Source organism: Amblyomma mixtum, chromosome 10 (assembly GCF_055824585.1).
Source record: "Amblyomma mixtum isolate Tamu chromosome 10, ASM5582458v1, whole genome shotgun sequence".
Lineage (NCBI taxonomy): Eukaryota > Metazoa > Arthropoda > Arachnida > Ixodida > Ixodidae > Amblyomma > Amblyomma mixtum.
In genome coordinates, this window is record NC_143021.1 from 74,376,102 (window position 1) to 74,520,280 (window position 144,179).

The following is a 144,179-nucleotide window of genomic DNA, read 5'->3' on the forward strand; positions in this document are numbered from 1 at the left end:
GCCGGCTGTAAAAGCTGTCATGCAAGACAGCTTCACAGAGCCGCAGGCCCCCCCTACACTGAACGGCGTCACAGCGGCATTTTTTTTTTCTTACAAGAGGAATAAAGTACAATACATGATCACAATTGGAAATTCTCTTTCCTAAAGTAAATGTAACAGACATGAATATGGTGGAATTGTGGAAGAGGAGGCAATTACCAAATTACAGTTTTTCTGATGCAGTAGAAAAACAGGAAGAGGTGCACAGTGACGGAGCAGTCGACCAAAGGAACAATCACAAATGCAGTTTCAGTTATCTGGCAGAAATAATAACACATATAAAAGAAAAACGAATAAAACACGCATTGTCATTTGCAACAAGTGAAGACAGGACGGAAACTAACAAGACACACAATTGGGAAATATCGGACTAGACAAACACGGGGGGCTGAAAAGGAAATAAAACAGCCTACAATGTTTTGAAATGCAGCTGAAGTGCTAAAAATATGTCATATCTACAAGGTGCACTTGTTCTAGATGGAATCTGTTTAGTAACCTGGGCAAGTTGTCCTGTAGTGTCTTTAAAGCATAGGTTGTTTTGTAAGTTGTTACTTTCCAGGGCTCAGTGTTACCTGTCTGGTGGGCTTGAGTGTTTTCCTGCAAGTTGGCTAATTCTTTTTAACAATGAGCTCTTGTTTATTTTTTTTGTTTTTAAATTTAACGCATAAAATGAGGTAGAACAATTTGGTAACTGGGATAATATTGTATTTGTCCAAAAGGTGCTGTGTTTGAGAATAAAAATGCAAACATTCTATTATTCTAAGCCTCTTCTGCAACTTGTGAAGCCTTAGCGAATTTCCATGTGTTGTAGTAGACCAGATTAAACGGCAGTGGTTCAGTCTGGAGGAAAGCAATTAATTGTAAATTAACATGATAATTTTTTGGGGTAAGTATGCGACGATTTCGGTATATCAACCCAATACATGTTCGAAATCAAAAAGGTCAGGCTAGACTACACCGAAAACCTTCACTGCCCTGTCACCTTGAGGGTGAACTGAGTATAATCTCTGATAGCCTACGGTACCAAACTTGCCGTATGCGTTGTCTGAGTTAGTCTTGAAATTATGCAACAAAACTTTAAACTGAGTACTATTAGGTGCTGCTAATTTTGTTCCCATGCAGGTTCAGGTGTGGACGACATCCACCTAGTCGCCGTTGCAGTCGACAGAGAGGAGTGCATCTGCAGAACTACGCAGTCTGCACAAGGCAGTGGGACCCCTTCTTGGGGCCTTTCTTTGTTTTCAAGACCTGTTATCCACCCGGCTGCCCTCTCACTACGGAATGTTTGCACAGGTAAATGAGTATTAAATTATGGGAAGGACCCTTTTGATAAAGGTTGGAATTTTAGGACCAGTAAAAAATTTATTCAAATAGTATGCCTTACTAGAAATCAAGTACTTTTTCTACGTACAAAAAAGATAACCTGACCTCTGGACAACTTGCTTGGTTATGTGGGTTTGGATAGGGTTCCTCAATACAAGGTACAGGACTGGAATCTTTTCTTCCAGTGATTTCTGGTTTATGCAGTTGTCAGTAATCTGATAACCTGGCAGCTCATAGCACAGAAAGATGGCGCTAATCATATCTCGCATCATCACTTACGATGCGTACCAAAATTTGTTACATTTCTGTTCGTGTTCCAGCAAAAAACCAGCGAATAGTGGCACTCAAGTTGACAAGAGGGTACACACACACACTACTGCCAGACTTAAAGCTGATTTAATTTAGCAAGCGCACATGCAGATGAAAGAAATTAAGTCCAGTCATCATTTCATTCCCGATAAAATGCACCACTCTTTCTCTGTTATAAGGAAAGACAAGTGTTGCTTATCCAGGACTGCTCTCATTTTTTAAAAAATAATTTTTATAAGTGTCTCAAGCAGTTCTTGCTCATGCCTGGACTTCCACCTGCGAGTAATACCCGCATAGTGAAACAGAGGCGGGCGTTTGCTATAGTCCTTCACATGCAAAGCAAGGTTGCTACCTGTGCCTTCTTGCAACTTGTTGCCGTGTCGTCTGAGGCGTTCATTCATGCATTGCCCAGTCTGCCTGATGTATTGTTTCCCACTGGACATGGGGATTGAATACACAACCCACATTGCACACATTGTGAACTTTGTTTGGTGGTTGTTCTTGCAGACTCGTTCTCTTGCAGAGTCAGAGATGCGTGTGCAAAGACCAGATAGCTTGGAGGTGGCTGAAAACACCAAGTTGATACCAAAATTTCGTGACACTGTTTTCAACGCCTGGAAATGTTAATAGCACACACGAAAACAGCGCAAACTTCCCGAAGGACGCAGAAAGAGGAGTCGCGCGACCCAGGCGCTGGCTAACAACTGAAATTTTATTGCTCTGACACATCCGTAAATATACTCAAGTTCTTTTTATAGAAGTATGGGACAAGAATCATCGAGATGATCGCATACTTCCATAAAATTTTCCATAGGCTGAAAAATAGTGTTAGAAAATTTGGTGTTAAACGTGGTGTTTTCAGCCCCTCATGAGCTGTCTGGTCTTTGCGGCCGCATCTCTGGCTGTGAAAGAGAACAAGCCCACAAGACCAACCACCAAACGAAGTTCTCAAAGTGTTCGGCGAGGTTTGTGTATCAAATGCTCATGTGCTGTGGGAAAGTAGACATCGGGCAGACTGGGCAAGGCTTGAATGAACGCCACAGGAAACACATTGCCTGACGGCACAGGGAGCAACCTTGTGTTGCATTTCAGCAATTTAGCAAACGTTTGCCTCTGTTTCACTGCACGAGTATTACAATCAGGGGGAAAAGCAAGCACGAGCGAGACCTGCTTGAAGCATTTTTAATCGCAAGCAATGAGCGGTCCTGCCTAAGCGAGCAATCTCTCCTTAGCATAGGGAAAGAGTGGCACTTTTTACCGGGCATGGAAAGACGACAGCATTTGATTTTTCATTTGCATGTGCGCTTGTGCGAGAAAATGGCTTCAAGTACGTGGATGAGCCCAAAATAAATCATTTGTAAGTCCAGCAAAAGTGTGCGCAACTTCTTTTGGTCCTGTGTCTCGGTCTTCGCAGGGTTTTTTTTTTTTGCTAGAACTTGAATAACTAGCTCGCTCAGGAATTCACATTTTAGTTGATATGCTTCATGGATTTTTCAATGCCTGAACATTTGTGAACATTTATTATTCATGCTAGTGCTGTCATCAAACCAGGTGCCTTTTATTCTGTTTGTGGATCCAAAGCCACCGAATTTCGGAACTTTCAGCAATGTGTGAGATAGTGAGATATGGTGTTAATTGAATATACTTTCAAGCCATGCTAGCAATAATTATTTCACAGTGCTCTGAAGCACTGTAAAATATCTGCAATGCTGTGGTTGTAACAGTGTACTGCAGAAAACACCTGGTATAGTTATTTATGTCAATTCAAAACATTTTTTGTAATCTGTGCAGCTCGCTCAGCCTTGAAGAAAGTAAGGCGTAATTCTAGCAGTACATAAGTTGTATACCATGTGATGGTTATAAGTCCTTTCCTCCAGAATGATGTATCGATCTGCAAGAGTTGTCGAGTTGGATGAGGTGCTACTAATGCCTTCTACTTCCAGACCTGCTCTCTTAAGACTGCCTAAATTGGTTTATATGCCGTTGCCTGCTGATCAAAGGTTTGCCTCGAGGAAATCTGATGTGTAACTCCCTAGAGGCAGTCATACCATATCTGAAGTTTTAGAAAATAAAGACAACTTTAAGCATTTTTGTCTTTTACCCTGATTATCAGGTAACGTGAGTCAGCTGACAAATTAAAGTACAGTGACTACATTGCTTTCAAGTGGTAAATGTAGAGGCAACCTCGTGGATATAGGTTGCATCGACGAAAGGATGATGGAATGAGGGAACAAGACGGTGCACCTTTTGAACTGAGAGTGTGAAATTTTTCCGCAAGCTGCGATATTGTTCAGCGGTGACCTGTTGTCGCAGCTTGGGGAAGCCCATGCCTTGCATGCCACGCACCAAGAGGCAGGTTAAAGTTCATTATGTTGTGCATCGTAGTTAAAATGCAACACATTTCGCAAATGAAAGTTTTGCAGATGTGTTATCTCTCTTTTATAGAAAAGAGAATTTTTTTTCATCTAAAAGTATGTAATTATGGCAACAAAATTGTTCCCTCACATTTTTTGGCGTCATGTGGCCCTTTTCTGATGCCTTCATGCTGTGCAATTTTGTACACATTCTTCACACATCATCCTTGTATCTATCTGGCTCTATACTATGTTCCGTTTTTCAGATGCCAGGGTCCATGGATGTTCTTGGGAGGAAGCACCTAAGGCAACAGAGGGAGTTAGCAAGTTTAACGCTTTTTTTTTGTATTTCGGCAACTAACAAAGCACTTATGAGCAATAAATACCTTGAAAGAAAAGATATCATTTTTTGTAGCGTTTTTCATAAGATGTTGCATAATCCAAACAACTTTGAATTTGGAATTATAACAAAAGATAGAAGCAAGCTTGTAGATTTCCAGTATTCTGGGAACCCTTGATCAAGAAGCAAGGGAAAATCCAAATGAAAGACAGAAAGTGGTGTGCTTCACTTTTTTTTTCGTTCGTTTGAGTGTATCCGTGTCGGCCATAACGTTCCGCGAAATCTTAGGTGCCATGTTTGGTAATTTCTGAAGGTGGGATTTTTGTTGTTTTCTGTTATTTGCTACATCTCCATTTTTTCAAGTACCTGTTCCTAGCCATTTTATCCCTTTCTCTTATTAACTTGTACCTGGCTTCTTAACTTGTTTATTTCTGTTTTCGGCCGTTTATATTCTGTGTTGTATATTTGTTAAGTTTTCATTGATAAATCTCCCCATATGTAATGCCCGCCTTGGGCCTTAAGGGTATATTGAAATAAATAAGAAGAATGTTGTCTTCAAAGCTTTATCAAGCGTATCAATTGTCGTTCCACTCTTCGACGCACTGCGCAGAGGTTCCTGAGTTTTAAACCCACAGTCAGGAAATGATCAATCAACTTGACTGCCGTAGTTTCTGCTGTTTTACTAAAAATCATTTTGACTATAACATCGTGAGAAGCACTTGCTAGATGCTCCCTGTATTTGTCTGAGTTAATAACATGACTGATTTTAGAACCACGCATTCGGAAGTCTGCAGTAAACACAAAGATTGGATAATGGTCACTCCCCATGCGGTCAGGTGCCGTGGACCACATCACACGGATGCCAGGTGAATGCAGAGTTAGGTCTACAGCTGTGGCTGAGGCTGGGGACCCAAAGAAAGTGGGACTTCTGTCATTGGCCACACATAGCTAGGTCCAAACTGTCGACAATTTTTAGAAGTTTGCGTCCGCCGAAATCATTGTTTCTATCACCCCAGACAGAGTGGTGGGCGTTGAAGTCTCTGCAGGTAACTCTTGGCGCTGGGCAGCGGTCACAAACCTGCTGTGGAAACAAATCCAATGATTCCTTCCTCCACGGAGCCACATACACTGTTGAAACAGAGACATTTCGGGAGCCGAGGCGTATCCTCACAGCCGCTACCGCAATATGCTCAGTGCAAAAATCAGTGACGTTCCAAGCCACGTAAGGAATTTCGGCGTATATTAAGTGCGGCACTTCCTGCAGGAAAATACCTGATGCTGGAATTTATATGGGTGGCATATCCAGCCAAAAATCTCACACTTGGCAGGCCAGCCTACGAGTGCGGCAAAATGGGAACACATGTGTCTTTCAAAAATAATTTCTGCTCTGTTAAACAGCCTATAATCCCAGCACAGTTCCACTGCATAATAAACGGCACTTCTGGTTGTGATAGTAACTGGTTGTCACTTATGTTACTACCGTCTTTGTAACGGCAGCTAGTAACGGCAAGGTTGGTAAGAGTCAATATAACCCATTGACTTAGTAACAGGAAGCTAGTAGTATTTACTAAGAAAATGAAGAGAAACTCCATACTTCACTAGATTCATCGCACGGTGTGCTGGCATGGTTTGTCGAATTTATGCATGCTCGAAAAATAAAACAGCTTTATAGTCAGTTTCAATACCCGAAACCAGACAGAGCTATCAGAGCGCGCTGGCCGTAAATCGCACACTTAGGCTTATGCTTATCGCGCATTAAATGTATAAATTTTGCGAGGTGATGGCATCAACAACCTCACCGTGCACACACAATGGTTTTGAATGCAGGAAAAGCACAAATCAGAGTCACACCCGCGCACTGCGCGTGCACAGATCTTTCTCAGTCTTATATACTCTGTAAATACGTGTCACGATATGGTGGGCGGCTAGATGTTTGATTGGCGCCGAAATTATAAATAATCGGGCCAACCTGCCCACCACTGCACTCTCCGTAAATTCGGAGGGGGAGGAGCGACAAACCTCTCCACCCCGCGTGCGGAAGATGAGGTTAGACTGCTGACCGGCGATAGGGGCCACGCCTGATTAGCCGTTGACCGGAGGCATGAGGCGTATAGGCAAGTTTCCTCAGCAACCCTTTTACTCGGGTAAGAACGAGAACAACGGCTACGAAACAAGCCAAGCAAAGTAGCGGTAATGCACAGGCGCGATGCGAACAACAAGCACAAAATCAGAACGCAAACACAACTATTATCAATAAGAAGGAAAACAACAGGGCGAGAACTATACAACAAGGTTACACGGTTAAAGCAATGTACAAAAGAATAGGACGAAAACAGCGACAGAACAAAGAAAAGAGTGGAGCGAGTGGTGAGAAACGGTGGCTTAGCTGCGTAGTGGCAAGGTCCGGTCGCAGGGAGCGTCGGGCTGCGGAGGCGCGCGGTGCTGATGGGGGGGGGGGGGGGGGGGGGGGGGGGGGGTGCGGATACGGGCGAACTTGGGCCACGGGTTACGCGTCTTCCACGCGTCTTTCGGGGCCGCCGTCGCCGCGCTCTACGCGTCAGACACCGCCTAGGCTCGCTTGCCGAGCACTGCCCTGGCTGACCCTACACACGTCGGCACGCACCGAAATCTCTAAACCAACTGACTCGGTCGTGATTTTCCCGCCACCGCGTTCCCGTGACAAACAACAACAAAAAAAAAACAAAAGCAAATGGATCCTCTCGGCCCCGTGCACCAAGGATTTACAGATGTTGAGAAGGGGGGAGAAGAAACATGAAGAAACTGAAGGGGATGCGAAGGAAAGGTATGGTCCTAACGAGGAGCGATGTTAACTTCCCAAGGTTGGGACGGGTGCTAGGGCATTCACCGGCCGCTTCCCGTCCCCCCCTCGCGAAAGCACTCGCTTCCCGGCGATAATCCTGAGGAGGGGGCGGCGTAGTCTTGACCCCCCCAGCGTCGCGAGGGGTCAACGCCCACGCGGGGGGAGGCAAAGTCATCGCCGCTGCGTCGCGACATGCCCGCATACTACCGGCGCCGTGGCCAGCCGTGGCCAATTTGGTCGGAGAAGAAAAAAGAAAGCTAAAGCATGCGCGCACTTTGTGACAATACGACTTTTTTGCGCTCACGTTTGCGTTAACAGCCCTTGGCATGGCTGTTGTGGTTCCAGATGGTGTTTTAGCATGTATGGTCAGATGTATAAGTACGTGTTCTTAAGAAGAATAAACCAGTTGTTAGTAGCACCTGTGTCTGTCTCTGTGTCTCTTCGTTGTGGATTGTCCCGTGTTTGCGCAACCTTCACCTTAACAGTAATTTACTGTTATCGGGAGTAAGCACAGGAATTTAAGGTAAGAGCTGCAGATTCAAATTAACTCGAAATTGGTGTAAATCGGCCATGTATAGGCTGGATTCCATCTGACGATGGGACATAGGTCGAAAAGCTGGTGGATTTTGCATCTGCAAAACCGCCCTGCTCCAGCAGTTTCGACCCTTTGCAAAATGTGCAAGCATCTCCTGAACTGCCCGACAAGAGCCTCGTGGGAAGACTAGCTCTGCCTGACAACCTCTAACTTAGAAAGCATATGGCTTCCTTATATCACCTGCTCGACATCATCTTTGTGGTTCGCTTTATATATCTCGAGGCCCTGCAGCTCAGCATCTTCAAAACCACAACTAATCGTGGCTTCTCGCTACAGCGCAGTGCAATATTAAGATTTTTGGCTATGCAGATGACGTCGACCTCTTTTGTACTGATAAAAAGGGTATTGTAAAAAAACCGGCCTAAGTAAGTTGGGAGCACTGCCTGCCTGCACTGGGACAAATCTGCAGCATCTTCGTTGCCGCATTGCTGCGAGTGTGCATTAATTGCGCAAGGATGGAGGTACAAAAGTCGAAACACTTTTCGCTACAGCCGCATAATAGAGCCATTACGGTACTATTAAAGAACGAATGAACTTGAAATGCTAGCAGAATGTTTCTCCTTACACTAGAGAAGCTTTCTGCATGACTTGTGTTTTGAATGATCCGTTCTAGAGCATTCTAGAAACATTCATCTCGCTGCAGATGGACGTTGTGGCCTTAAGACTTTTGACCAAGACTGTGCATGTGCTGCATAGGAATTTTGTGACTGCTGGGGTATATGAGAAGCAGCCGATGCGTCGATACAATATTTTGCTCCCTTGATTGGAGAGACATGGGAGAGTCCTTTTCCCTCCACTGGGCGTAGTCAAGCTGATGATGATGATGATGATAGTCTCATGAATCTGTCGTGCACTTTGTGTCCACCAACTTGTTTCAGGGCTTTTATTTTCAAAACTACACACCTCTCAATTTCTGGCAGCTGTGCTTAACCTGTGTCTAAGCACTCGTGTTTTCTGGACATGGTCATGAGAAAGTTTCGTGTTGATACATTTGTGTTTCTGACTATTCGCTTTTCCTTAGAACACCTGTACCATCTCTCCAGAAGGCAGATGGCAAAAGTTCAGGTCGGTCATTACTTCCTCTACCAAACTACCTATAGCCTTACCTAGCTTCCCTTGATGCCAGTGTATTGAAGCGGGTTCAGCGCATGCACATTCAGTCGCCTGCAGAAACCTTGTTTAGACTCCGCACATGCACCTTTCACATTAAATATGCCTTTGTTCCAAGGGTGCATTTATGCTGTGGTCAGCAAGTTGTTACGTGTGCGAGCAACGAGAAACTGTTGAACAATACGTTGTGTTGTGTTGTGATGGTCTGTTTTTTTTTTGACATACTTCAGCACTCTTAAAAAGGACCTTGAGATGAGGCCTTACACTATACGATTTCAGCCTTTGATGAAAGACTCCGGGATTCCGTGCGAACTTATGGTCTTCATAGGACTCTAGCCTGTAATAAAGACGTGTGATGGATAAACACGCAGCACAAGTTGAATGGCGTGTTTGGTTTCCCTTTCTTGACGTGTGCTCCTCCCGGAATTTTAAGGAGGAATCCTTCAATGCCTCATCGTTGTAAGCGGGAGTTGTCGACAGAAATGTCAAGCTTTTCAATTGGTCGAAACGGTCGTGACGTCACAGTACGCGAATTTCAAACGGGGCCAATTCTACTTTGGCTGGTTCGTGGTTAACCGGGAGGTGCGCTACCCCGAGCTCAGGTCGGCCAAGGAGCGAATGACAACCTACAAAGAAATTACTACCCACTTCAAGAAAGAAATACAGATCTTCCCAGAACCACATAAATCCCTCAGTAAAACACAACAAGTCAGTTGGCGGCAGCTCCAAACAGACACTTTCTTTAATCCATACATGTACTCCATATGGTTCCCGGAGCAGTACAGCCCCGTCTGTTCTCTCTGTGGGCACCAAAAGGCAGACACACCGCACATCCTATACTCATGTACTCAAGACAAGCCACCGCACAGTCTGCAGCTCTCTACCCAATCTCAGTGGGAGGCCGCGCTGCTCAGCTCGGACCCGGAGGTTCAACTTCGAGCCACAGAGCGAGCCGAAGAGGTCGCCGAACGACATCGTCGGTCGGCCACCTGGCGTCCGGCCTAGAAGAGGAGCCCACCGCGGGGAGGGGAACATGACCCCAATCCGCGCCTAAGACCTCTTCTTAATAAAGTTTTCCTCCTCCTCCTCCTGGTAACCATGCAACCAATTAAAGGGATCGTATAGTGATGCTCTAAGTAAGTGAGAATGAGTTTAATTAATTGCTTAATCGCCCAATTTGTCTAATTAACTTTTGTAATCAGGCCAGATAAATAAATAAAAGCGAGTTGGAAATTGGTCGAGTTCGGGAATCGAACCCCGGTCTCTGGAGTGCGAGTTGAGCATGCTAACCACTCCGCCATGCCAGCTGCCACTCCGCCATGCCGCCAATGAACAAAGGCGCGTCAAGCGAATACGATGTCTTCGTTCACTCCCTTCTTCCTCCCTTCCCGTTACAGCGAGTTTCAGGTGTCCACCGAGGTATGCGAGACAGATACATTCCCTTTCCTCAAACACCAATTTACCGACGAGCAAGGCGTAGAACCGAACGGGCTATGGCGTTCTGTTGACTCCCTGGCAGCGTTGAAATACGCTGTCTCATTTAGAGGCGAAGCTTAACATCTTAAGAACGCATCATTGACACAATTGAGCAGCAACACCGCGCTTAAGGCTTTCTTCTCACCGCACTTTAGGTCAACAAAGTGCCCCCCTGAATTTTTTCATGTGCGGGCGGAGTAGTGGTCTGCTGGCGGCCGGAGGCTGTGTGCCGAGATCGCTGCATTCGACCAGCAGAAGTAAGGTATGCGGAGATGGTCAGCGAGGCTGCTGTTATTGCATTCAACAACGATAGGAAGAAGCTCTACATTACGTTGGTTTTGCGGAAAGAAAAGGCTCCCTGGGTCAGTGGACGCCTCAATCGGAGCTTTGAGGTACGCGGCTGTGATCTCCAACTGCAAAAAACCATGCTTTCGCACAATGGTCCGTGCTGAGCAATACTAATCCGTATGCCAATTTTTCTGCATGTTTATTTTCTTTTGAATTTCCTGCTTTTTTTGTTTAAGTGTGACATCCACCGCAGTGGTTTAGTGTTTAAGGCGCTGGGCTATCGAGCCGGAGCACACCCACGTTTAGTCCCGCCCGCGGTGGCCGCGTTTTGTTGGAGGCGGAACGGATCAGGCGTCCAGGTGGTCGAATTATTAAGGCCTTTAATGCCTCATACTGTCGTGACCAAGGAATGTTAGCAAGTGTGTCCGCGTTTCGGCGTCACTGCTTGTGATAACGTGATAACATGCCGATATGGCTATTCTGTGTAGCGTGCTGCTGCCACGTGCCCAAAGATCACCGGGTGTGTTATCGTGTTTGATCATGTGACCTTCGACGCCCTTTCCCACTCGACTATATATGTAACCTGTTCTTGTCTGTTGCTTTTCAATAAACGTTTGCCTCCGGCTGTGATGCGTGCAATGCGAACATTACACTGCTTAAAAAAAACTGTTTCGAGGCTGTGAATCGAACCAGGGCCTTTGGCATTTGAAGTGGAGACGCTACCACTCCGTCACGAAGGCTATTTTTCCCTTTCTTTCCTTGTATTTCTTTTTGTGTGTGTATACACACACATATGAATATATATATATATCCCCCACGAAGGCTCGGGGTTTGAGCAAGAATAAAGGCGCATCTAATGAATGCACGGGATACAAAAATAAAACGAAAGAAATTTAAAAAAAATCAAATAAATAAAAGAATTAAAAATAAGAAAAGAAACAAACAAAACAAAATATGATAAATAAAACAGTTCGCCAGGAAACGCTTTCGCTTTGCAGCACTTTAGAGAGCCAAAGTGTCCCCTGAATTTTTTTCGGAGACCTCCACTAGGACACCTCTTCCTCCCGAATCCTTTTTTCACTCCCACTTACCCCCCTTCCCTCAAGGCGCGGTTAAGGTGTGCACCAAGAAGTGAAATGGTTATTGCGCGTTTCCTTCCCTAAACAAAAACACTAATTCCGACGAGAGTGACAGAGTTACTGCACCATTCCTTTTGACGCTGTCAATTTTTAAGGAGTTCATGCAAAGTGACACAGTTAACGTAGCATTCCTTCCTTCATAATCAAGCCTCCTGTTTTCGCGGGAGTGAAGCACGCCTGCATGCATGTTCCGGTATTTCAGCGTAGTTTAATCCGAGTGTTACAAACCCTAATCCAGGCGCTACAGGCATCAATCCGTGAATAAGTATACTAAATGTTCAGCGTTTGTGTAGAGTCCACGTTTAGCACCTTCTTACTGTCCCATGTAGATTCGATAGAGAAGTCCATATCTGGCATGGGACGAGCCGCTCCTGTTAACGAGATGAACTTTGGCGGCGAGGTAATGCAGCGGACGCAGCTGTGTCCTCGCCTTAAGCCATCCGGGACACCTCAGATGCTTTGTGATAAAAAAAAATTGCCGACGATTACGTTAGCTCCTAATGCGAAATTTGAGCGCAGCTCATCAACTGTTTCGTCAGCAAGACATGTGTGTACAATTACAGACAACTTGTTATTTTTCACACATAATCCTTCCTCAAGAAACACTCCGCTAACAGTTCTTGATTCTCATGAAGGAAACTTTGCGGGCGGAGAAATCGATGGATATCAGCTCGACTTGCTGCACCAATGCCTGGCTCTCAAAGACAGTGTATGCAAGTATTCACGAGACCACGGCTTCCGCAGGTGTTGCAACAATTCTCACGCGCGAGCCGGACGCACATTCCCAATAGCATTTGCCCCGCGCTCGTGCAAAATTGGTTTTGAGGAAAGGAAATGTCGCAGTAATCCCTCACAAACCTCAATCGACACCCGAACAGCGCCGTAAGGAGACGGAGGAAGGTGGGACTGGAAGAAAGAGAGAAAGAGGTGCTGTAGTGGAGGTCTGCGTAATAATTGCGACCACCTGGCGATCTTTAACGTGCACTGGCACCGCACAGCACACGGGCGCCTTTTGCTTTCCGTCTCCATGGAAACGGGTCCGCCCAGATCGGGTTTGAAGTCTTGCTTTGCCGAACGTGTGGTATGGAGGTGGTGGTATGAGTAACTGACAGGAGTCGCCGGTTTTCGCGGCCTACGCGTCACCGAGCTCTGCAGACGTTCCCTACGTAAAGTTGCTGGATAAAATGTTAGCGTGCGAATGTCCAAGTTGCGAAGCATGTGTGCGAAAAGCATTTCTGCAGTGGTTATGCCAGCAAGACGACGTCTGCAGTGCACGATAGTGTCGTGTAAGCCAGCACAACTTGTGCTGTTTGTTCTTACGTTGGATGCAGTTCCAGGTATTTCTCTGAACTGTCCCAGTGCACGTTAAAGAACCACAGCTGGTCGAAATTTACCCGGAAACCTATACTACGGCACCGCTCATAGCTGCCTCACTTTGGGACGTTAAGCATCATGAGACCGTTAAACCAATCAGGTATCGCAAATGTTATGGTTATATCGCTGGCCAACAAATGCATAATATCAGTATTATTACCATCAATAGTAACAATAGGCAGTTTCACTATCGATAGTTTTGCTATTGATAGCGGTACTATCGCTAGTAGTACTATCGACAGTAGAATCGATAGTAGCACTATCGATAGATTTTTTACGCTATCGATAGTTTCAAAAAAACTATCGATACTATCGATTGTCAATTTTCCGATAGTTTTGCATGACTATAGTTTGAACCCGGGTACGCTGGCTCAGTAATCGACTTGTTTAACTACTTAAAGCGAAAGCCTTTAATGCCTCATACTGTCGTTAGCTGCCGTGTCGGCAGATGTGTCCGCGTTTCGATTACGTGCCTTTTATGGGCTTATGACAATGATTTTTAATCGATGGCATTCGAATATATCGCAACACGATTTAAGGCATTCTATGATAATTGCATGATAATTAACGACTAATAGAGTAATAGTAGTTAAGCGATTTCAAGTCAGAGCAGATAAATACAGAAAACCGAGTAGGAAATTGGTCGACTCGGGGAATCCAACCAGGGTCTCTGGAGTGCGAGACGAGCACGCTAACCACATCGCCATGCCAGCTGGATGATTTCGAACGAACAGAGGCGCGTCTAGTGAATACGGTGTCTTCGTTCACTCCCTTCCCGTTACGGAGGTTCAGGTGTCCACGGTGATGTGCGAGACAGATACATTTCCCTTCTTCAAAAACCAATTTACCGACGAGCAAATCGTACAGCCGAATGGGCGATGGCGTTCTGTGGACTCCCTGCCAGCGTTCCACACTAGGCGAAGCTTAACATCTTAACCACACATCAGTGACACAAGCAGCAACACCGCTTCCGTCTCACCGCACTTTGGGTCAGCAAAGTGCCCCCCCTGACTTTTTTCTGACGGCGCAGTGCAGGTGTCTCCCTACAGTCTCCTTTCCGTGCAGCCAATTTCTGTGCCGACGCGCGGCTTCCTGTGCGTTCGCTCTCTCGCTCGCCCAGTCCACGTCCGCGATGCGCCGCCGTAAATGTGCATTTGTGTGCCCTCTATTTCCCCACAATAAAGGATTGGCGCAACGCGTCCGTGGGATCCGTGCCGCCACGGGCGGATATTTACGCGAACCCCGAGAAACCAAAAGACGAGTCTCGAAGCGCAACCAGGCCGGCGCACATGCGCGTGTCCGCTTAAAAGAAGGGCTGGCAGCGGAAAGGGGTGGTCTGATTCCGTTTAGAGCACTTCGTTGCATGACTCGCTGTCGCTTTTTAGCTCCTGGGTTCAAATGAACTACTCTTCAGAGAGACTACATCAGTTTTTGGAAAAAAAAAAAGAAAAGAAACGATGTTTCAGAATCGGCTGAAAAGACGGTGCACAGTTCAGCGTGCGCACTGTAAAATCCAGCCGTCACTTTGGCGGTGAAATTGGCAAATTGGTTTTTGAGGAAAGGAAACGGCGCACTATCTCTCTTTAATATCTCGGCGGACATCTGAGCCGCGCCGCAAAGGAAGGGAGGAAGGTGGGAGTGAAAGGAGAAAGAGGTGCCGTAGTGGAGGTCTCCGGAATAATTTCGACCACCTGGGGATCCTTAACGTGCACCGACATCGCACAGCACACGGGCGCCTTTTGCGTTTCGCGGCTCGAAGCACAACGACATGCATTCGGCGTTAATAGGTGCAAAACGTGCGTCGTAAAAGGTGCAGGGAAATTAAATGATCTATACCGCTAATAACGAAATACGCCTCCATAATGCAACCGTCTCTCCACCGCGTTCCCAGGTACAAATTATGTAGCTCCACTTTGAGCGTAACTATACTTCCGCATAGGTATTACGCAGATTGCTATTTCAGTGTGCCTTAATCTATAAATTGAGCTCTTACGCAGAAGAGCTGGAAAGCAAACAAAATAACACTGTGCTATGGTTTTCCACGTCACTTACAGCTGCGGGGGTTTGCTTGGTTGGCTTTATGCACACCCTCTCTCCATCCGTTGCGCGAGACCACGGCTTACACAGGTGTTGCAACGAGTCTCACGCGCGAGCCAAAGGCACACTGCCGGTAGCATATTGGCCCCGCGCTGGTGGTAAATTGGTTTTTAAGGCGGAAGCCTTTAATGCCTCATCGTTGTAAGCAGAAGTTGTCGACAGAAAATGTCACGCTTTTCAATTGGTACAAATGGTCGTGACGTCACAGTGCGCGAATTTCAAACGGGGCCAATTGTACTTTGGCTACAAACCATGCAACCAATTAAAGGGACCGTATATTGATGTTCCAAGTAAGTGGGACTGTTTAGTTAATTGCTCACTTAACCAATTAGCCTAATAAACCTTTCTAGTAAGACCAGATAAATAAATAAATGAAACCGAGAAGGAAATTGGCCGAGCTCGGGAATCGAACCCCGGTCTCCGGAGTGCGAGTCGAGCACGCTACCACTCCGCCATGCCAGCCCGATGGTTTGGAATGAACAAAGGCGCGTCTAGTGAATACGGTGTCTTCTTTCACTCCCATCTTTCTCCCTTTCCGTTACGGCGAGGTTTAGGTGTCCACCGAGATATGAGAGGCATACATTTCCTTTCCTCAAAAACCACTTTACCGACGAGCAAGGGGTAGAACCGAATGGGCAATGACGTTCTATGGACTCCCTGGCAGCGTTGCAATACGCTGTCGCGTTCCGCTGGTTGGTCGGTTGGTTGCGAATGAGAGAAGGACGAAAAGGAAAGTGCACGGGGCCTGCCTGCCGACTGGCTCAAGCCGAGCCACCACCGCTGCCACGTATACAGAAAGAAGAGAGTTGAAAGATGAGAAGAGAGAGAAAAACAGAGAGAGTAAAGACGCGCGTCGCAACAACCGCGTCTGCCGAAGCGGACGCTGGCTGAAAAAACAGATAAGCGGCCGTAGCCCGAAGGCTGCAACACCCTCTTAGAGGCGAAGCTTAACATCTTAACCACACATCAGTGACCCAAGCAGCAACACCAAGCTTAAGGCTTTCGCCTCACCGCACTTCAGGTCAACAAAGTGCCCCCCTGAATTTTTGAGGAAAGGAAATGGCGCAGTATCTGTCTCGCATATCTCGGCGGACACCTGAACCGCGCCGTAAGGGAAGGGAGGAAGCTAGGAATGAAAGAAGAGAAAAAGAGCTGCCGTAGTGGAGGTACCCGGAATAATTTCGACCCCCTGGGGACCTTTAACGTGCACTGGCATCGCACAGCACACGGGCGCCTCTTGCGTTTCGCCCGCGGTCGGGTTGGCACCCGGGTACTCCGGCTCCCCCGCGCTCGTGCAGAATTGGTTCTGAGGAAAAGAAGCGTTGAAGTAACTCTCTCACTTATCTCAGTCGACACCCGAACAGCGCCGTAAGGGAAGGGAGGAAGGTGGGATTGAAAGAACAAAGGAAGAAAGAGGTGCTGTAGTGGAGGTCTGCGTAATAAGTTCGACCACATGTGGATCTTTAACGTGCAGTTATATCGCACAGCACACGGGCGCCTCTTGCGTTTCGCCTCCATCGAAATGCGGCTGCCGCGGTCGGGTTTGAACCCGGGTTTGACGGCCCTCCTTTTGTCAATTTTGACGGTGCCTCAGCGTCATTCGGAGAAGACGCTGCGTTCGGCGTGAATCTGGGGGAGAGGGAAGAGACGAGGAGTGCAAAAAAATAAACAGAATGCGCGGCTCTCTGATTGGCTACCGTTTGCAAACGTCATACGACCGGTGGCCTATCGCGAGGCCGTCGCGTTGGCGCCGCGCGAACCGGGCATGTTTTTGGCGTCCTCGTGTGGTCGGTAGCGTGGGGTGTTGTTTTTTTTCATGTCCTCGCGCCTTTTTTTTTTCGTGTTGGTGTGAAGACTCCAGTCTTGGGTTCATGGAAGCTGCTGCAGTCATACACCAAGTGCGCCTGATTACGGTAGGTGTACTGCATGTTTACTATGTTTGTTTACAGTTTCCTTTCGGTACGTGGTGTGTCAAACAAGCGTGGAGAGTCTCGTTCGAGCCGCCGTGGGGTGCACACAGTGGCGGCCGGCGTAGTACGTTTTTCGCCTCGGGCCCGTCGTGGATTCGTCTCGCGCTGTGCTCGCCCGCTAACCTGCACAAGGGTTACCATCACTGCAAACTCTCTTCTGTGCGTTCCTTGTGAGCCCGCTCTTTCATAACGCGAGACGGCCTGGTATGCTTGTACACACAGGTGGAGGGAACACGCGAGCCCGTTTCGATGCGAGCCGATCGCGTGCTTGTGGCTGTTGTAAACAACGTGCTTTCGTGCGCTCTGCTTTAAGAATATATGTGGTTTGACAGCTGTGCACTCCATAGTGCTCCTTCGGTGCGTATTCCGCGTATTCCTGCAGTACGTGCGTTCGCCTCTCCCTCCGTCCTTTCCGGGGACATCAGAGCACGCCTTTACGCGCTCGCTCTGCCGCGCCTATTTCATCTTTCCGGAACTGCCCTGCAGCTCTTCGGTGGGCTGAATACTCGCCCCGGATGCCCCGGATCCTCACGCTGCAGCCGTGCGAGGCGGCGGCGGCCGGCCCGCTGGTTGTCGTATATCTTCCTGCTGCAGTGGCCGCAGTTTGGCGTCATCACTCCGAGGTCCGGTGTGTGCCTGCAGCGAGCTGAGTGAGCTTCGTGCAAGGTGGCCCCGAATTTCTAGAACCAGCATTTTGCTAGAGATAATAATAGTGATCCTTTTATTTATGTCATATAAAGCTAGGACACTGGAGGCCGGCAGTAAAAGCTGTCATGCAAGACAGCTTCACAGAGCCGCAGGCCCCCATCACACTAAACAGCATCACACCGGCATTTTTTTTTTTTTTGCTTACAAGAGAAGAGGAATAAAGTACAATACATGTTCACAATTGGGAATTCTCTTTCCTAAAGTAAATGTAACAGACATGAATATGGCGGAATTGTGGAAGAGGAGGCAATTACCAAATTACAGTTTTTCTGATGCAATAGAAAACCAGGAAGAGGTGCACAGTGACGGAGCAGTCGACCAAAGGAACAATCACAAATGCAGTTTCAGTTATCCGGCAGAAATAATAACAATACATATACAGTGATGGGGAGGTAAGAATAAAAGAAAAATGAATAAAACGCACATTGTCATTTCAAACAAGTGACGAGAGGACGGAAGCTAACCAGACACACAATTGGGAAATATCCGACTAGACAAACACGGGGGGCTGAAAAGGAAATTAAACAGCCTGCAATGTTTTAAAATGATGCTGAAGTGCTAAAAATACGTCATATCTACAAGGTGCACTTGTTCTAGATGGAATCTGTTTAGTAACCTGGGCAAGTTGTCCTGTAGTGTCTTTGAAGCATAGGTTGTTTTGTAAGTTCTTACTTTCGAGGGCTCAGTGTTACCTGTCTGGCGGGCTGTAGTGTTTTCCTGCAAGTTGGCTAATTGTTTTAAAAATGAGCTCTTATTTATTTTTTCGTTTTTAAATTATTTGCATGAAATGTAGTCAGAACAATTTGGTAACTGGGATAACACTGTATTTGTCAAAAAGGGGCTGTATTTGAGAATAAAAATGCAAACATTCTGTTATTCTGAGAAATCCTTTCCGCAACTTGCGAAGCCTTAGAAAATTTCCATGTGTTGTGGTAGACCAGATTAAATGGCAATAGTTCAGACTGGAGGAAACCAATGAGTTATAAATTAACATGATAAATTTGGGGGCAAGTATGTGACGATTTCGGTATATTAACCCAATACATGTTCGAAAGCAAGAAGGTCAGGCTAGACCACGCCCACAGCCTTGCTTGCCGTATGCGTTGTCTGAGTTAGTCTCGAAATTACGCAAAAAAAAGTTTTAACTCAGTACTATTAAGTGCCAGTAATTTTGTTCTCATGCAGGCTCAGGTGTGGACGACATCCACCTAGTCGCCGTTGCAGTCGACAGAGAGGAGTGCATCTGCAAGTCTACGCAGTCTGCACAAGGCAGTGGGACCCCTTCTTGGGGCCTTTCTTTGTTTTCAAGACCTGTTATCCACCCGGCTGCCCTCTCACTACGGAATGTTTGCACAGGTAAATGAGTAGGAAATAACCGAGAGGACCCTTTTGATAAAGGTTGGAATTTTAGGACCAGTAAAAAATTTATTCAAATAGTATGCCTTACTGGAAATCAAGTACTTTTTCTACGTACAAAAAAGATAACCTGACCTCTGGACAACTTCCTTGGTTATGTGGGTTTGTATAGGGTTCCTCAATACAAGGTACAGGACTGGAATCTTTTCTTCCAGTGATTTCTGGTTTATGCAGTTGTCAGTAATCTGATAACTTGGCAGCTAGTAGCAATATTGATATCATGCATCATCACTTACGATGTGTACTAAATTTATTACATTTCAGTTCTTGTTCCAGAGAAAAACAGTGGATACTGACACACAAGTTGATGACAAGGTACACACACACTACTGCCAGACTTACAGCTGATTTATTTCAGCACGCTCACATGCAGATCAAAAAATTAAGTCCAGTCATCATTTCATTCCCGATAAAAAGCACCACTCTTTCTCTGTGATAAGCAAAGACATGTTCCTTATCCAAGACAGCTCATTTTTTAAAAATAATTTTTAGAAGTGCTTCAAGCAGTTCTTGCTCATGCCTGGACTTCCCCCTGCGAGTAATGCTCGCATAGTGAAACAGAGGCGGGCATTTGCTATAGTCCTGCACTTGCAAAGCAAGGCTACTACCTGTGCCTGCTTGAAACTTGTTGCTGTGTTGTTTCAGGCGTTCATTCAGGCATTGCCCAGTCTGACTGATGTATTGTTTCCCACTGGACATGGGGATTGAATACACATCCCACATTGCACACGTGAACTTCATTTGGTGGTTGTTCTTGCAGGCTCGTTCTCTTGCAGAGTCGGAGATGCATGTACAAAGACCAGATAGCTTGCAGGTGGCTCAAAACACCAAGTTGATACCAAAATTTCGTGACACTGTTTTCAACCCCTGGAAATGTTAATAGCACACACGAAAACAGCGCAAACTTCCCAAAGGACGCAGAACGAGGAGACAAGACACAGACGCTGAATAACAACTGAAATTTATTGCTGTGACACATCCGTAAATATACTCAAGTTCTTTTTATAGAAGTATGGGATAAGAATCATTGATCGCGTACTTCTATAAAATTTTCCATAGGCGGGAAAACAGTGTTAGAAAATTTGGTGCTAACGTGGTGTTTTGCAAAGACCAGACAGCCCCTCATGAGCTGTCTGGTCTTCGCGGCCGCATCTCTGGCTGTGAAAGAGAACATGCCCGCAAAACAAATCACCAAACGAAGTTCTCAAAGTGTTCGGCGAGGTTTGTGTATCAAATGCTCATGTGCTGTGGGAAAGTAGACATCAAGCAAACTGGCTATGCTTGAATGAACGCCGCAGGAAACACAGTGCGTGACGGCACAGGGAGCAACCTTGTGTTGCATTTCAGGACTGTAGGAAATGTTTGCCCTTGTTTCACCGCACGAGCATTACTAGCAGGGGGAAGTGCATGCACGAGCGAGAACTGCTTGAAGCAATGAGCGGCCCTGCATAAGCCAGCTATCTATCCTCAGTATAGGGAGAGAGTGGCGCTTTTTATCGGGGATGGAAAGATGAGCGCATTTGATTTTTCATTTGCATGTGTGCTTGTTGGAGAAAATGGCTTCAAGTACGCGGATGAGCCAAAAATAAATCATCTGTAAGTCCAGCAAAAGTGCGTGTGACTTGTTCTGGTCCTGTGTCTCGGTTTTCTCATGGTTTTTTTTTTGCTAGAACTTGAATAAATAGCTTGCTCAGCAATTCAAATTTTAGTTGATATGCTTCATGGATTTTTCAATCCTGAACATTTGTGAACATTTATTATTCATGCTAGTGCTTTTATCAAACCCGGTGCCTTTTATTCTGTTTGCAGATCCAAAGGCACCGAATTTCGGAACTCTAGGCAATGTGAGAGATAGTGAGATATGGTGTTAATTGAAAAGATTTTCAAGCCATGCTACCATTAAATATTGCACAGTGCTCTGAAGCACTGCAAATATCTGCAAAGCTGTGGTTATAACAGTGTACTGCAGGAAACACCTGGTGTAGTTATTTATGTAAATTCAAAATATTTTTGTCAACTGTGCAGCTCGCTCGGACTTGAAGAAAGTACAGCGCGAATCTATCAGTACATGTGTTGTACACCGTGTGATGGTCACAAGTTCTTGCCTCCAGAGTGACGCATGGATCTGCCGAAGTTGTCCAGTTGAATGAGGTGCTTCTAATGCCTTCCACTTCCACACCTGGTGGCTTAAGACTGCCTAAGTTGGTTTATGTGCCGTTGCCTCCTGATCAAAGCTTTTCCTCAAGGAAATCTGATGTGTACCTCCCTCGAGGCAGCCATACCATATCTGAAGTTTTAGAAAATAACAACTTTAAGCCTTTTTTCTCTTCTAACCTGAGGATCAGGCAAGATAAGTCAATTGACAAATTAAAGTACAGTGACTACATATCTTTCAAGTGATAAATGTGGAGGTAACCTCGTGGATATAGCCTGAAAGAATGATGGAATAAGGGAACAAGACAGTATACGTTTTGAACTGACATATTGTCAAATTTTTCCGCAAGCTGGGATATAGTTCAGCGGTGAGCTGTCGTCGCAGCTTGACAAAGCCCATGCCTTGCACGCCACGTAGCAAGAGGCATTTTAAAATTCCTTATGCCGAGCAAGACACTTAAAATGCAACACATTTCGCAAATGAAAGTTTTACATATGTGTTGTCTCTCTTTTATAGAAAAGTGAATTATGTTTTTGTTTCACTATGAAGTATGTAATTATGGCAACAAAATTGTTCCTTGTCATTTTTTGGCTTCGTGTGGCCCTTTTCTGATGCCTTCATACCGTGCAATTTTTTACACATTCTTCACACATCATCCTTGTATCTAATCTGGCTCTACATTATGTTCCGTTTTTCAGATGCCAGGGTCCATGGATGTTCTTGGGAGGAAGCACCTAAGGCAACAGAGGGAATTAGCAAGTTTAACGCTTTTTTGTATTTCGGCAACTAGCAAAGCACTTATGAGCAATAAATGCCTCGAAAAGATATTTTTTGTAGCGGCTTTCATAAGATATTGCATAATCCAAACAAATTTGACTTCAGAATTATAACAAAAGATAGAAGCAAGCTTGTAGACTTCCAGTATTCTGGAAACCCTTCATCAGGAAGCCAGAGAAAATCCAAACGAAAGACAGAAACTACAGTTGAGATCATTTCCAGAACAACGAATACCAGCTTCTTAGGCTTTTAGTAACATACACAAGTATGGACCGTAAATATACAGAATTATAGATGGACTGCACAGAAAAGACACTAGGCTGTCTTATTAACCTATATGTGTTTCAGATTGATAAAGTAAACTGGAAGGATAGTCAGATTTCTGCTTTTGTGTTTTGATCTGTATAATAATTTGTAATACATTACAATAAATGGATCACAGCATGGTATCCAGCTACAACAGCTAAATAATTCAATTATTACTGTTTTCGTGTCATCAGCCAATTGATGGATTGAGATAGCTTAGGTGCATTTTCCTGTGTTCCAGAGGCAGGTTCTGCAGCATCTGGTTGGCGATGCCGTCGGGAACTGATGCACATCTACTCCGCAGGCCACTGAGTGCTGTCTGAAGCTCTCGAAAAGTAAACGGGGCATACATAACAGATGCCAACGCAGCAGGTAGAGTAGAGGAGTGAAGTCCTGAACTTGCACGCACAGACGCATCATCAAATTCCTCTCCCAAGCGTGCAACAGGTTTCTGCTTGCGAGTTGCGAGCGCTTCGAAAGGCTTTGTAGGGCGAGAGACGCCATCAAAACTGCCAATAAGTCTCCATATTTTCATCATCGGTGAAAAAACACTCACGATAAGGATTCCCATTGCTACCTGTAGAGCTCGTTTGTATATCGTCGAGTGACAGAGTTAATCCTAATCCCTGTGAGCTTCACTTTTTCTTCGTTTGCTTCTGTGTGTGAGTGTCGGCCGTAACATTCCGCGATATGTTAGATGCCATGTTTTGTAATTTCTGAAGGTGGGATTTTGATGTTTTGTTTTGTGGGATTTGCTACATGTGCATTTTTTCAAGTTCTTGTTCCTACCCATTTTTTTCCCATTGCTCTTATTAACTTGTACCTGGCTTCTTATCTTGGTTATTTCTGTTTTCAGCCGTTTATATTTTGGGTTGTGTATTTGTTAAGTTTTCTTCGAAGAATCCCCACCTTATGTAATGCCCGCTGTGGGCCTTTAGAATATTGAAAGAAGTAAATAATGAGAATATCGTCTTCAAAGCTTTCTTGTCCTTTTTGCGTATCAGTTGTCGTTCCGCTCTTCGACGCGCTGCGCAAAGGTTCCAGAGTTTTAAACTCGGAGTTGGGAAATGATCAAACAACTTGACCACCGTGGTTTCTGCCATTTTACTAGAAATCATTTTGTCTATAACATCACCAGAAGCACTTTCTAGATGTTCCCTGTATTTGTCTCAATTAATAACTTGACTGATTTTAGAACCACTCATTCGAAAGTCTGCAGTGAACACAAGGATTGGATAATGGTCACTTCCGATGTGGTCAGGTGCCGTGGACCACATCACACATACGTCAGGTGAATGCAGAGTTAGGTCCACAGCTGCGGCTTAGGCTGGGGGTCGAAAGAAAGTGTGACTTCCGTCATTGGCCACACGCAGCTAGGACCAAACTGTCGAAAATTTCTACAAGTTTGCGTCCTCGGAAATCTGTTCCTATCACCCCAGACAGCAATGAAGTCACCACAGGTAATTCTTGGCGCTGGGCTGCGATCACAAAGCTGCTGTAGAAGCAAATCCAATGATTCCTTTCTCCGCGGAGACACATACACTGCTGCAACAGAGAGATTTCTGGAGCCGAGGCATATCCTCAGAGCCGCTACTGCAATATTCTCAGTGCAAAGATCAGTCAAAGCCACATGAGGAAGCTCTCGGCATATGTAAAGCGCGGCACTTCCTGCAGGAAGACCTGATGCTGCAATTTTTATGGGTGAGTCAAAAATCTCCCTCTTGCCTGGTCAGCTTCCGAGAGCGCCAAAATGGGAACATGTGTGTGTTTCAAAAACAATTTCAGCTCTGCTAAACAACCTATAATCCCAGCGCAGTTCCACTTCATAATAAACTGCTCTTTTGGTGGTTTTAGTAGCATGGGGATGAATACCAGCCATATTAGTGGCTAAAGTTCGCTGCGAAGGTGACAATCATGGCCTCAAAGGAAAACAACTGGAGAAAGTTCTTCAGGGTGCGAGGCTGCATCGCCGGGACATGTGACCAAAGGGCTTGAAACAAACTACTTGGACAAAAGATGCAGGCTTAGACGCGCTCATGGCCACTGCAGCTGTTTTCCTCGCATCTTTTGAGGCAAAGGAATGACCTCCAAGTCGTAGAGAAAGATAGGCCCGTAGCGGCACTGGTCTCAAGGAAGCGTTGCGTCAATCCTTTAATCTGGGGAAATAGAGGGCACACAAACGCACATTTACAGAGAGATTTTACATGGATTGCGCGAGCGGGCGAGCGAAGGCACAGGAAGCCGCGCGTCGGCACTGAAATTGGTCAGACGGAAAGTAGACTGTAGGGGGGCCCCTCCCTTACGGCGCGGTTCCTCGGGTGTCCACCCAGATATGGGAGACAACTCCGTGATTTCTTTTCCTCAAAAACCAATTTTCATTTCACTTGCAATAGGCTGCAGCCGTCGTTCACTGGCGTTGGAGTTGACAACATCGTAGACTCCATTGATTTCGATGAAAGGAAAGGGTCATAACTCTCCCCGGGATCAGTGCACACCTCAATCTCGTTTTGAGTTACGTGGCTTTGAATTCCACCTGCAAAGAACAATGCTTTCGCGCAATATTCGGCATTCATCAAGGTAACGTTGGCCAATTTTGTTGGGGAAGCAACACTGCGGTAGGTGTGAGTGATTTCGCGGAGCCCCGGAGAGCCCCAACTGCGCATGCGCTAGGAGCGAGTGAAGTCGCTGCGCCAGCAGTGCATTCTCCAGGAGGATTGACGTCACACAGCGCACAGCTGCGGGGCTGGGGCCACCGCCGACCCCTCAGCTACGCGGGTGACTCAGAGCTACCGCCGCTAGCTATTAGAATATCGGGAAATTGACTATCGATAGTATCGATAGTTTCTTTAAAGGTACACTGAGGAGAAATTGAAGTTGGCTTGTATCGACAGAATACCAGCTCCTGATTACAAAAACGCCACTCATACTGACAACAAAGCTCTTGTAACGTAGAAAAGAGCAAGAACCAAAATACAGGTATCGCCGCCACAGGCCAAACTCGCAAGCACAAGCGTGATGACGTCATAGGACAAAGCAGTGTTGCTAGAACCAATGGTTCTATCAACTCTAGGACCCGAGAAGCCACAAATTCCTGAGGCGCAGCTAATGCATGCGCAAATGTCCTTGACGTCGCCAGATGGCGCCACGTGCCCGGCAGCTACGCGCGCTCTTGAAGCATCGGGACCAATCAGCGCCTGTTTTCCGGCGGTAGGCGGGCTCCCGGTATTCCGCTAGCGGTAACAAGGTACACGGTATGCTAAAGGTGTCTATTTGCGAGCAGGGTTGCCAGGTTTGGCTACTTTGCGCCAAATTGGCTACTTTTGGGACCCCTTGGCGACAAAAATTTGAATTTGGCTACTTGGCTACTTTTTGGCTACATTTGAATTTGAAGTGAGGACTGAATAATAGAGCTATTTTTTCGCCAATGGTATCAGTGCATCTATGCTGGAGTGCGTTAGAATGCCACACGTTACTCTGTTATTCTACGGTGCCTGCCCTGTTGTTAACAATGTACCTGTAATCATCTCCTAGTACCTGTAATCATCTCCTAGGCATAAAATACTTCTCGCTCCTGTGTTCACTTAATGCTCGCCGGACTTGTTCTCCCAGCCGAGACTCCGAAACTCTGGCTCTGCTATGCAATGCGAATATGTAGCTTCCTTAGAACTAGCAATAAGAAATGTATCTCCAGTCACTGAATGCCCCTTAGGCAAACAGGGAAGTGTCTTGCTACTTATCTGATACACCTGTGTCCTCAGTTGACAACTCGTTGAAAGCAAGTTGATCAGCCGCACATGCCAGCCCGATAGCCACTTGTATGATGCTGAGAATTACAGTCCTGATTGAAATTTTTCAAGGCACATGGTTTTTTTTAGCCGATTAGTGGCGAGCGGGGAAGACCAAAAAGTTTTGAAACGTGATGACGAAGGATCTTCGTATCCCATAGCGATATAGAGCTGGGGAGCCATAAGTGGCTGAAAAGCAACCCATTTGACCTGAAAAACTTTGGCCAAGGCCGCGTGCTTTCTATGCCTTCAATATATATGAACTGCACGTGGCGCGTGGCGATCAGTCTGTTTTGCAATAGAAAGCTGAAAAAAAGATCGCAGGAGAAAAACCGAACAAGAAATAAGCGCACATGAAATCATGCCCTTGTTTACGGAACAGTGCAAAAATTTCATAAAAGAAAGCCATACATGCCATATTTATATGGGAATACAAATTGTTATGGAAGTGGCTTAGGCACCCAAATTATTTCTCCTTTGCAGAGAAGAAAAACTCTTCTGGTTACTTCCCACACTTTCACTCCCTTTAGAAATTCATCGCGCGTTTCCGTGGTCCTGTCCCATAATGTTCATGTATTTACTTTCATTTGATTTGATGCTTTTATACTTCAGTTATTCGCATCCAGTGTTAACCTGCATTCGGCAAGAATTACAAATTTGTTGCGTTGCTTTTCTGCCACTTTGGCGCTTTTTTGGCTACTTTTGACACTCCGGCGGCACGTTGGCTACTTTTTGGCTACTTTTGCGATTTTTGTGGCGCTTTTTTGAGTTTTGGACCTGGCAACCCTGTTTGCGAGAACTTCGTTGACGACTTCGAGAACGAGGTCCATCGTAACGCTGGCAAAACGCCAGTGCAAACGTAATCGAAGCGACTGTAGCGACGGCCGCAATAGCCGATAGATGCCTTCAACGTGCGGCCGGCGGTAGCTTTCTTTTCGACTACTGCTAGGCCGCACTGCTGGCCGCTAGAAATCACGGAGTCTGCGTAACGACATGCGCACGTCATGTTTCACGTCACTTAGTCCTGTGTCGTCATAGGAGAATCCCAAGTTTGAATCAGAGCGGCGGGAAAAACTTTTTCAACTTCGAATCCAAATTTCTTAGAAATAAATGCATCTTTCGCTGCCGGCCAAGTGACAACAAAGCCATGACATGCCGAACTATCGGATTTTACTATAAAAAAAATATTAATAGTGCTCTCCTCCCTTTAAACTATCACTCGGTTCGCGCATGCGCAGCTATGGCAAATTTTGGCTCCAACGGCTCATGCGAAACGCGGCTTTGGTGCGGCTGGTGAAGTTTTTCGCTTCAAAAAAATTAACTGCTGCTGAACCTGCTTAGAGAGCGAAAGCTGTCGTATATCACGAAACGCTGCATGGCGTAGGTAACGCTGAGTGTGTATACCAGTCGAGAGAGGTCGCTCCCGCTGTGAACGCTGCGGCCTATTGCTGCAGTGCCGCGTGTCGGACACAACGTTGTCAGCGCGAACGCATGCAGCGCAAATCTCTCACCCCACCGCCGCGCACCTCAAAGCGCTATTGTGTTGTGTTGTGTTGGGTTTATTGGCGCATAAGCAGCTAAGGCTATCATGCGCCAAGAACAAGGTATGGAAAAAAATATGCTTGAGCAGAGTGTGAAAACAAAGTTGATAAAAACGGTGGTGTAAAGGGCCTAAAAGTTATTTTTATTACCTGGCTGATTAAATACAAACTTTTTAGAAATGGCTGCTTGTAGAAGCTTTTAAAAGTTGGTTGACCTCCGTGGACATCCTTGGCTTGCCAAGGATCTCGAGGCCCCCAACTACTCAGATAAAAAACCTCAGCGTCCCTCTCAGGACTGAGAAAGTGGCTGAGGTGTATCGTTCTAAGTAGAGAAGCACAGGGTCAGAAAATTACAGGTTTTGAAGAAGACCGGCTTCCCTTAAAAAGCTAAAAACATCAAGTATACTAACGAGTGCATATTCAGCTAAAATCAACGCTGGATGAAATGGGATATGTTCTTTGTAAAATGTAGCAAAATATTTTTTTCTTAATGATTCAAGTTTTGTGCATGATAGTAGTATGTGGTTTACGGTAAGTTCATGTCCGCATTGCTCGCAAACAGGTTTGTCTTTCTTTGTTAGCAGGAAGTTGTGTGTGAGATGTGTGTGTCCTATACGGAGACGGCATAAAATAACTTCGATGAATCGTTTTTGGTGTGAGCATGATTTCCATTCGTCTAGAATGGGTTTTACTAAATGTAGCTTATTATTTCTTTCGGTATTCCATTGCGACTGCCATTTATTTCTTAATTTCCACTGTACCAACTTCATACCATCTTTGTAGGGAATGTACACTTTCTTTATTTCTTTGTTTCGAGCTTTTCCTGCACATTCATCTGCTTTCTCATTGCCAGCGATTCCAATGTGGCTGGGAACCCAGCAAAATTTTATGTCTTGTCCCTGTATTGTGGCGCTTGTTATGTTATGTATGATATCCCCGATTAGTGGTGTCACTGCATTGCTATGGTGAAGTGAGGTTAGTATGCTCAGAGAATCAGTGTAAATGATACTGTTATGAATGTTCTCATTTATTATTTTTTCTACAGCCACCAAGACTGCGTAACACTCGGCGGTGAAAATGGATGTACACTCAGGTAGCCGTACTATTTTTTCCCAATTATTCTGAACTACAGCACTTCCCACGTATTGCGCCGATTTTGATCCATCGGTATAAAATGCCTCGTATTCTCTGTATTTTTCGTTGAGTGCTAAATATTCTTGTAATATCTGTTCATGTGGAGTATGTTTTTTCTGAAATTGTGTTAATGTGAAGTCGCACACAGATGGTAGGCAGTACCAAGGCGGGAGTGGATCAGGTTTGCAGGCAATATTAGGTAATACGTTTATTATGTCTAGTTCTTGGCATTTCTCTTCAAAGCGGAGAAGAAGTGGTCTGATTGCTAGAGGTTTGTTGGTAAATAGTGTTCGGGATGGGCACTTTGTAACGAGTGGGTAACAGATGTGTTTAGGCTGGGAACGGATCTTTAAAATGTATGAGCATGTGAGCATTGTTCGTCTGTCTGCAAGTGGTGGTTCATTGGTTTCGACATACAGGCTATTTATGGGTGACGTCCTGTACGCACCAGTTGAAAGGCGCAATCCAAAATTGTGCACAGGATCCAGTCGCTTCAAGTACGATGGCCTTGCTGATCCATACACTATGCAACCATAATCTAAAACGGAACGTACTACAGAGCGATAAATGTGTAGAAGACATACCCGATCAGAACCCCAGCGTTTGCGTGATAGGACTTTCAATATGTTCAGTGCTCGCGACGCCTTCTTTTTCAGTGCATTTATGTGAGGCAGGAAAGTAAGTTTTTTATCGACGGTGATGCCTAGAAATTTGTGTTCGTTTTTGAAAGGCAGCTCGGTTTGGTTGAGGTGTAATGTTGGATTTGTGTGCAAGCCTCGTTTGAGTGAAAAAAGTAAGGCCACTGTTTTCTGTGTTGAGAACTGGAAACCATTCTTGTCTGCCCATGTTGCCATTTTGTTGATTGTAAGCTGTACTTGTCGTTCGCATGTGGATATATTGGAAGATGTACATGCTATCTGCAGATCATCAACATACATTGAATACATAATGGACCTTGGGATTATTTTTCTAATAGAATTCATTTTTACAACGAAGAGAGTTGTGCTTAAAATGCACCCTTGAGGAACTCCATTTTCCTGAATGAAGTCCCTCGAAAGGGTCGAGCCTAGGCGGACATTAAATGAGCGGTTAGACAAAAAGTCTTTAATGGAGTTGAGCATTCTGCCACGGATGCCGCGCTCAGCTAAGTCCTGGAGAATCCCGAACCTCCAGGTTGTATCATATGCTTTTTCTAAATCAAAAAAGACGCTAAGACAGTGTTGTTTGTGTATAAAAGTTTCTCTGACAGTATTTTCAAGGCGGACTAAGTGATCTGTAGTGGAGCATCCTTTTTTAAATCCACACTGATGGATATCAAGCAGTTCACAGGATTGAAGAACAAAGGTTAGTCTTATATTTAGGACACTTTCGAAGGATTTGGCGAGGCAACTGGTTAAGGCTATGGGTCTATAACTGCTAGGAGAGGTTGGGGGTTTACTAGGTTTAAGAAACGGTACAATAATAGCTTTCTTCCAGGCTACAGGTATTTTCCCTGACATCCAAACTGTGTTGAAGAATCTCAAAAGTGCTTCTATGGCAGGCTCAGAAAGATGTGCAAGCATTTCATAATGTATATGGTCGGGTCCTGGAGCAGTTTTTTTTCCGGCAGACAGTACTCTGTTGATTTCTTGGCGGGTAATTAGACTATTGTATTTTTCATTTGCACCTCCAGTTGTTGGCAGCCGCTGTTTTTCAGCTGTATTTTTGTATTTTAAAAAGGACTGTGTGTAGTGTGATGAACTTGAAACTGCAGTGAAATGTTCCCCCAATATGTCTGCCTGTTCCTCTATGCTTGTTTGTGTGCCAGGTGTTGTTAAAAGCGGAATTGTGAATGGTGAAAAGCTACCGTTTAGTTTTCGAACCTGCTCCCACATTTTTTTAGATGGGATCTGGCTGTTGATAGATGAAACATAATTCTGCCATGAAGCTTTCTCGGCACTGCGACGGACGTACCGAGCTTTAGCTTTTGCCTTTTTAAAAATTAAGAGATTAGCATGTGTCGGATACCTACGGAATTTACCCCAAGCCCTGTTTTGTTGTTTTTTAGCTTCTTTACATTCTTTTGTCCACCATACTTTATGGTTTTGTCGTGTCACTCCTGACGACTGAGGAATAGCTGTGAGTGCGGCAGTTATGATACAATTAGTAAACTTTTCGTTTATCTGGTCGATAGTAAGATTTTCTAAAACTATATTTTCTAAAGTTGCCTTTGCTCTAAAAAGTGACCAGTCGGCGAGGTGGAGCTTCCAGCGACGTGGCCTTGTGGGGATTATTTCCGGTGGGGATGTTAAAGTGATTAGTACAGGGAGGTGATCGCTGCCATATGGATTGTCAATGACGTCCCAGTTAAAATCATTAAAAACAGAAGGTGAGCTAAAAGACAAATCTAAAAAGGTCATTTTCCCCGAGGCAGGGGAGCAGTATGTGGCTTTTTCTGTATTTAAATGACATACATTATTTGTGAGGATAAAATCTTCAATTATTTGACCCCTAGAGTCACGGTGCTCGCTTCCCCAAAAAGGGGAGTGAGCGTTAAAGTCCCCAACTACTAGATACGGTTCTGGAAGTTCATTGACAAGTTCTTGTAAATCGTGGACTGTTAATGTAAAATGTGGAGGAATATATACAGAACAGATAGAAATTGTTTTATGGCTGACAACACTGACCGCAACAGCTTCAAGCTTTGTTTTGAGTGTGATTTCTCGAGCAGGGACGCCGCTTTGCACAACAATCGCGACGCCTCCAGAGAGTCTATTTGCCTGCTCACGATCGCGTCTAAAAGTTTTATAGTGTTTCAGGATATTTGCATGTTGTGGACCAAGATTGGTCTCCTGAAGACATAAAGCTACGGGCGAGATTGACCCTAGAATATCTTTTATGTCACTGTAGTTCCTCAACATTCCTCTACAGTTCCACTGAACCAGAAAAGCCATATTTATGTTTGGGATAGGAGTGATTGAGAGTTTACTTATTTTCTGGGGCCGTTATGACGGTCCTGTCTTTTTTCCGCTCAAGGGAGCTGTTCCGCCGCTGTAAAGCAGGCGGGCTGGGAGTTTGGTCCATTACCTCGCAAGAGGTGCTGGACGACCGCGGGGAAGCCGCGGGTGGGTGAGTGTCAGGCCTCCCCCGACGGGGGGAAGTCCTGCGGGATGTCGACCCATGGGCCGGCACTCCCTGGCTTGGAGTTGGCAGAGCAGCCTTCGCTGTCCCTGCCTGGGGCGTGGGTGGCCCTGCCACAGGCGCAGTAGAACTGGCCTCGGCAGGTGCCGGAGTGCTGTGTGGTGCTACGCCCCCGCGCACCACATCAGCGAAGTTAGGTTTCGCTGTGAAGGAGAATGTGTTGGTAAGCGCAAAACGCCTCCTCGCTTCTTTGAATGAAATGTTTTCTTTGGTCTTAATGGTGATGATTTCTTTTTCCTTTTTCCAGGACGGACACGCCCTGGAGTACGCAGCGTGGTCGCCTTCGCAGTTTGCGCAGCGTAGTGCTGCGTCGCATTCCTGAGACTGGTGGTCCTTCGATGCGCATTTCGCGCAGGTTTTGCGGCCACGGCAGCTCTGTGAGCCATGGCCAAACTTTTGGCAATTGAAACAGCGACGGGGATTGGGTATGTAATGCCTTACGGTGATTTTCAGGTATCCAACATCGATCGTTTCGGGCAAACTGCTGGTGTTGAACGTGAGGACCATGTGTTTGGTGTCTATTTCTTTGTTGTCTTTACGGATTTTGATTCTGTGCACTTCAATTACATTTTGATCGGAAAGTCCTTCAAGCATTTCGGTTTCTGTTAGATGGATGAAGTCAGCCTCTGAGATTACGCCTTTGACTGTGTTGAGGGATCGGTGGGGAGTTACGGAGACAGAGATGTCCCCTATGGAATCGATGTTTGAGAGTTTTGAGCATTGGATGCTCTCACGGAGTTCGAGGAGTAGGTCGCCACTGGACATTTTGGATACCTTGTAGCCAGGCCCTAAGGTATCTGTTAAACATTTGGTTACAAGGAATGGGGATATTATTCGAGCTTGCTTTTCGTCACTGTTGCTATGTATCACATGAAACTTTGTGAATGTAGGTTTCTTTTTCGAAAAAAAGTCTGCTGCCTCGTTCCGCACTCTTTTAAGAGAGCGATCAGGTTTTGAAAGGGGGGGAGCCATAAAAAATTGAGGTTTTTCGGTCATGGTGCCAGCCACCCACCATGGAGTCCAACAGGGGCACGCGACAGGAACTTGAAAGCAAGTCCTGCCCACGCCAGCTGTACACCTTAACTATAACCTAATATGACTCAACTCAGGGTAGTTGGTCACACACGGTTAACCCTCGCCGCCAGGAAAAAGAGGAAAAAACGAAGAAAAGAGGAGGATACAGGAGAGTTGTAAGAAAGGAGATAGTAAAGTGAAAGATAGAGGGGAGGATAGGAAAAGGCGACTGCCGATTTCCCCCGGTCGGGTCAGGCCGGAGGTGCCGTCTACAGGAAGCTGGGGCCAAAGTGGTGTGTTGCCTCCGCCGAGGGGCCTTAAGGGTCCAAACGCTCGGCATCGGCTCAACCACCAGGATTCCCTTTTCCCCGGACACGGCGATGCCACGCACGGCTAAGCGCGGATGCTCGGGTCCGTGGTGACGCATTGTTCACCATCATCCCCCTGAGGGGATGTCCCTGCGGATGCTCGGGTTAACCCCGTGGTGTCGCCACTCACCAACGTCTGCATGCTGCAGACGCCTCCCTGCGGGGACAAAGCGCTATTGAGGCGTCCCCTGACCCAGGGGGAGAGCTCCTTTCCTCAAAATCATCGGTGTCCACAATGTTGTCGACGACAACGCCAATCAACTCAATGAACGCCGTCGGTCTATAGCTTCAGTGCCGCGTTTCAGTCTCAAGATTGCCGATGCCAACGTATGCAGCGCGCATCTGTTTTCGAAACTCGCACACTTGGTGGACACCCGAACCGCGCCGCAAGGGCAGGGATAAAAGAGGCAGTGAAAGAAGAAAGAGAGAATAGAGGTGCTGTAGTGGAGGCCTCCGGAATAATTTCCACCACCTGCGTTATCTTTAACGTGCACTGGCACCGCACAGCGGAGGGTCGCCTTTTGCGTTTCGCCTCCATCGAAACGGGGCCGCCTAGGTCGGGTTAGAACCCGGGTACGCTGGCTCAGTAAACGAGCGGCTTAACCACTGAGCCGCCTCGGAGGGTTGTTGATCACTTTTTCTGACGGCGCAGAGTATACGTGTCCCCCTTGAGTCTCCTTTCCGTCTAGCCAATTTCTGTGCCGACGCGCGGAATCCTGTGCCTTCGTTCGCCCGCTTGCGCGATCCATGAGCATTTGTGTGCCCTCTGTTTCCCCAGATTAAAGGATTGGCGCAACGGGTCCTTGGGACCAGTGCCGCCACGGGCCTATCTTCGAGCGAGCGGCGAGAAACGAAAATATGACGCTCGAAGCGCAGCCAGGACGGCGCAGCTACACGTGTCCTCTTCAAGAAAGTGCTGGAAGCGCACCGGGTTTTGAATTGATTCTGCTCCAGCGATTTGTGTCATGGTCTTTGAGGAAGTGACTGTGTTCCGGGGAAAAAAAAAAGATGTTTCAGAACCGGATAAAATGACGGCGTGCGCACTGTAATAACTATAGGCGTCACATTGACGGTGAAATTAACAAATTGATTTTTGTCTGGGTCGGCTTCGACCCAAGGTTTGTCGGTCCTGCTTTTGTCAATTTTGACGGTGCCTCAGCGTCATTCGGAGAAGGCCGCCGCGGTGGCTCAGCGGTTATAGTGCTCGGCTGCTGACCCAAATGACGCGGGTTCGATCCCGACCGCGGCGGCTAGAATTTCTTTGGAGGAGAAATTCTAGAGGCCCGTGTACTGTGCGATGTCAGTGCACGTTAAAGAACCCCAGGTGGTCGAAATTTCCGGAGCCCTCCACTACGGCGTCTCTGATAGCCTTAGTCGCTTTGGGACGTTAAACCCCATAAACCAAACCAAACCATTCGGAGAAGACGCTGCCTTCGGCGTGAATCAGAGGGTGGGGGTAGAGTATCGAGAAGTGCAGTGCAAAAAAAATAAGCAAAATGCGCGGCCTTCTGATTGGCTGCCGTTTTCAAACGTGTACGACCGATGACCTATCATGAGGCCGTAGCGTTTGGCGCCGCGCGAACGTCGCATGCGAAGTGTTTTTTGGCCTCCTCGTGTGGTCTGTAGCGTGGTTGGTTTGTGCGGGTGCTGTTTTTTTAGTGTTCTCGCGCCATTTTTTAAAGGCGAAAGCCTTTTTATGGCTCCTAGTCGCGGTAAAGGTCACGTCCGGTGTAACGCTGTCTTCCACAGCGACTACTAAGGATAGGAGAAAACGAATCTGAATTTGCCGCGCTTGAGTTCATTTCCCGACAGAATAGAGAACGTGGTGCGAGGAAGCGGTGACGTCAAGCTGCGCATGCACAGCCCGTCGGCAGTTGTTGCTTGGCGGCGGATCACACTGCTTCGACATCATTTCGTCTGATATGACGTCATCAACCAGTTTACCTCGTTTTTGAGCAATTGTTGCCCAAATTATAGATGTTTCGGGGACCTTTAGTACTAATTACGCTTGATTACACATTTTTCAATCTAATTTGACACAAATCCGGCGTTTTTCCTCCCGTTCTGTGATAATTTTCACTATGCTGTGAACACTTCCGTTGGGTGTCACGTCACACCTTTCCCGTCGCTATATCGACGTCTGCGGTATACCGACCGATTTCATTGTCTTCTTTGTTTTTTCGCTATAATTGGGTTTAAATTGGTAACTATTCACTCTACAGTCATCAAACTTGGCGTCGGGGTTACATTTTGTCCCCTCTATCTGATGCTGCCATTCGTTTTCTTCTTTCAGCGGCGCTCGTCGATGAGTCGCCCCAGGCGCTGGATTTAACGCCGTACGGACAGAATGAGCCTTTAAAGCCGTTCGCTTCAATATAGAGTTGCTTTTGTCAGTGCCTTAGTCTGTGAATTTAGCTGTTAGCCAATGAAGCTGGAAAGCAGACACAACTAAAGCGTGCTATGGATTTCCTGGCCACTCAGAACTGCGGCGCCTGCTTTGTTCGCTTCACGCACACCCTATCTCTATCCACTGCGCGTAAGCATGGCTTACAAAGGTGTTGCCTCAATTCTCACCATGCCGCCCTCGGAGGACCCGGCCGTCCAGACCATCGCCACCGGCCGAGCTGCCAGTATTGTGGACCTCAAGAGCATAAACACTTGAGTGCTGTGCTGTGTTACGGGAACCCAGGGGTGTGCCCCGAATTCCTAGACATAAAGTTTATCTCTGTCTGTCTCCTCAATTCTCACGCGCGAGCCACACGCACACTGGTGGTAGCAGTTGCCCCGCGCTCGTAGCGTCCACCCTGTTGGAGAAACGGTTGGCTGGAGTACGCTTTTAGCTGAAAGCACTGTTAGCCTCCGAGCCCGCCAAAACCGACTATTTGCGTAAATCCTCCGAGAGTGTCACGAAAGGAAAGGCGAATAACCGGCTCCGTTGGTCAGTGGACACATCTGTCGCGCTTTGAGAGAGAGAAAAAACAACTATTATTTGAAAGGAATTCGGGGCACGTTCCGGGGTCCCCACACGACCGCACTGCACTCAAGTGTTTTTGTTCCTACGGTCTATAACACTGGCTGCCCGGCCTGTGGCAATGGTCTGCGGGAACTGGGTGCTGCGTGCGCTAAAGGGTCTCCCAGTCCTTCCAGGTCTTGAGGTTCTGTAGGCCCCGCGGGGAAGGGTGCGCCAGGCAGAGGGAAAGGATGTGGAGGGAAGAGGCGAAGGGTTCCGGGCATAAGGCAGGAGTGGGAGTTGAGTTTCCCCTTCACGTGGCGACGTGAGAAAACACTTGTTGATGATGAAATCGGGTTTCTTCATGGATTGATGGTTCGGACACGCAAACATTCACATTACTCGACGGCAGGAAAAGAAGGTTAACTGTTCACTTACACATAAGTAAACAAGAAGAAACGAGCAAGGAGAAAACTATTGACAGCTGTGGGCAATTCCTCTGCGCGGGGACGCACAGGCAGTCACTCGAGGCAGGTCTCTGTACAAAACGGTTTATTCTCACATCAGGGGGGCCGGTCGTCGTCGTGGCAGCTGGGTCAGGTGGTCCTTTGGGGCTGGTCCAAGAGCGAGAGACCGCGAGCCTGCCCGGTCGCGCCTTATAAAGGCTTTCTCCCAGCCTCGCTCCCCCCGCCCCCCCCACTCGGGAAGAAGGGGTCCGAGGCTACCCGCGGTGAGCGGCGCGAGATTTGACTTGCCCGCGAGCAGACCCTACACAGCATGACTGAACCATTGATTAGACGAAATCAGCCCCCTCTTAACCTAGAGCGCTTAGATTTAAGCCCTCTGTGTCCGCCCTTGGCGGGGACGGAAACCAACAATAAATCAGGCGACACTTCTCACCATTCGCTGGTTAGGGAAAAGAAAATATCCGTCAGCTAATCAAGACTGAGGAAAGGATATCGGCTAACCATATACTTGGGAAAGGAGGGGTTCTGATACAAATACCACTGAATTCTCTGCATTCCGAGCCCCTGCATTCCTCTACGTTTTCTTTTCCGCCCACGTGCATACGGGACACACGTATTTCCCGGAAACAATCGCTTAACTTTCTTCATAAAAAAAAAGAAATCTGTCGTTGAGGTGTCAAGCTCTCAGTGGCAACTCCAGCTTAACCAGGATCCTCTTCTGAGTACCCAAAGCTCAAACGACCCATTGGCGCCGCATCGCGTACCAATCGGCCACCGTACACATCCGTCCTCACAATAAGCTATGTATATGAGCAGAACCACGAAAGCACAAAAAGAAAAGTCCACTGGCCATAAAAATGACGACTGCAGGCGTTCAAACACTGAACACTTCACAAGGCTACGCACTGAAAACATATCTGTGGTAGGAATGCAAGACGGAGACCGAACGAGCGCTCTGGCGGCGGTGCCGCCGGCAACATTAGAGCAGCCACCGAGCCCCCGTCGTGCGTCCGTGGCTCCATGAATTAGGTAACCCTTCGACTGGGAACAGGTGCACATCTCAAAGTAGCTACCTCGCGCCGTACACTCTGTGCTGGAGACTGAATCGCGCATCAATAAGTTCAGCGAACTTCACACTTGGGAAAGAGGGTTGGTGGTGGGCTAGGGCAAATCTAGGGTGAGGGCAGAGTGTGTACCGTAGTCTGCGCCAGAGTTTTGTGTGCGTGTGTGTTGTCTAGAGAGGGATGGTGCGGGGGACATAGCTGGCGCGACGATAGGCCTGCGTGAGCTCGCTGAATGAGTGCATGCACTCCTTCGTGCATCCCCGATAATATGATGCATTGAACTACTTTTATTTCCGTGAGAAAATTCATTGCTCCCCGCCCCCGGCATGGAGGCCTGGCCAACAGGGAGTTGCGCCCCCTCCGTTAGAGGCTTGCTGGCACTCCTTGACTCGTAACGGCCTCTTCCGCCAGATGGATGCTGGTGCTGTGGAGCTCAGGGTCCGCGTTTCTTGGCAGGGTCTCCCAAACATCTCTGCTGTCAAAAATTTTGCCAGTTCCGGTAAAATTTGGGCACTTCAAATCATGTATGTGGTCGAGGGTCCCTCTTGCCACAAAGTGTGTACATATATCATGCGACCCCAACTCTGGCTACACGTGGTACGCCCATACTGGGTTCATGAAAGTAATTGTCTGTAGCCGGCACTGCGGCACAGCTTCTCTATTGTTCAATGGGTCTGCTAGCGTTACCAGCCTACGTCCCAGTTTGTAATGCTGAATAATTTCGCCGTAATTTTGGAGACGCTCCTTTTTCCCCCAGCGCTCTGGGGGCTCTACGGCTAGCCGGAAGTAAGGAACTTGGGCTAGCCTCGTACCGGGGACGGTGGCGAGTGCGGCTGTCCAAATTAACTGATTCTTCCTATGCAGCGTTTGTTGGCTAAGGATGTTTGGCGCTTCCGGAGAGATCCTGCCACTTCCGAAATTTCGAATGGCAGTCTTAATGTCGCATACTACGAATTTTGCTTTTGTTCCTACGCAGGCAAACCCTAGAGCAACTTCCTCTATAGTTTCTATGTTTCGCCTCCGGAGGGCCTCCTCGAAGACTGGCACACGTCGGCCGTTGACGACCCAAGCTACTGCCGCTCCCTCCTGCCACGTGCCGCTTCTCATGTACGCTACGTCCTCTCTATTCATATATTACCGAACCTCACCTCTAGAGCGTCGGCTCTCTTGGCCCTGCGTTTTGCATTGAACTCAGGGTGCATATTTTTGGGGGGTGGGGGCACCATAAAACCATTCCGGCGTTCCCTGTCGATTTGAACTTTTATTTTGATCCGTCTTTCGGCATTTATTACAACTTTTGCTAGGATTACCCTGCTTGTATCCATCGTGCTGAGCCTCTCAATTTGAGACGCCCGCACCGCCTCCACTATTTCTATCCACGTGTTATGTAGCTCTAACCCAAGCAGTCGCTCCGCTGATGTATCCATGGGTGACCCTATAGTGCCTTTTTAATACGTTTCCAAATGAGGGCATCTATTTTATCACTCTCCCGGCTTTTATATCCAAGTAGGGCTTCGCGAAACTAATTCTACTATTTACGTACGTCTGTGTTAGCCTCATCAAATTCCTCCTTTTCAATGCCCTACCTCTAACCGCAATTCGTCTTATGAGGCCTAGAGTTTGCATCGCATTGTGCTCCAACTTGATAAGGACTTCCCTGTTGTATCCGTGGGACTGGATGATTAGACTCAAGATCCTTATTTTATCCACCTTTGGCACGTGCATATCCACCACCTTAATTTTAATATCCTCGTCTTTTTTACGCCTCAGATGTTTCGGGTTATATGAAAAAAAGTTCTGACTTTTGCGCTCACCACGCCAGCCCCCTTTCGGCTGCGCACTCGACAATCATGTCGGCTGTGGCCTGTAAGCGCTCTTCCGTGCGTGCATCACTCACTCGGAAGACCCAGATATTGATATCGTCCGCGTACATGCAGAAATGTGTCCCCCCTAGCTCGTTTAACTTGTCTCGGAGGCCTCTCATTGCCACGTTGAAGAGATACGGCGACAAGACCGAGCTCTGCGGCGTGCACCATGCTTCCCATGCTCAATCGCGGATGATTCTAAGCTTTGGAATCGCATACAGGCTTTCCTTCCCGGTAGAAAGTCGTTGAAATATTCGCACGTTCTCTTTCTTACTCCGACCTTGCTCAGCCTGTCAAGGATCGCCTCATTTTTGACATGTGTCAAATGGTTTGGTGAAGTCTAGGCCCAAAATTACCTTCGAGACTTTGGAGCTCCAGTCTGAGCTGAGGTGTTTATGTCTGAGCATCACGTCCTGCGTGCACAAGTGTGGCTGGAAGCCGACAATCTCATGCGGTCACAGTTTTTTTTTTGCTCCATGAGGCTCGTCAGCCTTGTTTACACGACGCGCTCCATTAATTTCCCTACACATGACGTAAGGGAAACTGCCCTTAGTTTCGGTATGAGTATGATTCTGGCTGTCTTCCATTGCTCGGGTGTAGCTTCCCATTATTCCAGGCTTCTCCGATATATTGCGTTAAGAGTGTAAGGGATTCATCGTCTACATTACCTAGGATGTTATTCGTCACTCCGTCAGGGCCCTGAGCCGATGGGGACGTCCAGCGCCTGATTCGGCGCCCCACCAGCTGAGTGGCGGTAGTGACAGAGAGATGTATGCAGAAACACAACATTGGAGCTGTAGGCTTCAGCCGGCGTGCATTAGCGATGGCGTTGGCAACGTTGTAGACTCCGTTGATATTGCGGAAAGAAAAGGATCCCTGGGTCAGTGGTCGCCTCAATCGGGCTTTGAGGTACGCGGCTGTGATCTCCAACTGCAAAAAATCATGTTTTCGCCCAATACTCCGTGCTGAGCAATACTAAACCATCTGCCTGTTTTTTTGTTGCATGTTTATTTTCTTTTGATTTTGTCTGCCTGCTTTTTCATTTCTTGAAAGTGTGACACCTGCCACAGTGCTTAGCCGGAGAACACCCGCGTTCAGTCCCGGCCGCGGTGGCCGCGTTTTGTTGGAGGAACAGATCAGGCACCAAGGTGGTGGAATTATTCCGGAGACCTCCACTACGACACCTCTTCCTCCCTAACACTTCTTTCACAACCACCCACCTGCCTTCCCTCAATGCACGGTTAAGGTGTCCACGAAGAAGTGAAACGGTTATTGCGCGTTTCCTTTCCATAAAAACCGTTAATTCCGACGAGAGTGAGAGAGTTGCTGCACCCTTCCTTTTGACGCTATCAATTTTCATGGAGTTTAATCCGAGTGCAAGAAGCACTAATACAGGCGCTACAGACATCAATCCGTGAATAAGTATATTAAATGTTCAGCGTTTGCGTAGAGTCCACGTTTCGCAATTTCTTAATGTCCCATGTAGATTCGATAGCGAAGTCCATATCTGGCATGAGACGAGCCGCTGCGGTTGACGATATAAACTTTGCTGGCGAGGTAACGCAGCGGACGCAGGGGTGCTCACCTTAAGCCATTCGGGACACCTCAGATGCTTTGAGATAAAAAAAAAAAAAATCTCTGCATCTCCCGTAACCGAGAGTAGAGTAAACATGAAATGTTTACGGGCATAACACGTTGGTTGTAGATGGTACTAGTCAAAATCTTGAAATGGGTCTAGTGTTACACCACATTACACCACACCACACCACCCATACTGTGCACTGGTCCATGTGGACGCAATCGTTTCCTGTGAGTGTCTGGGGAATCTCTTCCGCCCTGCCCTCGTCAGCTGTATCCGGTTTCTGTTTGCCTTTCATCTTTGTAATCGTTGTTTTCATTCCTCGGTTATACGCGGAGACGACGAGCCGCAGGCCTGACAAGAATGTATATGCAGCGCGTTCGAAACTGTCTGAAATGCGTAGAGGTGAAAGCGTTTTCCCCACCACTTTGCCTATGTGACACTGGTGACGTCACCACTGGATTACGTCACACATAATTGATGACGAATTAATGACAAATTACTAATTACTGATTAATGACTAAATACTAATTAACTGCTAATTAATAACGCTGAACATTCGCCTTTAGGAGTGCAACGCGACGGCGTGTTGTAGCGCTGCCAGGAACGCCACCACCCGTTCGGCGCGATGCCTTTCCCTTTGAACGCGACGCTTTTTGAGGAAAGGAAATTACGCAGTAATTCTCTGTCATCTCGGTGGACGCCCCTACCGCACAGTACAGGAAGGGAGGAACGCCACCACCCGTTCGGCGCGATGCCTTTCCCTTTGAACGCACCGCTTTTTGAGGAAAGGAAATGGCTCAGTATGGATGGATGGAAAACTTTATTGAGCAAGTGAGTTTGGACCGTACAAGGTCTCAGGGCCACCGCACAGCCCTCACATTACGCGCATGTGTCCAGGCCACGTAGGGCCATGGCACTGGCACCCCGGTTCACACAGCGAAGTTGCGCGTCCGGGTCCTGCGACGCAAGGAGGGCCTCCCATTCCTCCCATGTACCGATGGCGGGCTGTCCCTGCGGGGGAGGATCGGCAGGGCAGCCGAAGAGGATGTGGTCTAGGGTGGCGTGCTGTTCTCCGCAGAGAGTGCACTCGGGGGAAACATGGCGGAAGTGGGATAGAAGCTGAGGGGTAGGAAGAGTTCGGGTCTGGAGTCGCCTCCAGAGGATTTGTTGGGAGTGGGATAGGCGGGGGTGGGGAGGGGGATAGAGTCGACGGGCAAGGCGTGCTTGTTGAGTTAGTTCTGAGAACGTGTGTGCCCGCTCCCTCGAGAAATCCCGGCTGGGGTCGCCATTTGCCCGGCAAATAAGTCCTCGGGCTATGTTATCGGCGGCCTCATTTCCGGGATTGCCAGAGTGAGCCGGCACCCACACGAGCTCAATACGCCTATCGGGATTTAGGGTGCACATTCTCAATATCTGCCACGCAGGGGGATGGACGCGTCCGCGGGCGAAGTTAAGAATGGCTGTTTTGGAATCGCTTAGTATATAAGCCGCATTGGTTTGGGCAATGGCTATTGCTATAGCTGCTTCCTCTGCTTCTTCCGGGGTACAAGGTGGGTCTATGAAATGGGTAAATGGGGGGGCTGCTGGATGATAAGCCACAGCTACTGAACGGTCTGTACCACACGCGGCGTCCACCCAGCGCACATCCTCTAAAGTGCCATATTCTTTATGGAGAGCTTTGGCTCGCGCGACTCGGCGGGATTGATGGTATTCAGGGTGGACATTCTTAGGAAGGGGTTTCAGGATAAGCGCGGAGTGTATGGCGCGAGGGAGAGAGATGAAGTCTGTCGTGTGTGCTGGTATGCGAATTCCCAGAGAATCCAGTATATATCGTCCAGTTTCCGTGCCAGCCAGACGAATTAGGAATGCACAACACTATACAAGAACTTATAGATGCACATCGCTACACATGGCGCAGTAATACTCTGTCATCTCGGTGGACACGCGAACCGCACCGTACAAGAAGGGAGGAACGCCACCACCCGTTCGGCGCGATGCCTTGCCCTTTGAACGCACCGCTTTTTGAGGAAAGGAAATGGCGCAGTAATACTCTGTCATCTCGGTGGACACGCGAACCGCACCGTACAAGAAGTGAGGAACGCCACCACCCGTTCGGCGCGAAGCTATCGGCGCTTGTATGCCGGTCCTGTAGGAGGGCTTAGAGAGTCTCGTTAAATCTCGTACGGTGCCCGAATCCTCTCGTTTCAGCTCCCGGATGTGTGGAATTCATTGCCCAGATGGGTGGAATTCAGTGCCCGGATGTTGGCTCTCGGTCTCGGCGTGACGTCAGCACACTGCGGACAACGCGAGCTAAAAGCATTTCATGCTTAAAAATTAGGTGCGGTTCAACTGCTGCTGAAACTGGTTAGAGAGCGAAAGCTGTGGTGTATCAGGAAACTAGACGCTGCATGGCGTACGTAACGTTGAGTGCGTATGTACCACTCGAGAGAGGTTGCTCACCCAGTGAACGCTGCGGCCTATTGCTGCAGTGCCTGCGTGTCGGCCACAGCGTTGTCAGCCCGAACGCATGCAGCCCACATCTCTCTCCCCACCGCCGCGCACGTCAAAGCGCTGTTGAGGCGTCCCCTGACCCAGGGGGAGAGCTATGCGCCCTTCCTTTCCTCAAAATAACCGGTGTCTACAACGCTGTCGACGACAACGCCAATTAACTCAATGAACGCCGTCGGTCTATAGCTTCAGTGCCGCGTTTCAGCCGCAACGCTGTCAATGCCAACGCATGCAGCGTACATCGGTTTTCAAAGCTCCCGCTCTTCGTCGGTTTCGGCGCAGCTCCTGAGCGGCTGAAGGTCACTGCACGTCAAAAGCAGACATTGCGCAGGTTCTATAGACCTGGGAGACGATGCTGCGCTCGGAGAAGCCGGTCGTGCTGACCATCGCCATCGGCCGGGCTGCCAGTGTTATAGACCTTAGGAACACTGAACACCTCTTTCATGCAATAAAGTTTCTCAATCTCTCTCTGTCTTCTAATTCACTTGTGCTCGAAACTTGTGACGCCGCTAACCAAAAGCCTCCCGACACAGCCATATAGAGGTTGAGCTCATAAGAGGCGTTCTTTTCTTTTCATTCATTATACACGACGACAACATGTATTCGGCGTTAATAGGTACAAAATGTGCGTCTTATAAGGTGCAGGGAAATTGAACGATCTATACCGCTAATAATTAAATACACCCCCTAATTCAACCGTGTCTCCGTCCCGTTCCCAGGAACAAATAATGTAGCTCCACTGAGAGCGTAACTATATTTCCTCATATAGGTATTATATAGATTGTTATTTCAGTATGCCTTAATCTGTAAATTTAGCTGTTACGCAGAGGAGCTGAAAAGCAAACGAAATAAAATTCAGGGGGGCGCTTTCTTGACCTAAAGTGCGGTGAGTCGGAAACCGTAAGCACGGTGGTGCTGCTTGTGTCACTGATGTAAGAGTGGAACGCGACAGCGCCTTGCAACGCTGCCAGGGAGTCCACGGAACGCCATCGCCCATTCGGCTGTACGCCTCGCTAGTCCGTAAATTGGTTTTCGAGGAAAGGAAATGTATCTGCCTCGCATATCTCGGTGGACACCTGAACCTCGCCGTAACGGGAAGGGAGGAAGACGGGAGTGACCGAAGACACCGTATTCACTATACGCGCCTTCATTCATTCGAAACTATCGAGCTGGCATGGCGGAGTTGTTATCGTGCTCGTCTCGCACTCCGGAGGCCCTGGTTCGATTCCCCAACTCGACCAATTTCCTACTCGGTTGTATTTATTTATTTGGCCTGACTAGAAAGGTTAGTTAGGCTGCTTGGTCAATTAAGAAATTAACTAGCCTCAGTCCCACTTACTTGGAGCATCACTATACCATCCCTTTAATTGGTTGCATGGCTTCTAGCCAAAGTACAACTCGCCCGTTTGAAATTCGCGCACTGTGACGTCACCGCCATTTCGGCCAATTGAAAAGCCTGACATTTCTGTCGACAACTGCCGCTTACAACGATGAGGCATTAAAGGCTTCCGAATTAAAAAAATTGTGCTATAGTTTTCCACGTTACTTAGAGGTGGGGGGGGGGGAGGGAGGGCTTGCTTGGTTCACTTTATGCACACCCTCTCTCCATCCGTTGCGCGAGACCACGGCTTACACAGGTGTTGCAACGAGTCTCACGCGCGAGCCAAACGCCCACTCCCGGTAGCATTGGCCCCGCGCTCCTGCAAAATTGTTTATGAGGAAGGGAAACGTCGAAGTAATCCTCCCACATATCTCAGCGGACACCCGAACGGCGCCGTAAGGGAAGGGATGAAGGAGGCAGCGAAGGAAGGAAGAGAGAAAGAGGTGCCGTAGTGAAGGTCTCCGTCCGTAATAATTTCGACCACCTGGGTATTTTTAACGTGCACTGGCACCGCGCAGCACACGGGCGACTTTTTTAGCCAATTTCTGCGTCGACGCGTGGATTCATGTGCCTTCGTTTTCCTGCTTGCGCGAACCATGTGCATTTGTGTGCCCTCTATTTCCCCAGATTAAAGGATTGGCGCAACGCGTCCTGTGGATCAGTGCCGCCACGGGCCTATCTTCGAGCGAGCCGCGAGAAACGAAAAGTCGAGGCTCGAAGCGCAACCAGGGCGGCGCAACAGAGCGTGTCCTCTTTAAAAAAGGGCTGGCAGCGCACAGGGCGTATCTTATTCTGTTTAGCGCTTTTTTAGGTGAATGTTTGTAACGTCTTGGTAGATTGCAACCGTGATAAGCTGTAGAAAGGAAGTGATCGGCTTCGGTGTGTGTTCCGGCCGCCGGCTTGCATCGGTCGCCGGTGTGTGACCTTTCGACGTACTCTTTTGTTAAGGTGTCCTTCGGCTGGCGGGCGCCTCATTATGGCGAGCCAGCCACCTACAAAGGCTCTGGCCTTTGATGTTGTCGTCCCTGAGGCGGCTAGTCCGGAGGATGTCGTCGATGCGACAGCCTCCGTAGTTGGATTGGAGGAAGTGTACTGCGTCCAGCACTTTGGTGGACGCAACTACCAAGTCACTGTGAAAAGTGAAGCCGCCATGGCTAAAATAGTTGAAGCTTCCTGCCTCACCATCGGCAAGGTACGCGTCGCCATCGTTCCCCTGAGCCCGCAGGTGACCCAGGTGACTGTTCCTTTTCTGCCCGCACGTGTACCCAGTGACGCCCTTGCCAAGGCTCTCTCCGCTTTTGGCAAGGTGCTGCACATTAGTCGCGGCGTCATGGGATCGCGTCCCACTGTCACCACCGGGACCCGCTACGTGCGAATGGAAATGAAGCCAGAGTCACCCGTACCCAACTACATCAAGGTCGCGGGCCACCGCGTGACGTGTGACTACAAGGGCATGCAGCGGGTTTGCCGGCGTTGCGGGTCCACTGCGCACTTCAGGGCACAGTGCACGGCTCCTTTCTGCGCCCGCTGTGGGGTCTTTGGGCACCAAGGCCAGGGTTGCGTGCTGCCATGTCTTCGTTGTGGTGATCCGCACGCTACTGTGGCGTGCGCTATCAAGCCCTCGTACTCGGAGGCTGCGGCCCGCCCTGCGCCCCCGCAGGCCGCTCAGGGAGCGGTTGAAGCCATCAAGGAGACCGGCGGATCCAACACCGCCGCCGTTACGGGTGCTTCCGCTGCGTCCCAGCGTAACTGCGTTGAAGAGCAGGAGTCTGCTGTTAATGCGTCCAGTGCTGCACCAAGCGAGCAGACAGTAAAGGTTCCTGCTGCGTCAGCCTCAGTCTCTCCGAGCGTCCCTGATGACACAGGGGCCGAGCCTACTGTGTCCCTGGAAAAATCTGAGGCTGAGAACGTGCCACCCTCAGAGCCCGCGCTAGAGCCCGCGGCCAGCGTTGCGGTTTTGAGCAGGGACGCCGACATAGCTGAGGTCGACGGTGACGACAGCAGCTTGACGTCCTCAGCCTCTTCAGTCAACCTCGTCATTGACGAGACTGTCATCACGCCTGAGGAGGACCCGACGCCGCCGTCGCCGTCTTCGTCATCGCTTGTACGGGAGCCAAGATCATCTCCAGACGCTGACCCTGTGCAGTCGCCGTCCCCTTCTACATCGAGGATCAGCGCTAGCACTTCTAGCGAACAGTCGTCGGATATTTAGATGGTCGCTTTAAGTTCAAGCTTAAAGCGTCCACATGCGTCGACTACGGACTCGGACAATTCTGCTGGTCGGCCAAGGAGGCCTCGTGCCTCCTCTGGTCCGACCCTCCGCAAAAGTGAGCTGGTTTAGCGCCGTTCGCGGCGCGCTTTGTATTGCCTAAGCATCACGGCTGTTCAGGTTTCATTTTTTATTTCCAAAATGACTAACCTTCAAATTATTACTCTTAACGTGCAGGGGTTCCGCAGTGTTTTGAAGCAGGCAACGGTGGTCGCATTCGCTCGTTCCTCGGGTTGCGATATCGTCTGCCTGCAAGAAACCAATTTTTTTCGTCTCAGTGACATGTTGAAATTCAAATAGGTTTGGCGTCGATGCCTTCTTTTCGTACGCCAGCACGCGTTCTAGCGGCGTTTGCGTTCTTGTTTTGAACCGCTCACTTTTGCGCGATCATCATGTTATCTACGATGCGCTTGGACGCGTGTTGGCGTTCGACTGCACGTTTAACGCACTTCGCCTGAGAATTCTTTGTATTTATGCGCCTGCGCATTCCAATTTGGCAAACGCATTCTTTAAAGATTTAGATGTGTATTTTCTTGGAGGGCGTAATCTTCTGATGTTGGGCGATTTCAACTGCGTGCTCGATACGGTCGCCGATGTGCAAGGCCCTGGTAGGGGTAGGCCAGGCTGGAATGCGTGTGAGTTGCGCCGCTTAGTGAACCATTTCATGCTCACGGACGGGTATGAGCTCCTCTATGGCAACGTCTTTGTGTGGACTTGGCGTCGCGGGTTATCGTCGAGTAGGCTAGACAGGGCGTACGTTCCGGCGAGCCTTTCGCGGTCAGTGTGTGTAGCTAATGTACTGACGCTGCCATCCTCGCCGATGCACATATCAGACCACCGCCCTTTTCTTCTATCACTTAAGGTTCCGGCGCCTGCAGTATCACCTCATAGACCATGGCGGTTGGATGTACGCATACTTCACGACGCCAGCACTAAAGACGGGTTCACACGGGCCTTGCGTTTTTCGGTTTTTGGGGCGGTGCCTGGTGACTGGGACCGTCTGAAGGAGCAGTGGCGTCACCATTGCGCCGCATCTGGTCGAGCCCTTAGGGCTCGCGTGTCAGATGAGGTGCGTGTGGTGACGGCGAAGCTACGTATTGCTCAACGCACCCCGTCGCCTTCGTCGCTTATGTGCGCATGGAGAGAGGAGCTTTCGGAGCGCCTACAGCGTCTTTTACGTGCCTCCTCTTTGACAGCGGCTGCATGGCGTTGTCGACGCAGTCCAGCTGCTCATCCCGAGGTGCTTCGGTTGGGCCGCCAAGAGCTGTTGTACACTCAAGGTGCCCCTGCGTTTACATCTTCCGCCGGGGCTACGTCCCAACCAGGTGGCAGGAATTTCAGTGCGTTTTTTAGCCATTTCAGGGGTATTGCTCAGTCGGTCATTCTAGTTGATCGCAATGTCGTTTCCGCAGCCCCATTTTTAGCAGGCTTGCCGCAGGTTTCCACTGAACTCCATGACGGCCTTATGGCTGTGCCAACAACAGTTAGTTAGTTTATGGGGTTTAACGTCCCAAAGCGACTAAGGCTATGAGAGACGCCGTAGTGGAGGGCTCCGGAAATTTCGACCACCTGGGGTTCTTTAACGTGCACTGACATCGCACAGTACACGGGCCTCGAATTTCTCCTCCAAAGAAATTCAACCGCCGCGGCCGGGATCGAACCCGCGTCTTTCGGGACAGCAGCCGAGCACCATAGCCACTGAGCCACCGCGGCGGCGGTGCCAACAACAGATGAAATCAAGGAGGCGTTGGACTCCATGAAACGAGGCTCAGCGCCTGGTCCAGACGGCCTTCCTGTGGAGTTCTATTTAGAATTTTGGGATATTGTGGGCCCTATTTTCTCGGAAGTATTAAAAATATGCTTTACTCAGCACGTATTTCCTGAATCATTCAAAAGAGGCCGCATTCTCCTTATTCCTAAAAAGTCTCCTATGTCGACATGTCCGGCAGATTGGCGCCTAAATTCAGATTACAAAGTATTAGCAAAATTACTCGTTCGCCGTTACGAGCAAAATTACGAGCTCTCCTCCCGTCACTTATTTCCTGCCACCAGGTTTGCTCCATCCCAGGTCGTGAAATACATAGTTTATCTTCTGTAACGCGAGACATCCTAGCGTATACTTTACGACTGCGCGCACAGGGTCTTCTTGTTTCCCTTGATCAGGAAAAGGCGTTCGACTTCTTAGAGCACGAGTACATTTACGGGATGCTGGATGCTTTCGGCTTCCCACCTTCTTTCGTGCTTCTCATTAAAGAGATGTACAGAGATATTTCAAGCACTCTGTTCCTCGATGGCCGGGAAAGTACCGCATTTGATGTTCGCCGCGGCGTCCGTCAAGGTTGTCCGCTCTCCCCCTTTTGTTTGTCTTAGCATTAGAGCCTTTCCTCTTGGCAGTCAATCGCCACTCCTTTATTAGAGGTCTGGCTTTGCCAGGCAGCGAAACGGTACGCGTCACTGCTTATGCAGACGACATCACTCTGTACTTAGCTGATGAACACAGCCTGCTTGAAACTCTAAATGTTTTCCATGAGTACGCCTCCTTGTCTGGGGCTGCTCTTAATTACTCGAAGAGTTGTTACTTTTTTGTGGGGTCTACCCAGACTCGTATTACATCTTCAATACCTTTGTAGTGGTGCGCGCAGATGCGCGTTTTAGGTGTGACCTACGACTGTGCTGGAATATGGAATGGTGTGTGGTCTTCGGTCGTCGAAGACATTACAGCTCGTGTGCGAAGGGCGCAGTCATTCGATTTGCCTCTGCTTGAGAGGCGCTACCTGGTTCAGTCCGTCATGTTCGGTGCCTTCTGGTACCTGTGCTACACTGTTAAACCACCCCTCCGTGTCATAAGGCGAGTGCAGACTACAGTTTTTTCGTTCTTTTGGTCAGGCGGAACCGAGCTTGTGGCCCGTGCTGTTCTTGGACAACCACGGGAGAGAGGAGGGTTTGCCTTTCCAAATTTGTCCGTCACGTCCTCGCTGTTAGCGTTGAAGAGTATTTTGCGTATCCTGCTAGGAAACGCGCCTCCGGCGCAAATCCTGGCTCGGTACTTTTTGTGCCCTTCTTTACGCTTTTTGGATCCGGCGGCCCCTGTTACCAGTACCGCTTTCTACGCTTCATCAGTGGCCTTTTACAGACATGTAAGAGCAGTAGCACCAGCTGTCAACATCGTTGCATACCGTGTGGTGGACATTATGGGCACGCTATTGTTGCCTGTTGTGCCGGCGTCTCACCGCTCACCTATGCGCCGCGTTCAGTGGGCGCGTTTAGCGTCGACACCTCTCGCAGATCATCTACGTGACTTTGTCTGGAAACTTGGCTGGGCAGTGCTCCATACTTGTGATCGGTTAGAGCGGTGGGGTGTGTTACGCTCCAGTACCTGTCCGAATTGCCCGCTCCCGGAATCTAATCGCCACGCTACAGTCACCTGTGTTGTAGCGCGTGTCTTTTGGCGCGCGGTTCATGCGGGATTTCGTGGGCAGGGCATTTCGTGCTTCGTCTCCCGCGGCCGCTTCCCCAGCGGCCGTTTTGCTCGCCTGTTAATAGTTGCAGGTCTTTTTAGTTTATGGCGCAGTCGATGCGCCGCGGTCGCTAGTGGCTTTCGACACCGCGCTGTGTGGCCAATTCTCGGCCGTCTCCGACGGGAGCTGATCAGTTTTTTGTCCGAGGAACTCTTTTTCTTGGGTGAGGAAGAGTTACTCCGACAATGGTCATGCCCATTTATTTCTGTAAATAACGGTCGTCTTGTCTTGGTTTTCAGGCCAAACTGGCGCTAAGGTCTCCTTTTCAATGTTTCAATGTCTAATTATCGCTTTTTCGCTCTTCTGTCAATCGGTATATATGCATTTCTATTTTACATTGCCCATTCTTGTTAGTTACTTAGAAATGTTTATGGTACCTCTTTAATTGGCTCGCCTTACATGCTTAATGTCATGTGTTCTTGTAAATGTGATTGTATCTGGTAACCTTGGCATGTGTACATATGTAAATAAAATTTTTTCTAAACTGCAGATAGTTTTTGGAAACAAAAAACGATGTTTCATAACCGGCTGAAATGACGCTGTACAGCGTGCGCACTGTAAAAAACAGCCGTCACTTTGGCGGCGAAATTGGCTAATTGCTTTTTGAGGAAAGGAAATGGCGGACTATCTCTCTCGCGTATCTCGGCGGACATCTGCGCCCCAAGGGAAGGGAGGAAGGTAAGAACGAAAGAAGAAAGAGAGAAAGAGGTGTTGTAGTCGAGGTCTCCGTAATAAGTTCGACCACCTGGGGATCTTTAACGTGCAGATATCGCACAGCACATGGGCGCCTTTTGCGTTTCGCCTCCATCGAAACGCGGCTCGCTCGGTCGGGTTCGAACCCGGGTTTGACGGAGCCTCAGCGTCATTCGGAGAAGACGCTGCCTTCAGCGTTAATCAAGGGGTGAGGGTAGAGTATCGGCGAGGGTAAAAAAATGAACAAAATGTGCGGCCCTCTGATAGGCTGCCGTTTGGAACGTCATACGACCAGTGGCCTATCGCGAGGCCCTCGACGGCGAGGCTTGGGTTCATGGCAGCGGCTGCAATCACAAACAAACTGTGCCTGATTACGGTAGGTGTACTGCATATTTACTATGTTCGCTTACATTTTCATTTCGTTACGTTGTGTATGACACAGGCGCGGAGAGTCTCGTTCGACCCGCCGTGGGGTGCACGCCGTGGCGGCCGGCGTAGTACGTTTTTCGCCTCGGGCCCGTCGTGGATTCGTCTCGCTCTGTGCTCGCCCGCTTTCCTGCACAATGGTTACCATCACTGCAGACTCTCTTCTGTGCGTTCCTCGTGAGCCCACTCCTTTCTAACGCGAGAGGCCGCTTTGTATGCTTTGTGACGACCCCACATAATGCGCAGGTCCACACGGGACGGAGAGGCAAGAAGACACCGTATGGCTCAGTTTAAACAAAATGATGTAATCAATAATTATACATGGTACATCAGAGGCTGGGGTGTCCGAGCTTACGTGGCGACGCCGTCATGGGGGCGATGGAGGGGCTCCGGAGTTGCGATCCGTCGGTGGCTGGCAGAAACCGCGCGCCGTCCGGCTTCGGCGCTCAAGGACCCTTTTTCGTGAACGATGTCGTCCTCCGCGTGCCTTTCGTCCGCACTCGCCAGCTATATCTGCTCCGCCGGCCACGCCCGATCTGCTGTCTTCCCGACTGGAATGTTTCTTCCTCCTTTCCACGGCGGCGCCTGCGGCCCCCCGACCTCCCTCGTTGGAATGTCGTTTGTCTCCCGCCGGCAGCTTTCTTCTCTTGTCGGGTTGTCAGCCTCTCCTGTGTCCTTGTACGGCCAGGCAGCCTAATTGGGCTGGCTTTCCCTCCCGCCGGCGCCTTTGTACCATTGTACCCCTTCAGTGGCTTGCCGCCGCTGGGGGCTCCGTCAACGCGGCGCCGCCGAACGCGGACCGTACCCCTTCAGTGGCTTTGCCGCCGCTGGGGGCAAAAGATTCCGCCGAAGATATGGGCCCTGGTAGCTCACGCACGGAACGTCACACTCGCTCACCCTCCAGAAGAATGTTCTCCGAACATTTGAGTCCAGGCAGCTCCCCTTCTTTTTCTGAATCGCCTCGCACATTCCGTCCGACAAAACACTTTTCGCTGCACACAACACCACTGCACTGCACCATATGCCGCAGCTGTCATAACTGGCGTCTCCAGGGGCAGCACTGATCTTCTTTCACAGACAAACATGAAACTCAGCACCCAAGCCTCTCCTTGCTAGTCCAAACTGGACGAAATAAATTTACCACAGTTACAAAGGAGCTCCCACTTCCAGCACAATCACGGCACAGACAAAAAAATATATAGATAACGAAAGGAAGTCGGGCATGTTCTGCATCCTGTCTAAAAGTGTTACTTAATGACAGAAAGGCTTAACTAGCAACTCCGACATCTTAACACATAAGCACATAGCAATGTTATGAGCTGCAGCATTACACAGTCTTAACCAGTCCCCAACTCCGCTCTGTTTACGCCATTAGTCCGACTTAGCCTTCCGATTTCGAAGCGGATATCGGCGTTCATGAGTCGTACCAAGTAATTCTGTGACCCCTTGTCTGCTTTGAGACTCGCGAGGGCTCGTGGCAGGAGCCTCTCTTGGCGTTATCTGCGCGGCAACCTCGCGCGCTCCTTCCTCCAGCAATGCATGAAGTAAATCCGGTGGCATTCCTGCCGTAACCTCTGGCGCTTGCCGAACAAATGCAGGAGAGGGCGTTTCTTGCGAACAATCTGCGCGCTCCGCTTCACTTCGGTCCCCATCAAAATCTGCGCTTTCCCCCTCATTTCGTGAATACTGAACCGGTGCCGACTTGAGGCGATTTGCGTGTATCCTTATCAAGCGGCGGTTCACGTCTCGGACCCTGAAGTTTACCGGAGAAAGCTTCTCGACAACCTCGCACGGTCCTCTCCACCTCGTCTGGAACTTACGAGCCAACCCAATCTGTCTTTGGCAGTTTTCGATGTACACGCTGTCCCCCACATCAAACGGCGCGTCTCTAGCACCGCGATCGTGCACCTCCTTCCTGCGCTTCGCCGCTTTCTTTAAGGCCTCCTTTGCGATGTCCCTCGCCACTTGCAAGCGACGGGGGCCCTCTGGCACTTCACTAGGCTGGTCCGGGTCTCGGCCGTAGAGAAGAAAGAATGGCAATTCGCCCGTGCTCTCGTGTGCTGCGGAATTGTAGGCAAACATTGCATACGGGAGCCACAAGTCCCAGTCCCGCTGGTCGCGCGAAACAAAATGCGACAGGAACCCGGCCACGGTTTGGTTCAGTCGCTCCACCGCGCCGTTGCAAGCCGGATGGTACGGTGTTGTCTGCTTTTTAGTGATCTTAAGCAGCTCGCAAACTCTCCTCATTAGCTGCGACACGAAGTTCGTTCCCCGATCTGTCAAGAGTTGCCTCGGAGATCCATGTCGGAGCACGATCTGTTCGACAAATGCTCTTGCAACCGTGTCTGCTTTCTGATCTGGGAGTGCTACCGCTTCCGCGTATTTTGAAAGGTGATCGACAAATACTAAAATGTACCTGTTTCCAGAAGTGGTCGTGGGCAATGGGCCCATTATATCCATACCTGTCCGCTCGAAAGGAGCCGAAACCTCAGGGAACGGCTGAATTGGTGCTGGCCTGCGTCCCTTGGGTGTTTTTCTTTCGAGACAGGAATGACACTTCGCACAGTAGTCTCTAACATCCTGTCGCATGCCACTCCAAAAGTACAAACGCTCGACGCGCCTGCGTGTCTTCGCTACGCCAAAATGACCGGCGCACGGCGCATCGTGGAACGCGCGAAGAACCCTTTCTGTCCACGACCGAGGTATGACGACTCTCTCCCAAGCGGTTTTCTCTGGTCTCCCTTTCCTGGTTGGCCTCGTGCGCCGACACAGGGTGCCGTCTTTGCCAATGAAATAACCTAGCTGTTCGGGGTGAGATGGTGCGCCCTCTAAGCTTTCGATTATTCGCTTCAGGCCAGGATCTTTGCACTGCTCTGTGCGTAATTCGGCGGGGTCGACTACGGGGACAAACTCATCTATAGCTGACACGGCAGCTGTACGGCTGAGCGCATCAGCATTCAGATGTGTCTTTCCTGACTTGTGCTCCACCTCAAAGCAGTATTCCTGCAGCTGTAGATTCCATCTAGCGAGTCGCGAGCTAGGGTCCCTGACACTCATCACCCATTTCAGAGGATGGCAGTCTGTGACTAGCTTGAATTGGCGGCCGTAAAGGTAGCATCTGAAGTGCTTTACTGCCTAGACAACGGCGAGGCACTCCCTTTCTGTAGCTCCGTACTTCTGCTCTGTGGGGCTCAGCTGTCGGCTAGCAAAAGCCACGGGATGTTCTTTGCCCTCGATAACCTGAGATAACACAGTACCAACTGCGAACTTTGACGCATCTGTGGCCAAAACGAAGGGTAAATTAAAATCCGGGTGGCGCAACAGCGGTGCACTCATTAGCTTCCTCTTCAGGGCCCCAAAAGCATCCTCCTCGTTCTTGCACCAGCGAAAGGCGACATTTTTGGCTGTTAAGGCAGTGAGCGGCTTAGCGAGCTTGGCGAACTCCTCTATGTGCCTTCGGTAGTAACCGATCAGGCCGAGAAACTGCCGGACCTGGCGGACACTAGTCGGGGATGGAAAATCCGAGACACACCTTAGTTTCTCAGGGTCCGGTCGCACGCCGTCAGCTGAAACAACGTGCCCGAGGTGTTTCACCTCATTTTTGAGGAATTGGCACTTAGAAGGCTTCAGCTTGAGACCAGCTCCTCTTAGTCGCACCAAAACCTGCTCAATATCGCGCATGTGGTTCTCAAAACTGTCACTGTATATGATTATGTCATCCATATACACGAAGCACAGCTTCCCCAGAAGACCCGCCAGGATAACATCAGCGGTTCTCTGCCAGACAGCAGGGCTGTTGACCAGACCCATCGGCATTCTTTTCCATTCATAGTGCCCTGAGTGCGTGTTGAATGCCGTTTTCTCAGCATCTGCCGGATCCATTGCTATCTGCCAGAATCCCGCCGCCATGTCCACTACCGTGAAGTACCTGGCAGAGCCCAGCTGAGAAAGCGTCTCCTGTATATTGGGAATGGGGTATGGATCGATGCGAGTTACGGCATTTAGTTTGCGGTAGTCCACCACCAATCGATACGAGCCATCTGGCTTTTCCACCAATAGTGCCGGTGCTCCCCATGGTGACTTTGAGTGTTCGACAATGCCGCGATCAATAAGGTCCTGCACCTGCCGCTCCATCTCCTCACGTTGGGAGTAAGGAATCCTGTACGCACGTTGGTAAACGGGCGATGAAGTGCCGGTTTCTATCCTGTGCTTTATAACGCCACAGCAGCCCAAATCCAGGTTGGACGCGGCGAATACCTCTGAGTAGTCGTTCAGCAAACCAGCCAGAGCCTCCCTCTCCCTGGATTTTACGTGGGAAAGATCGAACAACGCATTTGGAGGAGCCGAAGGACTAGCATGCTCTACAGTTGCGAGTACCGTATCGGTGGGCTCATGTTTCTCTATCGCAGAGGTGAAGAAAGCCAATGTTTTGTTCTTGGGAAGGCTCAGTGGCTGCTGGCTACAGTTAACCACCCGTAGAGGCACTCTGTGGGCGTCATTAACAGTCACGAGGCACGCGGCTGCCTTCAGGCCATTACTAAGAGAGTCGACCGGTTCAAGCACTCCCACGGCGCCGCTCTCTACATCTGCAGGCACATAAGCGTACAAAATGTGCTCCGACCACGGAAGGACGACCGCCTCATCGACCAGCAACCCGCGAATACACCTTCTCTAATGATCCCACTGTTTGACGGGTGTCAATATCGGTACTGCGAACCTCAGCCCTGCTCCTGTTCAAAAACGGAACTTTTGAGCCCCCCGCATTAACTTCTTATTCAGAGAATGAGACTACTACCTTCCCTTTTCTCAAAAAATCCTGCCCTAATATACCTGACACTCCGTTTGGCAGAGACACCGTGTCCGGGCATACGTAGCAGGGGTGCTCCAATGCAATTCCGCCGAGAGTGAAGTGTAACCGGTAGAGCCCACTTATGCCAAGAGGATCCCCCGTTATGCCTACAAATTTGGTTGCCATACCACCAGACGCTTCCAACACCTCGCGATCCCCTTTCCTTCGAAGCGTGTTTCATTTTTTTTTTCATTTTATTTTCCAGAAAGATTCTCGCGGATTCATAGGCAAAAAGCTGTTCCTGACAGCTTGACAAAGGCCTATAAAACCACCAACGAGGCAGTAGGTGATGACCTTACGATGCAGAATATTGAAAGAAGAATAAAATATGTTTAACACACAATATATGACTACAAACATGGATAATGGCTGAGTAGAAAAATATACATTAACAAGAACATACATTAACAAGAATTACATTTTAGAGCTTGACACCAGTTTTACAGAAAACAGTATTAACGAAGTATCGATTATAACTTCAAAGGAAATTTACACATATTGTTTTAGAAATACAATTATGTGGCATACAAAAAAGTAAAAGACATTAAGGCTAAGCAAATAATAGCATGAACAAACTATCCATCAAATAGTTAACCGGTAATATATCTAGGAAAAGGCACATAATACACACAATCTCGAAACCAACATTATACAATTATAGCTAAAATGAGTACACTTGTGCACATCTGGTATAATTTGTAAATAAAGGTACAGCTATGTGGACAAGAATTGGTCAAGTAACTGTTTTAGTGTTGGCCTAGTTATGTGTTTGTATTTATTTAGAATGACTGGAAGATTATGCTGAAGTGTTTGCACTTTATAATTTGTGCGGAAACGAGGTATGAACCATGGATCAGTGTTCCGTGTATGAGTGTTTTTATTGAGTTCTAAAGAGGCTAATGACTTAAGGAAATGCCTGAAAGAATCAATTGCTAAATAAAATGATCGCAGGACTCGAAACTCGTAAGCACGTTTGATGCTAATTATATTGTAGGACTGAAAATATTCTGCTGTTGACGACAGGAAGTCTATATTGGCGATGTTACGAATATTTTTTTTCTGGAGTACGTATATCCTCTGGACATTTCTTTGTGATGTAGTCAACCAAACTAAATTGCAATAGTTAGTGTAGGAGGCAAACAAGGCATTGTAGACTTGTAGTTTTATTTTTGTTGGTAGAAAAGAACGGCAACGTGATAATGCCCCTGTAACTGTTGAAAGCTTTTTGCAGAGGTTATCTATGTGAGAGTCCCACATAAGATGAGAACTAAATGTTATGCCAAGTATCTTGATTTCTTCAACAATCTCAATAATTTGGCCTTCGCAGCGGATATCTTGCTTATTTCTAGCGCGAAAAATAACTGCTTTGGTTTTTGAGGGGTTGATCTTCAGCTTATTTGATCGTGACCAAAAGATTAATTTTTCAAGAATGTTATTACCCTTTGATATAAGAGTATTAACATCACTGCCTGATAGCAAAATACTGCTGTCATCTGCGTACACGATAAATTTAGCCCCCCCGTCAATATGGGCAATATCGTTTTATAGATGATGAAAAGTAATGGGCCCAAGATGCTACCTTGTGGTACACCAGTTAATATTGGTAGAGGTGAAGATTTATGATTGCCAAGGTGAACACACTGAGTCCTATTTTTTAAGTATGACCGAAGTAATTCAAGAGATTTGCCACGAATGCCATAATGTGTGAGCTTAAATATTAAAATGTTGTGATCAAGAGAATCGAAAGCCTTACTGTAGTCAATAAAGAGACCAAGTGTAAAGAGTTTTTGATCAATATTTTGCAACACAAATTCTTTAAGTGATAGAAGTGCAGATTCGGTTGATCGTCCCCTTCGAAATCCAAACTGGTTATCTGAGAGCAAGTTACGCGTGTCCAAAAACTTGGTTAATCGTACAGAGATTATTTTTTCCAAACCCTTTGAAAAAACAGGTATTACAGATATTGGTCTGTAGTTTCTCGCATCATTTTTATCCCCGCTTTTATATATGATGGATACCCTAGACCTCTTCATGGCAGTAGGAAATACACCTTTTTCTATAACAAGGTTGAATATGTATGCGAGTACCGGGACAATATGCTGCAAAACGTGTTTTACGGGCGTAATCTGTAAGTTATCTATATCCAGGGCTTTGCTGTTCTTTAGATTCATAAATGTGCTGTAAATTTCATGTTCAGTTATTAAATGGAGAGCAAAACTCTCTACAGGGCTATTGTCGGTAGGCTGGACAGGAGGAAGGCAGCTGTCTTCTGCGGCAATATCGACAAACACTTTATTGAAATGATCAGCCAGTTCTTTACCAATAAGCTCGCGGTTATTGTGTACTATTCTGTCAGGAATAACATGTTTATTTTGGCGACCTAAAACATTATTTATCACCTTCCATGCAACTTGTGGTTTTTTGCTAACGATATCAAAGAACAGGTGTTCATAATACGCAGTTTTTGCGCGCCTAAGTTCTTTATTTACTCTATTTCTATAAGACTTAAATTCTGTTAACGTTGCCAGGAACCGAGTTCGTAAGAAAGCATGGAAAAGTTTATTTTTCTTTTTAATCATCCCGAGAAGGTATGGTGTGATCCATGGTTTCCTAACTCTTTTCGATGGCTTGAAAGTTCTAAAAGGGAAGTGCATTGTGTATAGTTTTACAAAAAGTTCCATGAATTTTAAATATGCTTCATTTACATCAGTAATTGTATACATAACTGACCAGTCCTGCGCACCAATATCTCTTTCGAAAGAAAGGAGAGCCTCTTCAGAGAGGGACTGAACTGTAACTATGTCTCGTCTGTAGGTTCTCTGCCCAAGTCGGTTACAGTAGAACATAAAGATTGGACAGTGATCACTAATATCAAACGCGATTGTTCCGGCATGAGAAATGGTGTTTTCAATATTTGTAATAAAAAGGTCAAGAGAAGTGGAAGAAGAAACCGTCACTCTTGTGGGCGATGTAATTATGTTAATAAAGCCAGTTGAATAAACAGTGTTGTTAAAGTCTTGTGCATTCGAGCTATCACTGCAAACGTCTGTGTTGAAATCACCGCCACAAATCAGCGTAAAATTGCCATCGGAAACAAACTGCAAGAAGTTTTCAAAAAAATTCATGAACTCCCTAAAATTGCCCTGTGGAGGGCGGTAAACAACAGCTCAAGGTTCTGCTTTAAAGTTAGGATTTCATAGTCTGGCGTAATAATACAATATTCAGAGAGAAGTTCGTAATCCCGAGTAGGTTCAACGTAAATTGCAACACCACCCCCTTTGCGGTTAGTACGATTCATGACAAAACTCTTATAATTGTAAAGTATGTCGCCCTCATCATAATACCATGTCTCGGTCAACATTATTATGTTATATGAAAAAGAAAACTGACTTAGGAGATATGTTATCATGCTTTCCGGGTGCGGAGCGTGCATTAATGTGCAGAGCTGAAGTATACGATGCAGAGGGAGAGGGAACTGCTTGAGGTAAAACAAAATTGTAATATTCCATTGTCAATTTTTTGTTTTCTTAGGGTGATTGGCTATGAGGTGGTACTGAAAATATCTTAGCAAGATCGTCTTCTTGGGCAATGGGTACAATCTCAGAACCATCGGACTGCCTTGCAAGGATTTTTCCGTTTTGTGTCCACACTGACTTCCATTTGTGTTCCTTCTTACGCTTTATTGCCATACTTAGAAGCTTCTTCAGACTGGGGCATAAGTGCTCATTCACATATATCGGATTGTCATTATCCAGTCCAATGTCGCGGTTGGTGAAGCGAGCTTTCTTTCCTTTCTTTAGTGTGATGTCACGTTTCACTCTAGACTTAAATTGTACAATTTTATTTGTTTTGTCACTGTTTCGGATCGGAACCCGATGGCAAACCTCGATATCGTCTGCAGAGATTGGTTCTTTGATGACATCACCAATTTTTGATACAATGGCAGTGATGTTTTCATCTTCTGTTTTTGAAACACCCTGGATCTCAATGTTTGCATTCCTGGAGTATTGTTCAATGTGAACGAGCTGCTTTTCAAGGTCAGCATTTTTCTTTTCAAGAGCCACACATCTCTCAAGAGTTGCCTGGTTTTCTGTGGCAAGTTTAGCATTCTTTGCTACTTCCGCATCGAGTTTTTTCTTCAGTGATTCAATTTCTTCATAAGCAAACTCAAGACTCGTTGTCATGCTTTTCTGCTCAGACTTCAGATCGCGCATTTCATTACGCAAATCCCTTTCATAGGCCTCTCGGGCCGTTTTAAATTCCTGCCTGAGATCATCTTTGAGCTTCGCGTAGATTTCGTCTTTGATTTTGGCAATTTCTTTTGCCATCTTTACAGAGGAAAAACAGCCCTAGTCACTTGGCAGCAGCGACGGTAGAGTATGAAAAAGGAATACACCGTACAACATACACTGCACTAACCTGCGTAAAAACGGCAGAAACAGCGTGAGGTGATGCACCCAGGTCGTCGTCGCTACTGCCAAGTGAAAGCCGGCAGCATCGTAGGCTTCTTTTTACAGCAAGAGACAGGTGACGTCACGGCCTCTGGTGTCGATAGGAAACGCTGCTGGTCGCAACGCTATCGTCCGCTTGAGCGTCGTTCTGGTGGGCGTCGTTCCGATGGGCGTAGGCGCACGTGTATTCAGCCGATCCTTTCGTAGCCACTCGTTGTACTTTCGCAGTCAATCTGCGTAAAAACGGCAGAAACAGCGTGAGGTGATGCACCCAGGTCGTCGTCGCTACTGCCAAGTGAAAGCCGGCAGCGTCGTAGGCTTCTTTTTACAGCAAGAGACAGGTGACGTCACGGCCTCTGGTGTCGATAGGAAACGCTGCTGGTCGCAACGCTATCGTCCGCTTGAGCGTCGTTCTGGTGGGCGTCGTTCCGATGGGCGTAGGCGCACGTGTATTCAGCCGATCCTTCCGTAGCCACTCGTTGTACTTTCGCAGTCAATCTGCGTAAAAACGGCAGAAACAGCGTGAGGTGATGCACCCAGGTCGTCGCCGCTACTGCCAAGTGAAAGCCGGCAGCATCGTAGGCTTCTTTTTACAGCAAGAGACAGGTGACGTCACGGCCTCTGGTGTCGATAGGAAACGCTGCTGGTCACAACGCTATCGTCCGCTTGAGCGTCGTTCTGGTGGGCGTCGTTCCGATGGGCGTAGGCGCACGTGTATTCAGCCGATCCTTCCGTAGCCACTCGTTGTACTTTCGCAGTCAATCTGCGTAAAAACGGCAGAAACAGCGTGAGGTGATGCACCCAGGTCGTCGCCGCTACTGCCAAGTGAAAGCCGGCAGCATCGTAGGCTTCTTTTTACAGCAAGAGACAGGTGACGTCACGGCCTCTGGTGTCGATAGGAAACGCTGCTGGTCACAACGCTATCGTCCGCTTGAGCGTCGTTCTGGTGGGCGTCGTTCCGATGGGCGTAGGCGCACGTGTATTCAGCCGATCCTTCCGTAGCCACTCGTTGTACTTTCGCAGTCAATCTGCGTAAAAACGGCAGAAACAGCGTGAGGTGATGCACCCAGGTCGTCGCCGCTACTGCCAAGTGAAAGCCGGCAGCATCGTAGGCTTCTTTTTACAGCAAGAGACAGGTGACGTCACGGCCTCTGGTGTCGATAGGAAACGCTGCTGGTCACAACGCTATCGTCCGCTTGAGCGTCGTTCTGGTGGGCGTCGTTCCGTTGGGCGCAGGCGCACGTGTATTCAGCCGATCCTTCCGTAGCCACTCGTTGTACTTTCGCAGTCAATCTGCGTAAAAACGGCAGAAACAGCGTGAGGTGATGCACCCAGGTCGTCGTCGCTGCTGCCAAGTGAAAGCTGCTTTCCTTAAGCAAGGTCACCTTTGACCCCGTGTCTATCAACAATTCCATGCAACAACCATTTAACTTGCAACGCACAACAGGGCATGCCTCGTCGGCCACACAAACCACCACCACCTCATTACCCACTGCTCCCTCCCCACACTCATCAGGATGGGGAGGACAACCTAGTTTTTTGTCCCTGTATCTGGAGCCTCGCTGTAGGCTTGCTTAGGGCGTGTCTCGCCTGCTTCTCTTTGTGGCTCCCCACGGCGCACGTTTGGGCAGAACCTTGCGATGTGTCCGCGACCATGGCACGCGAAGCACGCGATTTCTTCGAAATCTCGCATACCGCGCCTGTAGCTTTGTGGCGGTCTCCGGTTTCCAGCGAATGGGCGCCGTTGAGCGCCCGCTTCAACCTGGCGTTCCACCTGCTGAGATAGCAGCTGCTCTAAGCGATCTAACCGCTCTGTCAAGAGAGAAACCTCAGGGTTGGGCACCGCTCTCTCTATGACGCGAACTCTCGCTGCGGCCGCCGTTAGCGCCTCATTTCGTTCCTCATCCAATGCGGCCGCCACGGCTTGGTCGAAATTGCTCGGCTTGCGCGAGAGCACGAACCGGCGCACGGAGTCTTGCAGACCAGCCACAAACAAAGCGGTCATTTCCTCTTTAAGTAGTTCCTCCGCGTATTTCTTCTTTAGCTGGTCTCCTTCCTCCTCCCTACTCATCGTTTCGCGCGCTAGGCGCTGAAGCCGCGACGCAAACGTTCGCACGTCCTCCCCTACCATCTGTCCGGCGTCACGGAACCTCTGTACCCGCACATGACGTGGTTCAGTGTCGAAATGCTCGAACGCGAGCTTCTTAAATTCCGCAAATGATTTTGTGGATTTTACTTTTTCGTCTCGCCAAGCAAAATCATGAGCAGCTCCTGCCATCTTACACCTCGCCATTCCCAGCATTTGAGCATCGGACCATCCCCCCATTTTCCCAATCTCTTCTAGCATGGAAAAGAAATCGCAGACTGGAACCCCTGTCTTATCTCCCGTAAACGTCGGAATGACGCTTCCTAATGCCAGCATGCTTGCTCCGAGCGACGGCTGTGGAGTGGGAGCTCCGTCAGTTAGACATTTTTTTTTCGCTCCAGCCTTCCGGTGCCTCAAGCCTCTCAAATGGGGGTCAAAGTCCCACAATCAGTCCCGTGATTCCCCTTTGATTACAATTTTGAAGTCATGAATGTCGCAGCATTCAGAGGACATTTGCTTTTGAGACCCCACTTCTGACACCAGTGTGACGACCCCACATAATGCGCAGGTCCACACGGGACGGAGAGGCAAGAAGACACCGTATGGCTCAGTTTAAACAAAATGATGTAATGCTCCGCCGGCCACGCCCGATCTCCTTTCTTCCCGACTGGAATGTTTCTTTCTTCCTCCTTTCCACGGCGGCGCCTGCAGCCCCCCGACCTCCCTCGTTGGAATGTCGTTTGTCTCCCGCCGGCAGCTTTCTTCTCTTGTCGGGTTGTCAGCCTCTCCTGTGTCCTTGTACGGCCAGGCAGCCTAATTGGGCTGGCTTTCCCTCCCGCCGGCGCCTTTGTACCATTGTACCCCTTCAGTGGCTTGCCGCCGCTGGGGGCTCCGTCAACGCGGCGCCGCCGAACGCGGACCGTACCCCTTCAGTGGCTTGGCCACCGCTGGGGGCAAAAGATTCCGCCGAAGATATGGGCCCTGGTAGCTCACGCACGGAACGTCACAGCTTGTTCACTAAGGTGCCTCGATGCGCGCGCCCTCTCCCCCGCTCGGAGAGGGCGCGCGCATCGAGGCACCCTATTGTTCACCTAGGTGAAGGGAACAGTCGAGCCCGTTGCAATGCGAGGCGATCGCGAGCTTGTGGCTGTTGTAAACAACGTGCTTTCGGGCTTTCGTGCAGTCTGCTTTAAGATATGTGCTTTGAGGTGGTGGTGAAAAACATTTATGGGCAATTAGATTTTTTACAGAAAGGTGATTGGGGTAGGACCCTATTGGCCCTTTCCCCTCACAGTACTAGGTGGAGCCCCTATTCCGGGGCCCCATTGGCAAGCAACGCCGCCCGCGTCCGTTGAACCAAGGCCTTTTGGCTCTTTAGATCTTGACAGCCGAGCAGGGCCGCCTCCCAGTCCTCTCTGGTGGGGTTGGGGTTGGGGGGGATAGATGGGTTGGATTGACACGCCCAAACCATGTGGAAGGTGTCAGACACCTCCCCACAGAACTGGCACGTGCCATCAAAGGATGTATTGAAATGTTTAAGCACCGCCGGGCACAGTACAGTGTTAGTGGGAATTTTGATGAGGAGGCGCTCGTCAGCGCGATCCAGACCCTTACAAGGGGCCGGGTAGCGCCGGTGCTCCTCCTTGTAGTAATCGGTTATTTGTTTGAATGTAATGGCCAGATTGTCTGATTGGGAGTGCCCTTCCAAGGACAGGGAGATAGCCCGGGGAGAGAGTGCGCGGGCGGCCTGATCGGCCTGTTCGTTTCCCTGGAGTCCCTGGTGACCGGGGGCCCAAATCAGGTTGCGTGGAGTTGGATCTTCAGATCGACAGCTATATTCCAGTATGCGCCAGAGCTCTGCACCCCATAGTGCTCCTTTGGTGCGTATTCCGCTTTTGGATTCCGCCTCTCCCTCCGTCTTTTGCGGGGACATCAGAGCGCGCCTTTACCCTTTACGCGCTCGCTCTGCCGCGCCTATTTATATTCATCTGTCCGGAACTGCCCTGCAGCTCCGGCTCCTCACGCTGCAGCCGAGCGAGGCGGCGGCGGTTGGCCCGCTGATTGTTCTATATCTTCATGCTCCAGTGGCCGCAGTTTGGCGTGATCACTCCGAGGTCCGGTGTGTGCCTGCAGCGAGCTTTGTGAGCTTCGGGAAAGCGGGCCCCGATTTTGTAGAACCAGCATTTTGCTAGGAATAATAATAATAATGATCCTTTTATTTGTGTCATATAAAGGGCTCAGGAGGCCGGCAGTAAAAGCTGTCATTGTAAGACAGCTTCACAGAGCCACAGGCCCCCCCTTACACTAAACAGCGTTAGAGCGGCATTTTTTTTTTTGTTAAGAGGAGAAAAGTACAATAGATGTTCACAATTGGAAATTCTCTTTCCTGAAGTAAATGTAACAGACATGAATGCGGTAGAATTGTGGAAGAGGAGACAATTCCGAAATTACTGTTTTTCTGATGCAGTAGAAAACCAGGAAGAGATACACAGTGACGGAGCAGTAGACCAAAGGAACAATCACAAATGCAGTTTCAGTTATCCAGCAGAAATAATAACAATACATATACAGTGATGGAGAGGTAAGAATGCAAAGAAAATGAATAAAACACACATTGTCATTTGAAACAAGGGAAGAGAAGACTGAAACTAACAAGACACACAATTGGGAAATATCGGACTAGACAAACATGGAGGGCTGAAAAGGAAATAAAGCAGCCTACAATGTTTTAAAATACTGTTGAAGTGCTAAAAATATGTTATATCTTCAAGGTGTACGTGTTCTTGATGGAATCTGTTTAGTAACCTGGGCAAGTCGTCCTGTAGTGTCTTTGAAGCATAGGTTGATTTGTAAGTTCTTACTTTCAAGGGCTCAGTGTTACCTGTCTGGTGGGCTGTAGTGTTTCCTGCAAGTTCGCTAATTCTTTTAAAAATCTTCTCTTATTTATTTTTTCGTTTTTAAATGAAGCGCATAAAATGTAGTCGAACAATTCGGTAACTGGGATAACATTTTACTTGTCAAAAAGGTGCTGTGTTTGAGAATAAAAATACAAACATTCTATTATTCTAAGAAGCCCCTTCTGCAACTTGCGAAGCCTTAGCAAATTTCCATGTATTGTAGTAGACCAGATTAAATGGCAGTAGTTCAGTGTGGAGGAAACCAATGGATTATAATTTAACATGATAATTTTGGGGGCAAGTATGTGACGATTTCGGTATATTAACCCAGTAAATGTTTGAAAGCAAAAAGGTCAGGCTAGACCACGCCGAGAGCCTTCGCTGCCCTGTCACCTTAAGGGAGAACCGAGTGTAATCTCTGATAGCCTACGGCACCAAGCTTACCGTATGCGTTGTCTGAGTTAGTCTTGCAATTAAGCAAGAAAGATTTTAACGCAGTACTATTACGTGCTAGTAATTTTGTTCCCATGCAGGCTCAGGTGTGGACGACATCCACCTAGTTGCACTTGCAGTCGACAGAGAGGAGTGCATCTGCAGAGCCACGCAGTCTGCACAAGGCAGTGGGACACCTTCTCGGAGACTTTCTTGTTTTCAAGACCGGTTAACCGCCCGGCTGCCCTCTCACTACGGAATGTTTGCACAGGTAAATGAGTATGAAATTATGGGAAGGACCCTTTCGATACAGGTTGGATTTTTAGGACCAGTAAAAAATTTATTCCAATAGTATGCCTTACGAAAAATGAAGTACTTTTTCTGCGTACGAAAAAGATAACCTGACCTCTGGACAACTTGCTTGGTTAGGTGGGTTTGGATAGGGTTCCTCAATACAAGGTACAGGACTGGAATCTTTTCTTCCAGTGATTTCTGGTTTATGCAATACTGAGTAATCTGATAACTCGGCAGCTCTTAGCACAGAAAGATGACGCTATTCCTATCATGCATCATCACTTACGATGCGTACCAAATTTGTTACATTTCTGTTCGTGTTCCAGCAAAAAACCAGCGAATAGCAGCACTCAAGTCAACGAGAGGGTACACACACACTACTGCCATACTTACAGCTGATTTAATGTAGCAAGAAAAAATTAGGTCCAGTCATCATTTCATTCCCGGTAAATCGCACCACTCTTTCTCTGTGATGCTTATCCAGGACTGCTCTCATTTTTTTTTAAACAATTTTTATAAGTGTCTCAAGCAGTTCTTGCTCGTGCCTGGACTTCCCCCTGCGAGTAATGCTCGCATAGTGAAACAGAGGCGGGCATTTGCTATAGTCCTTCACATGCAAAGCAAGGTTGCTACCTGTGCCTTCTTGCAACTTGTTGCCGTGTCGTCTGAGGCGTTCATTCAGGCTTTGCCCAGTCTGCCTGATGTATTGTTTCCCACTGGACATGGGGATTGAATACATGACCCACATTGCACACATTGTGAACTTTGTTTGGTGGTTGTTCTTCCAGGCTCGTTCTCTTGCAGAGTCGGAGCTTTTATCAAAAATAACAGATTTTAAATATCTCTGGGTTTATTTTTCAGCTGACCTGACATGGAGAAAGCAGACTGAATATATATCGGCAAAGGCATCTAGAATCCTAAATTTTTTAAAAAGGAATTTTCGGGACGCTCCTCAGAAGGTTAAGGAACTTTTATACTTCACTAACATCAGGCCAATTATGGAGTACGCCTGCGCAGTATGGGACCCTCGCGTAGTAACCTTTTGTGGCATGTTGGAACGGATTCAGAATCGTGCGGCGCGGTTTGTTACCAATAAATATTCTTTTAATTATCGAAGCAACAGTATTAAGCAAGAGCTAAACTGGGACTCGTTGGAGGAGCTCCGTTTACAAATAAAATTAGAATTCTTTTGCCGCATTTATTTAAAAAATCCTGCTATTAACCCCGAAACTTATCTGCTGCCCCCTCATTTTGTATCCAGAAGGCGCGACCACGACTGGAAAATACGTGAAATAAAATGCCGTACTAACATGTTCAAACACTCTTTCTTTCCGCACGCCATAAATGAATGGAATAAGCTGCCTCATAGCATTGTTCAATGCGAGTCCGAAGAAAAGTTCCGAGCACTGTTGTCGGAACTGTGATGTGCACCCATGTTCATCTGCTGTTTTCCTGCTTTTCCTCTTCCCGTCCTTTCCCGACCAATTGACTGATGTGAATGCTCTGTTGACCCTCTTTTTCATCCTCTGCCATCCATTCTTTCCTATCCTGTACAAAAAGTTGGCACATGCTGTACGATTGATTGTTTATGTATGTATTTCCCCCTGCAATTATGCCTGCATGGCGCTGCGGAAATGTAAATAAATAAATAAATAAAAGATGCGCGTGCAAAGACCAGATAGCTTGGAGGTGGCTGAAAACAAGTTGGTACCAATATTTTTTGACACTGTTTTCAACCCCTGGAAATTTTTATAGAACACACGAAAACAGCGCAAACTTCGCGGAGGACGCAAAAAGGGGAGACGAGACCCAGGAGCTGGCTAACAACTGAAATTTTATTGCTCTGACACATCGGTGAATATACTCATGTTCTTTTTATAGAAGTACGGGACAAGAGTCATTAAGGTGATCGCGTACTTCCATAAAAATTTTCTATAGGCTGAAAAACAGTGTTAGAAAATTTGGTGTTAAACATAGTGTTTTCACCTCCTCATGAGCTGTCTGGTCTTTGCGGCCGCATCTCTGGCTGTGAAAAAGAAACCCGCTAGACCAACCACCAAACGATGTTCACAAAGTGTTCGGCGAGGTTTGTGTATCAAGTGCTCATGTGCTGTGGGAAAGTAGGCATCGGGCAGACTGGGCAATGCTTGAATGCACGCCGCAGGAAACACATTGCGTGTGGGCACAGGGAGCAACCTTGAGTTGTATTTCAGAACTGCAGCAAATGCTTACCTTTGTTTCGCCGCACGAGCATTACTAGCAGGGGGAAGTCCAGGCCCGAGCAAGAACTGCTTGAAGCATTTTTAATCAGAAGCAATGAGCGGTCCTGCCTAAGCGAGCTATCTCTCCTTAGCATAGGGAAAGAGTGGCACTTTTTACCTGGTATGGAAAGATGAGCGCATATGATTTTTCATTTGCATGTGTGCTTGTTGGAGAAAATGCTTCAAGTACGTGGATGAGCCAAAAATAAATCATTTGTAAGTCCAGCAAAAGTGTGCGTGACTTGTTCTGGTCTTGTGTCTCAGTTTTCGCAGGTTTTTTTTTTGCTAGAACTTTAATAACTAGCTCGCTCAGCAATTCACATTTTAGTTGATATGCTTCATAGATTTTTCAATGTCTGAACATTTTTGAACATTTATTATTCATGCTAGTGCTGTTGTCAAACCAGGTGCCTTTTATTCTGTTTGCAAATCCAAAGGCACCGAATTTCGGAACTCTAAGCAATGTGTGAGATAGTGAGATATGGTGTTAATTGAATAGACTTTCAAGCCATGCTACCATTAAATATTTCACAGTGTTCTGAAGCACTGCAGAATATCTGCAAAACAGTGCTTGTAACAGTGTACTGGAGAAAACACCTGGTATAGTTATTTATGTAAATTGAGAATATTTTTGTAATCTGTGCAGCTCGTTCAGACGTGAAGAAAGTAAGGCGCAAATCTATCAGTACATGTGTTGTACACCGTGTGCTGGTCACAAGTTCTTTCCTCCAGAGTGACGCACGGATCTGCCGGAGTTGTCCAGTTGAATGAGCTGCTTCTAATGACTTCCACTTCCACACCTGCTGGCTTAAGACTGCCTAAATTGGTTTATGTACCGTTGCCTCCTGATCAAAGCTTTACCTCGAGGAAATCTGATGTGTACCTCCCTAGAGGCAGCCGTACCATATCTGAAGTTTTAGAAAAAAAAGAACAACTTTAAGCATTTTTTGTCTTTCACCCTGAGGATCGAGTAAGATAAGTCAATGGACAAATTAAAGTACAGTGACTATGTTGCATTCAAGTGGTAAATGTAGAGGTAACATCGTGGATATAACCTGAATGGTTACATCGACAAAAGGATGATGGAATAAGGGAACAAGACAGTGCACGTTTTGAACTGACATATTGTCAAATTTTTCCGCAAGCTGAGATATAGTTTGGCGGTGAGCTGTCGTCACAGCTTGACAAAGCCCATGCCTTGCACGCCACGTAGCAAGAGGCAGGTTAAAATTCCTTATGTCGTGCATGACACCTAAAATGCAACACATTTCGTAAGTGAAAGTTTTACAGATGTGTTATCTCGCTTTCATGGAAAAGTGAATTATGTTTTTATTGCATTTATAAGTATGTTTTTATGGCAACAAAATTGTTCCTTGTCATTTTTTGGCTTCGTGTGGCCCTTTTCTGATGCCTTCATACTGTGCAATTTTGTACACATTCTTCACACATCATCCTTGTATCTAATCTGGCTCTATACTATGTTCCGTTTTTCAGATGCCAGGGTCCATGGATGTTCTTGGGAGGAAGCACCTAAGGCAACACAGGGAGCTGCAAGTTGAACGCTTCTTTTTCCATTTCGGCAACTAACAAAGCGCTTATGAGCAATAAATGCCTTGAAAAGATAACATTTTTGGTAGCGTCTTTCATAAGATAATGCATAATCCGAACAACTTTGAATTAAGAATTATATAACAAAAGATAGAAGCGAGCTTGTATATTTCCAGCATTCTGGATACCCTTGATCAAGGGGCTAGAGAAAATCAAAGTGACCGACAGAATCTACAGTTGACATCATTTCCACAACAATGAATGCCAACTTCTTAGGCTTTTAGTAACATACACAAGTATGGACCGTAACTGTAAAGAATTATAGATGGACTGCACACAAAAGACACCAGGCGTTCTTATTAACCTATAGTATGCTTGAGACTGACAAAGAAAACATGAAGGAAAGTCAAATTTTTGCTTGTATGTTTTGATCTTTATAATAATGTGTAACACATTACAATATAAATGGATGACCACATGGTATTCAGCTACAACAGCTAGATCGTTTATAATTCAATTATTACTGTCTTGGTTCCATCAGCCAATTGATTGACTGAGATAGCTTAGGAGCATCTTCCTGTGTTCCAGCGGCAGGTTCTGCAGCATCTGGTTGGTGATGCCGTCGGTGCCTGGTGCGCCTCGACTCCGCCAAGCGCTGTCTGGAGCTCTCGAAAAGTAAACGGGACATACATAACAGATGTCGACGCAGCGGGTAGAGTGCAGGAGTGAAGTCCTGAACTTGGACGCAAAAACGCATCAGCAAAAAGGTTTCTGCTTGCGCAATGCGAGCGGTTCGAAAGGCTTCGTAGGGTGAGAGACCAGCAAAACTGCCAATAACTCGCCATATTTTCGTCATCGGTGAAAAAACAGTCATGACAAGGATTCCCATTGCTACCTGGGTAGCTTGTTCGTATATTATCCAATGGCAGAGTTTATCCTAATCACTGTGCTTCGCTTTTTTCTCGTTTGTTTGAGTGTGTGCGTGTCGGCCATAACGTTCTGCGAAATCTTAGGTGCCATGTTTGGTAATTTCTGAAGGTGTGATTTTTTGTTGTTTTGTTTTCTGTTATTTGCTACATCTGCATTTTTTCAAGTACCTGTTCCTAGCCATTTTTTCTCTTCCTCTTATTAACTTGTACCGGGCTTCTTAACTTGTTTATTTCTGTTTTCAGCCGTTTATATTCTGTGTTGTAACTTTGTTACGTTTTCATTGCTAAATCCCCCCATATGTAATGCCCGCCTTGGGCCTTAGGGTATTGAAATAAATAAGTAAGAAGAATGTTGTCTTCAAAGCATTGTTGTCCTTTTTGCGTATCAGTTGTCGTTCTGCTCTTCGACGCACTGCGCAGAGGTTCCCGAGTTTTAAACCACTCAGTCGGGAAGTCATCAATCAACTTGACCGCTGTGATTTCTGCTGTTTCACTAGAAATAATTTTGACTATAACATCGTGAGAAGCACTTGCTAGATGCTCCCTGTATTTGTCTGAGTTAATGACATGACTGATTTTAGAACCACGCATTCGGAAGTCACAGTAAACACAAAGATTGGATAATGGTCACTCCCCATGGGGTTATGTGCCGTGGACCACATCACACGGACGCCAGGTGAATGCAGAGTTAGGTCTACAGCTGTGGCTTAGGCTGGGGGCCGAAAGAAAGTGGGACTTCCGTCATTGGCTGCACATAGCTAGGTCCAAAGTGTCGAAAATTTTTAGAAGTTTGCATCCGCGGGTATCATTTTTCCTATAACACCAGACAGACTGGTGGGCCTTAAAGTCGCCGCAGGTAATTCTTGGCACTGGGCAGCGGTCACAAAGCTGCTGTCGAAACAAACCCAATGATACCTTCCTCCGCGTAGGCACATATACTAATGCAACAGAGAGATTTCGGGAGCCGAGGCGTATCCTCACAGCCGCTACTGCAATATGCTCAGTGCAAAAATCAGTGATGTTCCAAGCCACATAAGGAATTTCAGCTTATATAAAGCGCGGCACTTCCTGCAGGAAAAGACCTGATGCTGCAATTTTCATGGGCGACATATCCAGCCAAAAATTTCCCACTTGGCAGGCCAGCCTACGAGTGCGCCAAAATGGCAACACATGTGTCTTTCAAAAATAATTGCAGCTCTGCTAAACAACCTATAATCCCAGCACAGTTCCACTGCATAATAAACGGCACTTCTGGTTGGGTTAGTAACTGGTTGTCGCATATGTTACTACCGTGTTAGTAACGGCAGTTAGTAACGGGAAGGCTAGTAACAGTCACTATAACCCATTGTCGTAATAAATGGAAGCTAATAGTATTTACTAAGAAAATGAAGAGAAACTCCATACTTTGCTAGATTCATCGCACGGTGTGCTGTCATGGTTTGTCAAATTTATGCATCCTGGAGAAATAAAAAAGCTTCATAGTCTCCATAATTCCCGAAACCAGACAGAGCTATGAGAGCGCGCTGGCCGTAAATCACACACTTAGGCTTATGCTTATCGCGCATTACATGTACAAATCATGCGAGGTGATGGCATCAACAACCTCACCGTGCGCACGCAATGGTTCAGAAGGCAGGAAAAGCACAAATCAGAGTCACACTCGCGCACTGCGCGTGCACACGTAGATCTTTCTCAGTCTTATACACTCCGTAAATACAACTTTTTTGCTCTCACGTTTGCGTTAACAGCCCTTGGCATGGCTGTTATGGTTCCAAGATGGTGTTTTAGCATGTATGGTCAGATGTATAAGTACGCATTCTTAAGAAGAATGTATAAGATGTATAAGTACGCTTCTCATGAAGAGCGCCTGTGTCTGTCTCTGTGTCTCTTCATTGTGGATTGTCCCGTGTTTGCGCAACCTTCACCTTAACAGTAATTTACTGCCATCGGGAGTAAGCACAGGAATTTAAGGTAAGAGCTGCAGAATCAAATTAACTCGAAATTGGTGTAAATCGGCCATGTATAGGTTGGATTCCATCTGACGATGGGACATAGGTCGAGAAGCTGGTGGATTTTGCATCTGCAAAACGCTCGTGCTCCAGCAGTTTCGACCCTTTGACCCTTTGCAAAATGTGCGAGCATCCCCTGAACCACCCGACAGGAGCCTCGTGGGAACACTATAGCTCTCCCTGACAACCTATAACTTAGAAAGCATATGGCTTCCTTATATCACCTGCTCGACATCATCTTTGTGGTTCGCTTTATATATCTCGAGGCCCTGCAGCTCAGCATCTTCAAAACCACAACTAATCGTGGCTTCTCGCTACAGCGCAGTGCAATATTAAGATTTTTGGCTATGCAGATGACGTCGACCTCTTTTGTACTGATAAAAAGGGTATTGTAAAAAAACCGGCCTAAGTAAGTTGGGAGCACTGCCTGCCTGCACTGGGACAAATCTGCAGCATCTTCGTTGCCGCACTGCTGCGAGTGTGCATTAATTGCGCAAGGATGGAGGGACAAAACTCGAAGCGCTTTTCGGTACAGCCGCATAATAGAGCCATTACGGCACTGTTAAAGAATGAATGACCTTGAAATGCTAGCAGAATGTTTCTCCTTACAGTAGAGAAGCTTTCTGCTTGACTTGTATTGTGAATGATCCGCTACACGGAGCATTCTAGAAACATTCATCTCGCTGCAGCTGAACGCTGTGACCTAAGACTTTTGACCAAGACTGTACATGTGCTGCATAGGACTTTTGTGACTGCTGGGGTATATGAGAAGCAGCCGATGCGTCGATACAATATTTTGCTCCCTTGATTGGAGAGACATGGGAGAGGCCTTTTCCCTCCACTGGGCGTAGTCAAGCTGATAATGATGATGATGATAGTCTCATGAATCTGTCGTGCACCTTGTGTCCACCAACTTGTTTCAGGGCTTTTATTTTTCAAAACTACACGCCTCTCAATTTCTGGCAGCTGTGCTTAGCCTGCGTCTAAGCACTCATGTGTTTTCTGGACATGGTCATGAGAAAGTTCCGTGTTGATACATTTGTGTTCCTGACTATTCGCTTTTCATTAGAACACCTCTACCACGTCTCCAGAAGGCAGATGGCAAAAGTTCAGATCGGTCATTACTTCCTCGACCAAACTACCTTATAGCCTTACCTAGCTTCCCTTGACGCCAGTGTATTAAAGCGGGTTCAGCGCATGCACATTCAATCGCCTGCGGAAACCTTGTTTAGACTCCGCACATGCACCTTTCACGTTAAATATGCCTTTGTTCCAAGGGTGCGTTTATGCTGTGGTCAGCAAGTTGTTACGTGTGCGAGCAACGAGAAACTGTTGAACAATACGTTGTGTTGTGTTGTGATGGTCTGTTTATTTAGGACATACTTCAGCACTCTTAAAAAGGACCTTGAGATGAGGCCTTACACAATACGATTTCACCCTTTGATGAAAGACTCCGGGATTCCGTGCGAACTTTTGGTGTTCATAGGACTCTAGCCTGTAATAAAGACGTGTGATGGATAAACACGCAGCACAAGTTGAATAGCGTGTTTGGTTTCCCTTTCTTGACATGTGCTCCTCCCGGAATTTTAAGGCCTTTAATGCCTCATCGTTGTAAGCGGGAGTTGTCGACAGAAATGTCAAGCTTTTCAATTGGTCGAAACGGTCGTGACGTCACAGTGCGCGAATTTCAAACGGGGCCAATTCTACTTTGGCTGGTAACCATGTAACCAATTAAAGGGATCGTATAGTGATGCTAGAAGTAAGTGAGAATGAGTTTAATAAATTACTTAATCACCCAGTTAGCCTAATTAACTTTTGTACTCAGGCCAGATAAATAAATAAAAGCGACTAGGAAATTGGTCGAGTACGGGAACCGAACCCCGGTCTCTGGAGTGCGAGTTGAGCATGCTAACCACTCCGCCATGCCAGCTGCCACTCCGCCATGCCAGCTGCCACTCTGCCATGCCCCCAATGAACAAAGGCGCGTCTAGTGAATACGATGTCTTTGTTCACTCCCTTCTTCCTCCCTTCCCGTTACGGCTAGTTTCAGGTGTCCACCGAGGTATGCGAGACAGATACACTCCCTTTCCTCAAAAACCAATTTACCGACGAGCTAGGCGTAGAACCGAACGGGCTATGGCGACCCCCTGGCAACATAGCAAGACGCTGTCGCGTTCCACTCTTAAGGCGGGGACACATGTGCGAAAAGTGCGTGCGATTCGCTGCGGCGCGTCGTTGCGACCGTCGTCGCAACGACCGAACGCAGCTCGTCGCATGCGTCCAACCTGCTGGATGCCAACGACGAGCCGCATGCGACAAACGCAACGACGGGAAGCAGGAGCCAATGCGAGCGCGGAGAGCGGCAGCGTAATGATGACGTAGAGCGCGATGCTCAGGGCGCTCGGGGCCGAGCCATGCCGGCCTGCCGGCCAGCCTGGATCCCGTCTGCCGGTGTCATAAAAACGAGCTAAAGTGTGTTCTTGACTTAAATAATAAACCCTGGGATGAGAAATGTGAAAGAATATGTCATTTTTGAGGATCGCTGACCAATACTGAGCTGCTGCTAAAGGTAACGACTGCGATACAAGCAAACTTCTTTCCACAACCGCTTCGCAGCTGCCGCTGGCCGGCTCGCCTGGCGCCCGCTCGCTTCGCTGCCGAAGGCGTCGCGGAAATTGACCATTTTATTACTTTATTGTGAGATCATGCTGTTGACAGTAGAGCGATGTGTGGAGTAGGCCTTTTATTATAGCTCAGGCGACTTCCGAAGCGCCGGCCGCTGCGGCTTCGATACGAAAGAGGCTATAGGCCTAGCGACGACCACGGCAGCCAGGCAGTAGCAGAGCTCGTCGCCCGGAGCGCCCGCGAGCGGTGCCGTTGCCGAAAGCTCGCAACATATGCAGGCATGCTTTGTCGCTGCTCGAGCAGGCTTTCTGATAACAAGACAGTCTTGTATTTTCTTGGGATATTTGTACACGATCACAAGCAGCGCTGAGGCACCGCTGCACGGCGGCGAAGTGTGACAGCGGTTGTGGGCGGAGCTTGGGTAGAGCGGCGCAGCGATGCTCACCGCTCCGTGTGTCCCTGCTTGCAGTGGGACGACAATTCGCACGCGACGATCGGTGCGGCGCGTCGGCGAAGTTGTCGCACATGTGTTCCCTGCTTTAGAGGCGAAGCTTAACGTCTTAACCACACATCATTGACACAAGCAGCAACACCGCGCTTAAGACATTCGCCTCACCGCACTTTAGGTAAAAAAAGTGCCCCCCTGAATTTTTCCATGTGCGGGCGGAGTAGTGGTCTGCTGGTGACAATGCAGGACGCCGAGATTGCTGCATTCGACCAGCAGAAGTAAGGTGTACGGAGATGGTCAGCGAGGCTCCTGTTATTCCATACAACAACGATAGAAAGAAGCTCTACGTTACGTTGATTTTGCGGAAAGAAAAGGATCCCTGGGTCAGTGGACGCCTCAATCGGGCTTTGAGGAACGCGGCTGTGATCTCCAACTGCAAAAAAAACATGCTTTCGCACAATACTCCGTGCTGAGCAATACTAATCCGTATGCCAATTTTTCTGCATGTTTATTTTCTTTTGAATTTGCCTGCTTTTGTGTTTAAGTGTGACATCCACCCCTGTGGTTTAGTGTTTAAGGCGCTCGGCTATCGAGCCGGAGCCCACCCACGTTTAGTCCCGGCCGCGTTTTGTTGGAGGCGGAACGGATCAGGCGTCCAGGTGGTCGAATTATTAAGGCCTTTAATGCCTCACACTGTTGTGACCAGGGAATGTTAGCAAGTGTGTCCGCGTTTCGGCGTCACTGCTTGTGATAATGCGATAACATGCCGATATGGCTATTCTGTGTAGCGTGCTGCTGCCACGTGCCCAAAGATCACCGGGTGTGTTATCGTGTTTGATCATGTGACCTTCGACGCCCTTTCCCACTCGGCTATATATGTAACCTGTTCTTGTCTGCTGCTTTTCGATAAACGTTTGCCTCCAGCTGTGATGCGTGCAATGCGAACATTACACTGCTTAAAAAAAACTCTTTCGAGGCTGTGAATCGAACCACGGCCTTTGGCATTTGAAGTGGAGACGCTACCACTCCGTCACGAAGGCTCTTTTTCCCTTTCTTTCCTGGTATTTTATTTTGTGTGTGCATACACACACACACACACACACACACACATATATATATATATATATATATATATATATATATATATCCCCCACGAAGGCTCGTGGTTTGAGGAAGAATAAAGGCGCATCTAATGAAAGCACGGGATACAAAAATAAAATGAAAGAAATTTTAAAAAAAATAAAATAAAGAAAAGAATCAAAAATAAAAAATAACACAAGAAACAAACAAAATAAAATATGATAAATAAAAAAACAGTGCGCCAGGAAACGCTTTCGCTTTGCAGCACTTTAGAAAGCCAATGTGTCCCCTGAATTTTTTTCGGAGACCTCCACTACGACACCTCTTCCTCCCGAATCCTTTTTTCACTCCCACTTAGCTCCCTTCCCTCAAGGCGCGGTTAAGGTGTCCACCAAGAAGTGAAATGGTTATTGCGCTTTTCCTTCCCTAAAAAACCATTAATTCCGACGAGAGTGAGAGAGTTACTGCGCCAAACCTTTTGACGCTGTCAATTTTTAAGGAGTTCATGCAAAGTGACACAGTTAACGTAGCATTCCTTCCTTCATAATCAAGCCTCCTGTTTTCGCGGGACTGAAGCAGGCCTGCACGTTCCGGTATTTCAGCGCAGTTTAATCCGAGTGCCACAAACCCTAATCCAGGCGCTACAGGCATCAATCCATGAATAAGTATACTAAATGTTCAGCGTTTGTGTAGAGTCCACGTTTAGCACCTTCTTACTGTCCCATGCAGATTCGATAGAGAAGTCCATATCTGGCATGTGACGAGCCGCTCCTGTTAACGAGATGAACTTTGGCGGCGAGGTAACGCTGCGGACGCAGCTGTGTCCCCGCCTTAAGCCATCCGGGACACCTCAGATGCTTTGTGATAAAAAAAAATTGCCGACGATTACGTTAGCTCCTAATGCGAAATTTGAGCGCAGCTCATCAACTGTTTCATCAGCAAGACATGTGTGTACAATTACAGACAACTTGTTATTTTTCACACATAATCCTTCCTCAAGGAACACTCCGCTAACAGTTCTTGATTCTCATGAAGGAAGCTTTGCGGGCGGAGAAATCGATGGATATCAGCTCGACTTGCTGCACCAATGCCTGGCTCTCAAAGACGGTGTATGCAATTATTCGCGAGACCACGGCTTCCGCAGGTGTTGCAACAATTCTAACGCGCTAGCCGGACGCACATTCCCAATAGCATTTGCCCCGCGCTCGTGCAAAATTGGTTTTGAGGAAAGGAAATGTCGAAGTAATCCCTCACAAATCTCAATCGACACCCGAACAGCGCCGTAAGGAGACGGAGGAAGGTGGGACTGGAAGAAAGAGAGAAAGAGGTGCTGTAGTGGAGGTCTGCGTAATAATTTCGACCACCTGGCGATCTTTAACGTGCACTGGCACCGCACAGCACACGGGCGCCTTTTGCTTTCCGTCTCCATGGAAACGGGTCCGCCCAGATCGGGTTTGAACTAGTGATGCAAAACTGTCGATAGTACTATCGATACTATCGATAGTTGAATCACTATCGAACTATCGATAGTTCTTTTGATAGTACTATCGATAGGCGTATCGATACTACTTGTTATATATGGTGCTATAGATTCTGTAAAATCAACCACGCGTATACCACTGCATCCTAAACTTGCTTTCCTGAGCGTGTGGTATGGAGGTGGTGGTATGAGTAACTGACAGGAGTCGCCGGTTTTCGCGGCCTACGCGTCACCGAGCTCTGCAGACGTTCCCTACGTAAAGTTGCTGGATAAAATGTTAGCGTGCGAATGTCCAAGTTGCGAAGCATGTGTGCGAAAAGCATTTCTGCAGTGGTTATGCCAGCAAGACGACGTCTGCAGTGCACGATAGTGTCGTGTAAGCCAGCACAACTTGTGCTGTTTGTTCATACTTTGGATGCAGTTCCAGGTATTTCCCCGAACTGTCGCAGTGCACGTTAAAGAATCACAGCTGGTCGAAATTTACCCGGAAACCTATACTACGGCACCCCTCATAGCTTGTCTCACTTTGGGACGTTAAGCATCATGAGACCGTTAAACCAATCAGGTATCGCAAATGTTATGGTTATATCGCTGGCCAACAAATGCATAACATCAATATTGTTACCATCAATAGTCTTACCATCGACAGTTTCACTATCGATAGTCTTGCTATTGATAGCGGTACTATCGCTAGTAGTACTGTCGATAGTAGAATCGATAGTATTACTATCGATAGTAGACTATCGATAATACTATCGATAGTCTATAGATAGTAGCACTATCGATAGATTTTTTACGCTATCGATAGTCAATTTTCCGATAGTTTTGCATGACTATAGTTTGAAACCGGGTACGCTGGCTGAGTAGACGACTTGTTTAACTACTTAAAGCGAAAGCCTTTAATGCCTCATACTGTCGTTAGCTGCCGTGTCGGCAGATGTGTCCGCGTTTCGATTACGTGCCTTTTATGGGCATATGACGATCGTTTTTAATCGATGGCATTCGAATATATCGGAACACGATTTAAGGCATTCTATGATAATTGCATGATAATTAACGACTAATAGAGTGATAGTAGTTAAGCGATTAGCAAAATAACTTTTCAAGTCAGAGCAGATAAATACAGAAAACCGAGTAGGAAATTGGTCGACTCGGGGAATCCAACCAGGGTCTCTGGAGTGCGAGACGAGCACGCTAACCACATCGCCATGCCAGCTGGATGATTTCGAACGAACAGAGGCGCGTCTAGTGAATACGGTGTCTTCGTTCACTCCCTTCCCGTTACGGAGGTTCAGGTGTCCACGGTGATGTGCGAGACAGATACATTTCCCTTCTTCAAAAACCAATTTACCGACGAGCAAATCGTACAGCCGAATGGGCGATGGCGTTCTGTGGACTCCCTGCCAGCGTTCCACACTAAGCGAAGCTTAACATCTTAACCACACATCAGTGACACAAGCAGCAACACCGCTTCCGTCTCACCGCACTTTGGGTCAGCAAAGTGCCCCCCCTGACTTTTTTATGACGGCGCAGATAACATATTTTGGGACAATGGGTTATCTGCGCCGTCATGCTACCCGTACCGCCCGACGAGACAAGTGTGTTATGTGTGTTTCCAGCAAGGCCACCGCTCCGACGTGTGTCCCACACCTAATGTGCGCGCGTGTAGCCAGTGTGGAACGCAAAACCCGCCGACTGGACATTCCTGCACTCCAAAGTGCGTGATTTGTGGTGAGGCCCACCCTACCGGGTCGAAGGACTGCCGCGAACGACTCAAGAAAGTCAGAAGGCAGCAAACCAAGACCGCCCTCAGCAACGCTACAGGTGAAAACGCCAGCAACAGCGGCGGACGCGACAGCAGACGCCGCAGCCGCGGTGACCGCAGCAGACGGCCGCGGTGGTTCAGCTCGGAGGGAGAGACATCACGGAGCCGCTCGGGATCCCGCTCATCACGGCATCGCTCGCGGTCCCATTCGTTTCCCCCCCTGCCACCCCCTGCGGGGACGAATGCCGGGAACCAGCACCGGAAGAACGAAGACACCGGGTCCGCCCAGAAAAGCAGCAACAAGGTGAGCTGGAGAGCCGATGCTCCCGGGTTTGCTCCACATTCGGGTGGGACTGGTAACAAACTCAACACCAATACAAACAACGCAAACAACCGTGACCTTGAACATGGAGACGCAGAGAAAGCAGCACTTAAGCGCGAACTAGAACTTGCTCGCGTTAAACAGAATGAGTTGGAACGCCAAATTGCGGAACTCACAAAGATAGTTCAAGACCTAAAATCCAACTGCCACCCGCTGTCGAACGCTACACAAACGAACTCCTCGCTGCAGATGAGCGATGAGGAACGCTCAAACTTCAAAGCGGAAATACAACAGATGATGCAACAAATGATGCAACATACGATGCATCAGGTACAAGGACAACTAGCAGAGCTACGGAGTGCCTTCCGCAAACAAAAACACACAGAGAACATTAAGGAAAAGGCCTACAACCGTCCTGCGTTAGCAGCTCTCGCCAATCCATCTACATCCCAGGGAACGGGCAATTGCACAAGCTCAAGAACCTAAATCATGGCTAACACGAACCACAGCAAACAAGACATCTTAGACATATGGCAATGGAACTGCAGAGGCTATCGCAAGAAACAAGGCCTCATCAAACAATTCATTCAGATGCAGCTAACACCACCTGACGTTATCGCACTTCAAGAAACGGGCGCGACACCCACTCACACGGGATATACATGCTACGACAGCCACATGACGGGAAAGACAGCCATCTTAGTGAGCAAGGCAGTCATAGCCATCAATCACGACAGCATACCCGACACTGACATTGAGCATGTGATTGTAGAGATCGTACCAAAAAAGAAAAGGAAAGGGGGAAGTGTATTCATCGTCAACGTGTACAGCCCCCCGAAGCAAAGAAAAGCAAAATTTTTTGAACTTTTTCACGGTGTCCACAGACTAGCGAAAAACAACACGCTAATCATCTTGGGGGATTTCAACGCCATGGACAAGAGCTGGGGGTACCAAAAGGCCACCATTAAAGGCAAAACGCTAGCCGAGGTTGCAGATAACTTCAACTGCAACCTACTCACGGACCCAGCAACCCCTACCAGAATTGGAAATAGCGTCAGCATCGACACCTGCCCCGACCTGACATTCGTAAGAGGACTCGGACAAACACAATGGGAGAACCTATTGGAAAATTTAGGCAGCGACCACTACATACTCAAGACGCAAGTAGCCTCAGACAGGCTGAGACGCCAGTTGGGCGCGGCGAAAATAACGGACTGGAATGCGTTCCGCGAAGCATGCGACAGCAACCTTACCGAGAATGGCATACAGTCGTTAGAGGAATGGGGAAGCATGCTAAGGGATACGCAAGACAAGTACACCAAAACCATAAACCGAACAGCGGAAACACCCGAGGTGGACGGTCGACTGCTCAAGCTTTGGGATGCTAGGCGCAGTCTCACCAGGAGATGGAAAAAACAAAAACATAACAGGAAACTCAAGCTTAAAATCGCCGAAATTACAGAGAAAGCAGAGGAATACGCCACACAGCTGGCAAAACAAAATTGGCAACAATTCAGCGATTCTCTTAGTGGGACGCTAAGCACGACACGGACTTGGCGTATCCTTAGAGCGCTCCTCGATCCGACTAAGACAAAAGCTGAAAACAATAAATCCATATACCGGTTCATTCACCAGTTCGAGGGCACTGACTCGGAACTCCTCGACAGATTGCGCGCCAAATGCTTTGGCAGCACGAACCCGCCGACCTATACAGGGGAGTACCGGGGAGACGATAACGCTAATCTGGACAGACCCATCACACGAGAAGAGGTCTACGCGGCCATGCGAAACACCACCAGAAATACGGCCGCGGGAGCGGATAAAATAAACAACGCACTCATCCGCAACCTCAGCGATGCGCTGGTCGCTGAACTGACAGACTTCCTCAACAAACATTGGGAAGCTGAAACTGTCCCCGAGGAGTGGAAACATGCCGAAGTGGTGATGATACCCAAGCCAGGCAAGAAACTGCAGATAGAAAACCTCAGGCCGATCTCGCTTACGTCATGCCTGGGAAAACTATACGAGCGAGTGGTAACGCAGAGACTTCAAAACTACATGGAAGACAACGAACTGATCCCTGACAGCATGTTCGGCTTTAGAGCAAAATTATCAGCTCAAGACGTACTCCTCCAATTATATGAAGGTGTACTTCGGAACGTTCCTCGGGACGGAGAAAACGTGATAATGGCCCTAGACATCAAAGGCGCTTTTGACAATGTGAGCCACGAAGCAATCCTTACGGGCCTGGACAACCTGAACTGCGGGCGCAGGATTCACAGCTTCGTCAAAGCATTTTTATCCAACAGAACTGCAACCATCGGCATAGGAGAACTTCGGTCCGAGAAGTTTCGAACGCCTAACAAGGGAACACCTCAAGGGTCGGTCATTTCACCCACGCTATTCAACGTGGCCATGATCGGACTGGCGAAGCAACTAAAAGAAATTGACGACATCCACCATGCCATTTATGCCGACGACATCACAATATGGACTAACACTGGCTCACTCGGCGAGAAAGAGGATAGGCTACAAGAAGCGGCCACCTGCGTTGAAAACTATGTCAAAGCAAGAGGGCTAGCGTGCTCGACCGAAAAATCTGAGCTCTTACGGGTTTGGAGAGGAAAACGGAACCGAACAGTCCCTACCAGTAAAGAACTTCGACTACAAGTTTACCTCGAAGGAGAACCAATACCAGAGAAGACACTCATACGGGTACTAGGGATGTGGATACAGTCAAATCAACGCTGTACTCACACCCTTGCGCTATTAAAGGCATCTACACTCCAAGTGGCCCGCATGATTACGCGCATCTCACACAGACGTCATGGCATGCGAGAAGAAGACACACTCAAGCTGGTCAGGAGCCTAGTGGTCAGCCGGGCGACATACAGTCTCCCGTACTACAATCATATCAAAAGTGAAATACAACAGGCGGACGCGATTTTACGCAAAGCGTATAAAACCGCGCTTCGACTACCCCATAACACCTCAACTGAAAAGCTTTTAGCCTTGGGACTGCACAACACGTTCGAGGAATTACGGGAAGCGCAGCATGTTGCCCAAATGCGCAGACTACAGCAGACCCCCACAGGCAGAGTTCTTTTAAAGAAATTGGGCTACACCGAACAAATTCGAGAAATATTGAGAACTAAAACGATCCCCGATGAGTACCGCAGCACGCTCAGGGTGGCACCAATACCAAGAAACATGGACCCGAACCTCCACAAAGACCGAAGAGAGGCAAGGGCCGACCGCTTACAGAAAACACACGCATCCCAGGATACAACAGTGTATGTCGACGCTGCCACATATGCCATGACTAGGGGACAAGGCACCAACAACGCAGTGGCAACTGTAGTCAACTCGGAATTACACGAGATTACCAGCGCCTCCCTGCAAGACTGCACGATAGCTGAGGCTGAAGAAGCGGCCGTCGCTCTAGCGGCAGCGGAGGGCTATCGGACTGGGCGGTCACTGACAATTCTTACTGATTCACAAGCAGCCTGCCGCAACTATCTTTGCGGCAGAGTCGGTCACAGAGCGCTCCGCATACTCCGCTCTGTAGACTGCAAGACGCAACAAACACATGCAAAACCACACAAGCCGATCAAACATAAGATCATCTGGGTACCGGGGCACACGGGGGTGGCAGGAAACCAAGAGGCAGACAGGATAGCTCGAGGATATACTAACTACCGAGCATCCAACGTCAACGACCTCGAGGAATCCCTGCCAGTACCTCAGGAATACTCGGCCATACTCAACAACTACAAAGGCAGCAGGATGCGGTACCCACCACCGCACAAATCTTTAAACAAAGAAGAGGCTGTCACGTGGAGACAACTGCAAACGGGGTCATATCCAAATCTAAACACACTAAGTAAAATTCACCCCACACTTTACGCACACAATTGTCCGTGGTGCCATGAAAAACCTACACTGTATCACATCACATGGGCATGTCAAAAAGTCGACATCGTCCCAGTTATACAAAACCCAAGTGTGGAGCAATGGGAGGGTCTGCTCTCCAGCGACTGCCGCAATGACCAGATCGGTTTGATACGGCGAGCTCAGCTGACGGCAGCATCCAGCGGAGCCCTGGAATAGGGGCAACCGACCGTTGCGGATGGACTCATCTGACCACATAAAAAAACCTTGTGCTAGAGCCGAATAAAGTTATCCTATCCTATCCTATCTATGACGGCGCAGTGCAGGTGTCCCCCTACAGTCTCCTTTCCGTCCAGCCAATTTCTGTGCCGACGCGCGGCTTCCTGTGCGTTCGCTCTCTCGCTCGCCCAGTCCACGTCCGCGATGCGCCGCCGTAAATGTGCATTTGTGTGCCCTCTATTTCCCCACAATAAAGGATTGGCGCAACGCGTCCGTGGGATCCGTGCCGCCACGGGCGGATATTTACGCGAACCCCGAGAAACCAAAAGACGAGTCTCGAAGCGCAACCAGGCCGGCGCAACTGCGCGTGTCCGCTTTAAAAGAAGGGCTGGCAGCGCACAGGGCTGGACGGATTCCGTTTAGAGCACTTCGTTGCATACTATTTGTACAGGACTGGCTGTCCCTTTCATGGTTTTGAGTTCAAATGAACTTCTCTTCAGAGAGACTACATCAGTTTTAAAAAAAGAAAAGAAACGATGTTTCAGAATCGGCTGAAAAGACGGTGCACAGTTCAGCGTGCGTACTGTAGAAACCAGCCGTCACCTTGGCGGTGAAATTGGCAAATTGGTTTTTGAGGAAAGGAAACGGCGCACTATCTCTCTTTCATATCTCGGCGGACATCTGAGCCGCAAAGGAAGGGAGGAAGGTGGGAGTGAAAGGAGAAAGAGGTGCCGTAGTGGAGGTTTCCAGAATAATTTCGAACACCTGGGGATCCTTAACGTGCACCGACATCGCACAGCACACGGGCGCCTTTTGCGTTTCGCGGCTCGAAACACGACGACATGTATTCGGCGTTAATAGGTGCAAAACGTGCGTCGTAAAAGGTACAGGGAAATTAAATGATCTATACCGCTAATAATTAAATATGCCTCCCTAATGCAACCGTCTCTCCACCGCGTTCACAGGAACAAATAATGTAGCTCCACTTTGAGCGTAACTGTATTTCCGCATAGGTATTACGCAGATTGCTGTTTCAGTGTGCCTTAATCTATAAATTGAGCTGTTACGCAGAAGAGCTGGAAAGCAAACAAAATAACACTGTGCTATGGTTTTCCACGTCACTTACAGCTGCGGGGGTTTGCTTGGTTGGCTTTATGCACACCCTCTCTCCATCCGTTGCGCGAGACCACGGCTTACACAGGTGTTGCAACGAGTCTCACGCGCGAGCCAAACGCACACTGCCGGTAGCATATTGGCCCCGCGCTGGTGGTAAATTGGTTTTTAAGGCGGAAGCCTTTAATGCCTCATCGTTGTAAGCAGCAGTTGTCGGTAGAAATGTCACGCTTTTCAATTGGTAGAAACGGTCGTGACGTCACAGTGCGCGAATTTCAAACGGGGCCAATTGTACTTTGGCTACAAACCATGCAACCAATTAAAGGGACCGTATAATGATAATCCAAGTAAGTGGGAATGTTTAGTTAATTGCTTATTTAACCAATTAGCCTAATTAACGTTTCTAGTAAGACCAGATAAATAAATGAATAAAGAAATGAAACCGAGAAGGAAATTGGCCGAGCTCGGGAATCGAACCCCGGTCTCCGGAGTGCGAGTCGAGCACGCTACCACGCCGCCATGCCAGCTTTTTTTTTTTTTTTTTTTATTTATTGCCTGACTTCGGCAAGAACCACAGTACACAAATACACTTACAGAGCGCAATGAGCAATAATTAACAACACATCATATTAAAACTCCTTAAGCGTCACCAAAGGCTCGACTCTTTCGAGCCACTCGGGAGCTTCAGGAGCAAGTTTCTGAACTTCAATATACTTATGCATGCACTCCCGAAAATAGATCCGTGCAGGCCTTGCATCAGGATCGCAATGATATCCTGCCATTCTGGAGCGCCAAATACAATGGAGGCCCATTAGCATAATGAGGTCGAATGGTGTCCCATCCTCACTCTCCACAGGCAAGTACCGAATACCATGAGCGTCGAGCGGAAATTCCTTTTTTAAAGTCCGTTGCAAAATGTCCCAAAAGTATACCCCCTCCCAACAGTGCAAAAAAACGTGGTCTATTGTTTCTGGTTGTTTACAAATTAAACAATGTGATCCCCAAGGTAGAAATAACTGCTTCCTTTCCAAGAATTCCTTTACTGGTAGTGTTCCGGTATGTAATTTAAAGAAAAAAGTTTTTGCACTTGGCGGCACCTGCATCGCCTTCACACGCTTAAGTACGTCGCGTCCCTGGCCTCCATTGTATAAGGCCCTGTACATAGGTTGTGGAAGAACTACATCGCACAAATCTTTATACAACTTCTTCCTGCTAACAGAAGATAAATATTCATACGAAAATCGAACAGACAGGAATCGAACACTCACGACAACCTCTCTAAAGTAACCAAAAATACGTCCCGAGAGCCTTTCGGTTGTGACAACAAAGTCCGGCAGTGCATTTCCGAGCCTTAATTGGCACACAGTGCGCAAAAACGGATCGCTTACATCGCGCACAAAACAAAATCTGCTTACAATCTGCCGCAGAAATAAGTGACCCAGACTCAGGCCGCCATTCTTCACCCGCCTAAACAAATTGGTCCGGCTACAGCGTTCCCAGTCCGCAGCCCACACAAAAACGGCAAAGATCCGGTGCAGTCTCTGTACGTGCATCCTTGCACAATGCAACACTTGCATCACGTACCACAGCCTAGACATAAAAAACAGATTGCACACTGTGGCCCTTGCGAAAATTGAAAGGTGTCGCCCTTTCCACCTTTCCACCTTTTCACGCGTGGCTTGCGTCTGTGCTTTCCAGTACGAATCGCTATCGCGATAACCATCCAGTGGAACGCCTAAGTACTTTACTGGGGTCGTCACCCAGGACACGTTTGCAAAATTGCCGGGCTTCGTTGGCCATTCTCCGTGCCAAAGCCCCAGGGACTTTGACCAATTCACTTTACTACCGGTGATCTTGGTGAATTCTTTTACGCATGCCACGGCCTCGGTTATACCTTCCCGGTTCACTGTGAACACCGCGACATCATCCGCATAAGCCAGCAGCTTAACTTCTGCTGCCTGTAGCTGGAATCCTCGAATTTTTTCACTTTCCATGATATTCAAACACAACGCTTCAATGTAAATGCAGAATAGAAGAGGGCTGAGGGGACAACCCTGGCGCACCGAACGCTGCAGGCTAATGGGGGCCCCCAAACTCTTATTTACAATTAATCTTGTCGTGCAGCTCCGGTACGCCAAGGCCACTCCCTCACAAATAATGGACCCTAAATTCACATGGTCAAGTATGCAGAACAGGATATCGTGCGAAACACAATCGAATGCCTTCTCAAGATCTAGCTGAAGGATGGCTACACAGCTATTTGTGTAATCACAACATTCCAGCACACACCTCGCTTTATGAATATTGGAAACAATAGAGCGTCCCTTGATCCCACACGTCTGGTGGGGACCGACTATATCCTGAATTACTGACTGTAGTCTACAGGCTAAAATCTTCATGAAAACTTTATAATCCACGTTTGTGAGGGCGATAGGACGATATGCTGTGACCTGCTTTAACTTTTCTGCGTCATCGGATTTAGGGATTAGCACTGTATGGGATTTACCATAAGACGGGGGCAATTCATTTTCTTTATAGGCTTCGTTAAAAACTGCTGTCAGTACTGGCACTATTTCGCGTTTATATGCTTTGTAAAAAGCGGCGCTTAACCCATCAGGTCCAGGAGATTTTCCCAGGTTCAAATTTTCTATCGCTTGCTCGACCTCCGACGCAGTTATCGACAGCTGCAGCCTTTCTTTCTGTTCGTCATCTAATCGCGGCAAAGCGCCAAGAAACTTTTCCTTGAATGCGCTCACATCCACTTCTTGCTTTGCAAACAGCGCCTGATAATATTCAAGAAATGCCTGCTGGATATGCCCGCTTTCTCCAGATAACGCCCCGCCCCATTCAATCTGTTCAATGTGGTTTCGTTGAGCATGCGTTTTTTCCATTCCTAGCGCTCGTTTTGAAGGTGTCTCCCCATCAGCTATATCTTGCGCCCTAGCCCGCACCAGTGCGCCACGATAGCGTTCTTCTTCAAAGAGTTCAATCTTATTTTTTATTTTCCTAATGTCATCCATCCATTTGCCAGGCTCTTCGCTTTCTCTTTCGAGAAGTCTAGCTAGTAAAGATCTTAAATTGTCCTCCTCACGCTTCTCCTCTTGTCGTATGCAGCTTGACCTTTCGATTGCTGCTATTTTTATTTGTTGTTTGCAAAGTTCCCACTGCTGCCATACTTTCAGTTCCCCGCTCGGCTTTAATTTACTGATTTCTTCGTTTACTTTCCTGCTAAAGATGTCGTCTGTAATGAGCTTATTATTTAATTTCCACATTTCCCAAGAAAACTGATTTCCTCGTTTCTTTGTCCCTATCCCACACTTCACTAAACAATGATCCGAAAATGATACCGGTACTACATTGTAGCTATTGCATTTTGAAATAACGTTCGGTGACACATAAATGCGATCTAGCCGTGCATGGCTTGACCGTTGAAAATGAGTGAGTCTCACACAACGCTCGCCTTCTAAACATTCGGCCACATCATCGAGGTTGCACGTGTCTATAATTTCTGAGAGTACTTCAGTGCTTCTGTCCCTAAATGCCCTTGCACTGGTTTTGTCACAGCCCCTCAGGACGCAATTGAAGTCACCCATTACGATCAGGCATTTCTCGCAACTGAAGTGCTTTTGTACGCTTTGAAAAAACGCTGTCCTCTCATCCACCGCATTTGGGGCGTACACACAAATGATGCGCCAATATGTTTTGTCGTACAGGAGGTCAACCAAAACAAATCGACCCGAAGGACACGCCGTATATGCCTGAACCTCAAGTCCCGGTACATTCTTTACAAAGATGACACAACCCGCAGACGTTCCTACAGCGTGGGCGACAACTGCAAAAAACCTAGACGTGAAACGTCTCACCATGCTCCCGGTCTCCTCTTCCCCGTCAATTTTCGTTTCCTGCACTGCCAGGACGTCAATGTCGTGCTCAGTTAAAAGGCGGTACACCTGGCTCTGCTTCTTCTTACTTGCCAGTCCCCTGACATTAAGTGTACCGACTTTCATGGGGAACGCAGGAGCCATTTTAAAGCAGAAGAAAGAGGCCGGGAACATGGTGCTTACCCTTCACGTCTAGCGCTTGGCTAGACGACATCGTTGACACCGGAGCCATCCGGTGCTGGTGCCAGGCCTGGCAGCGGGGGCGGCTTGTCAAGGGCTCTCCTCTCCGTCGACACAGTTGATCGTGTCCGGATGGACGACCGCCGTCCTTGGGTCGTTTTTGCCGGCGGCTCTTCGACGCTGGGGGCTTCCGCCTTGTCGTCTTCGGTTCCGGTCTGGGCGTGTGGCCGCTTCGCTGGGGCAGGGACGCCGGTCGTGCGGGCGCCGCTCTGGTCAAGGTTCTCCTCGGTCAGAGACGCTGGCTCGGTTTCTTGGAACGCTGGCACGCTTACTTCACCGCTCGACGCCTCCGTCTCCTTTCTAGTAGGTTCTGCCCCCTCAGGCTTGCGTCCGGCATCGCTGCGTCCGGCAGCGGCTTGCTGCGTCCGGCATCGGCTGGCGTCCGGCATCGAAGAGCCCGTCGATCCTGTTTGCGTTTCAGGTTCCTCTATGCCTTTCGCAGATTCTTCAGCCTCTACTACATCCATCAGGAGTTCCGCAGAGTCGTCTTTCGACGCCCCGCCCGTAGCCACCGCATAAGTGCGGACACACTCATTATCCGCGTGGCCGTACCGCCGGCATTTCGTACAGCGGGGAACCTTGCATTCACGCCGCACGTGGCCTGTACCATGGCAGCGCAAGCACTGCATTGGACGCCCAGGCGCTACGACAAGAGCCAACTCTCCGGCGACACGTACCTGGTGTGGCAGGTCATCCACTTTCAAGCCAGGCTTCAACTTCAGTAGGACCGTTCTTGTCGTTGAGCTCTTGTCATTGACGCCTTGTATCCGCCACCGCTCACGCGTAACGTCGGTCACTTTGCCAAACGCCGCGAATGCCGTCCGAATGTCGTCGTCGGCCACACCGTGAAGCATCCAGTGTAGCCGCAGCTTTACCTGCTGGTCTTCCGGGTCGATAATGAGGCAGCGGCGTTTCTTAACTTGCAGCTCGTTGAAGGCGAGCAACTTCTTTGCTGCCTCCGTGTTCCGCAGGGTAACCGCCCACACGTGGTTGATTTGGTACGCCCCCAACGCGACCACGTCGGGGAGCATACCGGTCTCGGCCAGGGCGTCTCGGAAATCCTCGACCCGGAACGGCCTCGCTCGCACGTCGCCGTGAAGAAAAACGGTGTTGAAAACAACACGTCCTGTTGGCAGTGTCGGCAAAATAATCTGATAATCCTTATCACCGCAGTCATCGATCCTGTTTCCGCGGCCGTCAAAGGCCGCTATCGCTGCTCCGCTGGAGCCCATGACCCTGCGATCCGTTCAGCTCGGCTGCCGGAAGGAATGAACAAAGGCGCGTCTAGTGAATACGGTGTCTTCGTTCACTCCCATCTTTCTCCCTTTCCGTTACGGCGAGGTTTAGGTGTCCACCGGGATATGAGAGGCATACATTTCCTTTCCTCAAAAACCAGTTTACGGACGAGCAAGGCGTAGAACCAAACGGGCGATGACGTTCTATGGACTCCCTGGCAGCGTTGCAATACGCTGTCGCGTTCCGCTGGTTGGTCGGTTGGTTGCGAATGAGAGAAGGACGAAAAGGAAAGTGCACGGGGCCTGCCTGCCGACTGGCTCAAGCCGAGCCACCACCGCTGCCACGTATACAGAAAGAAGAGAGTTGAAAGGTAAGAAGAAAGAGAAAAACAGAGAGAGTAAAGACGCGCGTCGCAAAAACCGCGTCCGCCGAAGCGGACGCTGGCTGAAAAAAACAGATAAGCGGCCGTAGCCCGAAGGCTGCAACACCCTCTTAGAGGCGAAGCTTAACATCTTAACCACACATCAGTGACCCAAGCAGCAACACCAAGCTTAAGGCTTTCGCCTCACCGCACTTTAGGTCAACAAAGTGCCCCCCTTAATTTTTGAGGAAAGGAAATGGCGCAGTATCTGTCTCGCATATCTCGGCGGACACCTGAACCGCGCCGTAAGGGAAGGGAGGAAGCTAGGAATGAAAGAAGAAAGAGAGAACGAGCTGCCGTAGTGGAGGTCTCCGGAATAATTTCGACCCCCTGGGGACCTTTAACGTGCACTGGCATCGCACAGCACACGGGCGCCTTTTGCGTTTCGCCCGCGGTCGGGTTGGAACCCGGGTACTCCGGCTCCCCCGCGCTCGTGCAGAATTGGTTCTGAGGAAAAGAAGCGCTGAAGTAACTCTCTCACTTATCCCAGTCGACACCCGAACAGCGCCGTAAGGGAAGGGAGGAAGGTGGGATTGAAAGAACAAAGGAAGAAAGAGGTGCTGTAGTGGAGGTCTGCGTAATAAGTTCGACCACATGTGGATCTTTAACGTGCAGTGCAGGTGCGCCCCGAAAAACAAGCGTTTGCGGGTAGGCAGGCTGGAAACGCTGATTGGTCAAAAAATTATGACGTCATACGCGTGACGCCATAGGTCACGTGATATTTAATGACGTCATGTCCGGTTGGGGACAGGCAGTTTTCCCTAGATTTTTCCCCGCCACCGCTCGTCAGCGGACGGGGCTGCTCGCGAGGAGCCGAGAGGCGAGGAGGCAGCGTGCACTGCAGCGTTGCCTGCTCGGCGTGTCCCCGTCATGTCTTTCGACCCGCCGCGGTGGCTCAGTGGCTATGGCGCTCGGCCGCTGATCCGAAAGACGCGGGTTCGATCCCGGTCGGGGTGGTCGAATTTCGATGGAGGCTAAATTCTAGAGGCCCGTGTACTGTGCGATGTCAGTGCACGTTAAAGAACCCCAGGTGGTCGAAATTTCCGAACCCCTTTCACTACGGCGTCCCTCATAGCCTGAGTCGTTTTGCGACGTTAAAACCCCAATAAACCATAAACCCATGTTCTTCAGAGCGCGCGCGAGATTAAAAAGCGCACCTGTCGCGCTGCGTTGTCACACTGCATGCCTGCTTCTGTGCATTTCTTGCGGACTCCTTTCAGTCATACTTAGCTTTACTATTGACCAAAAGGCTTTCTTAAACAGTTATTTCAAGTTTTATTGCTATGTATAAAGAATATATTTGTAGCAGGTGCGTGAGCCCGAACAAAAGAAAACTTTTTATTCCCCTTCAGTATTCCTGCTTATCGAGACTTGAGCATTTATATGTTGCAGTACAACTTTTTTCAGGCATCACAACTGATGTTTCGATGTGTTTGGTACATATTCATCTTCAGACATTTCATGTCTGTTGGGTAAAAAAAAATATACGAAATAATACTTGACTGCATCAATTGTGACTGAGGCAACTAGCATAAGGTATAGCATGCTCTTGAAATTCCTCCAGCTTTTGCACAGAAGTCTGTAATTGACTTCATTGTAGCTTCATACTTGCACCATTTAAACTCTGCACATAGCTCTTTTTTTCACAAAAGGAAATGTGATTAGGTTTCTGAATAGAGCTGTGCACGGGCCGCAATTTCGAACCCGCGCCCGGCCCGGGACCTAACCTACCGACAGGAAGCCCGGCCCGACACTGAAGGACTCTGAGCACGCTCGTGCTCGGCCCGACCTGCAAAGCGGCGACGACACAAAAAGAGAATTTCAGGAAAAGGAGTTTATTTCAATGGCATTCAAATTTTGACCTCGCATTCCAGATCACAGTTCGGGATTATACACAAAACACAACGCATAAAGGTATAGATTTATCACTCTAAATATGCAAGTTGTTCATTGATGATGGCTTGATCGAAACAAGAGCGGCACTCTTTCATTACGAATCCTGCGGCGCTGAAATTTTTGTCGCTGCTTGAATTGGTGGCCGCAACGGCTAATACTTTCATAGCAAGAATAGAAACGCTTGAAGTACGAAGGAGAATGACAGACGTGGTGTCGTAAGCCATGGATGGCGTGCCACGACAGGAAGACTTTTTGACTTGTCAGAGGATAAGCGAGCAAATAAGCGACAGGGCGGCGCTATCCTGCGAATGCCGATGTGGCCGCGACATCCCTGCTTCTACCATTCACGGGAAGGCACGGTGCTGTGTTCACTTCGCTGACAAGCAATTACGGCGAAACGCAGCAACCAGTATGAGCTGAGCCGTAGTGGAGCTTAAGTGGAGGCGCCAGTGACATTCTTCTAATGCCATTCATGTGGAGGGGGCCACCCCTTCGCTCTCGCCCGCGACTATTGTCCGTCTCCCCGGCCGGAACGGGAGAGAGTAGCTCCTGCCGGGTAGGCGGACAAGAGAGAAGGCTGCCGGCTCTGCGGTACGCTGCGAGTGGCGAGTGGAAGAATTTAACCTTTTCCCGATGTGCTGCTGCAAGATAGACATCTCGCGCGACTCCGTGACCCCGCGACCTCGCGTGCGCCGTACGCAGCCCTGCCTCCGCTTCCCAGAACCTTCCTTTCTTCTTACAAGGCGCCCAAAACTGGTTGCTTTTCCCCAACGTTGGTACTTGCTAACACCAAAAATGCGTTTCCAGCCCCAGCTAGCTTTTTTTTTTAGCGTTTGTACTACCCTCCCGTCCTTGTACATTCCCTCCTGGATGGTCTAGACACAAATCACTTCCTGCTGTGCATGCAAGACGCCCAGCGCACCACAGCCATATTCGCATTTCCACATATACATGGTGTTTCACCTAAGACTTTCTGCAATTTTTAAAAATAAGCTATCTGAATTTCATGCGCGCTTTTTCTGGCATAGCATTGTCAGTGGTCTAGTACATCATAATTCAACTAAGACGTGCTAACTAGCAGGCTTGTTAACCAATATTTAATAGTTAAGTTTTAAACTATTACCGTTGGGCTCCTTTATTATTTAGAGGCATGCAGCCCACCGTAAGTAATGTCCATATCCGTTTTTAGAATTTCGAGAGCGCGATTATCCTCGGCGCTGTGGCCCAACAAATTTCGCCTACATCGCGCCAAAATACATGCGGTTTGAGAAGCTTGCAGGCAAAGCAACCTCTCCAGTGAACCTAACTCGTCGAAATAGCCAAAATTTGCTGGGCCACAGCGCCGAAGATAATCGCGTTCTCGAAATTCTAAAAACGGATATGGCCATTACTTACGGTGGGCTACATGCCTCTCAATAATTAAGGAGCCCAACGGTAATAGTTTAAAAGTTAACTATTAAATATTGGTTAACAAGCCTGCTAGTTAGCACATCTTAGCTGCATTATGATGTACTACACCACTGACAATGCTATGCCAGAAAAAGCGCGCATCTAATTCAAATAGCTTATTTTTAAAAATTGCAGAAAGTCTTAGGTGAAACACCCTGTATGATACATGCTTTGCCCAACTTAGAGCCCTGGGCGTTTGGTTGTAACACCGTATGACGCGTAATGCATTACCATCAGGCATAATTAAAATATGAGAAAATTCATCGCAAGATATATTTCCTTATATTCTCCAAGTAAATTACTTCTATACTAACTCCCCCCTTCTGAAGTGACCAAAAGATAAAACAACTCAGCGTGTAAAAAGGTGAATGCAAAAATACACTACTTTTGTGCAAAATTCACAGGAAGTGCACTTAAATTGCCACAAGTGCATGGCAAATTAAGGAAAAAAAAACAAGGGCAAAGGACGGAGACGCACAACAGGAACACAGGACGACGCTGTGTTCTGTGTTCCTGTATTCTGTGTCCCCGTCTTTCGCGCTGCTTTTCTTTCTACAATCGTGAACCAATTAACTCGTCCAGCTCTCCACTCTACTGGACCAATAAGGCATCAAGCTTCACAGTGCATTAGTGTTATATCTTACGCTACATATTTTCGAATTGTTTTTGCTGCAGAACAGGTATAAGAGGTCGGCATACACGTCTTTCATTTGCTTAGGAAGAAAGCAGCGCAGTCAAGAAAGTTACTCCCTCCTGCCAGTGAAAATTTTAAAAATGCGGTTTTTTCAGCGCCAGTATATCTTTGCATGCTGACGGCATGTTGAAATTTTCGTTGATGCACCGTAATAATTATCTCATGAAGCCCCAGCTCTTGTGGCCCAGGACGAAGAGTACGATGATTTTTTTTTGTTTATTTCATCCTTCGGGCAACATACAGATATTGCCCACGAGGCAAGACAAAAGGAGGTGCTGAACCTCCTGACTGGGTCTTGTCCTCGCCTGGGTACAGCAGCAGGAGCGGTATTGGATTATACAACAAAAAAGGCTGTCTTTGCCATCACTTACACAACAGACGCATCATAAACAGTTCTTGTAAATATATACAGATAATAAAATAATAATACACACTAAATCATATACAAAAATGGTACAGAAATACAATACATTAGGGTTGTTCGAACCGACATAGCATTCCCTGCTGAAAAAAAGCTCCACGACGCAGCAACCCCACAGACCATCCACCACAGAACACCACACAATCTGCACGACACACCGCATAATACGTATGACATATCATACGAATTGTATGACGTATCACACAGACTGCACGATATGCCACACAGACCGCACGACATCCCACGATGAACGATCTATGAGTCCATTGCATCATAGAACTCCCCCCCCCCCCCAGCAGGGTTACATCAAACGGAACCAGAAGTAAGCATTTTGTCGTCTAGGACACAACGTTAGACAAAAAGAAAGACGAACAGATGCGTTCAAAACCCCTGCGCGTGGAACTATTTTTAGCTGCATCTATTACAAACGGATGAGAATTACACATCAACATGATTTGGTGCTCAATTGATTGTGTTCCGTAGTTGGTGCGAGACCTATTTACCACAACAGAAGTCTGACGCAAGCTGTAACCAGTGGATCTATTTAGGTACGTGTTAAAAAAGTTAATGTAACTTGTTTTTATTTCGTTATAAATAAACACACATATTTTGAGTTCATACATGGCAATATTTGAAGTGCATTTATGAACCAAGTTCTTATTGCTCTAACGTTCTCCTAAGCAAATAAAACTGAAAATTGTGATAATTTTGATAATACTTTATGGAGCTAACACTACCAGGACGTGGTAAATAAACAAAAAATAAATTATTTGATAAAGGCCTGTACGCTGCACTTGTGCTGCTCATTTATTTCATGCTGTCCATTTTCTCAGTGCAGTGTCTTCTTTGATAGGCATATTTCTGGCTCATTACATACTTTGCTTCGGTTCACAATTCTTCTTTTAGCTATATTTCATCCACTTTCCTGCCATGATCTCTATTCAAACGTAATTTGTGTAATTTTGCTTTGTCCGGGCTCCTGCAATGTTCTAGTACATATGACTGATGTGAAGACCTGTTTCAAGCTGTTGCACTATAATTCACTCTAACCTCCTCGATCACGATCACCTAAGCCTTTCCTTATCTGTTGCCATACTTTTTTATGGAAACACTTAAAAACAAAGCATCATGATCTATTTCAATATTGCTTTATTTGCCGATCTAATTTTTTCGAAGATAACATGGAATACCAACTCCCCTTTAATGTCCCCGTTCTCGTCTCGAAGTCGCGAATTTTTAGATGTGCGCTCAGTATTCTCGTTAGTGCATTTGTGCTCACAAGGGACTATAACAGCCAACGCGGCGAATACGCTAGATTTAATTCTGACAAATCGATCTGACATAGTCTCACCTATTACATACCTGCCAGGCATCAGCGACCACTTGCTAATGCACTCTGACATTAATCTAGCCACTCCGAACACTAACAAAAAGAAAAAAAATAATAATACGAGACTACAATGGAGCAAATTTTCAGGCGATAAATAATGAACTATTTTTTTTATCGATGCTTTCCCATAGCTTTGGTGTCCGCAGCATTCAAACCAACTGGAGCATGTTCACAGCTATAGTCACCCAACTCACAGAACAATACACTCCTGAACGCACTGCTACCACCCACTCAATAGCTCCCTAGTGTAATAATCACATTAAACGTTTATCTAACAAAAAGAAAGCCTCTACCGCATCGTAAAGTTCTCGCCAACTAGTGAGTGATCGGACTTCGTATTCAGCGGCTTCCAACATGTATGTTCAGGCGCTCAAAAGCGCTAAAAGCACTTCCACTCACATGTAACCACCAATGTCAAAAATTCTGGCGGGTCATTAATCCTTCCACCGACGATAGTTTTGCGTTATCTGACCCGTTAGGCGACCTCATCCCTTCCGACGTTCGCGTCACGATTCTTAACCGCGCAATCACTGACAACTTTACACCCATATCTGATGTATACATATGCCTACAACTCACCACTTCAACTATGTTTTCATGCCACCTATAACTGTTGCTCCTACTGGTGTGAATAAGCTTATTGATGGACTCAGTGTTCATTCCGCTCCGGGTTATGACTGCGTTACTTAAAAAGCACTGCAGCTTATTCGCCCATTATACTAACCAAACTTTTCCAGCATTGACCAGTCAACGCTGCTACTGAGTGGAAGATCGGAAAGGTGGTTACAGTCTAGAAATCCGGCAGCAAAGCATCCCCTATTAATTATCGTCCCATATCCCTTACCAATACTTGACCCAAAATGTTCAAACATATAATATTCACCAACCTTGTTAACTTCCTTTCATTGAACAACTTTTTTATGTCAGCGCAACATGGTTTTCGAAAACCTTACTCTTGCGAAACACAGTTAATATAGTTTACACATGAATTGCACTGTATTCTAGACCTATCATCACTAACTTACTGTATATTTCTGGATTTTTCAAAGGCTTTCGACGATGTATGTCACAACCTTTTGGCTCGCAAACTAAAACATCTTAATATTGACTGTAACTTATTGAAATGGATTGAATGTCTACTTAATCGCTCACAATTAGTTTTTGCTTACGGTTATAACACCTGTTTTACAGAGGTGTCTTCCGGAGTTCCACAAGGTTCAGTTCTTGGACCCTAGCTACTGTTCCTGATTTAACATTAATGATCCCCGCTCTCTTATGGATTCTCATATTCACCTATTCGCTGATGTTTGCGTCATTTTTAGAGAAATAACCAACACTAACAACCTTACATTACTTCAGTCAGTGGCGGTCACAGAGAGTGGTTTTAGGGGGAGCGGACAGACTGCTGTATATAAAAAAAAGAAAAAAATAGAAACAACGATTTTTCATTTTATTTGCACAAAAAATTTTTTCCGCTTTGTTATTGAAAAATAAATGGCGAAAGGTATAGACGTTGTACCATTACTCAATCTTTGAATGTTAACGTTTACGCGAGCAATATTCATTTCGATACCAGGGGAAACGAGTCGACGTCTGAGATATTCCGCCACGACATGTCCACTAAGGTCAAAGCACCTGCCCGGACATTTCACCAGTGGGGTTAGCGGCCTTCATTTCTCAGTTCTGGGAAGTGGCTTAATTTGTTCCGCCCTCAGTCCTCAAGGCGGCTGGTCGGCGCTCCTTGTCAAGCCAGAAAGGGATGGTCCCCTCGCTGGCGTCGCTGTGTCCCATGGTGGGATAAAGACATGAATGGGTGGCTCCCTCCCCCCCCCCCTCCCCCCCGCCGATGAGGTTGTTGGCCACCGCAACCGCAGGTCAATGGCACCGCCGTCGCCGCCGCGCCGGCGGCATGGCAAGACAACGGTGGCGGCAAGGCAGGAACACGATACCTATCAACGTGTTGAACGTGGAATTGTGTGAAATAAGACAGCCGCTAACAAGGTGAACGTACAAAGCAGGGGACTACTTGACGAGACCGTCACTGACTTCAGTGCGAATAATGGTGAATGCAGCTATATATGAACAAATGCAAAGTCATGCGTGTATATAGAAAAACTTCCGTCCCACCTCACTACTACATCGATAACATTTCGTTGGAATCAGCCTCATCATATAGGTGCATCGGCGTCCACATTACTTATTATCTTAACTGGTCTCTTCATACCGAGAACATAATTGAAAATGCTAATCGCATGCTTTGCTACTTACGTCGCAACTTCTTTAACGTTCCTTCCAATTTGAAACTACTGCTTTATCAAACACTAATACGATAAAAACTCGAGCATGCAACACGTGTATGGCACCCTGCTCATGACAACTTCATTAATGATCTTGAGCTGGTGCAAAATAACTCTGTGCGTTTAATCCTTGTTAACTACAACCGCACAGCGAGTATAACTACTATGAAGTCTAATATCTGCCTCCCATAACTGACATCGCGTAGAAAAGTGTTTCGTATCACCCTGTTCCACAAGCTGTACCATCATCCCGCTCTTCGTGATCACCTCATCCCCCATACAATTTCTGTATCCCGCCGCATTGATCATGATCACAAAGTTGGAAGTATGTAATGCAACAGAAAATGCTGCTCGCAGTCATTCCTGCCGCGAACCTCATGCGACTGGAACCACCTTACCGCAGAAGTTGCCGGCACTGAAAATTACGAGCAGTTCAGCGTAGCAATAGCTAACATTGTATATTCAGGCGCTGTTTAATATTCATGTAATCAACTGTATTTTTCTCTCAGTTTTCGTATATTTACCATTCCCCCAGTGTAATGCCATTGGCCTTCAGGGGTAACATAAATAAATAAACAGAGTAATATGCAAGCCTCTCACACAACATTCACTAATATTTCTGTCTGTAATAACGATTTGTAGACAGCCTAAAGACTCATATTTCACTGACGTGAAGGTTCATTTTTCACAGTCACAGTTCAATACTGTAGAGCGCAGGATAGCGCTTGTGCTGCATCGTTCTTCTTCTGTGAGTGTCATTGTAGGCGCTATTGTTTGTTTTCTCAAGTACTATGCACCGTGTATCCCAAACTGAAGTTCTTCTAAATCTTCTTTGATATTAGCAGTTGCAAATTCAAGCCTTCTGCAGGATTTGAAGGAGGCCCAAGGAGACGAGGACTAATTTTATGCATATGCAAATGTAAACAGCTAATCTATCTGTACTATTGTAACTTGCATTCTCTTTTTGCTTTATGTGCTGTTCTTATATTTCGTGTCATAATGCTGAATGTCGTAATTTTTGTATGTATTATAGTGCAAATTGATACTGTATGTCTGCTGTCAAAGTGTTTTCTATTTCTTTAGCGTAATGCGCGATTGTAATGTTTATCTCTTATACTGTTTGGTGTACTTTCCATGTTCTTTTAAAGTACCAACTTGTTTTTCCTACGTTCAAAACTGTCATCTAATGGTCCCCTGGGCCTTGTCAAGCTGTGTGCACAGCTTTTAGCCCAGGGTGACCAGCCAGATTTTTCTGGTAAATAAAGTGCATTGACTGATTTATTAATTCATTGATATGCAACTTACAAATGATTGGAAATGAGGGGAACATGTGCACAGGGCGGAAAGCGCGTGGTCTGCAAGGAAACACTGAGGTGGCCCCGAGAAGGGCCTTTAGTAAGGACGACATCCGTTTTGTGCCTCTTCACTAAGCAGCGACGACACGGCGTGCGCAGTCCTCGTTTCGCCCGAGCTGTCGAAGCAATCCTTGGTAAAAAAAACACGAGGGAACAAAGTCGTGCTGTGTATGCAGATGCGATCGCCTCGTGGTTCCATTCACAGCGAACAACCATCCGGCAAGCCCGGCTCTTTCGACGGATTCAGGAAACGACTGAAAAGAACAAAAGTAAGGAGCGAAGAAAGGTGCACTGCTTACAGGTTAGAACACAAAAACAAAGCTAGGCGCTGCACTCGGTTAACCCATTCAACGAGGCGTGGCGTGAGCTTTAAATCCGATTTCGACAAGGCGTGAGAAGTCGCTAAAGAAGCAAAGGCACACTGCACTGGATGAATGATATAGATAGACTAAGCGCAAGTCATAACTTCTCTAAAGCCACACTGCACTCGTTTAACCCTGCAACGAGGCCTAGCGTGGGTTCTGATGTCTGGCGCCGATTTCGACAAAGAGAGGGAACACGGCCGCGAGATTGATGCCCGCAATCTTCCAGGAAGCAATGAAGCGGCCCTGAAAAGGGCCGTTTGGAGCAGCTCTTCAACGTAAACCTACAGCGGCGTGGCGGCGAGCAGTAGGCCCAGCGTCCGCGGCGAACAATGACATCGGCTTCCGAGAAGCATATCCAGAGAACGACGCTGCAAAAAAAAAAAAGAAGTTTCGTTACAAGCACCGCAATTTGGTGAGTCCTCAATGCACAAGAAAACTTGCGACAATGTAGTTCAGTCCTTACCTCGGGGTTGAGAATGCGCACGCGCGACAAGCGTGTCAGCGTAGCTGTCAAACGGCGGTCCTCAAAGCGCGCCTGATGCGGATCCTTGTAGTGCCGCGGCAAAAACTTTAAATACGAGCACGACACTAGCCACGTGCTCCTGGCGAAACGGCGAAAGCCGCAAGCAAAAACTGCACAGAAATTTCAGCTGGCTGTCGCCGACGAGCGCACCACGCTCGAACGCCATAGCTGCACACGCCTCGAAACGAGCGCGCCGAGGATCACGAAACGAATGCCCGCTCACCACGCACGCGCGGCGCGGCGGGTGCACCTAGCGATTCCCCAGGCGCTCTAGGGAGAGGTCGAGAAAGGCGCGCTGACGCCACGTCCGGTTGAGAACGAGGGCGAAGTCAAAAAACGTCACGGAGAAGCGCATCTCATCGACCAATCAGCGTTTCCAGCCTGCCTACCCGCAAACGCTTGTGTTCCCTGCGCACCGCGGCGGTGGCGCCCCGGCGAGGGTCAACATCGAGGACAAATGATGCACCCGGCGGGGGCTAGAGTTCCTGTATATATGCTCCCGCAGGGAGCAGAGTTGCGCGAAGGTCCGCCATCATGTTCTAAGCTGTGCGGGAAAGCCACTTCTCGTACGTACAGGGGCTGCGTAGCTCGCTGTGTAGGGCGCTTTGGCTTTTTTTTTTTCTCCTTTAAATAGATTGACTTGATGGCAAGTTTCTAAACGTAACGCTGAAAACTAATCTGTGATTTGCCCAGGGTGTGCGTACAGCACGAAAAAAAATCGCCAAAGGTTAACAGCAAATCGTAATCATGACAAACTGACGAAAAAAGACTGGAAACGGCCTGCGAGTTTTTTTTTTCTTTCTGGAACTAGTAATTTCAGAAGAACAAGCAGTTCCGTTCCAGATGAGACAGCGTCTGTCCCATCCTGTCTTCCTACGTGCACGTCTTAAGAACAAAAAGAGTATAGCGATAAATTACTTTTTTTCACAACAGCACAGCCGTGTGTTCTGCACGAGTTATGCGCGGAAAATACGAAAGCGCATCTCTCTAGAACCACATTAAAATAATTGTGCAACTTGTTGTAGGCAAGCAGACTAAAGCAATGGGAATGCATTGAACGAGGCGAGTCTGACATAACGAAAAAATTAACACTCAATTGCTTGCCCAACACATTTCACAAAATGTACCCCGTTGCTAAATGCAGTGATAGCTCGGATCTTTAAAGGACCTTGAAAGTACTCTGTCACGTAGATCTTATTTAACTTTCCTCATTTTTTATCGAAAAGCACTATCGTTTCACCTTAGTTATTAAATTGCAATAGTTGTTGATTACTGTGGTAGGTTTTCGTGCCTGCTTCATCCTTATTGCTCGGAAAAATTAATTTAATGTTCCGCTTTGCATTTTTGTACTCCTTCTTCGTAGATTCGGCTTAGTTCGCAGTATCAAAACATTTCGCGACTCCTGGATTTTTTTTAAAGCCGGGGTTATAGGCTGATTTGCTGTCTTCTAGCTGAAATTATTCGCGGCATCAAGATTTGCGACACTTGTTTACATGCCATTTTTGCCTATCCTATCGTCAGATCTCTCACATAATCCTTTTTTAGATGGTTTTTAAGGACATTTTTACTAAGAACAATACTGCTTTTCTATTCAGTTATCTTTAAACGATAACATATTCAGTAATATTCTAAAATTGATCAACACCACAAAATAAATAACTTAAAAAAAATCCCCTGTGCCTCTTGGTTTCTGTGGCTGTTGGCTTCTGTCACTTTATAGCGTAGGCAGACAAATGGTTTAGGGGGGTTTAACTGCCCAAAGCGACTCAGGATATGACAGGGAACAGTACATGGCCTCTAGAATTTCGGAAATTCGACAGCCGCGGCCGGGATCGAACCCGCGTCATTCGGGTCAGCAGCCGAGAGCTATAACCACTAAGCCACCGCAGCGGCTGCATAGGCAAATTAAATGTTTATGCAGGTGAGACTGGCATCGAAATGTAGCAAAACTTTGCATGGAATTTGCTTCTTGAACATTCATTGTCCCTTATATTTCACCTCGAACCATCACTACAGAACGCTCGAAGCAGCAGTAGAGTAAGCAGAGCCTGCCCTAGTGAAGGGCCAAAGAGTTGCAGATGCAGACTGTAAATTCTGTACAATTTTAATGCAGTGATATGCTACAAATACTGCTTCGACGGGCAGGTATAGGCTCAAACTAGTATCCATAAAAGGACACTAAGTGAAAGATATAGACAAACAAGATTTTCGTTGCCTGTTCCTTATTTAATAATGTGTGTAAGTTAGAAAAAAAAACTAGTGATTTGTTCAAGGTAAACAAATGTCGACAGATGAAAAATGTTTTTACCAATACAATTCTGATCTCGCTGTCGAAACAGGCAAATGTTGGTTGTGATGGCACTGGTAGATCGTGAAACGTGTTAGAAGTTTTTATTTATTTATCAGTACTGTAAGCCTTTCAAAGCCGCAAACAGGAGAGGTTCATTCTCAAGAGCCACTTGAGGCGCCGACGCACTTCGGCCGCCGACCTTCCACATGGCACTGCGTAAAACGCTTTGCCGTTTCCCTGTGCGATTGCTGCAGTTTGGCGCACTGCACCCAGTCATAGCTGACGAGTGCATCCGTCACTGCCACTTCAGACCACCAAACCTGACGCCACAGGTGTGCACGGAAAACAAATGAATGTAGCCGACGGCGCGGGCACACATGAGGCGTCGAGCTGACAGCTCGCTCGGCGCTGCACCTGTGAAGTCAGCTTCACCGCGGAGGGTAGAACACACGACGTCACGAAAATCATGTGACCGCCTCTCGGCGAATGGCGTTCGGAGCGGCGAGGGAAAACAGACGCGCAACTCTGCTACCTTTGGTAGCATATACAGGAACTCTAGCGGGGGCTAGAGTTACTGTATATGCTACCAAAGGTAGCAGAGTTGCGCGTCTGTTTGATAAACGCCGCTCGCGACTCCATTGGCAGAGCCCATCACGTGGTGTCCAAGCAACCGTGTACTGCGGAGAAGACGACGCTCGATGGGCAAAATCGTTCACTTTCGGTTCTGAACCGGTTTTACCTGTGTCGAGTGCTCCCCCGCCGCCTCTGTCCCCGATTCGAGACGCCCTGCAGCCTTTCTTCTCCCTGTGAGAGCCTCCTCGGTACAGTGCATGTTTTGCCCATCCGGCCAGAAACACGTGCGCTGATGACGTAAGCCGGCCGCCGCTGCAGCGAACTGGATTGACAGCCGGCCAAGTTCGAAGCGGCTCCACTATCCAACGGCTGTTTACGTTCGCTGCTGTGGGGTGTCTAGCGTGCGTAGCTCGCGCCTTTTGTTTGTTTTTTTTTTGCTAAAAGTTGCATTGAGGTTTCTTTACCGAAAACAGGCTGGACTTGCGGCTCTGCGCTTTTTCGTGTACACTGTTGAAACGCTAAAATAGAGCTCTGCGTTGCGTATTTATCCCTGTTGGCATAAAACCTGAATGGCAAACCATTTTTAATCGAGGGAAACATGTTTAGGTATCTGATTGTTTACTTCAGATGGTAACTTTCATCCAGTTTCGAGTAAACTGTATTTTGGATTTTTATACTGTCCTTTCTATAGTTCCGGCTCATAACTTTTTGCAGGGTTTCGTATTTAGTAAAGGAGACTATAAACAGGTTTTTTAAGGCAGGTCCGGTGAATAAATGTTGCCGCAAAGATGAATGAATGCTGCATTTGCACGGCGTATTTAGAATACTGAGTCTGCCCTTAGGTTATCAGGTAAATAGTTCGGGGAAGGTGACGGGAATCGCCTGCTGCCGCAGCTCACGGCGCGCGCTAGAGCACCGTTTTTTCTTGGCTACATTTGTTTACTGGGTTACGCAGTCAGCTTTTTAGAGGCTTTTTGTTTGCGATCAATCGAAAAAGTGCTTTAAAAACCTCGGAAAAGCGCCCACGGTCGATCGGTGATGCGCTAGGCATGTCGCCTGCAGAAACGGAGTGTGGCTTCGCCGCATAACTTCGGTTGCTTGGCAGGCAAGATGGCGGACCTACGCGCAACTCTGCTACCTTTGGTAGCATATACAGTAACTCTAGCGGGGGCATGCATGCAGCGCCGCCTTTCTTATGGCGCGCGCATTTGATTGTAAACCACAACAGCGGTCACACGTGCTTCTGTCACAACGTTTGCCACCTCGCCAAGCTGCGCACTCCGCACCCATCGTTTGGGAAAACAGCAATGGATTTTATAATTAACGGCAAGAGGCATCATCTGGCAATGTCTGCGGAAGAGGTCCAAGAAGTCATGGCGAGTAAGTATTTGTTTTGAGTATGCACGCAGTCAAACATTTTTAGCAGCGTGGTGTGCTTCCGCGTTTCGTTGTCATCGGATCGTGGCAGCAGTAAACATTAGCATCAGAGTCGAGGGTTGGACGGAAACCCGTCTGGTCGGGGGTGTACATGATTGGAGCAATGATTTGAGCATAGATTGGAGCAATGCGCGCATTTTAAAAACCGAAAAGAATCTCAAAAGCCGCCTATATCTGGAATCATTAATCATTCAGACAACCGACCACACTCTTAATCGCACTGACGGGGCACTTCCTAGTGCATACGCCCGCTGCCTAGGGCACATTTTAAAGCATAAATAGCCAGCCTTTTCACGTCTGTACCTTTTTGTGAACAAGGCACCCGTGTGGGAGCCGAAACGTCGTTTAAAGTGTTCCAGCAATACTTTGATTTGAGCTAGTTGGTTGTAGCATGACATGTTTACGCAAAAGGCGTACTGGCGCTAAAAAAACGAAGACAACACACACAACAGGACAGGACTGGCGCCAACTTCCAACTAGTTTATTCACAGAAAAAACCACTTAAGAACCACACTGCATGCAAAAAGATACAGACAAACCAGAAACAAGGGGTGATTTAACAAAGATGCACGTGCCAAACGGACCAAAGGAATGATTATAACGCTGCAAGAGACCCACTCAGAAACCTAATCTCTTCTTCTGACAATGACACAGATGGCTTGCTTATGCAGATATCGCCCCTCTGTTTGATGTAATAGGCTTCTATTATTTCACGCTCTAATCTGTCTTTAGATCTTGCAATGAATTTGGTGTTCTCAAAACCAGGATGGCATTTGCAGCTTTTGCAGTGAGTGGCCATGTGGCTGCCATAGCCATTTTTTACAGCAATCTTGTGCTGCCTCACTCTTTCATTGTAGCACTGACCTGTCTGGCCGATATATTCCTTGCCGCAGCTTAGAGGAACAACATACACAACATCAGCCGTGCATTCAGTGGCGCGAATTTGGTGTTTCTTTTTGCACTGCTTAACCTTTCTTACACTGTTGAAAGTGCAAACGCGTGACAGCTTGCAGGGAGCAGAAAGCACCACGTTGATCTTATATCTGCTGGCCACTTTCTTCAGGTTGTGCGAAAGCCGGTGAATATAGGGAATCACCACCTATAGTTCATTTTATTTTATAGTTCATTTTAAAGTGTTCATTTTTATTTTGGTCGGTGTTCTGCCTTCTTCTTCATTAGCATCAGAGTAATTCTACGTATTATACCGCGACGCTTTACAGATCCGCCAAAGCTTCAGGCGCTGTTGGAATCAATCACCGGCGAGGCAAGCCGCTATGCGAAAGCCGACGCTCAGAGTGCAGTGGCAGGGCCCTCGATGCTTACATGCGCCACCTTGCCTACTGTCCCTGGTGAGTATTTTGTTTCTTAGATTTTGGAAGCTTTAGTTTTTAGCATAGTCCGTTTCCGCGCTCCGCTGCAGCGGATCGTGGTAGCAGTAAATATGAAGTACTCCTAAGATATCTACTGCAACGTTTTACAGATCCCCCAAAGCTTCAGGCACTGCTCGAGCCTTCCACCAGTGAGGCAGGCCGAAATTCAAGAACCGACGCCCAGAGTCCAGTGGCAGGACCCTCGAGGCTTACGAGCACCACCTTGACTACCAACCCTGGCAAGTGTTTTTTTAGTCTTTATTATGCAGTAAGCTGTGTTGACTAATGCAGGGAAAATGTGGACCATCACGAAATACCAGGTCTGTTCGATTCAGAACCGGTTCTCTGCACTAATTCTGAAAAAGTTCCGTTGGTGCCGGCGCGGTGCAATTCCAGTTTCTTGGTGCAGGTGCAGCGCGTCAGCAGCGTCACAAATCACTGGTGCGGAGATTTTCAATCGAGCGCGTGCACGCACAGGCCTTGTCGTCTGCTATCCGGTTCTCGTCCGTCGTGGTGTGTTGTGTTGCGGTGCGTCGCGTCTGTTTTTCGTGCCTCGTGGAGTCATGGACTACGACGTCGCCGAATCCACTCATAGAATTTTCTGAGTCGTCAGACAGCGAAGATGAGGAAGCCGACGTGGTGCTTTCTTTTGCAGCAACACAGTTCGGACAGACCGCAACAGAATCCCCAACTACTACGAAAGCGTAGTAGCTAGGTATTTCAGCTTCGATTTCGAGAAACGGGAAAAACTTCCTTTAGTTGGTCATTGATGTTAACAAACAAACCGCCGGCTGCGCGCGTCGTCTGCTTACGCCGTCAAACACGTGCACCACTATCCTGCACCTCCGTCTCGACGGTGCCGCGGTTCTTTGCACCGAAGCGGCACCACGACTGCACCAAAATCAATCGCGGACGGTGGTGCAGGGGGCGCTGTGAATCGAGCGCTTTGGTGCAGCGCACCGTGAACCGGTTCCGGCGGTGCAGAGAACCACGGCTGAATCGAATGCAGCTACCGTGTTCTGCAACTTTATCGGCACAGGTTTGAAAAATTCTCCCGCCACAACCGTTGGCTCGTTTGTGGTGAAACCGCGCACAAAGCTTCCTTATTGTTGTCCGTTTTAAGGCATAGTAAGTGTAAAAGTGGTACTTACCAGGTTTGGTCACGCGAGATGCGAAACCAGAAGCACTCGTGTTGAGATCGAGCCGTCGTCATCAAATTTCTGCCGAAATGTACTGGTGGCGCCATCTGGCATCGCTGAAGGAAAGCGCCGCGACGGAAGCGCCGAGGCGAGCGCTGCAGCGAGCGCGGCGGCTTGCTTTGAATGCGTCGTTCGGGCCATGTCGTCTGCTTAAGCACGTGAACGACGACGGCTCGATCTCAACACGGGTGCTTCTGGTTTCGCATCTCGCGTGACGAAACCTGGTAAGTACCACTTTTACACTTACTATGCCTTAAAACGGACAACAATAAGGAAGCTTTGTGCGCGGTTTCACCACAAACGAGCCAACGGTTGTGGCGGGAGAATTTTTCAAACCTGTGCCGATAAAGTTGCAGAACACGGTACATACCGCAGAAAGCAACAATGCAACCATAATTAACAGCTATGTATCGTACATTCCCAAGCAACCGCCGATATCCTTCGGACGGCCGACAGAGGTCTGTTTCGGATGTTCTGTACGTCTGCTGAACATCCGCAAACAGCCGGTAGACGTCCGTCGGCCGTCCGAAAGGTGGCCAAAGGTATACGGTTCGCCCGCCGACGGACGTCCAGTTGAGTACGTCCATTGGCGGATCTTTCTCGAATATTCGCATATATGGTGCATGCGTGCGTTTTACACTCCGCGCGATGCAATAAAACCAAAAACAATTTGATGCATAGCACGCATATTTTATTGTGGTTGATGATACATCAGCAGCAGCAGAGCAATGAGTTATATTCGGAAAATTTCTAAAATGTGACTCTTCAAATGTGGCAAGCTTGGGACACACATCCGTAATCTTCCCACCCACAGGATTTCTGAAATAAAAAAGAACGCGGCAAACATCAGTCATGTGAAACAAATGGCACAATGCAGCAGCCCAAGTAAAAACATTGGAACCAATTAATAGAAGTGTTTAATGCTGCAAGTATAACAGACAATGCACTTTAACAAACACCTCAATAAGTATCAGGCAATAACAGCTCTCACTTTTCCACACCATAATTGACAATGCATCTGTTCTTTATTTATTTTCATGGGCCTTAGGGCACTAACCTGCGCAGCACTGTACACGACTGTGCACAGAAAGCCGCAAAGCTTCCGTTGCGAACCACTGCGAACTACACGTGCTTCCTATGGGCTGCCTTTCGCGCGTTGTCACTCTTTATATAGGCACAGTGAACCTAGCGATGCCTTAAAAATTAACAAGATGCGAAAATACTCCGTCCGGCATCTTTGAAGAGGAGTGGGAATTAGCCGCGCGAGTTGAGTGCTCCCGCATCTGTGTGATGTAGGCTCCCGAAAGTGTGAGAACAGCACACACTTGTGGAAGCCATCTCCTCGCGCTTACTGCTCCCATTGTCCTGTGAACGAATGTTATATGAGCATGCTGCATTCTCCTAGAAGCAAGTTCCAAGAAGTGTACTGGATACATACCTTCGTAGGCAATCACATGTGCACTAAGCCTTCTTTAAACCAAGGTCGACGCAGTATGGGATTCCGGTGTTCCAGAAGAGCTTCAGGCACTTCCTGTATCTTTCGAATTGCTTAAGTTACATACTACTTTCGTCCACAGACCGAACAAAGCCACACATTATAACAACAGAGCTATAAAGCTCTGCGCGACAACACTACGTGACCAATCAACAACAGCGCTGCGGAGCCGTACTGATGGATTGGATTGGACTGACCGCGAACTGACATCTATGATGATGGTGATAGCAGAATGCACGGGAGTTTTGATTCTTACGAATGGTTTCAATGGGTTTCAATGGCAAGTTTAGCTAGCAAAACGGTGGACATGTCGCACAACTCCACTAATTTGGAGAAGTTTTATAAATATAAAACTAGTCATTGAGTTCTTGCAAAATTCTGCAACACCTGCTTCTCCTCTTAGATAAATTTAGCTCGTTGGCGGCGCTTGCACTGCAGGTAGGAGTGGAATCGCACCAATTTACAAACGTCTTCGCGTCAAACCCTCCAACTGATGCAAATAAAACAGTATACATACACAAAAGACGCGAATTTTCTGTGAAAAAACTTCCATATGGCCTGGGAAAATACTCGGCCTTACATCCTTCGGACGTACACCTAGTCTCTCATGCGGATATACAAAAGTGGACACTGCCCGTATGTCCGGCGGATGTACGAATACGGATATCCGAAATCGGATTGTGTTCGTACGTCCGATGGACGTCCGATTTCGGCAAAGGACGTTCGGATCTAGCTCGTACGTCCGACGGATATCTGTGGTTGCTTGGGTTATCACATTCATATCATTCCCTGGTCATTGTTCATTTCTTGTACAATTTCTGTTCCTGGCAGTGAACCATTCGTTAACATTAACAGACCTGCTTAAATTTATTTCCTTATAGCAAGCACCGATGAAAGAAATGAGCAGGGCATCAAAATTCCTGGCCAATTTTCAAGCGAATGGACTGAAGGTGAAACGAAGGTTCTTTTGGACAAATACTATGAATACCTTAGCCAAGTGGGGCCAATGAAAAGGTTCAGAAATAAAAAGGCCATGTGGGCTGAAATAGCACTAGACATAGATGCAGAAACAGGGAACTTCAAAACAGGAGAACAGTGCCACAACAGGTTCAAGACCATCAAGAAACGGCGCTCTGAAGGAAAAAAGCACAATGGTACATCAGGATCTGAACCAGTTCAAATTCCATTCGATGATGAATTGGCAAAAATTAAATCAATTGATGACAGCTTTGAACCTGAGCTGTTGAGAGGGCCAGGGAGGGTTCAATATAGAGAGCAACAAAATGACAGTGTTCCATCAAAAAGGCCTAAACTGTCCATCCCAGAAATGATGTGGAAGATTCATCAAGACCGAGAAGAGCAGCGGGAGCGACGACACAAGGAGAAGCTAGAGTTGTTGAAACATCTACTGGGATCACCAAATGAGGCAACAGTGTCCACACCTTCTTCAAGCCCTTAATACGATTTATCCTTGGTTTAAAAAATAATTTGGGACAACACATAGAGGAGGGGCAGGATGAGCACTCATCTAGTTCTCCTTTCAGATGAGTCTTGCTCCTTGTGCAGTTTTCCTTGCTTGCTCTTCTCGCTTTAGCTCATTGTGCAATAAACATGATCGTTGCATTACACATCATAATATAAGAACATAGTATTCGTCAAGCACACCTTGCATATCTTTGTGCTCTTGGTATCACTTAATAAACATATTCATATTTTGTCAGTGTTCACGACTGCTATATGTTATTGTGTCCAGCTACTGCTGGCAGCGAACAAACAACAGCGATTCGAAGTAAGATGAACAAGATTCACTTTAATATCAGTTATATACAACAACATACATATAAACACAATGTACTTACAAGGATTCGGAAAAAGGCAATGAAAATAAAGTGGCAACAAGGAAAGCAGGGGAATTCAAGATACTGATACTGACAACATTAGTAGAGTATTATTAAAAAGAGAAAAAGGAAAGACAAATTAAGTATTATTTTTTGGTTTGATGAATGATCTGCAGATACTGAACAATTTGGTGTCGTTTCTGTTCCCCCAGCTGTTTCATTATTCTTTCTGCCTTCGTGTCTGTAGAGGCCAGCACTGCTCTGGGGTCAGGCTTGTTGGCACTTGTAATAGAATGGTCTTCATAATCAAGGCCATCATCTCCTGCTTCAATGCATAGATTATGTAGAACACAGCAGGCAAGGATAAACAATGTTGCCTTTTTTACTGACCAAAATTCTAGAAGCATAAGCTGTCTAAACCGACCTTTTAAAAGACCAAATGCATTTTCGATGCGCACACGTGTTTGGCTAAGGCGCAAGTTATAGCGAATACATTCAGGAGTCAAGGAACCATAATCCCTGAATGGGGTCAACAAGTACTCTCTTAGAGGGTACGCAGCATCACCAAGTATATGGTATTTGTTTTCACAAACTTCGGAAAGTTTGCCCAAAGCAAAACAACGCTTAAATGCTTCTGCATCATGTGTCTTGCCTGTGTGGCCAAGAAACACATCAATAAATTTGCGGTCTGCACTGAAGATGGCTTGCACGCCATCAGACTTTTTGTCGTGCCTATTCACATATGTCGAGGCTATTTTCCCAGCTGGGCACCTTGTCTCAATGTAGGTCCCATCGATGCATCCCAGAACATTTGGGAAACCTGAAATCTGAAGTCAGTGAATTTTAAAGAAAATAATGTAAACTTTTTAGTTACGTCAATAAAATGCTAAAATACCAAAATTACCTGTTCTTGTACACAAAGTATGCAAACTAAAGCCACTAAAAAATGCTTAAAGTAATATGGTATGTCCATCACACAATTATGAGTATGTGTCTTAACTATATATAAAGAAGTGCTTACAACAAATGCAAAAAAAAAACTCGGTGAAAGAAAACATCACACAGAAAAAGAGCCATCTCTCTGTGCGATGTTTTTTGGCGCCGAGTCTTTTTGTGGAAATACACACCAACTAGCCCCCGAGCATGTATTACAACAAAAGCAGTGAAAGACTAAAAAGTGGACACGAAAACTCTCCCATTCAGTTTATTGGTTTCGGCTAAAACTAAAACGCACAGGAAAACGCAACATATAAAAATCGTGCACTTGGAGCACAGTTCAGTGTTGATCAATCCTAAATGACAGACTAAATGACATTACCATACTACAAGCCCAACAAAATTAGCTTTGCTTAACGACAGCACTGTAGCCTTACCTCTTCGAACCTGGCGCTGACTGATATTTTTGCTTCAGCTGTATCGGGGAAGCGCATGACATCCGCGCTGATGGAGTCCAAGTAGCCTGCTACACGGTCGATTATGCCGTGGAGTGTGCTTTCTGCCATTCCAAATATGATGGCGACCGCTCTTTCACTAGTTTTGTTCCCCGCATACCTGACGAAGCAAAGCCACTTATTACGCACACAATCGTGGTTACTCAAAAACATATCGGTGTAAGCTATACGTACCAAAGAAATGAAAGGATGTGCTCCTCAGCCGTCTTCTGTGGGTAAGGACCCCCGTGGTGCTTTGAGTAGAAGCACGACTTTTCATAGTTGTCAATCATGTTATAGCACACGCTCCTGCTGACTCGAAAATGCTTTCTGAACTGCAAGTAAATCCCACATTTCACATGTTAAAGGCCATGCACATAGCTATGTACACCAAGCAGTGAAATGCAAACAGACACTCACTCCGGTGTCGTCGAGGCGCCTGACGACCCGATCAACGAACTGATCAACTTTCGGGCGTTCATCGCCGTTTTTAGGTTGTATCAGGTCGATTATCGTGTCATCTTCGCTATCAGATGAACTTCACAGCAGTTCATCAATAGCAGCAACCATCCGTATTTTCTGCTCCATCGCGTGAGTCTGTGGGCAGACACGAGCAGAACAGCAGGATACGGGTAAAGGCGGCTTGTCCGCAGCACGCGTCCCGCAATGCTTGCCGGGATTGCCCCCTTGCGAACCGCCGATTTTCCGGGTGCGAGTCGGGGCAACGAAAAACTGACCCGGCAGGGTGCGCTTCCGGTGATCGAGGACAGCGGGTGCGCACCGGTGCAGTTGATCGAGGATGGAAGGTGCGCACCAAGGCGCCCCGGTGCGCACCGGTGCGCACCGGTGCGGGCGATCGAGGATAACACAACGTCAGTCGTTTTTTGCTCAGCAAGCTTAAGCACATTCCTGTTGATGACCCCTTTCTGATAAAGAAGTCACAAGAAGTTGCCGATTTTGTGCAGATTAACGATCGGATGGATTTAGCCTTTTCCATTGACATCCAAGACTTGTTCTATTCTGTTCCACATGCTGAGCTGTTAGCTTCGGTCAGAGAAAGCATTGAAGGCTCGGGGGCTGTGGCTTTTCAGAACTCATCTGGTATGTCGGTAGACAATTTTTTAAAATTACTAGAATACTACCTGCAGGTAACTTTTATCTCTCTTGACAACGAGTTTTTTCTGCAGCGTAAGGGCATTTGTATCGGCTCATGTGTAGCTCCCATTTTATGTGACATATTTTTATCTTCAACTGACCGCCTTCTTGCACGGACTTTTCAAGGGGGGCCAGTTTTTAAAGTTTTTAGATATGCTGATGACTTTTTAATTATTTTAAGGTCAGGGAACTTTACATCCCTTGACCATATTGTTTCACTGGTTTTATCTACTTTTAATCAACTGGGGAAAGGTTTAGTTTTTACCCATGAACTACCTGAAAGTCAGACCTTGCGTTTTTTAGACCTTAAGCTCACGTTCTGCCGAGACCATACCTGCTGGATGTACTCCCCCCGAGCCAACAAAGAGTTGCTCAGCTTTGATTCCGCTCATTCCAAGGTGGTAAAGCGAGCTATTGCGTCGCTTTGCCTGGAATCTGCGCTTCGAAAATCCTGCCCACATAAAATGCTACAGAGTTTGAACGATCAGGTTTCGCGACTTTCAGTAGCAGGCTTCCCTGGCCCGGTCATTTCAGCTGTTGCCGAAACCCTCCTGCAGAAGCATAAAGGCGCCCAGAAAAGACATGAAACCCCTTCTTCTAAACCGGTGGTGGTCCCTTATGTACACCAACTCTCTCACAACCTCAAAAAAGTGGCTGGCAGGCACCACGTGCCCTTGGTATTCTCAGCTCCAAACAAGCTGTCCAAGCTATGCCCTCGCATTACTGGTTGTGCCGGCAGGGGCTGCAACAAAAAACATGGGTTCGCCTACGCCAAATGTGCAATAGGTGTGGTGTACTGCATCCCCCTCTCATGTGGGGCTTCATACGTGGGCCAAACTGGCCGCTGTATTAATGACCGGCTACGGGAGCATGCCAAAAACATAGAAAATAACGACACGAATGTGAATCTTGTGCGGCACCTTGCTTCGTGTAAATGTAGGGCGGGATTAGAGAAGACCACGATTCTTGGCAAGAGCGGTAATGATAAGGCAAGGCTCGTTTTAGAAGCTTATTATATCAGAAAGCTGTCCGAACGTTGTGTCAGTGACACGTCGGTACACATATACTCATCTGAATGTTCTTTTTTAGATTCGTTTTTTGATTAACTCGTTTGCTTGACGGATGTGCATTATCTGTACCTCGCCACGCGCATGCTCTTCATTCCCTTCCTATATATCCCCTGTACTTCAGCATGAATAAACAGTTGGTAGTTAGCGCTCGTGAACGTCTCAGTGTGTCTCTCTTTGTCCCTTGTCTCTATTTTTGCGCTGAATTCAGTTTAACATGCTTCACCAACTAGCCCGGCAGCTTGCTCTCCTGAACTGCCCGAGTGTTTTTCGGTGGCGGTGGACGGGTTTTCGGCACGGTGTGTTCGGCCTTGAGCGTTAAAGTCTACATGCCTGGCGTCGTGACGTTACACACGCATCTAAGATTGCTTTTAAATGCAGCAAATAACCGCTCATTTGATATTTCGTTCGTCAAACTTGGTGTCCTTACGCGGTGCGATCGATGCATTTAAATGAATCTCGCGAAAAGGTGGCAATCCGGAACCGCGCTTCGACACGCGAAGAAGCGTTGATTATTTAGATCAGCGAACTTTCGCACCTCACCAAACAGCACAGAAACATGAAGCCGCTCTCGGCGATGCTGAAATGCGTTTCGAAGGCCACACGGCGGGTGTACGGTAGCCTGAGGAGGATGGTGAGCTGAGCTACAAGCGGCGCGCAATGTCGTCTTTCTTCGCCTGGCGTCGGAAAAGGTTCACCGCACCTGTGCGCCGGTCTGTGTCTAGGTGCGTGTTTGCGGGGAGGGAGGTGTACGAGTGTAGCGGCGAGCGGCGCGGTTTTTTGATACCCTTCGTTTACGAAGCGCTTGCGAGCCGCGCGCGAAACCCGCCCCGTAGTTCGGTGGAGAAGAAAGATAGTGAGGAGAGCCGAGCCAACTTCCAGTTGCGGGGCGGCTTCACACAACGGGACGTCAGGGCCTCTCCTTAGTTCTTTTCCTCCATGGCCACGGCTCCTGGTAGGAGTTCAGGTAAAGTTCAGGCATGGATCCGGCAAGCGTAACTGATGGACGGACGGACGGACGGACGGACGGATCATTACAGTCGTTTTTCGCAAAATGTTCCCGATGGCGTCATACGATTCAGCATATCGTGCAGCATAAACTTACTAGTTAAGTTAGAGCCTAGCTTGCGGCAGGCATTCGTACCACGGCCTATAATCGGGGCTGCGGGTGTCCAACCAAGATATGAGAGAGAGCTACGGCGTCATTTCCTTTCCTCAAATAGAATTTTTATTTCCTTCATTACGGCACCTCCTTCGCTCTTTCTTCTTTCACTCCCACCTTCCTCCCTTCCCTTACGGTGCGGTTTGGGTGGCCACCGAAATTTCCGCTCATCAAAAATGCGATGTGTCCAAAGCACTTTCCGACGGACAAGGCGTCGCGCCGATCGGGCGATGGCATTCCGTGGACTCCCTGGAAGCGCTGCAACACGCTGTCGTGTCTCACTTCTACAGGCGGTGCTGAAGCATTCTCCAATTTTGGCCATCTACGCGTTGAATCACAATAATAACGCACAGCTATTGCAGCTATTCAGCCTCTCCTTCCACGTCCCCTATTTTCCTTCTTTCAGTCAGTACTTTCTCTCCTTTGAGGCGAAAGCCTTTAATACCTCATACTGTCGTGACCAAGGAATATTTGCGAGTGTGTCCGTGTTTCGGCGTCGCTCTTAAAAAGAAAACTGCGCCGAGGGTGTGAATTGAACCAGGGCCTTTGGCATTTGAAGTGCAGACGCTACCACTCCGCCACGAAGGCTCAGGATTTGAGCATGAATGACGGCGCATCTAGTGAATGCATGGGTCTCATAAATAAGATAAAAGAAATTAAAAGTATAAAAATGAGAAAAGAAGTAAAATAAAAAATAATAAAATAAAATTCAAATAGAAATAGGAAAAACAAAAAATGAAATAAAAATATGGAAAAAAAATTTGGATAAAAATATGGAAAAAAAACGAACAGTGCGCCAGGAAACGCTTTCGCCTTGCAGCACTTTAGAGAGCCAAAGTGCCCCTTGAATTTTTCTGACGGCGCAGTGTAGGCGTCCCCCGACAGTCACCTTCCCTTCTAACCTAGTTAAGCGCCTACGCGCAGCTTCCTCTGCTTTCGGTCGCTCGCTTGCGTGATCCAAGTATGCGATGCACCACCGTAAATGTGCATCTGTACTCACCGCTGAATGTGGGGGGTGCAGACTAACGCCTTGAGTGCCTTTCAGGCAGCCGCGTGGCGGCTTCGCTTTCGCTTTTGTTAGTGCGGAGGCATTACTAGGCTATGTCGCCGGCTTTCTGCATGAAAACCGTGTCCGCAGCGATTGTGGTAAACTGTACACAGATATTGTCTCAAAAGTGGCCATAATCAAAGGAGGATGCTGTGAGGATGCGGCGCAAAAACTTTGGTGCCTATCGGATGATCAGAGGGCATGGCATCTGGCCTGCGGACAGCGTGGCTCACCCGATGCTGCTGTTTGTGCAGGTTCTGCCGTGGATTTTGCATGCTACGCCCACCCCGGTATCAACGACCAACATCAGCGTGGCACAACCCCCGATGCTTTCCTCAGACCACGTCACAAGCAACGGCACATTCGAGGCATATCGACCACGAGGTGTGACGTCACCAGCAGCCGATCTACTTAACGGCGCGGCACCGACCAGATCAAAGGGCACGGCATCTGGCCTGCGGAAACCATGGCGCACCCGCTGCTGCTGTTTGTGCAGGTTCTGCCGTGGATTTTGCATGCTACGCCCACCCCGGTATCAACGACCAACATCAGCGTGGCACAACCCCCGATGCTTTCCTCAGACCACGTCACAAGCAACGGCACATTCGAGGCATATCGACCACGAGGTGTGACGTCACCAGCAGCCGATCTACTTAACGGCGCGGCACCGACCAGATCAGAGGACACGGCATCTGGCCTGCGGAAACCATGGCGCACCCGCTGCTGCTGTTTGTGCAGGTTCTGCCGTGGATTTTGCATGCTACGCCCACCCCGGTATCAACGACCAACATCAGCGTGGCACAACCCCCGATGCTTTCCTCAGACCACGTCACAAGCAACGGCACATTCGAGGCATATCGACCACGAGGTGTGACGTCACCAGGAGCCGATCTACTTAACGGCGCGGCACCGACCAGATCAGAGGACACGGCATCTGGCCTGCGGAAACCATGGCGCACCCGCTGCTGCTGTTTGTGCAGGTTCTGCCGTGGATTTTGCATGCGACGCCCGCCCCGGTGTCAACGACCAACATCAGCGTGGCACAACCCCCGATGCTTTCCTCAAACCACGTCACAAGCAGCGGCACATTCGAGGCATATCGACCACGAGGTGTGACGTCACCAGCAGCCGATCTACTTAACGGCGCGGCACCGACCAGATCAGAGGGCACGGCATCTGGCCTGCGGAAAGCATGGCGCACCCGCTGCTGCTGTTTGTGCAGGTTCTGCCGTGGATTTTGCATGCGACGCCCACCCCGGTGTCAACGACCAACATCAGCGTGGCACCACCCCCGATGCTTTCCTCAAACCACGTCACAAGCAACGGCGCATTCGAGGCATATCGACCACGAGGTGTGACGTCACCAGCAGCCGATCTACTTAACGGCGCGGCACCGACCAGATCAGAGGACACGGCATCTGGCCTGCGGAAAGCATGGCGCACCCGCTGCTGCTGTTTGTGCAGGTTCTGCCGTGGATTTTGCATGCGACGCCCACCCCGGTATCAACGACCAACATCAGCGTGACACAACCCCCGATGCTTTCCTCAGACCACGTCACAAGCAGCGGCACATTCGAGGCATATCGACCACGAGGTGTGACGTCACCAGCAGCCGATCTACTTAACGGCGCAGCACCGACCAGATCAGAGGGCACGGCATCTGGCCTGCGGAAAGCATGGCGCACCCGCTGCTGCTGTTTGTACAGGTTCTGCCGTGGATTTTGCATGCGACGCCCACCCCGGTATCAACGACCAACATCAGCGTGACACAACCCCCGATGCTTTCTTCAAACCACGTCACAAGCAACGGCGCATTCGAGGCATATCGACCACGAGGTGTGACGTCACCAGCAGCCGATCTACTTAACGGCGCGGCACCGACCAGATCAGAGGACACGGCATCTGGCCTGCGGAAACCATGGCGCACCCGCTGCTGCTGTTTGTGCAGGTTCTGCCGTGGATTTTGCATGCGACGCCCACCCCGGTATCAACGACCAACATCAGCGTGGCACAACCCCCGATGCTTTCCTCAAACCACGTCACAAGCAACGGCGCATTCGAGGCATATCGACCACGAGGTGTGACGTCAACAGCAGCCGATCTACTTAAAGGCGCGGCACCGACCAGATCAGAGGACACGGCATCTGGCCTGCGGAAAGCATGGCGCACCCGCTGCTGCTGTTTGTGCAGGTTCTGCCGTGGATTTTGCATGCGACGCCCACCCCGGTATCAACGACCAACATCAGCGTGACACAACCCCCGATGCTTTCTTCAAACCACGTCACAAGCAGCGGCACATTCGAGGCATATCGACCACGAGGTGTGACGTCACCAGCAGCCGATCTACTTAACGGCGCGGCACCGACCAGATCAGAGGACACGGCATCTGGCCTGCGGAAAGCATGGCGCACCCGCTGCTGCTGTTTGTGCAGGTTCTGCCGTGGATTTTGCATGCGACGCCCACCCCGGTGTCAACGACCAACATCAGCGTGACACAACCCCCGATGCTTTCCTCAAACCACGTCACAAGCAGCGGCACATTCGAGGCATATCGACCACGAGGTGTGACGCCACCAGCAGCCGATCTACTTAACGGCGCGGCACCGACCAGATCACAGGACACGGCATCTGGCCTGCGGAAAGCATGGCGCACCCGCTGCTGCTGTTTGTGCAGGTTCTGCCGTGGATTTTGCATGCGACGCCCACCCCGGTGTCAACGACCAACATCAGCGTGACACAACCCCCGATGCTTTCCTCAAACCACGTCACAAGCAGCGGCACATTCGAGGCATATCGACCACGAGGTGTGACGTCACCAGCAGCCGATCTACTTAACGGCGCAGCACCGACCAGATCAGAGGGCACGGCATCTGGCCTGCGGAAAGCATGGCGCACCCGCTGCTGCTGTTTGTGCAGGTTCTGCCGTGGATTTTGCATGCGACGCCCACCCCGGTATCAACGACCAACATCAGCGTGACACAACCCCCGATGCTTTCTTCAAACCACGTCACAAGCAGCGGCACATTCGAGGCATATCGACCACGAGGTGTGACGTCACCAGCAGCCGATCTACTTAACGGCGCGGCACCGACCAGATCAGAGGACACGGCATCTGGCCTGCGGAAAGCATGGCGCACCCGCTGCTGCTGTTTGTGCAGGTTCTGCCGTGGATTTTGCATGCGACGCCCACCCCGGTATCAACGACCAACATCAGCGTGACACAACCCCCGATGCTTTCTTCAAACCACGTCACAAGCAGCGGCACATTCGAGGCATATCGACCACGAGGTGTGACGTCACCAGCAGCCGATCTACTTAACGGCGCGGCACCGACCAGATCAGAGGACACGGCATCTGGCCTGCGGAAAGCATGGCGCACCCGCTGCTGCTGTTTGTGCAGGTTCTGCCGTGGATTTTGCATGCGACGCCCACCCCGGTATCAACGACCAACATCAGCGTGACACAACCCCCGATGCTTTCTTCAAACCACGTCACAAGCAGCGGCACATTCGAGGCATATCGACCACGAGGTGTGACGTCACCAGCAGCCGATCTACTTAACGGCGCGGCACCGACCAGATCAGAGGACACGGCATCTGGCCTGCGGAAAGCATGGCGCACCCGCTGCTGCTGTTTGTGCAGGTTCTGCCGTGGATTTTGCATGCGACGCCCACCCCGGTATCAACGACCAACATCAGCGTGACACAACCCCCGATGCTTTCTTCAAACCACGTCACAAGCAGCGGCACATTCGAGGCATATCGACCACGAGGTGTGACGTCACCAGCAGCCGATCTACTTAACGGCGCGGCACCGACCAGATCAGAGGACACGGCATCTGGCCTGCGGAAAGCATGGCGCACCCGCTGCTGCTGTTTGTGCAGGTTCTGCCGTGGATTTTGCATGCGACGCCCACCCCGGTATCAACGACCAACATCAGCGTGACACAACCCCCGATGCTTTCTTCAAACCACGTCACAAGCAGCGGCACATTCGAGGCATATCGACCACGAGGTGTGACGTCACCAGCAGCCGATCTACTTAACGGCGCGGCACCGACCAGATCAGAGGACACGGCATCTGGCCTGCGGAAAGCATGGCGCACCCGCTGCTGCTGTTTGTGCAGGTTCTGCCGTGGATTTTGCATGCGACGCCCACCCCGGTATCAACGACCAACATCAGCGTGACACAACCCCCGATGCTTTCTTCAAACCACGTCACAAGCAGCGGCACATTCGAGGCATATCGACCACGAGGTGTGACGTCACCAGCAGCCGATCTACTTAACGGCGCGGCACCGACCAGATCAGAGGACACGGCATCTGGCCTGCGGAAAGCATGGCGCTCCCGCTGCTGCTGTTTGTGCAGGTTCTGCCGTGGATTTTGCATGCGACGCCCACCCCGGTATCAACGACCAACATCAGCGTGACACAACCCCCGATGCTTTCCTCAAACCACGTCACAAGCAGCGGCACATTCGAGGCATATCGACCACGAGGTGTGACGTCACCAGCAGCCGATCTACTTAACGGCGCAGCACCGACCAGATCAGAGGGCACGGCATCTGGCCTGCGGAAAGCATGGCGCACCCGCTGCTGCTGTTTGTGCAGGTTCTGCCGTGGATTTTGCATGCGACGCCCACCCCGGTATCAACGACCAACATCAGCGTGACACATCCCCCGATGCTTTCCTCAAACCACGTCACAAGCAGCGGCACATTCGAGGCATATCGACCACGAGGTGTGACGTCACCAGCAGCCGATCTACTTAACGGCGCGGCACCGACCAGATCAGAGGGCACGGCATCTGGCCTGCGGAAAGCATGGCGCACCCGCTGCTGCTGTTTGTGCAGGTTCTGCCGTGGATTTTGCATGCGACGCCCACCCCGGTGTCAACGACCAACATCAGCGTGACACAACCCCCGATGCTTTCCTCAAACCACGTCACAAGCAGCGGCACATTCGAGGCATATCGACCACGAGGTGTGACGTCACCAGCAGCCGATCTACTTAACGGCGCAGCACCGACCAGATCAGAGGGCACGGCATCTGGCCTGCGGAAAGCATGGCGCACCCGCTGCTGCTGTTTGTGCAGGTTCTGCCGTGGATTTTGCATGCGACGCCCACCCCGGTATCAACGACCAACATCAGCGTGACACAACCCCCGATGCTTTCCTCAGACCACCTTACAAGCAACGGCACATTCGAGGAATATCTACCACGAGGTGTGATGTCACCAGTAGCCGATATACTTAACGGCGCGGCACCGACCAGATCACAGGGCACGGCATCTCGCCTGCGGAAAGCATGGCTCACCCGCTGCTGCTGTTTGTGCAGGTTCTGCCGTGGATTTTGCATGCGACGCCCACCCCGGTATCAACGACCAACATCAGCGTGACACAACCCCCGGTGCTTTCTTCAAACCACGTCACAAGCAGCGGCACATTCGAGGCATATCGACCACGAGGTGTGACGTCACCAGCAGCCGATCTACTTAACGGCGCGGCACCGACCAGATCAGAGGGCACGGCATCTGGCCTGCGGAAAGCATGGCGCACCCGCCGCTGCTGTTTGTGCAGGTTCTGCCGTGGATTTTGCATGCGACGCCCACCCCGGTATCAACGACCAACATCAGCGTGACACAACCCCTGGTGCTTTCTTCAAACCACGTCACAAGCAGCGGCACATTCGAGGCATATCGACCACGAGGTGTGACGTCACCAGCAGCCGATCTACTTAACGGCGCGGCACCGACCAGATCAGAGGGCACGGCATCTGGCCTGCGGAAAGCATGGCGCACCCGCTGCTGCTGTTTGTGCAGGTTCTGCCGTGGATTTTGCATGGGAGCCCACCCCGGTGTCAACGACCAACATCAGCGTGACACAACCCCCGGTGCTTTCTTCAAACCACGTCACAAGCAGCGGCACATTCGAGGCATATCGACCACGAGGTGTGACGTTACCAGCAGCCGATCTACTTAACGGCGCGGCACCGACCAGATCAGAGGACACGGCATCTGGCCTGCGGAAAGCATGGCGCACCCGCTGCTGCTGTTTGTGCAGGTTCTGCCGTGGATTTTGCATGCGACGCCCACCCCGGTGTCAACGACCAACATCAGCGTGACACAACCCCCGGTGCTTTCTTCAAACCACGTCACAAGCAGCGGCACATTCGAGGCATATCGACCACGAGGTGTGACGTCACCAGCAGCCGATCTACTTAACGGCGCGGCACCGACCAGATCAGAGGACACGGCATCTGGCCTGCGGAAAGCATGGCGCACCCGCTGCTGCTGTTTGTGCAGGTTCTGCCGTGGATTTTGCATGCGACGCCCACCCCGGTGTCAACGACCAACATCAGCGTGACACAACCCCCGGTGCTTTCTTCAAACCACGTCACAAGCAGCGGCACATTCGAGGCATATCGACCACGAGGTGTGACGTCACCAGCAGCCGATCTACTTAACGGCGCGGCACCGACCAGATCAGAGGACACGGCATTTTGCCTGCGGAAAGCATGGCGCACCCGCTGCTGCTGTTTGTGCAGGTTCTGCCGTGGATTTTGCATGCGACGCCCACCCCGGTGTCAACGACCAACATCAGCGTGACACAACCCCCGATGCTTTCTTCAAACCACGTCACAAGCAGCGGCACATTCGAGGCATATCGACCACGAGGTGTGACGTCACCAGCAGCCTTTCTACTTAACGGCGCGGCACCGACCAGATCAGAGGACACGGCATCTGGCCTGCGGAAAGCATGGCTCACCCACTGCTGCGGTTTGTACAGGTTGGTTCCTCGTCCACAGACTGCTGTTACCGGAATGACAATAGATTTTTAGTTGTCCTGCCGTGCCATGGTAGGCTTCATTGCATTGTTATTGATTGTGTGGGGAGACAGAAGAAAACCCTGGACCTAAGACAACTAAGCTGTTACAGGCGATTATAGATAATCAAGCCGCGTCTCTCTGACGGTTGACTAATATCAGCAAGGATATCGGTCAACTTAATGAAAAGACTGATAGACTGACTGATTCGCTTGCAATGGTACAAGAATTGAACAAAAGAACTGAATATCTTGAGGTAACAGTTCAGCAACAGGCCAGAAAACTGAGTATGAAAACTATAGTCTTCGTAACAATCTGCTGGTTTTTGGTGTTTCTGAAAAAATTGGCGATTCAGAGACGGATTTAAAGGCAGCTGTCATTGTTAAATTTTTTCATGATACGCTATTGGTTGAAGTAAAAACCTTGGAAAAAATTCATCGCATAGGTAAAAAGAACAAATAACGGCCAAGGCCAATTATTATGAAATTTTTATAATAGCAGAGAAAAGCAACAAGTGCTGAAGAACTGCAGCAAACTGAAAAGATAATCAGTTAGTGTAAGCAATGACTATGCGAAGGAAGCGGTAGCGGTGCGAAGGAAGTTGTGGGAAAGTTCCTGTGCTGAAAGGGCGCAGGGCGATGTCTTTTTGATCGACGACAACTCAAAATAAATGACAAGTTATACGCATGGGACAACGAGAAGAACGCACGCTCGCTTCTGAACTCCCGAGATAAGTTCAAGCAACGCACTCGAAATGCAGGCAACTCGCATGATGGCTCTGACACCTGGAATAATTCCGGTGAATCAACGCCTGAACCCGCCGCCCCGTCATAGCTACGAATCTTATCATTGAATGCTCGTAGCCTTTTTAACAAAGTAACGGAGTTAGAATATGTATTACTGCGGGGAGTCCACATGTACTAGTCATGAGCGAAACATGGCTAAACAACAGCGTGCCTAGTCACTGTATGGTACCCCCAAACTACCAGATGTTCAGATGGGATAGGGATACTCGTGGTGAGGGTGTTGCAATCATTGTTAAAAGATTTATAGATGCAGTAATGGTCGAGTGCACTTTGCCTAAAACAGTTTCGTGCAAAATTACTTACGCAAATGTTGCTCACCTTGTTGGCGCAGTGTATAGGCCACCTGCCACTTCACCAGAGTTTTTGGATGACCTTATTTAACATGTTTTATGCACTCATTTGAACCTACCTCCAGACTAATAATGACCGGAGATTTTAATTTGCCAAGCATTAACTGGGACAGATTGCTACCTGGGAAATTTGAAATTTCTAGTTTCGAAACACTGCTGCAAATGATGTTTTTGCACAATCTGGAACAAAATGTGGAAGACACGAGGGTAACACTCGAATCCCGATCACTTTTTGACTTCTCGTTCTCCCGTCAGTCTTAACGATGCAGCAATAGAGTGCCTTTAGCGAAAATAACCCCCATGACGTCAAGGGGGTTCAGAGCTGCCAAAGCTAGCCGTACATTAGGTTATTTAAAGCGTAACCTCAGAGGTGCGCCTTCTTCCACACGCCAGCTCGCATATCAGACATTCGTCCGCCCACAAATTGAATACGCATCTTCCATTTGGTCACCTCACCAACAGTACCTAATTAATTCCCTAGAGCGCGTACAAAATCGTGCCGCTCGCTTCATTTCTCGCAACTATTGCCGACATTCCAGTATAACTAACATTAAGGCTTCGTTATCCCTTCCATCCTTAGAATCTCGCAGAACAATAGCACTTATCTGTCTCTTCCATAAAATTGTTTACAGCCATCATTCCTTCACACTACCCCTTACAAAACCGGCCCGCACATCTCACCGTTTGCATAATCACCTCAGTTTTAAGCGCCTTTCGGGAAGGACCACTGCATTCAACTCATCAGCCCTGCCCCGTGCAACCATTTATTGGAATAGTCTTCCTGACAACATTGTTCACATCTCTGATCATGTTATTTTCAAAGAAAAAATAAGTAGCATTTTCTTGTGAAGTGTGTTGTGTAGTGCGTTTTTCAATTTAGTTTTTCAATTTAGTTCTATTTTCTGGTTGGTTGCTTGTTCTTTGTATAACGATGTTAAAATAACCATGTTCTACTTGCTTCTTTTTCCCACCCCAGTTATGTAACCCCCCTCACATAATACTCCAGTCGGAGCCCGTGAGGTATTTGAATAAATAAATAAATAAATAAATAAATAAGTAGTGGGGCGGGGACGTTTTTGTTAAAGGAAAGAACGAGCGGGCTTTGATTTGAATTTTTGCAGCTTCTCGGGGCGCGCATGGCTCTAGTATTTTGCAGAGATTATCTTCGATGCCTTATCTATGCAGTGGGCTTGTTTTTCAAAAATGTTTGGACCCTGGTCAGTGGCCCTTTAAAATGCGGCTACCCAACGCCGTATAAATGAGCATTTCACTAACTCATTTGCATGATTCGGGCACCTTTCACCGGGCGAAATGATGGCGGCGAATTTCAGCCATTTTTTGCAATGGTGGCACAACGTAAACGGGATGAAACGTCATTCTGACATCACTCCGAAATGTGTGCATATCACGTGCTTTACGTGATATTGTTCCAACCAATCAGATTTTAGGAAGTTGCCATTTCCAGTGTGCAGCTATTTTCTCCAAATTGTCAAGTCGAGCGCAGGTGCTGTCGCACGGACCACTAGCTTCTTTTCCCTTCACAATCGCATGTATGCAACAGCTGGGCGCCAAGAATAGCACTGCGAAAAAACATTTTCAAAGCCACGTCAAATCGACGCCACCCCGAAAAGTGCTCCTGTAACCGACCCTGACTGACACGCCCATTGACGGCGATTGACACTTCTGACAGCCAATCAGAGAGGCAATATGGTGCCGACAGGCGAATGTGAATATCGAGAATCGGGCCCCCGGTCAGCGCGCCTCTAAATAAGCTGACGCATGAACATGTGATGCGCGGGCAGCGGGCGAACGGACCGTCGTGTAAACCGGCCTTTAGCAAGGCGCTGTTCGCGTTCTTCATCTGTCTCCGAAGCCCGTTGTCGTTTCCTGGCTTCGTCAAGCCGACGTAGCCTCTCTTTCTGTTTATCAGGCGGCATAACGACTGAGCCGGGTGGTTGGATGGTTGCGACTGAGAGAAGGATGAAAAAGAAAAGTGCACGGACCTGCCGACTGGTTCGAGCCGAGCCACCATCGCTGCCATGTGCAGAAAGAAGAGAGTGAAAAGATAAAAGGAAACAGTGACAGAGAAGAGACGCGCGTCGCAACAACCGCGTCCGCCGAAGCGGACGCTGGCTGAAAAAAACAGATAAGCGGCCGCAGCCGCCCTTATTTGTAACTCAAGCGAGCGAACGCATTTTATACCCTCCCCCCATTCTCCAGCCTCCTCTTCACACTCCACAGCTAGCGAGATGGATGGACGGACGGAGGGATGGACGGATGGATGGATGGGAGCGCCCCCTTTGAAACGGGGTGGTAGCAATTGCCACCCTGCTCAGCTTTTCGCTCTTTATTATTTTTTTGTTTACTGTGATGTCAATTCTCATTAAGATTCGCCATCATCTTTACCTACGGATTCCTACAGTTCTAACCTTATGCCACATCTCTGCTTTTCAGCCACCAATCCTCCAATCGCTTTTTGATAACTTCCACTGCAGACTTATTTACATGACCATTGTTATCTTTAAACCCTAGGGCCTCAGAAAGAGTGACTGTGCCTGCATCGACATCCGGATGGATACCATCCCATTTGATTATGAGGTGTTCAATTGTTTCCACAGATGTGCCACACACTGCACATGTGTCATCTTCGTTTAATTTTTGTAGCTGCGCGTTCTAAGACACCCTGACCTAGCTTCAAAAAGTAGGGCACTGCCTCTTGAGTTATCATAGAAAAATTCTTTCCTGATCTGCCTTTTCCAGTATCGATATAGTTCTACACTAGGTTTCTTTTCCATTGAATTCATCCAATTTTTAACTTCCGCGTTTTTAACCTGTCGTTTAATGCTCTTTCTTTCTCCGTCCTCATGACCGGCATACTCACTGGTTAGTTTCCTAGTTCTTTTCCGCCACTGTGAGTCAACGCTCTTTCTGTAAAAATATTTAAATACCTTAGCTACCCACCTGTTATCGTCCAATTTCCTCAGGCGTTCTTCATATAGTATTTTACTCTTAGCTTCCCGTGCTTCGAACGATGGCCAGCCCATATCCCCTTGTACTGCCTCGTTTGTGCTTTTGCCGTGGGCACCTAGTGCTAATCTTCCAACAGCTCTCTGATTTACGTCTAATCTCGACTGAACTTCTGCCCTTAAGCACAGAACCGCATTGCCGAAAGTAAGTCCCGGCACCATTATTCCTTTCCAAATACCTCTTAGTACTTCATATTTGTTGTACCCCCATAATGCCCTACGTTTCATTATCCCGGCGTCTCTTCGTCCTTTTGCCCTAAGTGCCTGTTCATGCTTTTCCGTATATATCTGCCCTTCGTTTAGCCATATCCCGAGGTATTTGTATTCGGCCACTTTGGGTATTTCGTGGCCTTGTATTGTAAGCCCCTGATCAGTTGTATCGCTAAAAATCATCACACCTGATTTAGTTGCGCTAAAACTGAATCCTAGAACGTCTCCTTCGTCTCCACAGCAATTAACCAAAGTTTGTAAATCTTCCTGGCTATCTGCTAACAGTACAATATCGTCCGCATACATTAAACCCGGGAGTCGCTGCTCAACTACATTTCCGCCTAATCTGTACGACAGATTATAACCTAGACTACTTTCTTCTAGTCTTCTTTCCATATTTATTACGTAGAGCATGAGCAGCAGCGGTGATAGAGGACAACCTTGCCTTAATCCTTTGTGCACCCCCACAGTTGTGGTACTTTTTTCCCTTCCCATGTAATTTCAACTTTATTATGTCGGTAGATTTCCTGTAGAAAATCAATTACCTCATGACCGATACCTAAATCTTTCAATAGGCTCCACAGGAGTTCCGTGTTCCCGTTATCGTATGTGCCGCTTATGTCCAGAAAGGCAAAAAACAGAGGTCTGTTTTCCGCCTTAGCTATTTCTATGCATTGGGTAAGCGCGAACAGGTTATCATCTAAGCGCCTACCCCTTCTGAACACATTCTGAAGTTCTCCGAGTATTCGATTACCTTCTACCCATGACTGCCTTTTTAATTTCACCGCCTGCACTGCCAGCCTGTACATAACAGATGTTGTCGTAATCGGACGGAAGGATTTTATGTTCATCTTATCTCCTTTCCCTTTGTAAATCAAATTCATTTTACTCTGTCTCCAGCTGTGCGGAATTTGCTGATTTGTTATGACTGTCTCCAATGCTTTTATCAGCGCTTCCTTGATTCTTGGGCCAAGCTCATTAATTAGCTTAATTGGAATTTCGTCTATCCCTGCGGATGTGGTTTTAGGAATATTCGCTTCCGCCTTTTCCCAGTTAAGACTAGTCAGTTCTAAGCTGTTCTCTATAGTGCTGTCCTGTGTTGCCGCCTCACTTGGGGAAATTACCCCATTGTCGTTGCTAAAAGACGCAGCTATAAATGACGTAATGTAGTTCACAGCATCGTCTCCCTCTAAATATTTTCCCTCAGCATCTATAATCTGTTCCTGCGTTCTTTGATTTGTTTTCCCCAACCAGCTTATATGGTTCCAGAATTTTCTTGGCCCTCCTTTATTTGTCTCGCGAACTTCAGCCAGCCATTTATCAGAGGACTGCTTTATTTTAGCCTGGACTAGGACCTGAACTTGCTGTTTATTTTGTCGATAAGATTCCCATTTTGCGCCTATTTCCTCTTCAGATAACTGCGCCCTCTTTGCTTCTCTGTGTTCCTTTGAAGCCACCCGTCGTTGTTCGATGGCCTCCTTAATTTCCATATTCCACCCGCTTCGTGGCTTCCTCTTTCCTCTAAAGCGGTTTACTCCTTTCACTTGTTTCATTTTTGTAGCGATGAGCAGTTCTGATTATAATCCCACTTTCCCATGGGGCGTTTCTCGATTACTACTTCTATATCGGCTGATATTAGCGCTATTTGTTCATCGTTTAATTTTTCGTTGTCTTTTTGACTTCGCGGCAATTCTCCTTTGACTAGGGCTCCCAACTGTAGACTAATACATTTACGATCACTTCCTAAGCTGTACTTCCCCTCTTCGGCAATTCTCCTTTGACTAGGGCTCCCAACTGTAGACTAATACATTTACGATCACTTCCTAAGCTGTACTTCCCCTCTTCGTCTATTTCCATTATTGCGAGCTTAGTATAGATGCCCTGCTACATTTGACAGTAGTCAATGGTTGTTTGCCTGTTACGGGATTCCCACGTGATTTGTCCCTCACATTTAGTTTCTCTGTTGACAATAACTAGGTTGTGCCGCTCACACAACTCTAGCATTAACTTCCCGTTGCAATCTGTGTATCCATCCAGATCCTCGATGTGGCCGTTTATGTCTCCAAGCAAAATTATATCGACACCGTCTCCAATCTGATTTATATCGTGATTGAGGCACTTAACTAGATCCTTGTTTTCTTGCCTGCATTTGTCCCCGGTCCGTAAATAAACTACCCCTAGCCATGTCCTTTCACCGGCAATTGTACCTGATACCCAGACATATTCTGTGCAAGTTGATTTTATTCTTTGCCAATTTGTTCCTTGATGTATCAGCATACCTACTCCGCCTCCCTTCTTCTCCGTTGTTGTTCTGTTGCATCCTTCCCAGATATAGCCATCGATTAAAGGTGGATCGTCTAGATCCCTCAGATGTGTCTCGCATAGAGCGTACACACCTACTACTTCGTCCTTTAACTGCTGTTCTATTTCTAGCCATTTCGCTTTCCTTCTACCCCCTTGCATGTTTATGTAACTGATCCTGGCGTTAAATTTCTTTTTCGTAGTTTTCTTTCTCGGCCTCCTAGTGGCCATTTTGTTGGGCTCAGCCGCCATTGTTACATTTACTACATCGCTTCTACTTACTACTACGCCCTAAGCCACCGTGGACGCCCTAAAAAAGCTACCGCTCGGCCTCCCAGGCGCCAGCCTATCTCTTCTCCTACCCTTCCACTGAAATGGATGCCGTCTCGTCCAAAGTCTCTGCCGAAACCTTCTCTGTGCACTTCCTTGTTTATGTCTACCACCTCAAAGCCTTTCTCGAGGCTTAACTGCCTTATCTCTCGATTAAGATTCACAACGTCGTTAGCAACCTCTACATTCCTTCCTTGTACCTCCAGCACTGTACACACCACGATCTGCGCTTGCTGTGCTATCGCCCTTATACAGTCAACTCCCTCAGGTAATCTTTTCCCTACTTGTGCGGCGTTACCATTCAGGATGTCATTTAGCCCCGCCGCTACCACTACCAAGTTACGCCTTGCAACATTCTCGGAAAGTTCACTTTTTGTCGCTCTCAGAACATCGTTCATTGTCCTTCCTGGAAACACCCCGACTGCTGCCCGCCTATCACCCTTTACACGGCCCAGAATAGCTCTTTTGCAGCGCCTCATGTTTGAGTCACCAGCGATAAGCACTAGCGTACTCTGCCCCTCCCTCCTATCTTCTGGATCTTGCTGCCTCTTATCAGCGACTTTACCTCATTTCCTGGAATTAGCTCGTTCTCCTTCTCAGTATACCGCCTCTCGACTTCCCAGCTGCCACCTGTGCGTACCTCTTCCTGTCTGAACATGTCTGCTTGCTTGCTTATCGTTGTCCATGCCAGTGCAAGCCCCATCCACGTGGCTGGTGCTGGAACGCCCGCCATTGTGGCTTTCAATGGCGGTTTCAGCCATTTTTGAGCCCAACTGAGGAAGCTGTTCTTGAAGCTTGCGCTTCTCTGCCCTTTCTATCTGTAACTCTGTTTCTAGAGCATCCATCCTTAGCACTATAGCTGTTCGCCTCTTCAGCCCTGTCCAGGCGTGCACCTCATACGAAGAATTTGCACATAAAATCTGCGCCTTCGGCCTCCTCCACCGAATCGAACCGCGTTTCTTTTAAATTCACCGACGCCTCACACTCCATACAACTAACCTGCAGTAGCTAAACCATATTAGTAACACTCGATTATTGCTTCCACCAAATGCTGAGATATCTACAGGCTCAAGACAAAAAACACTTGAAAACACGTGCACAAATAAAATAAAATTCTGCCTACCGCAAATGCCGATCGATCACTTCGAAAAAAAATAGCTATCTCTCTAAAAGTTGACGCACAAAAAAGCACTGTTGACGCACAAAAAGAGCGCGGCGACGGCAGCGGCGCGGCTGCAGCTGTAGTGCGCCGTGCCTCGCGCCGCCCTAACCCGACAGTTTGATGTGGGAGCCCAGCGACGGCCGTTCTTGTTGCCATAGCAACGACGCTCCATCTGTTTATTTATTTATTTATTTATTTGTTGGAAATACCTGCAGCTCCCGAAGGCATTATTGCAGGGGGGATGAGGATACATAACAGAAGAATAGGCCAGAAAAAAAAAGAGGAAGAAAAAAAAGCAATACAACAAGGCATGACACAGCAAGTACAAAATGAATGAAATATGCGCGCCGTGCCTCGCGCTGCCCTTATCCGACGCCTTGAAACGGCGGCCCATCTGCGGTCGCTCTAAAGGTCAACCGTGCCTCGCGCCGCCCCTAAGCGAAAGGCTGAAACCTGGCGTAGTATTCCTTACGCAATAAAAGAAAATGCGAATGCTTTAAGGAGGTGTGATTGAAATAATCGGGAAAAGTACTAGAATCTGCTTAATGTAGCTGTCGGCAAAGAAACTCGCGTTTCGGGGTCGAGTACGTGAAATGTGTTCCGCTTAGTGTTCGTCGCTTGGCAGCAGGTATATATAATAAGAAATAAACTTGCAGTTTTCAGTGCGCCTTATGTGCGTCGTCTAAAAGATTTTTCGCCACTGTCTGGCCGCTGGTTTCTATACACATAAAAAGAAAGGAGCTGGATGTCGGTAGATCGAACTTCCCCAAACAGCGCATGCATGCACGCGCCCGGGCCATGGATGGAAGGACGAGTGTTCTTGGTTGGCGGATGGGACGCCAGAAGAGTATTTTGTTTTTGTTGTTTTCCGGCAAATAACTCTCAAAGCACTCAAGCCCCACCGCGGTGGCTCAGTGGTTAGGGCGCTCGGCTACTGAGCCGGAGTTCCCGGGTTCGATCCCGGCCGCGTTAAGATGGGGCAAAAACGGAAATGCGCCCGTGTGCTGTGCGATGTCAGTGCACGATAAAGAACTCCAGGTGGCCGAAATTAGTCCGGAGCCCTCCACTAGGGCACCTCTCTCGCTCTCTCTTTATTCTTTCACTCCCACCTTCCTTCTTCCCCTAATTGCGGGATTCGGGTGTCCACCGATATGTGAGAACATTTCGGCGCCATTTCCTCTCCCCCAAAAAGCTCTGCCTCTCCCGTAACCGAGAGTAGAGCAAGCATGAAATGCTTACGGGCATAACACGAAGCGTACGCGGACACGACGAGACGCAGGCCTGATAAGAATGTATATGCAGCGCGTTCGAAACTCTAAAGTTCGTAGAGGCGAAAGCATTTTCCGCACCACTTTGCCTTTGTGACACTGGTGACGTCACCACTGGATTACGCCACACATAATTCATGATGAAGTAATGACAAATTACTAATTAGTAACTAATCACTGCTTAATGACTAAATAGTAATTAAATGCTAATTAATGACGCTCAAGCTTCGCCTTTAGGAGTGGAACGCGACAGCGTGTTGTAGCGCTGCCAGGCGGTCCACGAAACACCACCACCCGTTCGGCGCGATGCCTTGCCCTTTGAACGCGACGCTTCTTGAGGAAAGGAAATGGCGCAGTAATTCTCTGTCATCTCGGTGGACACCCGAACCGCACCGTACAGGAAGGGAGGAACGCCACCACCCGTTCGGCGCGAAGCTACCGGCGCTTGTATTCCGGTCCTGTAGGAGGGCTTAGAGAGTCTCGTTAAATCTCGTAAGGTGCCCGGATGCTCTTGTTTCAGTGCCCGGATGTTGGCTCTCGGTCTCGGCGTGACGTCACCACACTGCCGACAACGGGAGCTAAAAGCATTTCATGCTTAAAACAGTTCTCAATTTTCTCTCAAACCCAGACCACCCGGGCCATGCCGGGCCGCTGGAGGCTGGCGCGCTTTTCAGAGAACGTCCGTATGCGCTGCCTGCGCTCTCGATTCCTTCTCGTGCATCAGCCCGCTGCTGTCTCACCTGGCTGTTCTGGCAGATGCGAGCTCGGTGAATTTTCCTTGCAGTTCACGGTTTAGACAGTCCTACCTGCAGTTTTCTCCCGACTGCGGTGCGCCGCGAAAGTATACTTCGTTTTTTTGCATGCACGATGGTATTTCGTACCTGCCCGCCAACTCTAGATGAAGGGTTTGTCGCTATGTCATTGCCGCGCAGCTTCTTGCAAGAGCTTCTCCAGGGCAACGCCAGTGTGTGATGGTCTCGATTATTAACGGGGCAGCGTCTGAAGTATACTGCATTTCGCGATATCCTGAGGTGAAGGCCCGTGAGCAGACCGCGGAGTGCCGTCGACGAGCTCGTTTCTTTGCGCTTGAAACCGCTTTCATGCTCGTCACTGCGCAGCGATCGTTAGCCGAACGGCGCTAACGAAAGTTTGTCCCAAGATTCATGTCCGAGCTTCGCACTGCATGGCCTCTTCATATTTTAGCCGTGGTTGTTATTTATCTGTGTGCAACGTAAACGTGCTCCTCTACGATTGTGGGATTTGAATGTCTTCCTCGCAGTTTCAGCAGATGAAGTGACTTGCGCTATACAGTCGTCGGTCTTCGCGAAAAGTTTGGTTTATGGGGATTTAACGCCCCAAAAGGACTCAGGCTATGGGGGTCGCTGTAGTGAAGGGCTCCAGAAATTTCGACCACCTAGGGTTAAATGCACTGACATCGCACAGTGCAAGGGCCTCTAGAATTTCGCCTCAATCGAAATTCGGCCGCCGCGGCCGGGATCGACCCCGCCCTGTCGAGTCAGCAGCCAAGCGCCATAACCACTCGGCCACCGCGGCGGCGTGGCCTTCGCGAAAGGTTGTTGTTGTAGCCTTTGACAGAATAGGGGGCAGTTATCTGTGCGGACCAGTCATATGTTTTCTCTTTTTCTTTCACATGGTCCTGCAATGCACGTTCAGGAAGGAATTGCTAGCCAGAGGGGAGCCACAGTGTAAATACCTGATGTTCTGTAGTTCCCTTCCGTGTGTGCACAGGACGTGCATCATTAATTGTGTTTATATTTGCTCAGGCCTGTCACTGCCAACTCAATTTCAAGGCGATGGATGCTGCAAGGAAGTCGTATTTAAGCAACTTTCATGGACACTCAGAGGGTATTTAGACAAGCAAAACAATGATGAAGCTGAGCCAGCAAGTCTGTTGGAGGAAACCTGGCGGTCGATGGGTGGACCTGACGTGGCGGTCAAGGAACAACGCAGCTGCTGCTGTAACCAGTTTCCAGTGCAGTTCCATGCAAGTAGCACACGGAGCACTTGCTGTTTCAGTGAATCCAATGCACTGTTTTTGTTTGTTGCTAATTATTGGTTTGTGAATGTGCGAGATGGTCATGTGTACGTCAACAAGTAGCTGCCAATGTCGTCACTTCGTCTGCTGCAGCAGGATCCCTCACTTGCTTTACTCATTCTGAGAGTTGCGTTGTTAAATTTTATCTGTACAAACTTGCTCCTTTTGCACCTTTTGTATGTGCACGTGCCGAGGGAGTGAGTTCTTTGTGTGAGCTCCCTTCTCCAGCTCGATTCGGCCTTCACCTCGTTTATGCAGTGAGCTCCGACTGGTGTGGCGAAATGCAAAGGTTCATCATTTCCACAGGTCCAGAGCATGCTGTCAGCTAAGTTTTAAAAATTCAAATTATTAATAGCTTGCCTGCAGTGCGGTTTGTGCTGTGCAGGGCAGTACATCGTAATAACCGCAAAATTTGGTGTCTGAACCCATTTAATGAAGGATAGGGTACCCTCGCTAACTTCACACTAGCTATTCTCCTCAGTGCGAAGTTGCATGTCCAGTCGTCTCCACTTGCTTGCCACAACTCTTATGCGGTGAAGCCGTCGTGGCGGCTCAGCGGCTTTAACGTTCGGCTGCTGGTTACAGGGCCGCAGGTTTGATCCCAGGCGCGTAGGTTGTATTTAGATGGATGTGAGATAGAAAGGCGCCTTACTGCTGTGAGACATCAGCGCATATGTAAAGAACCCCCTGGTGGCCAAATGATTAACAGGCTTCCAGTAGCGCACCATTTATGGTCCGCGTGTCACTTCGGACGACAGACTCCTTCTGGTTTCACCGTTTCCGCACCAGAAGTGTAAGTACAGGTGAGGACTGCACTCAGGCCAATCCCGCCCATCATGGATTGGTCTAGCCAAGGGCGTCCGCAGAATTTTTTGCAGGGGGGGGCCCCGTTGGTGCCCCGGGGGGGGGGGGGGGGGGGGGGGGGGGGTATGTTCGTAGCAGAAAGGCGCTATTTGCGGAGTAAATTTATTTATTTATATATAAATAAAAATTAAACAAAATGCACACATGAAAGAAAAATTACAAACAGCAAATTAAAGCGCGGCTAGGAGAGGTACATTGGAGTTTATCAACGAAGAAACAACTAAAATTAATAAAAATGAAAAAAGATGCTATATCACTTCGTGGAGAAGAGTGCTCAGTCTTGCTGCATACGGGTTCTCGACTCACCCGGATTGATGACCAGCACACAGCACAATATGTTCACAAACACGCAACTACAGTCACTCAGTCAGTCTTCCTTGAACAGCAACTGTAGGCGCCTCGGATTTTTCTGGGCGAATTGCGTAATTACACGTGTGATAAATTCACTTCTGTGCTTCATTACACGCTCTCGGTGCACACTCATCATACACATTGATTGGAAAAACTGTTGAACGCGTACGTTGAAAACAAAAGATGACTATATATACAACGAAAACTTATTTACAAGATAAATGCACGCTCGCAGCTTCATACACCTCGCTCCATCTTGCTTGCGCATCCGCACAGTCGAGCAACCGCACACACACTGCTCTCCGCTCGTCGTTTTCTCGTCCGCTGTCTTGGTTGTTCTCAGCTTCGCTGACAACCGGCCACTAAAAACACCCAAGCACAAACACAGAGGCGCGCACACGTGCAAGGGCTTACTTGCCGCAGTATCCCCGAATGCGCACTTTGGGGGTGAAAGGAACGCCGCGCAACTTCCGAGGGGAAGGGACACTCGCCACTCCAGTCGGAAAATTTGTTTTTGTGTTTTTATGGGGTTCAGAGCCCCAAAACGACTCAGGCTATGAGGGATGGAGTAGTACAGAGTTCCGGGTAATGTCGACCACCTGGGTCTATTTACCATGCACTGACACGCACAGCACATGGGCGCTGTTGTGATTTGAGGCCCAGCCAGAGGTGACAGGCGAGCCAGGCAGGCGCCATCGGGCTGCGTTGACCAAAGGCGCTGGTTTTCGCAGAAGACGCAAAGAACGCTGGTGTGGGGGCGCCTCGGGAGACTGCGTCGCCGTGAACAAAAGCAGCTAATCCCCTTTGCCGGAGATTCTGAAAGCGGCGCTTCTACCGAACTGCGCTACCCGTGGATCGGAGGAGACAGCGAGCGGCGGCGGCGCCAACTCATCGCCCGCTTGCCCCTGAGCAGCCCGACAAAGCGGGGGTGGACACGGCTGATTTTACCTTCCCTCCTTAAGAATTCATCGGTGACCGGCGTAACGATAGGCGAAAACAAGATGCCCCGTGCACTGTCTGCCTCCGTGTCGCTATCTCTCTAGAGATCAAAGAAACAGACACCCATCTCAAGGCGGCTCGAAACACATGCTCGCCGGTGCCGCTGTATGTCTGGAACAGGTCGCCCTTCAGTAGAGCTAACGATGGCGTGGTTTGAAAACGGCGGAATGACGCACGCCCGGACGCGGCATTTCGCAGATGTGACCATGCGGGGCTGCTTTTACCCTTTTGACTGAGCGCACCACCGCCCCTGGCGTGCGGCCATCACTCACGGTTCGAGTGAGTGATTTTCCAGGGGGGTGCAGCCGCCCCCCCTTGCCCCCCCCTCCGGACGCCCATGGGTCTAGCCACCTCAGCTGCGTGGATCGGTGCTCCATCCAACTACAAACGGAGACAATTCGGCAATCTTTGGCAGAAAGCAAAGCAGCAGCCGTGCGACAATATTGTGGCGTGCTGGTCTAGTACTACAAATCGTTTCGTTGGCAGCTTTTGGTTTCCTGCGGGTCGTGTCTTGACACGGCAACATGTGCACACATCTCCGCACGTATGTAGGAAGCAATGCTGAGAGGGCAGACAAAAGCTGTTGAATGCCGCGCTAGAATGAAACTAATTTCTTCTGGCGTGAAAAAAGAAGCGACATATGAACCCCCTCAATCATATGTCGTTTTGGTATTCCATTTTACAAGCGCGGTTTCTATGTGCCGACACGCTTTTCATTATCATATTGTTGCGTGGCGGCAAGGCTTGAAAACAAGGCTACATCACAGATGGCCATGGCATGATTTTAATGGTGGTTGGTCCAGCGCGACCGTTCCGTGCCGCGCCACAGCCAGTTTTGTCGTCTTCTAGTCCGTGACAATATCTTGGGGCTTTTTTCTTTGCGCATTGACGGGCACCTTGGCGTGATGACGCTTGCCCGCGGCACGGCACGTAAAACTGACGACTGAAAGTCGGACTGATCAATGAGAAGAAGAAGGCAAGGTATCGTTGCTGTTAGCCAAGTATAAAGTCTGCCTCGGCGATTGTACCGTGATTTCCGAATGGCATCCCGTTTGACACCAGAAGGGCGGCGACTTATAGGGACCGGACAGCTGGACAGGTGGCTCTCGGCTCTTCCCTCGTCGCCGGAATGGGCCGGTGCCAGACGGCTCATTGGAGTGCGCCTTTGTCGTTGGTTTCTGTGGAGTTTGCTTCGGTGCTCTTAATTTAGGTGGTGTTGTGCGTGAATATGTCTGCTGAAACGAATTCTAGGCCGACGTGTTGTGTCGGTGGCTGCACTAACAGCTATGCAAACTCGTCGGACACTTCTAACCGATTCATTTGTTCCCCATTTTGCACCGAATTTTGCATACGCACTTAAATACAATATATCACTTTTGCTGGCGAATAGCTGACTGAATAAAATTCAAGCTTCGCCTATTTCTTCTGCTATAAAAAAGCTGCAAGTATGTGCATTCTAGGTTCTCAAAGGTCATGTTCTTGAGGAAATCATAATATGAGCTGCGAAAATCTCAAAACTTTGCAACAAAAATGGCGATCTCACCATTCGGGTGTGAAATGAAGATAAACTCTACGGAATCTAGCAGAGGACCTCCAGGCAATATTAATGCGAGAGCAGTTCTTTTCTCATGAGTGGCGTGTACTGGACCTCTCATCATCAGAGCGTGTCGGCAGAGTGTAATCACAGCCTGTCCGCACTGTCAGTCGTCCATTATCGGGTTAATTAATGAAATAGTTGATTAAACAAATATTTAATTCACGTGCATGAATAATTAGTTCAGTAAGATGGTTAAGCACAAGAGTAAATAATTAATTTAGAGAGATAAATAATTAGTTGAATTAATCAATCACTTAACAAATTAGGCGTTCATTTAACAGAACGTGTGAATTGGTTAATTTCTTATTTAATTAAATAAGTAAGTTGCATTACATTCAGTTCAGTCACCGAAATGGCTAATTAACTGGGTAAATTAGTGACCGAATTAATTAGCCAAATTAGTGACCACGCAATAAAAAAAACAACGACCCTTCGCGGCGTATGCATTGCGTGCACGCCTATAGCACACAGAGGACCAGGGTTCGAACCGCAATTCCCGCGAAAATCTTCTTTCGAATGGTCATTTGCGTGCACACAAGCTCTGATGACTCAACAGGAAAATGGCGCAAAAGACGTGGACAAAAGAGACAAACACGACAGGACCAGCGCCAACTTACAACTGAATTTTATTTCGCACCAAACCCGCCTTTATGTAGGCCAACACGCCCTAACATCCGTGTAATCACGCACAGGCAGTAGAAAAGATCACAGTAAGATATCTAGCACATGAAGCGCAATAGCGACCACGTAACATACTATCATGGCTAAAAAAAAACAAAAAAAAACCAACAAAAGTATAGCAAACAACACTAAAATGGTCATGGCCAAGCAACTGACCATTTTAGTGTTGTTTGCTATACTTTTGTTGTTTTTTTGTTGTTTTTTTAGCCATGATAGTATGTTACGTGGCCGCTATTGCGCTTCATGTGCTAGATATCTTACTGTGATCTTTTCTACTGCCTGTGCGTGATTACACGGATGTTAGGGCGTGTTGGCCTACATAAAGGCGGGTTTGGTGCGAAATAAAATTCAGTTGTAAGTTGGCGCTGGTCCTGTCGTGTTTGTCTCTTTTGTCCACGTCTTTTGCGCCATTTTCCTGTTGAATCATGAACCAACTAGCCCAAACTAGAGTTCTTCTCTGATGACACGCTTTGCTGACAGTCCTGTACACGGAGGCAAAACAAATAACTTAACAGCTTGGCGGTCCTCGGATGGAATCATCGCCGCTCTTGGCCGTGCTCAATTTAAAGCTGGAAATGAACCTTCGAGGAAAGGTTCCAAGGGCGACTGCAGCAACAGTCGGGAATATTGTGGAAGCAGTTGCGCGTTGCTGCGATCATTGCAGGCAGATCTGGTCGCATCCCTCGTCGCGAACATAAATTAAGGGGACGCCTTCGTCCCCTGCGTTCGCTTTCCCTCAACTCACTAGTTTCCTGTGATTAGCTTCCCCGCAACGCACTCCCTTTAGTGGGGTTACTTTTAACTAACAGGGGAGGGCGCTCGCGTCGCAGCGACAGCAGCGCCACGGATGGCGTGTTTTGCCGCTCGCGCGCGGGGGGAAGGCTCTCTCTCTTCTCCCTGGGCCCGGGAAGCGTGGTGGACGTTCACGCGCAAAGCTCCGCTCTTCGCCGCGGGCGTCCTCGTGTGGAAACGTGTTCCCCTCAGCTCGTCCCGTCCGGCCTCGGAGATATTCCCTTTGCGCTAGCGTGGACGAACGTTCGCTTGTAGCCGTGCTGGTGAGTCGGACATCCTCGATTCCTCAGTGTATTTTGTTGCTAGCTGGCGTTATTGTTGTTATAGCAATAAATGCCTTGCTATAACAACGGACGCGGCGTCGCCGTTGTCCTTTGTAACCAGCAGTCGACATCTTAATGGAGCGGGAGCTTGGAAAGCAGAGGGTAAAATTGGTTTTTAGGAAAGGAAATGACGCAGTATCTGTCTCACACGTCTCTGTGGACACCTGAACCAGAGAAAAGGCGCACAACTGCCCTCTTGGAACAGTGGACACCTCAATCGTGCTTTAAGATACGTGGCGGTAGTGAGAGATGTGCGGTGCATGCGTTGGCATTGACAACGTTATGCCATTTTAAGGAAAGGAAGTGCGCGTAACTGGTTTCCTGGGTCAGTGCACGCCTGAATCGCGCTTATAGGTAGCTGGGGTGATGAGAGAGAGATGTGGGCTGCAGGCATTGACAACGTTGTGCCAGAAACGCGGCGCTGGAGCCATAAGCCATCGGCGTTCATTATGTTAATTGGCGTAGGCGTTTACCACGTTTCACACTCCGATCATTTTACGGAAAGGAAGGGCGCATAACTGGCTCCCTGGGTCAGTGGACGCCTGAATCGCGCTTACAGGTGCGTGGGGGGATGAGAGCGAGATGTGGGCTGTATGCGTTAGCGCTGACAGTGGTGAGCGAACTCTCGCGATCAACCATTAACTGCCACATGGCAGGGTGTGCGGGTACTTTAATGTAGATATAAAGACAAGCAGGAATTTCTTACCACTTATTCGGGAGAAGATCCCGTTCCTCTCGGTCGTAACGCCTCCCACGGCCGTGACAACCTCGCGAAATACTTGCACATACCTCGTCTTTGACAACCAGACATTGATGCAGCAAGTCGAGCTTATATCCATCTATTTATCCGACCGCAAAGCTTCCTTCACGACAATCAAGAACTGTTAGGGCAGTGTTTCTTGAAAAAGGAATATGCGTGAAAAATAACAAGTTGTCTATAACTGTACATACATGTCTTGTTCGAAT

The 144,179-nt window shown here is 48.2% G+C and overlaps 2 protein-coding genes and 2 long non-coding RNA genes across 4 annotated transcripts in view; 2 read left to right on the forward strand and 2 right to left on the reverse strand.

Annotated features, from left to right (window-relative positions):
* Nucleotides 1-4,851, forward strand: part of LOC149326140 (uncharacterized) — a 5,882-nt gene extending 1,031 nt beyond the window's left edge. The window contains exons 2-3 of the long non-coding RNA XR_016286081.1: nucleotides 1-1,332; nucleotides 4,292-4,851. The exon at nucleotides 1-1,332 is cut by the window's left edge and continues 259 nt beyond it. This is a non-coding gene — a long non-coding RNA (uncharacterized LOC149326140). The remainder of the gene's footprint in view (nucleotides 1,333-4,291) is intronic.
* Nucleotides 4,852-46,263: 41,412 nt separating this feature from the next.
* LOC149326141 (uncharacterized) lies at nucleotides 46,264-71,225 on the forward strand. The gene is made up of 3 exons (XM_089562611.1): nucleotides 46,264-47,763; nucleotides 67,159-67,328; nucleotides 71,107-71,225. Exon 1 carries the CDS (start codon nucleotides 46,413-46,415, stop codon nucleotides 47,646-47,648), a length of 1,236 nt encoding a protein of 411 aa, XP_089418737.1. The 5' UTR covers nucleotides 46,264-46,412; the 3' UTR covers nucleotides 47,649-47,763; nucleotides 67,159-67,328; nucleotides 71,107-71,225.
* Nucleotides 71,226-90,772: 19,547 nt separating this feature from the next.
* Nucleotides 90,773-92,414, reverse strand: LOC149326142 (uncharacterized). The gene is made up of 2 exons (XM_089564017.1): nucleotides 91,106-92,414; nucleotides 90,773-91,022 (listed from the first exon to the last, which is right to left on the reverse strand). Exon 1 carries the CDS (start codon nucleotides 92,392-92,394, stop codon nucleotides 91,126-91,128), a length of 1,269 nt encoding a protein of 422 aa, XP_089420143.1. The 5' UTR covers nucleotides 92,395-92,414; the 3' UTR covers nucleotides 90,773-91,022; nucleotides 91,106-91,125.
* Nucleotides 92,415-110,747: 18,333 nt separating this feature from the next.
* LOC149326143 (uncharacterized) lies at nucleotides 110,748-111,975 on the reverse strand. The gene is made up of 2 exons (XR_016286207.1): nucleotides 111,517-111,975; nucleotides 110,748-110,897 (listed from the first exon to the last, which is right to left on the reverse strand). It is a non-coding gene; the product is annotated as an uncharacterized LOC149326143 (long non-coding RNA).
* Between the last annotated feature and the right edge of the window lie 32,204 nt (nucleotides 111,976-144,179).

What these genes read in the sequence shown, in the direction of transcription:
- LOC149326141 (XM_089562611.1), top strand. Translation starts at nt 46,413, where the DNA reads ATGGCGAGCCAGCCACCTACAAAGGCTCTGGCCTTTGATGTTGTCGTC.
- LOC149326142 (XM_089564017.1), bottom strand. Translation starts at nt 92,394, where the DNA reads ATGGGCTCCAGCGGAGCAGCGATAGCGGCCTTTGACGGCCGCGGAAAC.